This window comes from Ovis canadensis, chromosome 11 (genome assembly GCF_042477335.2).
Source record: "Ovis canadensis isolate MfBH-ARS-UI-01 breed Bighorn chromosome 11, ARS-UI_OviCan_v2, whole genome shotgun sequence".
NCBI classification, from domain to species: Eukaryota; Metazoa; Chordata; class Mammalia; order Artiodactyla; family Bovidae; genus Ovis; species Ovis canadensis.
In genome coordinates, this window is record NC_091255.1 from 37,922,192 (window position 1) to 38,056,706 (window position 134,515).

General features: G+C 41.5%; 3 protein-coding genes across 5 annotated transcripts; all 3 read right to left on the bottom strand.

Moving 5' to 3' along the window:
- Nucleotides 1-1,008: 1,008 nt before the first annotated feature.
- Nucleotides 1,009-26,319, bottom strand: LOC138447473 (myosin-4). Its single transcript, XM_069603409.1, has 40 exons — nt 26,302-26,319; nt 26,047-26,094; nt 22,928-23,160; nt 22,685-22,828; nt 22,421-22,577; nt 21,657-21,684; nt 19,063-19,177; nt 18,884-18,976; nt 18,690-18,753; nt 17,957-18,055; nt 17,760-17,863; nt 17,469-17,607; nt 17,149-17,267; nt 16,909-17,058; nt 15,497-15,667; nt 14,413-14,719; nt 13,506-13,576; nt 12,847-12,934; nt 12,649-12,766; nt 12,178-12,301; nt 11,952-12,088; nt 11,576-11,831; nt 10,630-10,872; nt 10,145-10,321; nt 9,785-9,930; nt 9,438-9,528; nt 8,957-9,346; nt 8,330-8,456; nt 7,802-7,920; nt 7,485-7,681; nt 6,178-6,361; nt 5,926-6,091; nt 5,700-5,824; nt 5,126-5,434; nt 4,288-4,491; nt 2,919-3,044; nt 2,668-2,838; nt 2,488-2,592; nt 2,288-2,383; nt 1,009-1,285 (listed from the first exon to the last, which is right to left on the bottom strand). The coding sequence occupies exons 3-40, from the start codon at nt 23,129-23,131 to the stop codon at nt 1,133-1,135; spliced, it is 5,817 nt and encodes a 1,938-aa protein (XP_069459510.1). The 5' UTR covers nt 23,132-23,160; nt 26,047-26,094; nt 26,302-26,319; the 3' UTR covers nt 1,009-1,132.
- Nucleotides 26,320-29,976: 3,657 nt separating this feature from the next.
- LOC138447474 (myosin-1) lies at nt 29,977-54,955 on the bottom strand. 2 transcript variants are annotated; one of them, XM_069603412.1, is made up of 40 exons: nt 54,829-54,955; nt 54,545-54,575; nt 52,616-52,859; nt 52,373-52,516; nt 52,113-52,269; nt 50,994-51,021; nt 50,113-50,227; nt 49,935-50,027; nt 49,746-49,809; nt 48,998-49,096; nt 48,801-48,904; nt 48,510-48,648; nt 48,195-48,313; nt 47,955-48,104; nt 46,685-46,855; nt 45,599-45,908; nt 45,436-45,506; nt 44,284-44,371; nt 44,085-44,202; nt 43,664-43,787; nt 43,439-43,575; nt 43,088-43,343; nt 41,010-41,252; nt 40,741-40,917; nt 40,517-40,662; nt 40,180-40,270; nt 39,699-40,088; nt 38,972-39,098; nt 37,078-37,196; nt 36,718-36,914; nt 35,808-35,991; nt 35,365-35,530; nt 35,153-35,277; nt 34,450-34,758; nt 34,160-34,363; nt 33,706-33,831; nt 33,453-33,623; nt 33,084-33,188; nt 32,870-32,965; nt 29,977-30,912 (listed from the first exon to the last, which is right to left on the bottom strand). In XM_069603412.1, exons 3-40 carry the CDS (start codon nt 52,817-52,819, stop codon nt 30,760-30,762), a joined length of 5,820 nt encoding a protein of 1,939 aa, XP_069459513.1. In that variant the 5' UTR covers nt 52,820-52,859; nt 54,545-54,575; nt 54,829-54,955; the 3' UTR covers nt 29,977-30,759. The 2 variants fall into 2 exon arrangements, with proteins under 2 accessions (XP_069459513.1, XP_069459512.1); XM_069603411.1 differs by lacking the exon at nt 54,829-54,955 and having other exon boundaries at nt 54,545-54,816.
- A 2,459-nt stretch (nt 54,956-57,414) lies between these two features.
- LOC138447475 (myosin-2) lies at nt 57,415-83,105 on the bottom strand. Of its 2 annotated transcripts, none has more exons than XM_069603414.1 (40): nt 82,406-83,105; nt 82,140-82,182; nt 80,474-80,697; nt 80,242-80,385; nt 78,526-78,682; nt 77,743-77,770; nt 77,551-77,659; nt 77,371-77,463; nt 76,907-76,970; nt 76,691-76,789; nt 76,134-76,237; nt 75,026-75,164; nt 74,545-74,663; nt 74,307-74,456; nt 72,823-72,993; nt 72,388-72,697; nt 71,873-71,943; nt 70,966-71,053; nt 70,761-70,878; nt 70,036-70,159; nt 69,811-69,947; nt 68,135-68,390; nt 66,325-66,567; nt 66,037-66,213; nt 65,812-65,957; nt 65,638-65,728; nt 65,162-65,551; nt 63,931-64,057; nt 63,136-63,254; nt 62,806-63,002; nt 61,911-62,094; nt 61,663-61,828; nt 61,439-61,563; nt 60,964-61,272; nt 60,674-60,877; nt 60,013-60,138; nt 59,762-59,932; nt 59,574-59,678; nt 59,359-59,454; nt 57,415-57,697 (listed from the first exon to the last, which is right to left on the bottom strand). In XM_069603414.1, exons 3-40 carry the CDS (start codon nt 80,675-80,677, stop codon nt 57,545-57,547), a joined length of 5,814 nt encoding a protein of 1,937 aa, XP_069459515.1. In that variant the 5' UTR covers nt 80,678-80,697; nt 82,140-82,182; nt 82,406-83,105; the 3' UTR covers nt 57,415-57,544. The 2 variants fall into 2 exon arrangements, with proteins under 2 accessions (XP_069459515.1, XP_069459514.1); XM_069603413.1 differs by having other exon boundaries at nt 82,328-82,408.
- Between the last annotated feature and the right edge of the window lie 51,410 nt (nt 83,106-134,515).

Consider the following 134,515-nt stretch of genomic DNA (forward strand, 5'->3'; position numbering starts at 1 on the left):
TTAGGTTTCTTGGTAAGCAGAAGTGTATGTAGAAATTAGGTCAAAAGGAAGATTTATCTTTAAAGTTCTATCCTTTTTCTTGGAGAGTAGGTGGTTCCAAGGAAAAGCTTTTCCCTTGGAAGGAAATAAAATCTGTAACTACAAAGTGACTGTGAAGTTTGAGCGGTGTGAAACTGTCTAACTTTCTCATGCTCTCTCCCAGGCCTTTCTTATAGCAGTGTTGGAGCCCTGCTTTCATGCTGCATTCTTGTTCATTTCTGTCGCTGTCATCTCCAGTCTATCTCATGTAAAAAGCTCCACAGTCTCTCCAGGCTCTGTTCTTTCCTATTCTCCTCCATCCTCCACGCTACTACCAGAATTACATCAACTCTCCTCCACATGAAATGTGACCAGTTAGATGCTTGTCCTAATTCCTCAGGCCTGCGTGTGGGGCTGTGCCCCTCACAGTCAGGTCTCAGCTGCTATCTCTGGCCTTCTCAGATGCTCTTTGCTCATGGAGCCTCTGCTTCAACTATTCTGAGATCTGATGCTGTTTTCTCTTCTTAGAATGCTCATTTCCTTTTCTCTTTCACATGCTAGCTATCTATTCATCTTTTGGGAGCTAACTCCGTCTCCTCTGAGATGCCTTCCTGGATTCCCCAGGTTCGCATCTCATTCTCTGTTGTGACCACACTTTGTTTCCATGCTTCTCAGAGTATGCATACTGTACCAGAATCTGAATTGCCATGACTTGCTGGCTTGAGGTCTTCAAGAGCAAGGACACAGTGGTCAAATCCATGGTGCCCATTTCTGTACAGACACATTCTTGGTACTCAGTAAAAATGGTTGAATGGAATTGAGGGTCCATTAAACACCTTTGCTTCATTTCACTTGCCTTCTATGAAAATTGGTTCACTGACCACATTCGTTTTTTGTCATTGTCTCTGACTGCACACAGTAGGAGCATAACAAATACTGAACAAATGACTTAGTTCTAATAGCACTGTTGAGCTTGTAATTAAGAGACACATGTATTTTTAGATTGCAAAATTCTCTGCTGATTTATTTCCTTGATATTAAAATTACATTTGACAGTGACAAAGAATTTCACATTTTGTGCATTTCTTTGGTCACCTTTTTGCATTAGAATGAATTACTCTTCACTTATGACTTTTGTGTGAACCTCCCGGCTCTTCACCCGCAGCTTGTTGACCTGGGACTCGGCAATGTCAGCCCGTTCCTCAGCCTCCTCCAGCTCGTGCTGGAGTTTGCGGAATTTGGAAAGATTAACATTGGCTTGTTCCTCCTGAGAAAAGAAATGCATTTGAGAGAACAAGAAAATGTGATATTTCCTGATTCTTACTGCCTTTGTTACTAGGAGCAGCTACAGGATTTGCTTCGTAAGTGAGAAACAGAAGGTTCTATTCTTTGGTAATATACCTGTTAGGGACAGGGCATCCCACACATTCGCCTCTGTGTTGTTTGGGCTTACAACTCCCTGTTCATTATCTCTTATTTAACTCTCTTCTTGGTAAACTTAAGATGCTACAGTGACAACAGGGAGATCAAAGTAGAAGGAATTTGAGTCAACCTTGTTTCTGTAAAACAAACTCTTAAAAGTAGGTACCGTGGTAGTATTGGATGCAGAGAATCTTAAGAAAGGATTTTAGAATTAACAGTATGAGACAGTGCGCATAAGTGCTTAGTCACTAAGTTGTGTCCGACTGTTTGTGACCCCATGGACTGTAGCCCACCGGGCTTCTCTGTCCATGGGATTTCCCAGGCAAGAATACTGGAGTAAGTTGCCATTTCCTTTTCCAGGGTATCTTTCTGACCCAGGGATTGAACCAGAAACTGCTGCATTGGCAAGGCGGTTTCTTTACTACTGAGCCACCTGGGAAGCCCATGAGAAAGAGAACTGCAACCAAATGAAAAAAGAAATGTTCTAGGTGGATTCATCATAAACTTAAATAAGGCTTAGATTCAGAGCTCTCATTTGCACACCTCTGCGAGTACTCATTGTTGCTGAGTGTTTTAGATAGGGAGGGAAGTGAGTTATAACCAAGAAACATTTCTATACTACCATGTCTGGAAAACTGCTTATGGAGATCTCAGAAGAGATGAACCTGAATCTTCAAGGCTCCAGTAATTGATGTTATGGTTTTTTTCCTTCTAAATATTCATTTTTCAAACCCAATTTCATATTCCCAATTCTGTGTTCTTTGCCTTAAAAAAAGCCTCTTAAATTCTGTCTCCACAAAACCTGGCCTGCTCCTAAATGTTTTTCTCTCGCTGTAGAGGTACTCACAGCCTCTTCAGCTTGTCTCTTGTAGGCTTTAACTTTGCTTTGTAACTTGTCCACCAAGTCTTGCAGCCTGAGAACATTCTTGCGGTCCTCCTCAGTCTGCAATGAAAGAGGTAGCAAATAGATAGTGTCATAATTTGAAAACATTTTATTTTTATTTTCTTGAAAGCAGTTGGCCTGAATTACATGGAAAAGCTTGTCACCTGGTAAGTGAGTTCCTTCACTCTTCTCTCATGTTTCCGAAGACCTTTGACAGCCTCAGCATTGCGCTTCTGTTCATTTTCAACCTCATTTTCGAGCTCCCTCACCTGTAAGAGTACAAAGATGGTTAGCCACTTGGCTGTAACTAGCAGCATGGGAGTTGAACAGGTTGGGAGCCCCACCCTGGCCTCCAGCTTCTGGATCTGCTTCTTCCCGCCCTTCAGGGCCAGCTGCTCAGCCTCATCCAGACGGTGCTGCAGGTCCTTGACCGTCTGCTCCAGGTTCTTCTTCATCCGCTCCAGGTGGGCGCTGGTGTCCTGCTCCTTCTTTAGCTCCTCAGCCATCATGGCCGCCTAATTAGCAGTAAAATAAAACTAGTTGAGACAGCCCATCAAGATTCTAGCTTGACGACCCTAGGTGGCCCTCTGCTCACATCAGTGATGGCCTTCTTGGCTTTCTCTTCTGCGTTGCGAGCTTCCTGGACAATGTCCTCCATCTCTCCCTGGATTTGCATGATGTCTGTCTCTAGCTTCTTCTTGGTGTTGATCAGGCTAGTGTTCTGTTTCAAATTAGTAAAAAAGAAGACAAGGTCATTTAATTGTATTATACCTATTTACATTGTTATTTTTACTAGGCATAAAATTATTGATCATAAGAAATATTCAGAATAAAAACCAAATCAAAGGTAGACTCTAAGTTTCACTTCCCTTCTTTCTACCTACTATGTCTATTAATAAAAATTCTTTTAGATTCTTCCAGATGAAAATTAATTTTGGATACCAAGCATATTCAACTATTATCAGTGGCTGCTGTAAGTATAAAGCACGACCACTGCCCCAGGAAAAAATGTGAAGTGCTGCAGGTAGCATCGCATAGCTCATGATGAATGGATTATTAATTTTTAGTTGTTTATTCACATTTGTTGGCTCTATATGGATAAATAGCATCATTATTGGTACAAAAATGAACCAAGGATCTCTTACATTTTTAGAAAGTTGACAGTATTTGAAATATGCAGTCAATTTAGGGATACTAATGATGAGTAACAAAAATACTGCATTTTAACTTGATTTTAAAATTATTTTGTAGTATGTGATTTTAACTTTTCATGATGGCTATTTCCATATATTGCAACTTTAAGAAAGTCTACAATAATATATGCTTATTGTAAAAAAAATTAGTTGACATATACATTAGCAAAAAAGAGACAAAGAATAATTACTATATTCTTACTACCCAGAGATAACTGTTGATAAAACCTTTGTTTACACTTCTGGATGTTTTCTGGGTATTTTTAAAAGAAAGGATAATGCTTTCTATATGATTAAATTGCTTTTTTAACTTATTATATTGTGAATATCTTTCCATGACATTTATTACATGAATATTAAGTGCTGCTTATTAGCCATTGTGAGGATATAACCACCACTGATTTCACAAATCCATTATAAACAACAAATGCTGACTAGAGGTACTGTGGCCTTCTTGCATTTGATTTATCTGTTTGCAGCTTAGACTTACAAGATAAGATGGGTTACTGATGTTGTAAATATTATTAATAGAGGGCCTTTTGTGCTTTCTTTAAACAGAAGTTTCTAGAACAGTAAATTATTTCAAATCAACATGATTAAGCCAGCCTATAAATGTATTTGTGAATCTGCTGGACCCCAGTGCATATTTACTGCTGTGCATTTTCCTGAACTCCTTGCCAAGGTTCCTCCTAACTGTTGAACAAGCTTATCCTCTGCAATGGTCTTCAGCTTCAGGGAGTGGATTTGCTCAACCATAGTCCCAAACCTCACCTGTGTGTGCAAGAGCTGCACACGCTCACTGGCGTCCAAAAGCTCTTGCTCTGCTACTCGCCTGCTCCTCTCTGTCTGTTCCAGCGATGCCCTCAGTTCTTCAATCTCAGCCTGCATCAGGTTGGCTCTGCGCTCAACCATGGCCAGCTGCTCCTTAAGGTCATCCTGGCCCCTGATGGCATCATCCAAGTGGAGCTGAGTGTCCTGCGCAGATGGAGCAAAGGGCTCTTACTGATGCTCCAGTTAAAGCAAATACTACTTTAGGGTCACGTACACACATTGATCTTGACAACTGAGTGCATGATTGGACAGGAAAAATCCTCAAGTCTCTTTAAAGACAAATTCTTTGTAGCTTGGGTGGCAGTTCTACCCAAGCATGTGATGTTATATTATTTTAGATCCTGAGTCATTAAAGAAAATGCCACGAATAAAGCTATACAATTTTGGATTAGGAAAGTATCCTTAGAGATGAGCTAATAAAATGGTCTTATTTTATAAATGTTAAATAAATAGAGATATACATATTATGTTTCTATTTATACATTAAACACATGCAGTCCACGTAAGTGAAGTGATTTGTGCAGTGATATGTAGCTAAAATCATTCATCACTCTGTCTTGTCACCCCTCATCACTTTGTCTTCTTTTCAGATGACAAAGTAAATTCTGCCCTGGGCTTTTAAGAATTAAGCTGTTTTTCAACTGTGTGCAGCAAAATTTCAGTTAACTACTGTACTATTCAGATGACTTATGGCATATAGTCCTCCTGAAATATTAAAATTTGACTCACACAATTACTCCCAGACTGTATAACACCATGTTTGTTTATCCCAATGTACCTTCAGTACTCCTTGTGTGTTTCTAAGATTCTTTGTTGCCTCAGTAGCTTGGCGGTTGGCATGGTTCAGCTGGATTTCCATTTCATTGAGGTCTCCCTCCATCTTCTTCTTGATCCTCAGGGCATCATTCCTGCTCCTGATCTCAGCATCTAGGGTACTCTGCATGGACTCCACAACTCTGAGATGGTTCCTCTTTAGCTGATCAATTTCTTCATCTTTTTCAGCAATTTTCCGGTCGATCTCTGATTTCACCTGATTTAACTCAAGTTGGATGCGAAGGATTTTGCCTTCTTCATGCTCGAGAGATGCCTTTAGAAAAAGAAACATTTAAATTATCTAAGGAGTGCCTTTGGGGAGTACATTATGATGATTTCTTCAAGCAGGCATTAGAAAAACTCACAAACTCTAATACAACTTAGTTTAGCCTTTTAGTTCTATATTCCTAAGGTTCAATTCAATATTTCTTGCTGAATAACATGAGTTATCCCCTGAAAGTCTGCAACGTGATAGATCTCAGTGGCTATTAATTTTTCAATTTATGTATAATGCATAGGTGAGCAAACAAAGCATGTACCTCTGCTTCCTCTAGAGCAGCCTGAAGTTCACCCTTCTCTTGTTCTGTCTGTTTCTTTACTTTCTCCAGTTCATGGATATGCTTTCCTCCCTCTGCAATTTGCTCGGTCAGGTCAGAAATCTCCTCTGTAGTTTAATAATAAAATACAAAGTTCAGTTGAGAAAGATGAAAAATTGAAAAGATACTTGTCTACCATTTTTGAAATTGAAAGATTACAAAGGCTCACGCTGTAAGTTCTTGTTTTCTCTCTTTAGGGTTTCGAGTTGGTCCAGGGACTCCTCATAGGCATTCTTGACTTTGAACAACTCAGTGCTGAGAGAGCGGGACTCCTTCTGGGAGGCCTCAAGCTCAGCCTGAGTTTCCTCATACTTCTGTTTCCATTCTGATAGGACCTGAAAAATAATAAATTGTCAGCTGATGGAGAAAGGGAGACTAAGTATTAATAAAACATGGGTGGAGTTTGTATAGGCTGAGCCACCTTGTCAAAGTTCCTCTGCTTCTTATCGAGAGCCGCGCAGGCAGCATTGGACCTCTCCACGTCGAGCATGAGGTCCTCAACCTCATTCTGGAGCCGCTGCTTGGTCTTCTCAAGGGAGGCGCACTTGGCGTTCACCGCTTCTACGTGTTCCTCAGCTTCCTGCAGACGCTGGGCCAGCTTCTTCCTGAGAAGTTGGTCAGTGTGAATGACCAAGAGCAGAGTCAGAGTTACCGCCATGAACGTTATCAAGCTGCTGACTAGCATATTTTCCCCAAGACTTTTTGCTCCTTTGCCCATGAATTGTTACAGTTTTCTAAAATACCTTCTCAGCATCTGTTTTATCTCTTCTGCAATTCTGTTTTCCCTAGTGAATTCTTTTTTATCTTGGAGATATTCAACAATGTATGAGGTCATTTTGGTGTGTTTGCTGGTGGTAATGGTGGAGGGGGTATGGAGATTCTGAGTAAGCACTTTAATGGAGCAAGCAATGTGAGGATGTGAGGGTGAGGAAGAAGGGACAGCCATGAACAGGAAGCCTGGCACTAAAGACTTTTAACTTTGAATAGGATCCTCAACCATTTTCTAGTATTGTCCTCTTTACAAATGAGGAAACTGTGGCCCAGAGTGACACTGTCAATGTCATACAATTAATCAATAGTTTTCTAGGTTTGGTCCCTTAAGAGAATAAATGTTATTCCCTTATTACATTTCTCCAAAGTCTTACTGCTCTCTTTCAGCCCACACTCATAACCAGGATGCTTCCTCTGCAAAAGCTCATCAGACTCTCTCATTCTGTTTAATTCTAACAACTGCTGAGATAAATCAAACTTTAGAAAACTTCCTTCACTAGAATATAATGGTTATTTTCCTTCCATGTCTACCTCCCATGAGTTTTATTCCACAGCGTGTGTAATTAGTAAGTTCATTGGTACTGGTTTTAGTTAAATGATGGGAAAGGATGATAGTCTTATTCTGAACTAATAGTACTCCAGGTAAGGATAAACAGATTGCTGTTAATTATAATATTCATAGTAAAAAGAAAATGAATTTTCTTAATTCATAAAGGATATGCGGATAGTTACTAATTCATTTTGGTGGAAAGAAATAGGGTGAGGGCTCTGGTCTTGGCCCATTCTCTAGTGGACATACACTGGGCTGACAGAAGGAGAATATGGTGGAGTCCACCACTCTACATATATAGGCTGAAATTCTTCCCCTATCTCCATGGAATAGTCTCTTTCTTTTATTTTTCCTTCACTATATTAAAGAGTCTATTTCTTTCCACCCGCCTTGCTAAGAGCTCATACTTGGCCTCCTCCAGCTCCTCCGTGCGCTGGATGGCATCCGTCTCATACTTGGTCCTCCACTGGGCCACCTCGCTGTTGGCCTTGGACATTGACCTCTGCAGCTCGGCCTTGGCTTCCTGCTCCTCCTCGTACTGTTCCCGCAATAGGTCACAGTCGTGGCGGGCTGACTGCAGGGCATGGGCCAGGGCGCTCTTGGCCTGGACCGACAGAAAGTGTGCATTCTAAGTTTGTGCTCTGATCACTGATATTCTCAGTGTAGAGGTGGATAGGGTGATATGCTGCAGAGTGACTGAAGGCATCAGCTGGAGAATTCTCACCTTAGTCTCCTCTTCTAGCTGCCTCTTTAATTCCTCAATCTGTTGCGTAAATGCTTGTTTGCCTCGGGATAGCTGAGACACCAGAGCATCTTTCTCATCCAGCTGTCGTGAAAATTCACCTGTGAGAGACAGAATGTGGAGATTTAGTTCTGTTGTCTAGGTGAAGAATAGCTTAATGAATGAAATAACACCAGAACTCTGTTATTTCATATGACAGGGAGAGTAACTCAAGAACTTTGATGCTGTTGAGAAGTTTATTTCTTATTCTTTTCTTCAAAAAGTGTGGGAGTTTTCTTTGGTATTTTAAAGTGGAGGGGGGTGGTTTGAGTAATGCTGAGGCAAAAAAAAAAATCTCTTTAGCCCATTGATATTAATTTTTTTTCTGATTATAACTTGTAATCATCCTACTGTCTCACAGCAAAAAGATGGAGGAATAACATATCCGTGATAAAGGGGTGTACATGGCCAAAGAAATGATTCCTTTTTGATAGATGTACCCTGCACTCCAGGCCCTCCACGTTCGCTGACCTGACTCTGTGTGTAGACGTGCCTTCTGGGCTGACAGTTCATTGATTAGGCGCTGGTGCTCCTCTTCCTTACTTTTCACTTCACTCAGTTGGTCCTCTAGTGTACGGCACATTTTCTCGAGGTTTCCCTGTGGTGGGAAGTAGAAAACAGGGAAAGATAACATGCTTCTCTTTGTAAGTTTGGGGAGCTGTAACTCTTTGCACAAAGGGGCTGAGTTTTCTTTACCTTCCTATCTACTGCAAAGCTCTGCACAGTGCCTTGGATGCAAAGTCAGAGACACCTGATTTTGGCTAAATGAATAAATGAACTATTGTAAAAGTTAGATTATTGTCTTTTGGAACAAGAACGTCATTTAAATTCTGCATCATGGAGAATATGGTTTTTATATAAGTTTTTTTTTTCTTCTGTATTTTCATTCTTTCATGGTAATAATGACAAAGTTTAAAGTGATTTTTCTACAAAGGAGATTGGAAGATTAAAATGATTTATTTCAATATAGTAATATCTATTAATAATTTTAAAGTTTGAAATAATGTCTAAGGCTTGTACAGTTAGATTAGATCATATAGAAACTCAGTCATTTTGAGTCATGGAAAATAAGATGAAATGGGACAGGTTAGTACATACCTTGGCTTTGGAGACAGTCTCCATGTTGCTGGCCAGGTCGTCGATCTCCATCTTCATCTCGCTCTTCTCCTTCTCCAGCTTCTGCTTGACCCTCTGCAGGTTGTCGAGCTGCTCCCCCAGCTCGGCCACACTGTCCGCGTGCTTCTTGCGAAGAGCGGCCGCCGTGGCCTCGTGCTGCAGGGTGGCCTCCTCCAGGTCCCTGCGCATCTTCTGGAACTCGGCCTCCCGCTTCTTGTTCATCTCAATCTGGGCGGAAGTGGCCCCGCCGGCTTCTTCCAGCCGCTCGCTGATCTCCTCCAGTTCCCGGGAGAGGTCTGAGCGCTGCTTCTCTGCTTTGGCGCGGGAGGCCCGCTCGGCCTCGATCTCCTCCTCTAGCTCCTCGATGCGGGCCTGGAGGTGGGGAGAAGCTCATTGTGAGCTGCGTTAAGCTCATTGGTAATTCTGTCAGGATGGATGAGACTGACGGAAACCATGGACTTACCTGTAACTCCTTGATCTTCTTCTGCAGCTGCATCCCGAGGGCCTGTTCATCTTCAATCTTGCTTTGCAGATTGCTCATTTCAAACTCCTTCCTGTGAGGAGAGCAGCATGTTAGCTCACGCCGTGTCCTCTTGCCAGTCTTCTTTTCTATGTGTAACTGAACATTTTTGTATGGCTGGTGATGAGGAAGTGCTAAGTGGGTGTTTTACAAGTCAGAAGTGTACCGTTTTCATTAAGTACAAAAGTCAAAGATGTCATTATTTGTATTTGTTTTTTCTGTATGCCGTGAAGCAATATTTTTGAGATCCAGATAGTGAGCAGCTTACAAATGTATTCTCTCATACTCACTTTTTGAGTTTCTCATCCAGTTGCTGCTTATCGTTTTCTATATCCATTGTGGATTCTTGGGCCAATTTTAGGTCACCCTCCAGTTTCCTCTTGGCTCTCTCTAGGTCCATGCGAAGTTTCTTCTCTTGTTCCAGAGATCCTTCAAGCTAAGTTTATAATGTATTTTATTTGTTTCAGTTCTTAAGCACTGAATGTAGCTTTCAAAGACACAGGAGAATTTTAAAAGATACAGCAAATAGCATGAAAGCTTTAATTATTATTTTCAAATCAGCAATAAAAGGCTTATGAGCACTACTGATGGTTGAGTGTCACAATTGTTTATTTCACCTTAAGAGGAAACACCGTGTTTTTCACACTTACATCATCCACTTGCTGTTCTAGCTTGGTTTTAGATTTGGTCAGGGTGTTGACTTTGTCTTCTTCTGCCTGCAAGTCATCCAGGGTCTGCTGGTGGGCCTCCTGAAGGGCCTTCTTCTCCTTGGTTAGCTTTGCAATGTTTTCATCAAGGCCTGCCATCTCTTCTGTGAGGTTTTTCACCTTTAGAGTTAAACAAATTACAGGAATATTAATGACATCCTGTTGTCTTGATGAGAAACACAGTAATATTTTAGAATAATGTCAACCTGAGATGAAAAATGGAAACTACAAGTTAACCCAGGCCTATGTGGCTGAAAAATATGGGAGATAAAGGTCAAGGTAAATGGATAAAAGTGATCAAGACTAAAGAGATGACATAATTATAACAGTACTTTACACATTCAATAATTTCAGGATTAAACATGCAGTTAAAATATATCAGTAACAAGCTCGCACTTGTGAACTTTAAAATGGGTCACGATTTGTACCTTATTCTCTGTGGCATGTTTCTCCTTCTCAACCTTGGCCAGTGTCAGCTCAAGGTCATCTATGTCTTTCTTCAGTTCTGAACATTCGTCCTCCAGTTTCCTCTTCTTGGCCGTCAGCTCAGCATTGATCTCTTCCTCATCCTCTGCTCTCTCAGTTAGCTCTTTGATTTTTGCCTCAAGTTGGATTTTGGTTTTAATCAATTGGTCACACCTTTCCTCTGCATCAGCCAAGCCATCTGCTTCCTAGAAGGGGAAAGGAAACATATTCATTTGTTTAAGCTGTATCTGCAAATAGACAACAATGTATTAAAATGAGCAAACTTCAATGACTCAGTCAGAATGGTCAACACATATGCTAACTAACTTGTCAACTTAATCAAATGGACAAAATGTTAGTAATTGCAACCTACTGATTAAATAAATATAATAGTGAATTTCTTCCAAATATCCATGTGTAGAAGGTCAAATCAATAAAACTAGCCTTTTGGCAAAATCTGCTCCTTGGCTACTTTGGAAAAGTTACTTATTCATTCTAGGGATCAGTTTTCTCACATTTGAGGGGGGATTAATTTAGCCTTTTTTCTGTCCTGGTAAAAGCAACATAACTTTCATTTTATGCACAAAAACATTTATTAAGGGGAGAACAGTATAATGAAGGGAAGGTTCTAGAAAGAAAGGAAAATGTTTATGGATTTTTTTTGTGTGTGTGACTTTGCTCACTGATGACGGAACTATGCATGAATGTGCCTTGAACCTATAGGGCATAATTTGTGACTTTGCATCTACTCTTCTTTAGGTCTGAGTTTTAGAGTTTTTGAAGGATAAACAATTATAACAAATGTTTCAATGGAAACCATTTATTTATGAATCTTAAGTTTAAAAAAGCCTCATATCCAGTCACTGATTGGATGATATGTAGCTGAACTGTGCAATGTCTCATACTCACAGATTGAACTTGGAGTTGTAAGTCGTTTTTCTCTTGCATCAGAGTCACCATTTTCTCTTCAAGTTCTTTCCTTTTTGCCTCTGACTTAGCCAGCTCTTCTTTGGTCTTCTCAAATTCTTCCTTCATGTTGGCCATCTCCTTCTCTGTCTCTGCACTCTTGAGGAGGGGCTTGATCTTGAAATACAGCTTCATCCAGGGCCAGTGCTTGACGTTCATGAAAGCACGGACATTGTACTGGATGCAGAAGATGGATTCTCTGTTGGAAGAAAAGAGGCAAGTGAAGAAGAATGTGGAAAGTTAACATCTCTCAACAAAAATAATGACTGGATTAAGCTATGAAAATGTGGAGAAGTGAGACTTGTACTTGTTTCCTCACCTTCTCTCCATCATCTTCCTGAACTCCACTCTCGTCAGGAACCCTCTGCAAATGGCCTGAGTGCGTGTGATGAGCTGAGCCAGCTTTTCATCTCGCATCTCCTCTAGAATTCCCAGCAGGCCAGCCTTAAAGAAAACCTTGCCAGAGTACAAGTTAAATATGTTACTTCTGCTCATAAGAAAGCCCAGAGGGGGTGAATTATGGTAGAAATTAGGGTTGCTGGTACCTTGGTGTGACCGAATTTGTACTGGGTGTGGTCAATGTCAATAGACCCTAAAAGTTTCTCAGAAGCCTTCTTGCTGTCGATGAACTGACCCTCTGGGATAGCACTTGCATTTAGAACCTTATATCTGTCAGAATAAAAAGAATATAAAAATGTGGATTTTCACTGAAAAGGAAAATGAAACTCTTGGTAGCTACCATTGAAAAAATTAGTTTGAGTTTTGGAGGAAAAATTTCCATTAAAACCATCAATGCCTTTTGTAAAACTTGAGAAGATAGGATGAAAAACTTAATGACTATGTAAACCAAGGCTTCTTTCTTTTACAATCACCTTTAAAATGGCTGAAGCTCATTTTTCAAGGAAAAGTCTTATAAATGAGTTGTAGATGGCAGTAGATAAAAATGAGCTGTAGATAAAAATGGCAATTTTTATATAAACTAACACACTGAAAGGGAAAAATAAAGAGACACAAACCTCTGTTTGAAGTCTGCATACAGGATTCTGCTGGGGAAGCCCTTCCTGCAGATGCGGATGCCCTCCAGCACACCATTACACCTCAGCTGGTGCAGGACCAGCTCGTGCTCCATGGCCCCTAAAAAAAGACATGTTTTCCATATAATAGTCTCCTGAGAAGTCACACTGGAGCTTGTCTGGGTATCCGAAGTGCCTTACCAGGAGTTTTAGTTTCATTGGGGATGATGCAGCGTACAAAGTGGGGGTGAGTGCTCCTCAGGTTGGTCATCAGCTTATTCAGATTCTCCTGTGGAACCATGTTAAAAGTTTCAAAGTAATTTCTACTTGCATCAACACGAGAGTTCCTATCAATGATCCTTAGTGAATTTGCCCCCATTTCACATTTTAATGAGCTGTCTCAGTGAAGAACAAGTCATGATGACCAGGAGAAATCATATGTATGGATTATAGAGAAGAAATAATGGATTACAAAAAATCAGCCAACTTCAGTTTATTTTCCTCAAGTGCTGCCAATCAGAGAAAATTTGTATTGAGACTTCAGTCATATGAAGTAGATGTAACTGACTACATCTGCTTCAAAGAGGGTTTGATTTCATGTGAAATTTGCTTACTCTCAGAGCTTTTAGGTATTGGGCTTAAGGGGTAAATGATTAATTTATCTAAAAGTTTATATGAAAAAGAGACACACCATGGGTCTTTTTGCTAAATTTTTCCTTAAAGAATTTTCCAGTTTTTTTTTTTTTTTTAGTATGTCACTACCTCAGTTTCACCATATATTTATTTAAAATAATTTTTTAAGTTATGGTCATATTATTTTTTACAAAAGTAACCCTTTGGAATTCAAGAATATACTGTACCCTGAAAAGAGCTGACACAGTCTGGAAAGAAGAACCCTTCTTCTTGCCACCTTTCTTTCCACCGCCACCCTCTGAAACATGAAATGGAAAAATTAAAATTATTTACAATTATCCATAGACATCAGGGCTGCCAAAATTCCCTTGAGAATTTAAATTTGCACTCATTCACTTGTGTCATTCCTATCTTTCCATGTCTCTCCCCTTTCAACTTTAGATTAAGAAAATATGTGTTGGTTCATGTAATAGGCATTTAGAACAACAGCAACAAGAACAAAAAACCCTTGTGGGTGAAAAGAATATATGTGGGGAAGGGATGGGAGACAGCTACTCCAAACTGGCCAATTCTGTCCCCTGAAGGAAGTGCCCAAGAGACAGTGTAGTAATGCCTCCTTAGTGCACACAATTGCAGGAGCGAAGGCAAAGTTGCATGCTTGGCCCCAGGTGGTGAACCTCTGGAAACCTGCAAGGAAGTCCTATTTCCTATTTGCCTATACCTTTGTCCTGTTACTTGCACACTGGGGTTTAGGAGAATAAAACTTCAATTTCTTAAGCACTGGTAGGCTGACAAAAGATGTCCTCATTTCTAGCTTAGCTGAATCCTTGGAAAACCCAATATTGTTAAAATGGTATAAACAAGCTCTATGATCCTGAGTAAGTCCCTTAACCTCTTGGAGTCTCTGTTTCCTCATTGGTGAAATGAGGCTATAGACAGAGTATCCATAGTGTCAACTGTAGCTTTGAAAGTCGGTGATCTTAGAATGATACCATGCTTATTAAATATACCTCATTCTATTAGCTCCACATTGGCCAGTATTTTCAATGGTAGATTTTGTTATATCTGTCTCTGATAAGCAATATATTTCTGTTTTGAGACTCTTAAGAATATATAATTGATCTTAAACATAACCTTCAGCACTTGGACCTCCAGCGAAGAGGAAAGCCAGAGTCTTCATTGCAGACTTCTGGTACAGCCCGACCACCGTCTCATTCAGGGGGTCCTTGTTCTTGTCCAGCCAGCCGGCAATGTTGTAGTCCACAGTGCCCGCATAGTGTACCAGGGAGAAGTGGGCCTCAGCCTTGCCCTTGGCAGGTTTGGGTTTCTGGAAGTTGTTGGACTTTCCAAGATGCTGTTCATAAAGCTTGTTCTTGAAGGAGGTGTCTGTGGCCTTGGGGAACATGCACTCCTCTTCCAGGATGGAGAAGATGCCCATAGGCTGGGAGAAGAAGAGAAACATGTCACTTGAATTGTCTGCCTGCAGAAATAGTGGGTAGCATTCTGATCCTACTTGAGTAAGTACATCGTATCATTCTTTACAGTTAGTGAAAACTGATTTCTTTGGTCAGAAGTTGTTAAATGGCAAGTATTACTTGGGTGCCTATCAATACCCAGGTGTGTGCTGAGCTCTGGGATATGATGGAGAGTAAAATGAACAAGGAAGGACCTCCGGTGGAGTTTGTGTCTTTGCCCCAAAGCCTTGGAGCAGTGTTCCTCCAAGTGTGACTTGCCAGTGGGTTGTGTCAGAGACACCTGGTAAAAATGCAGATTCCGAGGCCCTACCCTACCCTTTCCCCAGAAGATTTCCAGGAGCGAGCTTAGGGGGATGTGCAGGTTTACTCAGTACTTGTGGGGTCTTTGGCACAACTGAGAGCCCCTGCTTTAAAGTACTAGGAACTCCACCTTCAAATGCCAGCAGGAATGACTCCAAAACGGACAGAAATGAGTGAATCATGCTCTCCTCGGAGCCCTTTAATAAGGAGAGATGGTTTAAGAATCAGACTTGTCATCAGACTATGAGGGAGGGTAGAGTTCTGGACTCTAGGCAAGACTCAGTCTCCTTTTACCAGATCATCTACCTCAGAGTCGGCCAAAGGACCTTCCCTGATCTTAGTTACCAATAGAAACCTTTTACCCAAGTGTGCAGTGAGATTTGTGATTTTCCTCTAAATACGGGTCAGCAGTGGGACCCGTGGTCTGAGAAAGGAAGGCGAACCTTCTCGATGAGCTCGATGCAGGCGGCCAGGTCCATCCCGAAGTCGATGAACGTCCACTCGATGCCTTCCTTCTTGTACTCCTCCTGCTCCAGCACGAACATGTGGTGGTTGAAAAACTGTTGCAGCTTCTCGTTGGTGAAGTTGATGCACAGCTGCTCCAGGCTGTTGAACTAAATAAGTAGAAAAAAGAAGTGAGCATTCTTCTTGTGATAACAGCTTCTCTTTGAAAGGACTCTTCTTACATAGTTAGCCTAACTGCTCCCTGCATGAAAACACAACCCGACTCAGAGCGATGTCCCCATACGCAGAAGCCAAAGGGGTTCTAAGACACGGGTGAACCTTGCAAATAGTAGGCTGAGCGAAGGAAGCCAGGTTCAAAGCTCTACGTAGTGTATGATGTCATTTACATGAAATGTCCAGAATAAGCACATCCATACAGGTAGAAAGCAGATTTCCAGGGGATGGGGTAAGAGGGAAATGGGAACTGACTGCTTAGTGGGGAGTGGTTGCCCACTGGGTGGATGAAGATGTCCTAAAATCTATTGCACACATCTGTAAATATATCATTGAATTCAGTACTTAACTGGGTGAACTGCATGAGATATGAATTATATCTCAGTAAAAAACTGTTATTGAAAACTCTCAAAAAGTTTGCTGGTTTACACTGTCCTAAGCTCTCATTTGAAAATATGTGAATTACTCTTCATATTGTTGCTTAGAACAATATTATTTCTCTCTTCCCATGTTGGGTTGAGGATTTCTGGAAATGCTTTTGTTCCTAAACCCAGACAATCTCATCCAATGTCCATGAGTGCACTCATAGAGAAAGGTGTGGAAATGACACCTCCGGATCAGACATACCTGAAACACTGCTGTTGGGGAGAAGACTTGGGTAAACTGTATAGGAGGTATTCTGTCTCAGGCAGATGAATTTGAGTTTCTTTACCATGCCATTTCCGTCCCCTCTACTGGCCATGGAGCGCAGGTAGGAATCTCAGAATTGTGCTTTGAATTTGTCCTTGTCTTCCACACAGCCCTCTCTGCTAACTATGAAATTGCTAACTATGTGCTGGGGGATGGCACTTAGGTCTTTAAATCCAGAAATCTTGTAATGGCAAAAGCTTCACAGAAGTAGATCCTTTATCTGGGGTGCTATGAGCTTTCTCTACAGGTCTTAGTTGAATTTACCCTGTTTGAGGTCAATAACATTTCCATTATCGAAGTTCACAGGTAGGAAATGACAGAGGTGGAGTTTGAACCCAAAGGTGATACCCTTTCATGGACTTTTTGATTGTCTTTGATGTGTCAATTTAAGGTGTTACGGTGTTAACTTTTTTATAGACTCTTTGTAGTAATGACTGCCACAGCAAGATTGGTAAGCTTTTCTCGTGCAAAGTTTCTGCTAACTCACATCAAAGATCTCAAAGCCAGCAATGTCCAAGACCCCGATGAAGTACTGCCTGGGCTGCTTGGTGTCCAGCTGCTGGTTGATGCGGGTGACCATCCACAGGAACATCTTCTCATAGACGGCTTTGGCCAGAGCGCCCACTGCATTGTATACCTTCATGGACAGAGTAATAATTATTGCTCTTATTAAAGACATGACCTGAAGGCCTGGAAAATGTATGATTCACAGAGGTTGTGCACTTACCTGCTGCACAGTCTGGCCTTTGGTGACAAACTCATTGCCGACCTTGACCCTGGGGTAGCAGAGGGCTTTGAGCAGATCAGCAGAGTTCAAACTCTGGAGGTAGGCAGCCTTGTCAGCAACTGCAGAGACACAATTCAGATATCCAGCATGGCCTACTGTGGCCCCACAACACCTATGGGCAGAGTAAGGAGGGAATCACTGCTATGTGGGGTTTTATTTGTGTGTCCATCAGATGCTCAGGTGTAAAGGAGACATGAGCTTGGAGTCGGTTTACTAGCCTATTTTCTCTCATTTAACCCAGTTGGGGATTCATTTGGTACCTTCAGTGCCATCTGGTTCTGCTTGCTCCTCACGCTGCTTTTGCTTGAATTTCAGGTTCCCATAATGCATTACTGCCCCTGTGAGCTTGTAGATGGACACTCTTTCATCCGAAGTGAAGCCCAGGATTTCAATGGCACTCTGCCAGGAGAGATGAGAGGACAGAATTGGGACATAAGACACTCACTTATTTAGAAGACTTTGTACTGTGTCCTGAACCACACCTACAGCAGGGTTGTCACTGTCATTCCCATATATAACAATTCATTTTAAAAACTGCATGTGAAACTTACGTCTGTGGCCATCAACTCTTCTTGGTCATCGATGCTAGGGACTGTGATCTCCCCTTGACTCACGAAGGCATAGTCATATGGGTTGGTGGTGATTAGGAGCATTTCTGGGTACATAGAATTTAGGGTGTATGTTTTACATTAGAAGGGACTAATAAAGATGTTAGCTTTTAAATTAATATACTTAAGCTCTTGCATACCAATTAGTTCTGGCTTCTTGTTAGACATGATCTGATAAAAAATATGGTAGCTTCTTTCTGCCTTCAGCTGGAAAGTGACTCTAGACTTCTCCAGAAGATCTGCAATGGCAAGCGGACATGGGATTAGAGGGAAAACTGATCAAGTTCTTGGAGTGACTTTGGATCATGGGGTCATGAACTAAAAATTTCATTGGCCCCTTGTGATTTCAGCTGAATGGTCCTATGAGGTACCATGTATTTTTGTCTTTACCACTGTGGTTACTCTTACCCCTCTTGAAGGAAGCTAAAGTTGTCTGTCTCAAGACATATTCATTTCTCATACATAGGATCCTTGACAATTGATTATTGATAACCTGTTCCTCCTCAGCATCTCTGCTCACTTAATAATAGAGTAGTTACTAAGAGCAAGATTTATCAAACTCACACTAAGGAAGAAATCTCATACACTAAACTCAACTAATGTACCCCTAGTCTTAGTTTTTTCATAGAAAAATTTGAAATGTCTTGTGAGGCTGAAATCCTTCTGACAAGCCCAACAATTCCTGGCAGTTTCTATATCAGAGTTAGCTCCTGACTGAAGTGGGTGAAGCACACCTTCGGCTCTGGTTAGACTGGCGTTTCCCAAGGGCATGTTTGGTGTTGCACAGGCTCTTAGGCCCAGCAGGAGCTGTAAGATGTTCCTCCAGTCTATCACTGTCACTCTGGATTCTGTTCAGAAGGTCCTGTTACTCACATGTTTCAATATCAGCAGAAGCCAGTTTCCCTGTGGTACCGAAGTGGATCCTGATGAATTTACCCTTGCAAGTGAAAAAGATGATTTTACATACAAAACAGCACATGAGTAATAAGAGATTGAAATAATGACTGAGAGATGCCTTTGTGAGCATTTAAGACCCAAGAAAACCCTTCTGTGACCCAGAGACTCACAAAGCGAGAGGAATTGTCATTTCTCACGGTCTTGGCGTTGCCAAAAGCCTCCAGCAGGGGGTTGGCACTGATGATCTGATCCTCCAGAGTCCCCTGCCAAGGCAAGAGCAGTGCTCACATCTGGGGCTTGGGAGTTCCTCACCTGACAGCTCACACGCTGACCTGGCAACCTGACCCACCTGCATTTTGCCTGAAGTTGGTTCCTCCTTCTTCTTCTCCCCAGTGACTGCAATTGTTGCAAAGTACTGGATGACACGTTTCGTGTTCACAGTCTTTCCTGCCCCGGATTCTCCGCTGTCAGATAAAAACCAAATCAGTATCATACTCTCTTGATGACTGTGGTTTTGTAGTAGAGCTGGAAGTTAGGCAGGTTGATTCCTCCAGTTCCATTCTTCTTTCTCAAGATTGCTTTGCCTATTTGAGGTTTTTTGTATTTCCATACAAGTTGTGAAATTATTTCTTCTAGCTCTGTGAAAAATGACCATTGGTAGCTTGATAGGGATTGCACTGAATCTGTAGATTGCTTTGGGTAGTATACTCATGTTCACTATATTGATTCTTCTGATCCATGAACACAGTATATTTCTCCATCTATTAGTGTCCTCTTTGATTTTTTTTTCACCAGTGTTTTATAGTTTTCTATATATAGGTCTTTAGTTTCTTTAGGTAGATATATTTCTAAGTATTTTATTCTTTTCGTTGGCAATGGTGAATGGAACTGTTTCCTTAATTTCTCTTTCTATTTTCTCATTATTAGTATATAGGAATGCAAGGGATTTCTGTGTGTTGATTTTATATCCTGCAACTTTACTATATTCATTGATTAGCTCTAGTAATTTTCTGGCGGAGTCTTTAGGGTTTTCTATGTAGAGGATCAAGACAGTACGGTACTGGCACAAAGACAGAAATATAGATAAATGGAACAAAATAGAAAGCCCAGAGATAAATCCACATACCTATGGACAACTTATCTGTGACAAAGGAGGCAAGAATATACAATGGAGAAAAGACAATCTCTTTAACAAGTGGTGCTGGGAAAACTGGTCAACCACTTGTAAAAGAATGAAACTACAACACTTTCTAACACCATACACAAAAATAAACTAAAAATGGATTAAAGATCTAAACATAAGACCAGAAACTATAAAACTCCTAGAGGAGAACATAGGCAAAACATTCTCTGACATAAATCACAGCAGGATCCTCTATGACCCACCTCCCAGAATACTGGAAATAAAAGCAAAAATAAACAAATGGGACCTAATTAAACTTAAAAACTTCTGCACAACAAAGGAAACTATAAGCAAGGTTAAAAGACAGCCTTCAGAATGGGGGAAAATAATAGCAAATGAAGCAACTGACAAACAATTCATCTCAAAAATATACAAGCAACTCCTGCAGCTCAATTCCAGAAAAATAAACAACCCAATCAAAAAATGGGCCAAAGAACTAAACAGACATTTTCCCAAAGAAGTCATACAGATGGCTAAAAAACACATGAAAAGATACTCAACATCACTCATTATCAGAGAAATGCAAATCAAAACCACAATGAGGTACCATTTCATGCCAGTCAGAATGGCTGCTATCCAAAAGTCTACAAGCAATAAATGCTGGAGAGGGTGTGGAGAAAAGGGAACCCTCTTACACGGTTGGTGGGAATGCAAACTAGTACAGCCACTATGGAGAACAGTGTGGAGATTCCTTAAAAAACTGGAAACTGAACTGCCATATGACCCACCAATCCCACTGCTGGGCAATACACACTGAGGAAACCAGAATTGAAAGAGACACATGTGCCCCAATGTTCATCACAGCACTGTTTATAATAGCCATTACATGGAAACAACCTAGATGTCCATCAGCAGATGAATGGATAAGAAAGCTGTGGTACATATACACAATGGAGTATTACTCAGCCATTAAAAAGAATACATTTGAATCAGTTCTAATGAGGTGGATGAAACTGTAGCCTATTATACACAGTGAAGTAAGCCAGAAAGAAACACACTAATACAGTATACTAATGCATATATATGGACTTTAGAAAGATGGTAATGATAACCCTGTATGCGAGACAGCAAAAGAGACACAGATGTATAGAACAGTCTTTTGGACTCTGTGGGAGAGGGCGAGGGTGGGATGATTTGGGAGAATGGCATTGAAACATGTATAATATCATATGTGAAATGGATCGCCAGACCAGGTTCGATGCATGATACAGGATGCTCGGGGCGGATGCTTGGGGCTGATACACTGGGATGACCCAGAGGGATTGGTATGGGGAGGGAGGTGGGAGGGGGTTCAGGATGGGGAACACGTGTACACCCGTGGTGGATTCATGTTGATGTATGGCAAAACCAATACAATATTGTAAAGTAAAAAAATAAAAATTAAAAAAATAAAATTATGAAAAACAAATATGAATGACAAAGTTAACTATTATTCAGCCATTGGGATGAGAAAGAACTTAATAACTGTGAAACAAAAGGAAGAAGCTACAAAAAATAGTTTAATTTAAATACACAAAGATGTATTTGTACAGTAAAATTTTTTAATTAAAATAAATATTTGCCCTGAAGTAGGAAATGGCAACAGATTCCAATATTCTTGCCGGGGAAATCCCACGGACTGAGCAGGCATGCAATATATAATATATAATGTTTACAGCTGTGTAAAAGAAATCAAGATAAAAAAAAAAATAACCAAATCAGTAGAGTTCCTAAAACCAGCAGCTATTTCAGTCATGAAAACAAAGCAAAAGTCTACTTACGTGATCAGGATTGATTGATTCTCTCGGTCTATAAAAGAGAAATTATAGGCAGTCAATACCATTTTTAAATATATTTGTAAATGGTAAATTAATACAATGGTATGAAGCTAGTATTTTTCAGCAATCCTGAGGGCTTGGTGGTCCCCAGGCCCAGCACCTTTCCCAGCTCCCTCCTCTCCTGCTCCCTGAGGCTCCCCCATCGCATCAGCTTACAGACCACCGCTGAAACAGAACACTGCAAGGAAGCAGCAGACTTTCTCTTTTTATACTCTGCACTAAATGCACACCGTGACAAGTTAGATGACAAGTTAGTAGCATGTTTATTGTAAGTACAACAAGTAATGAAAAAAGGCACTAGAGATATTTTTAGTGTGGGAGAAGGAGTCAGCACAGTGAAGGTGGTAGCTTTGGAAGTAATCATGGCCTTAGTCGCATTTTTAGGGAAAACTAAAGGCTCATTTTGATATTCTACTCTCTCTGAAGAGGAAATCTCTCAGTCCCTTCCCCAAGGTGCTGTTGTGCCTTAGAATGGTCTAGCTGAGACAGCATTCCAGGAAGAAGATTCATAGTATGACTGCTCTAATTCCAGATACACCTTATAATCTGGAGTATGTTTTGGTTGGTTCTGGGCAAAGGGCAATGGCATTAGGGGACCACCTCAAAGAGTGTGTTGAGATGAGTAGAGTCTCTTTCTCCTATGGTTAGTCTCTCTCTGCTAGAGTCTCATCTCCTAACAAGATGCACATGGCAAACACCCCACTCACCAGTCAGCATGAACTGATAGGCGTTGTCAGAGATGGAGAAGATGTGGGGCGGGGCCTCCTGGCGCTTTTTGCCTCGGTAGGCCGTCACCACCTCTGCATTGTACACCGGCAGCCACTTGTAGGGGTTGACGGTGACGCAGAAGAGGCCTGAGTAAGTCTGCACCATAAAGGAAAAAAGGAATGTAATTATTTCATCAGGACATTAGTACTGTTTTTCAAAATATTAACCACCTGTGTGAACAGAGTCCATGAGAACAAACTCACGTAGATCATCCAGGCTGCATAACGCTCTTTGAGGTTGTACAGCACAGCAGGCTCGTGCAGGTGGGTCATCATGGCCATGTCCTCGATCTTGTCATATTTGGGAGGGTTCATGGGGAAGACTTGGTCTTCTTTCACAGTTACTGTCTGTCAAGTCAAAGAGGAGGAGCCAGATCAGTAAAGAAGTGTCGGCTCTCCTATCGGGCAGTGGGGCCCAATCGCATGCCCTCCAGATGCTCTACTCACCGCCCCAGCTTCGGTCTTGGCTGTCACCTTCCCCCCTTCCCTGCTCTGCACGGCCGCTTTCACAAAGGACTCCTTAGGGTCCACTACGAAGACTGAGGTCTTGGCATCAAAAGGCTTATTCTGGGCCTCGATGCGCTCCTTTTCAGACTTTCGGAGGTAAGGAGCAGCCTCCCCAAAAATAGCCATTTCCTGGTCTGAACTCATGGCTGCAGGTTACTGGTGGCAGCAGATACCTAGATGGAGAAACAGAGCTGGATGGTGAACCAGGGTGCAGGTGGACCTCTTCCCATTGCTTTTTGGTCAGTGGCTGTGCTTATTCCTCACTTTGACTTGAGGACTTACTCCTGTGTGCTATGCCAGTGTGCTGGAAGCGCAGATCACTGATTTGAAAGCCTTATCTTGATAGCTTAGTATTTGTGGTATTTAAGCCTCTATTCTATCCTCTGTATTATTAGCCATCCTTGACAAATGTGGAGTAATTGACGTTTCAACCAGCAACATCTGCAATGTGTTCAGAATTTTTTCTTCTTCTCCTTGCTTTTATTCTTTTGTTTCCTTTTCCAAACCCCCTGCCTTTTTTTTTTTTTGACGTTGTGATTATAAAAGAAATGGAAAATAACTATTTCTAATGGCTTTACCATCTAAATGAACCTATTTTAAAAACTCAACTACTCAGGCAAATTTTCCTCCTGCCTCAAATTATTAAAACTAGATTTATTAATTGAATGTGAAAATTATTAAAGTTGGATGTATGAAAAGGGAAATCTGTTTTTTGAACAAAATTCCAGGTTGAAAATACCTGATAAACACAAATATACTCCTGATTAACTCAAAGGTATTAGGTAAGCAAAAGGATAAGTACAATGAAAGCTGAAAATGCAACAAATGATTTTGTCCTAAGTCATATAAAAGTCTTTTTCTATAATCTGTTCTTAAAATTTGTGGAAGTCATGGTTTATCTAAACAGAAGATAACTTTAAAAGACTCTTGAATTAAAACATCTGAATTCTTAGTAAAATTTCATAGTGATTGTATATCTTTGGTCTATGATTTTTTTAAGCTAGATTTCAGCATACCAGTTGATTTTATCTGATGCTTATTATTTTAGGTATATATCTATATTTTTATCTTCCCATTTCTCTTTCTTTAAAAAAACATCCGTTCAGTTCAGTCGCTCAGTCATGTCCAACTCTTTGCGACCCCATGAACTGCAGCACGCCAAGCCTCCCTGTCCATCACCAACTCCTGGAGTTCTCCCAAACTCATGTCCATCGAGTCAGTGACACCATCCAGCCATCTCATCCTCTGTTGTCCCCTTCTCCTCCTGCCTCCAATCCCTCCCAGCATCAGAGTCTTTTCCAATGAGTCAACTCTTCAGATGAGATGGCCAAAGTTCTGGAGTTTCAGCTTTAGCATTAGTCCTTCCAAAGAACACCCAGGACTGATCTCCTTTAGAATGGACTGGTTGGATCTCCTTGCAGTCCAAGGAACTCTCAAGAGTCTTCTCCAACACCACAGTTCAAAAGCATCAATTTTTCTGCGCTCAGCTTTCTTCACAGTCCAACTTTCACATCCATACATGACCACTGGAAAAACCATAGCCTTGACTAGATGGACCTTTGTTGGCAAAGTAATGTCTCTGCTTTTGAATATGCTATCTAGGTTGGTCATTTCCTTCAGTCCTCTAAATCTTTCTTCTGAAATGGATAGCCAGTATAAAGTTTCAAGCCAAAGTGAACTTTTTTTTTCTCACTCACAAATTAATTATGAGAAAATAAGTCCTTTAGCCCAGATGACTGACCAGAGTTAAAGAAGGTGGAAAGCCATGTGTTGGTTGCCAACAGCAATGATAGCAACAGCCTCAACATTTTGTAGGCTTTCCAGAAGAACTCTTGGTCCTTAATCATCAGGATTAAACTTCCGTTGACTTAGAAAGTTTGGGTGTTTGCCACTGTATCCCTGAAATCTATCTAATTTGTACCTCTAATAGTCTCTTGGCAATTCTGAAATTTAGACATATTTTCAGATATCGGAACATTTAATGTTAGGGCTTTCTCTTGCAAGGAGAAAAGCTTTTTTTGTTTCTGTGTTTGTTTTCACACCAGGCAGTTTTGAATTAACAACATCCTGCTTTGCAGAGATTACTACGATGCAGTATATCCACAGAACTCAGAAAGGATGCTTCTCATTTCAGTCTGAGATAAATCATTTCCAAACGTGAGGGTCACAAACCCCCAAGGATCCCCAAGGTCCTTGAATCCACCTGCACAGTGATAATGGTCTCAAGTTCAAACAAGCAACATTCCCAAACTATGTTTTCTCTTTTAATGAATATATCTAATATAGCTGCTATATTTAATATAAACTCATTCAAAATAGTTATTAAATATATAGTGTTTTTATTATTATGTATATTTTATATTTCTAGTGTAGTAGTAAAAGTACACATTCCAATACATGGAGTGAGGGAGATCTGTTAAACGTTTCAGTTCTGTGGAGAAGTCCTTGGAACCATTGACTTAGATCATAGTTTACAAGAGCTGGAGGCACCTGAATAGTTATGTAGGATTCAGCTTCCTTATTTTACTGATGAGGAAACCGAGGCCCAGAAAATTGAAGAGTCTTGCAGTGTTCCAAAGGTGTGAGTGGTGGTGTTAGGATGTGAGCCCTGTTGTCTTAAGTCCAGGTTCAATGCTAATTCCACCGCAACATGCTGTATTTTAAGATACACAAAGCCAACTGTCTTAACCCAGGCAACTAGAGTTGGTGCAAAGCCTGGATTGGCACCTGGAAATTTTGACTTGTGTAGCTACACGTTATTGATTTTATCCCTCCTGATAATATCCTCAGAGGTTAAGTTGCAGTAATAGTTCATATTAAATATTAGATGTGATCCTTGCATTCTTTCTGAAGTTCTCACATGTCAAAGAGAAGAGTCACTAGATTTTGTGTGGGTAAGTGGCCTGAAAAGCCAGAATTTTATGAGAAGCCAGCTCTAAACAACTGCTTCTTGTATCCTATTCCCAGTACTAAACTAGGAAATAAACTGGTAGCTCTTTAAGACATAGCAATATAGAAATCTCTTTATTCTTTAGAGTGTAGTAATAAATTACTCTTACCTCTTGTGTTATCAGATGCAGAAGGTAGCAGGCTCAAAGCAGAAACTACTGTTGAAAGACAAGAGAATGCAGATTCTTTCATTGTTTTCCATTTAATCACAAAATATTAGTAACTATATTGTGTACGATGTCGTCATCGTAGGACTGTCAGAGAGAGAAATTAAAATTTGGGAAATAGTAGCCATCTCCCTTAAGTGAATGATCATTTTCATCAGGAGTGTAAGACTAGCCAGGAGTTCTTCCATGTATACATACCTTAAAGGCTTTTGAGGAAGGACAGGACAGAGGCATCCCAACTCCACTTTTATAGAGACCGTTTTGCAAACACAGCAGCCACCTCAGCTGTCCCATCTGGGAACCTACTTGGCAAAACCTTTTTTGGCAGTCTCTTTGCACAATATTCACTGACTGTGGCTGTGAATGGATATAATTAGAAATATTTCTTGACACCTATAAATAATTTGACAGAGGATAATCTAGGGTTCTTTGTAAGCATTTGATAGGGATGGGGATTCAGTGCTTCTAAGGCTATTTCTCCAGCTTTGCTGTTGCGTCATTCATCACAGCATTCAAAGCCAGGTTCCCACTATTCTATAAAACTGGTCCAACAGAATGATCTTGACATGAGTAGTTTAGAACTAATGGATTTGTTAGCCCTTAGAGCCATTAAGGAGCTGGGATGAATTTTAGATCTGACAGTATGATTGGAGGCAGTGAGTGAGGGATATTAAAGCAGAAAATTTCTGGCCAAGGTCCGGATCTTGGAAACACTAGTGATGGATTCTTTTCAAGTCTGAGCGCCCAAACATGGAGAAAGTTTAGGCACATTCTCAGATTAGGCAGTAGTGACAGACCAGTGGGGGAGTCATATGGAATTTAGAGTGGATGTAAACACTTCTGTTCCTTTTCTGGAGGACATGGCTGTCTTCAGTTCACATGTTTTCACTGAGGAAACAACAAGATGCCATGTGACTTCCATGTATGTTTCCACTGAATAATGGAAGGAGACATAAATACATGTTCCTAGTTAACAGACAAATCCTCATGACTATGTGTTGCTCAAATGAGGTGGGTAATACACATTTTTATTGAAGGTGGGAGGAAAGCTATGGTGTCCATAAGACTCTCTCTGAATTGAGAACATGAGTGGGCTGTCACATATGCCCATAGTACAGGTAAATTGGGTTTTGGTGGTTTTGCCATAGGCAGCTGCTGAACATGACAGGAAACCTATCTACTCTGTGCGACTGAGATCTGGTGTGATATTTTTGTCTATCATCTGCTAGCTTAAATGACTGATCAGTGTGATTACTGTTTTCAGATGTCCTATTAACTTAGAATTTCTTTTTCATACATTTGCAGATTGAATCTTTTACATGTTTTATTTCTTTGATACACTACTGTGGAAGAGTTGGTCAGTCTGTTCCCTGCCTCCCCGCCCCCAGTCTCCATGGAAATGATTCACTGGAGTCTAGTGACTTACCCAAAATGTTAGTCTTGAAGCCAGAAAGAAGAGACATCTTTTGATTTTTTTCTCAAATTTAAGATTTTCACAACTTATTTATTTTTACTTCTTCTGGACCTTAATATCTAAATGATAGACATAAATGTTATCAAACACATGCACTAGTTTTGGAACTGAAAGATGAAAGAAGAAACTATGGATGAGACCAAGACATATAGGCTGAGTTATACAGGTAGAGCTACTGGGGATTCTCTACCTAAAAGTCACAGCTTTGCCCAGTTGTAGATAGATTGATCATGCAGTTCTTAAAAAGTCTAAAGCAAGGAGTAGGTGGAAGGTGAGGAAGTAGAGTCAGTTTGTCTATATAACACTTTTGAGAATGTGTGTAAAGAAAAGCAGAGAAATGACTCAATAGCTGGAGAAAAAAATAGGGTCAAGGGAGAGTTTACGAAAGGATATAGTAGAGTGGGAGAGATTGGAAATAAAACTGAAGGAAAAGGATAGGCCATTGTAGGAATATTCTAAGTGGGGGGAAGGGATGAGACTCAGAGCCAGGCAGAGGAGAGGGCCCTGAATTGGTGGAGAGCCCTCCACATCAGAAGCTGGTTTTACAGTAAAAATGGGCGGCCTTTTTCATCTGATGACGTTCAGTTTCTTTTTTTCTTTTAATCAGGATGTGAGATCATTTTGTCAGGCAAAGAGGGAAATGGAAATTTGAGGAGAATGGGTAGATTTGAAGTAGAGAGAAATAAGAGTGAGCAAGCTGACTACGTACCTCCCGCACTGAAGGCTTACTGGGGTTAGTGATTGGGAGTTTCTCTGAAGTGTGGAGTAATGAGTTGTTGGATTCATTAGTGTTTTTGCTCTCAAGTGTGACAGGGGATAGGAGATGGCAAGGATGTTTAGGACTCTGTCAGTAGAATAGACAAAAAGCCAAATTATGAATTTTTGCTTAGTTGGGGGAGAAATAAAGATGAAATAGGGGCTGATGGATATGGAAGAAACAAAAGGTCAAAATATTGGAGATGTCAATGGAGTTGAAGAATTGTTATGTTGAGAATAGTCCAACAAGCAAGCTAGAAAATCAGGAGAGAGTTGCTTGATTTGGTGACTTAGAAGATTAGGCATTTTCTAGAGTGAGACTGTGGAAGAGATGGAATGGAGGCAGGAGTTAGTGTATTGGATGAACCATCCATGTGGGCACTGAAGTCTACCAGGAATGTAGTGTGAATTGCATGGAGAGAGGAGAGGTGCCAAAATCTTCAATGAATGAGAAGTCATTGCTGCTAAGTCACTTCAGTCCTGTCCAACTCTGTGCGACCCCATAGACAGCAGCCCACCAGGCTCCCCTGTCCCTGGGATTCTCCAGGCAAAAACACTGGAGTGGGTTGGCATTTCCTTCTCCAATGCATGAAAGTGAAAAGTGAAAGTAAAGTCGCTCAGTCGAGTCCAACTCTTAGCGACCCCATGGACTGCAGCCTACCAGGTTCCTCCATCCATGCGAGTTTCCAGGCAAGAGTACTGGAGTGGGGTACCATTGCCTTCTCCAATGAGAAGTCATTAGGTGTCATCAATAGCTATGTTGAATAGCAGGATAACATGATTCTCAAGGAAGAGCTTTCTGTAAGAGGATAAACAGCAGTGGGGGTCAAGGGGGTTATCAGCTCTAGCTTAGGACTAAGGCATTCTTAAGGCATTAGGGAATAATGGTCAGCTCTTACAAGAGCTTCCAGAGAAGCACTGTTCTTGGTGGGTGGCAGATTTTAGTTCAAGCCAAGAGGTGGAGCATGTTCCAAGAGGCATGAGGAATCTCATGTTTTCTAGGAGAGTCAATATTCACTGAGGTCTCACTAAGACTGGCTGCCATTGTCAGAGCCTGCCTCTCTTTCCTGTTTCTCTGCTTAACATTTGTCCATTTTCCTATTCACTTTTCTCACTAAGTCAGTAGCCAAATGAAATGGCAATGTAAGACTGGAATATTAGGTTGTAACCACTGGCAGAGAATTGAATAATATATTAAGGACTGTTAAAAACTGCTTTATAAAGTATTTTAAAGTACAACTCGAGGTGTAGCATTAAACAGTTATCTCTAATGATTGGTAGAAAGCAGATGGAGGTTTGTAATACCCCAGAGGGAATCATCCCGAGGAGCTGAGATCCAGAGGGTGCAGTTGAATAACTTAACCTACTGGATAATGTAGTTAAAAACATTTAATTTTGTATTGTTCCTTTTAAATAGGTGTGTAATGTTCTTGTAAGACCTTTGTTGTATATATTCCTAATAGACAAGATAATGCTGTTTAATCTGCTCCCTGCCTGTGAAAAATAAGGGGAAGGCCCATGCTGGCCTCAGCACATGTAAATCTGTAGTAGTAATACCAATTATAGTAATGATAGCAATTGCCACACTGTAGAGAGGCACAGTGTGGGAACCAAAAATCAAATAATGACAGTGGGAAACCGACTTTTGGGAAATATAAATTGACCTTCTGTTGCTAGTAGAAGTACTAGGAGAAAGCCTTATAAAAAGTACAGAAATTTCCAAAGAGATGGAACTACTGAAATATATTCATTCTTAACAAGTGAGAAGACTCAATAAAACAAACAACAGAACATCTGTAGGTAGCGAAAAAACTACAGTGCCAGAAAATCTATAAAACAGATTTCCCTCTCAAGGGGTCCTAGTCCCAACTTAGTGGATATAAAGTTTGCATTTTAAATACTTTTGCATGTCTATTCCAATTTTTTTTCAACCTTTTTTTTTTATGTAGGTAATTGCTGTTTTATTTGTTCTCAGTCTTAGGATCAAGGATTTCCTATCGTTTTATGAAGAAGGTCAGTAAATTCACTAAGAGAAATCCTTTTTCCCTGATAACTAGCTGATGCTTTGCCGGCTGCGATTTCCACTCGGCTCTGCATACTCTTGTTTTGAATGTCTAAGATCTGCCTCTAGGCTTCACCTGCTCTTCCCACAGGGCCATGTGGTGTTTAGGGCTCTTCCTAACAGGGACTGGCTTGGCTGCTCATTCCATGTTTTATTTTTGGTGACTAAATACTTCTCCGTAAGTTATAAGTAATATGTTTGTTCCTTGTGACACCAAAAGATAAATTGACACAGTGTAAAAAAGAGACTCACAAATTGTTTGCAGATAAATTTTTTATCTGCAAAAATCGTAAGTACAAAATAGAGTGACAAAGATTTTCACATTTTGTGCATTTCTTTGGTCACTTTTTAGCATTTGGATGAGTTACTCTTCACTGATGATTTTTGTGTGAACCTCCCGGCTCTTCACCCGCAGCTTGTTGACCTGGGACTCGGCAATGTCAGCCCGTTCCTCAGCCTCTTCCAGCTCATGCTGGAGCTTGCGGAATTTGGAGAGGTTGACATTGGATTGTTCCTCCTGAGAATAAATGGAAATGCATTTAAGAGGGGGGAAAGTTCAAAATTTCTAGTTTCTTAGATCAGTGGGTCTTGAATTTCTTATTACTTAAAAATGGTTCACTCTAGCACACCTTTTTTTAGCTTAGAGAAATGCTCTTGCATTAAAAAAAAAATTAACTTCTCTCATGCTTCTGAAGTCATGGGTAGCAAGGAAGGACAGGTGACATTTGTCTCCAAAGTGTTCTAACTAAAAGTTCTCTTTTTATAACATCTAGACATCTTAGAACTACTGCTAAATATGCCAGCTTTTCAGCCTCTTATTCTTTCCCCTTACCTCCCAGAATTCTGAGAATGGACCCAGACCTCTTAAAAATACATGTATACAATTTGTACTATACCAAGCTAGTACCCTTGACTATAAATTATCATCATGTTAAGTCACTTCAGTCATGTCCAACTCTGCGACCCTATGGACTGTAGCCTGCCAGGCTCCTCTGTCCGTGGGATTCTCCAGACAAGAATACTAGAGTGGGTTGCCATGCCCTTCTCCAAGAGATCTTCCTGACCCAGGGATCAAACCTTCATCTCCTGTGACTCCTGCATTGCAGGTGGATTCTTTACCACTGAGCCACCAGGAAAGCCCTGTAAATTATGATTGTCACTTGAGTATAAATTATTGCCACTTAATGCAGTTTAAAAATTAAACAGGAAGTTGTTTGCCAAAACAGTCTATGTGTTCCCTGATTATATGAATATTTGAACACATAGCAGTAAATTTGAGAAGGCCAGTTCTAGTTTAGTCTCTAGTAGTCATTCTTTTTTTAAAGGCTCATTAAGAACTGTCCAAAGTAAGGCTTTCCAATTTAGAACGTTTAGAAAACTTTGAGTCACTAAAAAATGGAACTTGAGAAAAACCCCAGATGGTCCGCTTATAAATGAAAGAGTAGGAGCCAGAGAAATGTTCTCTCTCTGTCTCTCAGACCTGAGATCAGGGGAAAAACAAAACCAGAGATGGTCAGAGGAACTAATTTGTGATATTTAGGTATGTATCTATTTATACTTCTATACCTGGGAAGTTCATATTTTTATTATTATTTCAGATAATTCACAGGCTGAAGAAATGAGATGAGGTGGAGTGCTGAGGATCTAGTGGTTGGACTATAACCAAGACCGTCTGAGACTTGATATTTAAAGGCTTACTTGACACCTTCACTTGTGTGTATATAATGGTATCTCAAACAATGTTTCCAAAACAGAATTCCTGTTTCCTTCTTGGCCTGCATGTGTTCCTTCCTTAGTTCCTCATTTTAGTAAATTTATGTCATGTACCTAGTTACTCAAATCACAAATCTGATTAATTACCCTTGTTTTCCTTTCTCTGTCTTTCCAAGCAAAACCTATTAGTATATCTTCTGGTTTTGACCTCCAAAATGTATCTCGAATCTCTCTACTTCTGTTTTCTCCACAAACCACTGGACCACTTGAAAATCCTCCTAAAATGTCTTCTTGTACCTAATAGTGTAGTCTCACTATCCATTCTCCAATAGGAGTCAGAATTCTTTTTTTAAAAATATAAATCAGGGCATGACCAACCCAGCTTAAACCCTGCTGTGGCTTCCCCAGTGATCCACTGTACCTTGGATAAAAACCAGACTTCTTATCATTGCCTAGAAGACCCCATGACCCACCCCCTGCCCAGGGCGGGCTGTCTCTATTGCTGTTCCCCTATTCTTTCCACCTCTCAGACCAGGCTCTTTCCCACTCAACAAATGTGCATTGCTGTTCCTCCTTCCTAGAACACTCTCCGCTATCTCATCAAGTGGTTGGTTTCTGTTCATTCTTCACATTTCATTGAATCATCTTTCATTGATCCTTCCTTATTTCACCCTTATTTCTTTCACCCCTTGAACTAAATTGGCTTGGATATATCTGAGAACAGGAGGCAGCCCCATCACCCCGAGGGGGTCTGAACTCACCGCTTCCTCAGCTTGTCTCTTGTAAGATTTCACCTTTGCTTGTAGTTTATCCACCAAATCCTGGAGCCTGAGAATGTTCTTACGGTCCTCCTCAGTCTGAAATATTTCCAAGAGTGAGTTTCTTGAAAGCACAGATACCATCCCATTTTGTTGTTTATTTGGTTTTTGATCCCTTGTAGCCGAGGGGAAAGCAAAGACAGGATATTTTCCTTACCTGGTAAGTGAGCTCCTTCACTCTTCTCTCGTGTTTGCGTAGACCCTTGACAGTTTCAACATTGCGTTTCTGTTCACTCTCAACTTCTGCTTCCAGTTCACGTACCTGCAAGATGAGTATTTTAGAGATGTTTACTGTGGTCCATTCACTCAGTGGATTCCTTCTTCTTCAGATGAACCATAATGCTGCTTTTACTCTGCTTTATATGTAGTATACAATGCCTTAGTCTAGTCACCCCCTTTAAAAGTTCTTACAAAGAATATCTCTTCTGAATCTTTGTATGCCCCACATCATCTAACAGTGGGAGGTTCTTAAAAAAATCAGCATTAGATTAGAATGAGATGGGAATAGGCTGATCAGAAGACCCACCCTGGCCTCCAGCTTCTGGATCTGCTTCTTCCCGCCCTTCAGGGCCAGCTGCTCAGCCTCGTCCAGGCGGTGCTGCAGGTCCTTCACCGTCTGCTCCAGGTTCTTCTTCATCCGCTCCAGGTGGGCGCTGGTGTCCTGCTCCTTCTTCAGCTCCTCGGCCATCATGGCCGCCTGATTAACAGTAAAACCAGTTCAGAGAGCTGACAGCCCATCAAGATTCTAGCTTGAGCACCCAGGGTGGCCCTCTGCTCACATCAGTGATGGCCTTCTTGGCTTTCTCTTCAGCGTTGCGAGCTTCTTGGATAATGTCCTCCATCTCTCCCTGGATTTGAGTGATGTCTGTCTCTAGTTTCTTCTTGGTGTTAATCAGGCTGGTGTTCTGGTTAAAATACCAAATTTAGAAATATTAATACATGAGAGCAAAATTAGGGTGTCCAATGTTCTAATGAACCAACAAGCTAATTAATTAATGTAACTAATTAGTATCCCTTCTTGTTCCATAAATTACCTGAGTTGACAATATATTTTTACAAGACAGTCCACTCTGAATGTCATAGTTCATATTAATAAAAATATTTGTTAATTCAAAAATATTACATATTTTAAGCTTTAACCCCCCATATAACACTGTGAATAAATTTTAAATAATATGACGATTTGAGCAAGATTTTCATTTCCAGTATCTTTTGCTGTTCTGTTCTGCCCACCTGGGTGTGCAGGAGCTGGACGCGCTCACTGGCATCCAGGAGCTCCTGCTCTGCGATCTTCCTGCTCCTCTCCGTCTGCTCCAGGGTGGCCCGCAGCTCCTCGATCTCGGCCTGCAGCAGGTTGGCTCTGCGCTCCACCATGGCCAGCTGCTCCTTCAGGTCCTCCTGGCCCCGCAGAGCATCATCCAGGTGGATCTGGGTATCCTGTGGAATGAACGATCATTGAGACACCTCGTTCTCAGGGCTGCAGTCACCCACCTGCACTGGGACCATCTCCTGAACCCATTTACCTTGAGGATGGCTTGGGTGTTCCTGTAGTTCTTCAGGGCCTCAGCAGCCATGCGGTTGGCGTGGTTCAGCTGGATCTCCATTTCATTGAGGTCTCCTTCCATCTTCTTTTTGAGCCTGATGGCATCATTCCTGCTCCTGATCTCAGCATCCAGCGTGCTCTGCATGGACTCCACGACTCTAACGTGGTTCCTCTTCAGCTGGTCAATTTCCTCATCCTTCTCAGCAATTTTCCTGTCAATTTCAGACTTGACCTGGTTCAGCTCCAGCTGGATACGCAGGATCTTTCCCTCTTCATGTTCAAGAGATGCCTTAACAACAGCAAGGGGGTGACGTTAGCAGGGAGTGGAAGTGTTTAGTATTCTGGAGATAGGAATTAGCTTCTACCTTTGTGCTACCATAATGCATCTTTATTCCACAGAAATTTCTGCAATGTGGAGTTATTGGTGTTGTGTAATTCTATCTTCCCAGCTAGCTCATGCCCTTGAGTTCAGGGCCCTGATCTCATCTTTGTTTTCTCCGTTATCTAGCACATAGTTTCTGATGTCCAGTGATGTTTGTTGTATGCATGGTCAATTTTCAATCCTCATATTTATTATTACAGAGTAAAAATTATTTTTCTTTTCTCTTGATTCACCTGTTCTTGCATGTATTCGATCTCAGTTGCTCTCAAAATGGTTTTAGAGTGTACAGTAAAATGTGTACCTCTGCCTCCTCTAAAGCAGCCTGAATTTCAGACTTCTCTTGTTCCACTTGCTTCTTTACTTTCTCCAGTTCATGGATACGTTTCCCTCCTTCTGCGATCTGCTCTGTGAGGTCAGAGATCTCCTCTGTTGGTGAAAAAAATTTAAAAATTCATTCAGTGAGGAAAACATTCTTTCAAATTCTTTGTTGAAGAAAAGGTACAGTGTACTCACGTTGCAAGTTCTTATTTTCCCGCTTCAAGGTTTCCAGTTGGTCTAAGGACTCCTCATAGGCATTCTTGATCTTGAACAGCTCTGTGCTAAGGGAGCGAGACTCCTTCTGGGAGGCTTCAAGTTCAGCATGAGTTTCTTCATACTTCTGTTTCCATTCTGATAGGATCTGAGGGGCAAGAAATGGTCAGCAAATTGGTGGAGAAAGTTGGATGGGATGAAACCATTTTTTCTGGCACCTTTCAAACAGAGTTGAGATGGTTGGGGACTGAAAAATAATTATGAATGAGGAGAGTAGAAGCCACAGGAGTCCCCCTTCCTCCCTACCTACTTATGGCAGGAGCTGCTGAGCACAGCCCGTGGATGGTTTGAATAGGCACATGGAAGGTGACCAGCTGTCCTCAGTCACACGTGACTGCTGAGGCAGAAACTGGTGCAGAAGTTACCTTGTCAAAGTTCCTTTGCTTTTTGTCCAGGGCTGCGCAGGCAGCGTTTGTTCTCTCCACGTCAATCATGAGGTCCTCAACCTCATTCTGGAGCCGCTGCTTGGTCTTCTCAAGGGAGGCGCATTTGGCGTTCACAGCTTCTACATGTTCCTCAGCATCCTGCAGACGCTGGGCCAGCTTCTTCCTAAAATGTGAAATAAAGGCTCACACAGGTACTCTTCTAAGGCATCCACTAAAACATTATCATTCCTGTCTGGCTGTACATTATTCACAGGATAAATGACTAGATCTCTGCTTAAGTTTTTTCTTGAATAAGCAGATCCCTTCCTTAAACTTTCTGTAGAATAAGATTCTCCCTGTTAAGTTCAGTCTTGAACTTTTAATTGCATTTAAATCTTTATATAAGAATGTTTTCTTTCTTATTGCAGAATTTAATGTCTACTTTTTAGTCTTTAACAATAGATTTCTTTTTCCGTCTACAAGTAGCTGTACTTTTACATCTCAAAAGGGGGACCTGTGGTTTAAAGCCAGATGTTCTTGTCTCTTACATACCTATCACTTTGGATCAATTTTTCCATTAGTGGCTAAGAAGGAGGAGAAACTCAGAACAGTATAATTGACTCTTACTCTATATACACCTGTGTAGGAATGATGACATCACAAGTTTCCTTTTTAAAAAATAATCATTCAGCTTCCTGTTGCCCATGTCCTTCTTCCTTCTACCCTCTAACTTAATTTCTTTCCCCAGATAACCTAGAGTATTTGTTTTACTTGACTAAGTTTATATCATGTATGATCTATTCCTAAATTTTTGTTTGGGGAGCAATGGACACTTGTTCATATGGTACTTAATATCAGGTGCACTTCGATTGTTACCTCTATTTCCATTTTAAGTAAGCCTAGAACATACTTGGCCTCCTCCAGCTCCTCCGTGCGCTGGATGGCGTCCGTCTCGTACTTGGTCCTCCACTGGGCCACCTCGCTGTTGGCCTTGGACATCGCCCTCTGCAGCTCAGCCTTGCCCTCCTGCTCCTCCTCGTACTGTTCCCGCAGCAGGTCACAGTCATGACGGGCGGACTGCAGGGCGTGGGCCAGGGCACTCTTGGCCTGAGAACATAGCAATTGGTGACTTAATTTTATTATCTTTAAAGTGATGTTTAGTCCCTAAGCTCCTGTAGGCCACCAGAAGAAAATCTGTAGAAATAAGCAGAAAAGAACCTTAAAAGGCAGTATAATGACAGAAACAACAACAGCAATAAGTAGGGCTAACCTTTATCTCCTCTTCCAGCTGCCTTTTCAGTTCTTCAATCTGTTGTGTGAATGCTTGTTTGCCCCTTGAGAGCTGAGAAACGAGTGCATCCTTTTCATCTAGCTGGCGTGAGAATTCACCTATAAAGACCAAGAACCAGAAAACTCAACCTTACTTTGGAAATTAAAACTCCCAAGTTACAACCTGGAGCAGGGGAAAGGGAGCTGGGGTTGAAACATGATGCAGAGTGTGGATTACAGCAAACCACGAATTTCTACTTCAACCCTGGTGAGCACATCTGTGTGAAAATCAGAAGTAGGGAAGACTTTAAGGCAGATTACACTCTTCTGAACAACAGGAAAGATTTCAGGAGATATTTAAAATTGTTTGATCACAGTAGAAATTGATGAAGAAATATGTGAAAAGAAATATAAATCAGACTAACAAAAAGCATTCCAGTGTCTTTTGTCTACGGCAACGGTGTTGTACTAGTTTACCTTCCTCTGAAACTTGACCGAAACAGAATTTATTCTGTGGAAAATAGGAGACTTTGAGCAGCACTCTTTGAACTGATGTTCAAAGAAAAATCCTGGAAGAGTTTTTATATCAAGACAGTCAAGTCTCCTTCCACCCCAAGAATGAATTGGTTTGTGGATAACAAATCAGTTCCTAAACCAAGTGTCATTTAAGTTTGTCTTCCATTCTTTAAGCACCATAATTTGAAAATATACTATACAGTTGACCCTTGCACATCCAAGGGATTTCAACCCTTTGAGCAGTTAGAAATCCAGATATAACTTTACAGTCAGCCCTCTCTGTCCACACCCATGGACTCGACCAACTGCGGATCATCTAGTATTATAGTACATTTTTATTGAAAATAATTCATGTGTAAGTGGACCCACACTCTTCAAACCCAGGTTGTTCGAGGGTCAAATGTATTATGTTAAAAAGAGGGAAAACACTTTCAGCACCATTTTTGAACAGATCACCTGGAAGCCTTATCTCTTTAACATTTAATAAGAATCACAACTTCCAATTTTTTTCATACCACTGGATTACTAGGAGCAAACATGTAATGAGGAAAAGAAACTACAAGGGGCATTTTGATGCTTTGAGAACATAATTTTTTCTCTTTATGAAATGTACTTACCACCTGTATAACAATAATAAAAGCCTTACTTGAGTTTTGTTCTAGAAAGAACAATATTTGAATGACTATGAAAGAGTAAAAGTGGTTCTCCAACAATTTGATCTACCCATTGCTTTACTGGTTCAAATGACCCATAAAGCAATTTCCATCTGTTACCTCTTACTTGGGGAGGCAGAACTTTGGTAGAAAGTTGGACAAGTTGGTACGTACAGGGAGGAGTAAATGCAGAGACTCTCTAGTTTGGATAATCAGAACTCTTTGAATCTCACTTGCATGCTCCTGGTTAGATTGTGGTCCTGAATAGTTCCCTACTTAACTGTGGTGTTACTGGCAGTTGTCAAGACTTCAGGGAAAAGACTGGAGTAAGCATTCTTGGACAGGTCATTTCTCTGCTACCGTAATCTGACATCGTTAAAATGGGGCTAACATTACACAGACTAATGAGGGTAAAAAAGTAATTAACGTGCGGAAGCATTTTGAAAAGTAAAAGTAAATACTGTTGTTGTTCAGTTGCTCAGTCATGTCTGACTCTTTGTGACCCCGTGGATTGCAGCATGCCAGGCCTCCCTATCCCTCACAATCTCCCAAAGTTTGTCCAAGTTCATGTCCATTGCATTGGTGAATACATATCCAAGCTGGTGGTAGCTAAGGTGTTCATATTAGCAGCACCTCCCATGAGCTCAAGTAACTCGGTGCAGGGTTTATCAGCCAGTTGAGAATCCAAGGTAAACTGGTCATTCAAAGTCAGGACTAGATGCCCACCTGATTCTGTCTGCAGACGCGCTCTCTGAGTTGTTAGGTCATTGATCAGCCGCTGCTGCTCATCCTCTTTTGTCTTAAGTTCACTCAGTTGATCCTCTAGTGTGCGGCACATCTTTTCGAGGTTTCCCTGCATTCAAAAAGTAGTAGTTGGCATCATCTCAAGTATTTGGATGATAGAAATCTGCAGTAATCCTGGGATTCCATAGGAGCTGCTGTACTCATTTCCTTTGAGAATAAGCTATCTTTACAAACAAAACCAACTGAGGCCTTAAACTGTGATGTAAAGAGTCAAAACGTAACAGTCTAAACCTACTGCCACGAAATTGCCTTGTGACTCAAAACCTTTACTCAGTTGGCTTATCTGTGATATGAGAATAGTGATAGTGAATGATTCAGCTCATGAAATTTTTTTGAGAAGCAAATTATGTATTTGTGCTTAAGGGGAAAACAAAGAGCCTATTCAAGGTGAGGTATTTTTAAAATTTCAAAATATACCATTGAATTGTATTTTTTTATTGGAAAGAACTTGAGTTTTCAGGATGCACAGTCTTGGGGTACAGCTAGTCTCATGTAAGAGGGTACACTCCTCCCCATCACACTGGGGTTAGCCCTTCCTGCCACTAGCCTCCTGTCATAGCCTCATCCTGCCAGTTGCTAATGATTCCTGAAGGGCTTGCTCTCACCTGTCCCATAGAAATCTCTTTTAAGACTTAAATCATGATTGTACCTTGGCTTTGGAGACAGTCTCCATGTTGCTGGCCAGGTCGTCGATCTCCATCTTCATCTCGCTCTTCTCCTTCTCCAGCTTCTGCTTGACCCTCTGCAGGTTGTCGAGCTGCTCCCCCAGCTCGGCCACACTGTCCGCGTGCTTCTTGCGAAGAGCGGCCGCCGTGGCCTCGTGCTGCAGGGTGGCCTCCTCCAGGTCCCTGCGCATCTTCTGGAACTCGGCCTCCCGCTTCTTGTTCATCTCAATCTGGGCGGAAGTGGCCCCGCCAGCTTCCTCCAGCCGCTCGCTGATCTCCTCCAGTTCCCGGGAGAGGTCTGAGCGCTGCTTCTCTGCTTTGGCGCGGGAGGCCCGCTCGGCCTCGATCTCCTCCTCTAGCTCCTCGATGCGGGCCTGGAGGTGGGGAGAAGCTCATTGTGAGCTGCGTTAAGCTCATTGGTAATTCTGTCAGGATGGATGAGACTGACGGAAACCATGGACTTACCTGTAACTCCTTGATCTTCTTCTGCAGCTGCATCCCGAGGGCCTGTTCATCTTCAATCTTGCTTTGCAGATTGCTCATTTCAAACTCCTTCCTGTGAGGAGAGCAGCATGTTAGCTCACGCCGTGTCCTCTTGCCAGTCTTCTTTTCTATGTGTAACTGAACATTTTTGTATGGCTGGTGATGAGGAAGTGCTAAGTGGGTGTTTTACAAGTCAGAAATGGACCATTTTCATTAAATCAAAAGTCAAAGATGTTATTTTTTTTTTCTGTATGCTGTGAAGCAATATTTTCGAGATCCAGATAGTGAGCAGCTTACAAATGTATTCTCTCATACTCACTTTTTGAGTTTCTCATCCAGTTGCTGCTTATCGTTTTCTATATCCATTGTGGATTCTTGGGCCAGTTTTAGGTCACCCTCCAGTTTCCTCTTGGCTCTCTCTAGGTCCATGCGAAGTTTCTTTTCTTGCTCCAAGGATCCCTCAAGCTGAATATAAATAATGTTGAGTCAAAGAATTGCTTAGCTTACTTTCAAAGAAAATGTCCTCGACAGCCCTAAACTTACATCATCCACTTGCTGCTCTAGCTTGGTCTTCGCTTTGGTCAGAGTGTTGACTTTGTCCTCTTCTGCCTGCAGGTCATCCAGTGTCTGCTGGTGGGCCTCCTGTAGGGCCTTCTTCTCCTTGGTCAGCTTGGCGATGGTTTCATCCAGACCTGCCATCTCTTCTGTGAGGTTTTTCACCTAGAAAGGTTAAGAAAGAGATGACCTCTGCTGTAAAGCAACATAATTAGATGGCAGAGTCTCTATTTGCTGTATAGAACTATATTTCATACCTTATTCTCTGTGGCGTGTTTCTCCTTCTCAACCTTGGCCAGTGTTAGCTCAAGGTCGTCTATGTCTTTCTTTAGTTCTGAACATTCGTCCTCCAGTTTCCTCTTCTTGGCTGTCAGCTCAGCATTGATCTCTTCCTCATCCTCGGCTCTCTCAGTCACCTCCTTGATCTTAGCCTCCAGCTGGATTTTGGTTTTAATCAGCTGGTCACATCTTTCCTCTGCATCAGCCAAGGCATCAGCTTCCTGAGAAGGGATGGTAGATACTTTTAGGTCTTGTTCTGTGGACCTTTTCAGATTTTATTAAGAATTGAAACCAAACAAGTAAATTGTACTTTAAAGCTTTAGGTTAATTTTTATTAGTTTTCCATCATTTAGGAAATATTTATTGGGTATTTAAGGCACTGGAGATTTTTAAAAAGGAATTTAAGTTACAATTCCTGGTGAAATTATAATAAAATAAACTTATTAATGATGAGTTTCAGGATACACTGTCCCAAAATATGGTACCTTGGCACAGTGAATATCTTAAGCTAAAGGAGTTTGAGAAAAGAGCAGAAACAGGAAGACCGCTCTGAACTATTCGTCTTGCCCCCTTTCCCTGAAACAAGTCATTAACCTTCTACGTGGAAGGTTCCCTCTCTACTGGGAGGAAAGAAGGTATTCTTATCACAAGAGATGGGGAATTTAGGGCTGAGAAGGCTGTATAAACAAATCTTGTTAAACTAACTCTTATCTTTCTGTTTCTTCACCACTTACTACCCCAGTCCAGGCCCCCTTGTCTTGTCAGTTCTTCACGTATTTATCATTTCTTTGTCTCAAAGGTATAAAAGCTCCATGCTCTGGTCACTTCTTTGGGTCTTCATTCTCTTATGAAGGCTTACATATATACATAAAAGTTAAATAAAGTTTGTATGTTTTTCTCCTATCAATCTATCTTTGTCAGTCTAATTTTCAGACCTAGCCAAGGAACCCTAAGAGGGTCAATGAAGTTTTTTTACTCCCCTACATGATAACTCCCGGTGTTTGCAGTCAGATTCTTTACCATCTGAGCCACCAGGGAAGCCCAAACCTGATTCCCATAATTTCAGTTAGCTGTCTTTATTTAGTATTATTTTCCAGAAAGGTTTAGTAAATGGAAAAAAAAAAAAAAAAGAAATGGTTGGAGCATATTATACTGAGAGGAGTTAATTCCCATGTAGTTATCCCTTGATTTTTGAAGGCATGATAAATCTGTCCCCAGTTTGAAAAACCTTGGACTCCATAAACCACAAGGGAAGTCACAGTGCCAACCCAGGTATTTAAAATTCACTTTTATTTTTTCTAGTTATGTGTCTAAAACATGTGCACTCCCTAGAAGCAATGTAGATTCCCTTCTGAACTCAGAGAACTAGACAGTAACTTTTAATATTTCTGTTGTTGATTTCATTGGTGGCAGCTGAAATTTCCTTGTCATTTGAGTCACAGAAATGGGATAGACAGTAGTGTTCATCAAATATCTCTTCCCAAGCCTCTGGAGATTTCTTAGGACATCAGAACAAGAGCATCAACTCATGCTTTGCATAATTGACACTATTTATAGAAAGTGCTGCCATTATCTTGGCAATGATCTTATTTTTTCAGGTACTGGAGGATTCCTAAAGAGATAGTTGAGAGGGAAGTTGCCAGGGGGCCATAGATTTAAAAATTCACAATATTGGTTTCCAGTTGGTACATTTTCATCATAAAGTCTCCACCCTCTTCACTGTCTATATTGTTCTTTCTTCACTGTTCTTATTTGCATTTTTCAATGGGGGGAATCTTAGGGAGCAAAGATCACTTTATTTCCTGCCCGTATTCTGCTAGGAAAAACACCCGGGGCAAAGGAAAATCACTTTTATTATTCTCTTCTCAACAGCGCAGAATCCTCCGACAGAGCTGTTCATAATACTGCATATGAAATTTTATGGAACACTTTGAGGATGGGAATTAGGGAAGACTGGTGATCAGTCCCTCAATAAGGTGCCATCTAGACTCTCCCCTTGTAGCTGCTGAATTGGAATTTTAGCATCAGATAGTAGACAATGGCTTCTGATACTCACAGACTGAACCTGGAGCTGCAGGTCATTTTTCTCTTGTGTCAGAGTCACCATTTTCTCTTCAAGTTCTTTCCTTTTTGCTTCTGACTTAGCCAGCTCTTCTTTGGTCTTCTCAAATTCTTCCTTCATGTTGGCCATTTCCTTCTCTGTCTCTGCACTCTTGAGAAGGGGCTTGATCTTGAAATACAGCTTCATCCAAGGCCAGTGCTTGACATTCATGAAAGCACGGACATTGTACTGGATGCAGAAGATGGACTCTCTGTGATAGGAGCAGAAATGTTCAAAGTCAAGTATAACAGGAAACAGAATTACAGGGTATAGGCTGATGGGGTTAGAAAGTTTCCCATATAGTACCTCCTCTCCACCATCCTCTGGTACTCCACTCTTGCCAAGAACCCTCTGCACCTGGCCTGGGTTCGGGTAATCAGCTGGGCCAGCTTTTCATCTCGCATCTCCTCTAGGAGCCCCAGAAGACCAGCTTTGAAAAAGACCTGTGTATGGCCAGAGTTGCAGATCAGAAACTTTACACAGACTCCAAAGGGACAGACATAGTGCCAGGTGGGCCTTAGAGACTATTACCTTGGTGTGACCAAATTTATACTGGGTGTGATCAACGTCAATGGACCCAAGGAGCTTCTCAGAAGCCTTCTTGCTGTCGATGAATTGTCCTTCAGGGATTGCACTTGCATTTAATACTTTGTATCTGTTTGAGCCAAACAAATAAGTGATATAGCTGTTGTCACCAACAAGAACTCTTTCTGCCTTACTATAGAAACAGTTGAAAGGTTGCGTAGTCTAACACATAACCAAGTAATCATATCTACCTCTTTATCTATTCTTTGTATATTCAAAGGGTGTCAAACTTTTGGTATATCAATATGGAACTTGTTAAATTTGTTGCTTTTTCCAGTTTTAACATAAGTTATAAAGGATAGGCTTATTTCATTGAAAAATTAATAACAAGAACCTTGTAAAATAATTCACAGTGAGAAAGTCTGACCTTTGTTTGAAGTCTGCGTACAGGATTCTGCTGGGGAAGCCCTTCCTGCAGATGCGGATGCCCTCCAGCACACCATTACACCTCAGCTGGTGCAGGACCAGCTCGTGCTCCATGGCCCCTAAAAAAAAGATATGTTTTCCATAGAATAATCTCCTGAGAAGTCATGCTGGAGTTTGTCTGGGTATCAGATGTGCCTTACCAGGAGTTTTAGTTTCATTGGGGATGATACAGCGTACAAAGTGGGGGTGAGTGCTCCTCAGGTTGGTCATCAGCTTATTCAGATTCTCCTGTGGACCCATATGCATATCTTGTTTAAAATGCAGCATTTTTATACATTCATATTTATAGACATAATTGTCACCATCCATGACATTTACTTCCAGTGAATAGTATCTAGATTGAATTTGCCAAGGGTTGCCTCTGAAAATAGCTCTATTTTCCCTATCTTTGTGCATTATAAACTTGCTTTTGAAGTGGTTGTTCATTCCTGTTGAATTTCCTAGTAAATGTTGTAAATTTATGGCATATTAACATATGGAAATACTCCACCCATTATGTTTTACCGAGATATGGAATCTGATTTACAAATTCAGAGTCTTCCTCCAACTCACCCTTTTCTTTCTTTTCCCAACTTTTCAATTGTATCTGCTTCTCTAGCACAAGTTTATTCTTTATAATTACATAGCTTTGCCCCACTGCTGGTTTCATAGAAAAGGGTCTTATAATGCCTGCTTCCGGGAATTGGCAGAAAATGGACAGCCATATTACCAAGTGTGAGAGATCATTCACCCTATGGAAATCCTGAGTTTTCAGAATAACTGGAACTTCAGTTATTATAGATAGAATTCTGAAAAGATAAATGCATTTTCCTTAAGAGCTGTTTCTTAGCACACCTTTTCTGATTTCTTATTTTCTTCTTTTAGAACAGCCTCCAAATCCTACCACTATTTTTCTACCCTCACCTTTCAAAATCCACTCATTTTAGGTGTGTGCCAAGATGCACCTGAGCCTCTACCTCAGTTAGATGCCCCCAGAAACTCAAGAAAATCTCCTGATTTGCTTTTCTAAGAAGAACCTTTTGTGTGTCGAATGACTATATTTCCCAGCCCCAATATTGAATGTTACCATCTTATACTGAGTCCGACCTTCTGGCACCTGTATTTCCTATCTGCTGACTGTCTCTTCCAAGTTGCCCCAAACTTTCCTGAGAGACTCAGCGCTACTACCTCTGCTGCTCGGGCTCCTTGAGTTACATTCAGTTCTAGAATACTTGCAAGACTACTTCCCCTTCCCCACACAGTAAATTCAGATTTAATTTCCTGAATCTAATTAGAGAAAACGGAGTCCATACCCTGAAAAGAGCAGACACAGTCTGGAAAGAAGAACCCTTCTTCTTGCCACCTTTCTTTGCACCGCCGCCCTCTGAAGGAAAGAGAAACCACAGGCACTCATAGTACAGGCTTTCTTTGTCTTATTTTATACCTTCAATAAGCATGAATTCTGTTGCTAATTACCTGCTTCAGCAGATGCTGCGCCAGAGAACAGGAAAGCCAGAGTCTTCACTGAAGACTTCTGGTACAGCCCGACCACCGTCTCATTCAGGGGGTCCTTGTTCTTGTCCAGCCAGCCAGTAATGTTGTAGTCCACTGTTCCCGCATAGTGAATGAGGGAGAAGTGGGCCTCAGCCTTGCCCTTGGCAGGTTTGGGTTTCTGGAAGTTGTTGGACTTTCCAAGATGCTGTTCATAAAGCTTGTTCTTGAAGGAGGTGTCTGTGGCCTTGGGGAACATGCACTCCTCTTCCAGGATGGAGAAGATGCCCATAGGCTGGGAGAAGAAGAGAAACATGTCACTTGAATTGTCTGCCTGCAGAAATAGTGGGTAGCATTCTGATCCTACTTGAGTAAGTACATCGTATCATTCTTTACAGTTAGTGAAAACTGATTTCTTTGGTCAGAAGTTGTTAAATGGCAAGTATTACTTGGGTGCCTATCAATACCCAGGTGTGTGCTGAGCTCTGGGATATGATGGAGAGTAAGATGAACAAGGAAGGACCTCTGGTGGAGTTTGTGTCTTTGCCCCAGGCCTTGGAGCAGTGTTTCTCCAAGTGTGACTTGCCAGTGGGTTGTGTCAGAGACACCTGGTAAAAATGCAGATTCTGAGGCCCTACCCCACCCTTTCCCCAGAAGATTTCCAGGAGTGAGCTTAGGGGGATGTGCAGGTTTACTCAGTACTTGTGGGGTCTTTGGCACAACTGAGAGCCCCTGCTTTAAAGTACTAGGAACTCCGCCTTCAAATGCCAGCAGGAATGACTCCAAAACTGACAGAAATAAGTGAATCATGCTCTCCTCGGAGCCCTTTAATAAGGAGAGCTGGTTTAAGAATCAGACTTGTCATCAGACTATGAGGGAGGGTAGAGTTCTGGACTCTAGGCAAGACTCAGTCTCCTTTTACCAGATCATCTACCTCAGAGTCGGCCAAAGGACCTTCCCTGATCTTAGTTACCAATAGAAACCTTTTACCCGAGTGTGCAGTGAGATTTGTGATTTTCCTCTAAATACGGGTCAGCAGTGGGACCCGTGGTCTGAGAAAGGAAGGCGAACCTTCTCGATGAGCTCGATGCAGGCGGCCAGGTCCATCCCGAAGTCGATGAACTCCCACTCGATGCCTTCTCTCTTGTACTCCTCCTGCTCCAGCACGAACATGTGGTGGTTGAAAAACTGTTGCAGCTTCTCGTTGGTGAAGTTGATGCACAGCTGCTCAAAGCTGTTGAACTAAAGAAGTAGAAAAAAGAAGTGAGCATTCTTCTTGTGATAACAGCTTCTCTTTGAAAGGACTCTTCTTACATAGTTAGCCTAACTGCTCCCTGCATGAAAACACAACCTGACTCAGAGCAATGTCCCCATACACAGAAGCCAAAGAGGTTCTAAGACACGGGTGAACCTTGCAAATAGTAGGCTGAGCGAAGGAAGCCAGGTTCAAAGCTCTACGTAGTGTATGATGTCATTTACATGAAATGTCCAGAATAGGTACATCCATACAGGCAGAAAGCAGATTTCCAGGGGATGGGATAAGAGGGAAATGGGAAGAGGTTGCAGGTTTGCACTGTCCTTAGCACTCTTATTTGAAGGCTTGTGGATTACTCTTCATATTATTGCTTGGTACCAGATTATTCCTTTCTTCCCATGTTGGGTTGAGGATTTCTGGAAATGCTTTTGTTCCTAAACCCAGAAAATCTCATCCAGTGTCCATGAATGCACTCATAGAGAAAGGTGTGGAAATGAGACCTCTGGATCAGACACACCTGAGACACTGCTGTTGGGGAGAAGACTTGGGTAAACCGTATGGGAGGTATTCTGTCTCAGGCAGATGAATTTGAGTTTCTTTACCATGCCATTTCCATCCCCTCTACTGGCCGTGGAGGGTGGGTGAGACTCTCTGGATTGTGCTTTGAATTTGTCATCATCTTCCCCATGGCCATCTTTTGTGCCATTGGCACCCTCATTGCCTTCTTTATCATTTGCTAAATGCTAAACTATGTTCTGGGGGACAGTGCTTAGGTCTTTAAATCCAGAAATCTTACGATGGCAAAAGATTTAGAGAAATAAGTGTGTTATCTGGAGCTTTCTATACAGGTCCTAGGTGAATTTACCCTGTTTGAGGTCAATACTATTTTCATTATCTAAGTTCACAGAGGTGCAGTTTGAGCCCAGATCGCTCTCATCCCAAAGCTGATATCCTTTCCTGGACTTTTGATCGCCTCTCATGTGTCAGTTCAGTTTGTAGTGTAGCTATTTTCATGGATCTTTTTAAACATTTACTGTGGCGGAAAGATTTATAAGTTTTCCTCCTGCTAAGTTTCAGCTTACTCACATCAAAGATCTCAAAGCCAGCAATGTCCAAGACCCCGATGAAGTACTGCCTGGGCTGCTTGGTGTCCAGCTGCTGGTTGATGCGGGTAACCATCCACAGGAACATCTTATCATAGATGGCTTTGGCAAGAGCACCCACTGCATTGTATACCTTCATGGACAGAGTAATGATCATTGCCATTAATAAAGGCACGATGTGAAGGCCTGGGAAGGATGTGATTCACAGAGGCTGTGCACTTACCTGTTCTACAGTCTGGCCTTTGGTGACAAACTCATTGCCGACCTTGACTCTGGGGTAGCAGAGGGCTTTGAGCAGATCAGCAGAGTTCAGACCCTGGAGGTAGGCAGCCTTGTCAGCAACTGCAGAGACACAATTCAGACATCCAGCATGACCTACTGTGGCCCCATAACACCTAGGGGCAGAGTAAGGAGGGAATCACTGCTATGTGGGGTTTTGTGTGTCCATCAGATGCTCAGGTGTAAGGGAGACATGAGCTTGGAGTCGGTTTACTTGCCTATATTCTCTCATTCAACATAGTTGGGGGTTCATTGGTACCTTCAGTGCCATCTGGTTCTGCTTGCTCCTCACGCTGCTTTTGCTTGAATTTCAGGTTCCCATAATGCATTACTGCCCCTGTGAGCTTGTAGATGGACACTCTTTCATCCGAAGTGAAGCCCAGGATTTCAATGGCACTCTGCCAGGAGAGATGAGAGGACAGAATTGGGATATAAGACACTCACTTATTTAGGAGACTCTGTACTGTGTCCTGAACCACACCTACAGCAGGGTTGTCACTGTCATTCCCATATATAACAATTCATTTTAAAAACTGCATGTGAAACTTACGTCTGTGGCCATCAACTCTTCTTGGTCATCGATGCTAGGGACTGTGATCTCCCCTTGACTCACAAAGGCGTAGTCATATGGGTTGGTGGTGATTAGGAGCATTTCTGGGTACGTAGAATTTAGGGTGTATGTTTTACATTAGAAGGGACTAATAAAGATGTTAGCTTTCAACTTAATACATTTAAGCTCTTGCATACCAATTAGTTCTGGCTTCTTGTTAGACATGATCTGATAAAAAATATGGTAGCTTCTTTCTGCCTTCAGCTGGAAAGTGACTCTAGACTTCTCCAGAAGATCTGCAATGGCAAGCGGACATGGGATTAGAGGGAAAACTGATCAAGTTCTTGGAGTGACTTTGGATCATGGGGTCATGAACTAAAAATTTCATTGGCCCCTTGTGATTTCAGCTGAATGGTCCCATGAGGTACCACGTAATTTTGTCTCTACCACTGTGGTTACTCTTACCACCTCTTGAAGAAAACTCATGTTCCCTGGCTCAAGACATATTCACCTCTCATGCAGAGGATCCTTGACATTTTGGGTATAATTGATTCATGATAACATGTGCCTCCTCAGGGTCTCTGCTCACTTTATAACAGAGGGGTTATTACTAAGAGCAAGATTTATCAAGCTCACACTAAGGAAGAAATCTCATACACTAAACCCAACTAATGCACCCCTAAGCTTAGTCTTTTCTTAGAAAAATTTGAAATGTCTTGTGAGACTGGAATTCTTCTGACAAGCCCAGCAACTCCTGGCAGATTCTGCAGCCCCTGACTGAAGTGGGTGAAGCACACCAGTGGCTCTAGTTAGACTAGCGTTTCCCAGGGGCGTGTTTGGCAGTGAGTGGTGTTGCACAGGCTCCAGTCCCAGTATGAGCTGTAAGATGTTCCTCCAATCCATCACTGTCACTCTGGATCCTGTTTAGGAGGTTGTGTTACTCACATGTTTCAATATCAGCAGAAGCCAGTTTCCCTGTGGTACCGAAGTGGATCCTGATGAATTTACCCTTGCAAGTGAAAAAGATGATGTTATATATAAAACTGGAAGCACACAGTAAAAGAGATTGAAATAACAACACGGACAGCCCTCTCTGGCATCTTAAAGAACACCCTTCTGTGACCAGAAACTTACAAAGCGAGAGGAGTTGTCATTCCTCACAGTCTTGGCGTTGCCAAAGGCCTCCAGCAGGGGGTTGGCACTGATGATCTGATCCTCCAGAGTCCCCTGCCAAGGCAAAGAGCAGTGTTCACATCTGGGGCTTGGGAGTTTCTTACCCCAGGTCACATGCTGACCTGGCAACCAGACCCACCTGCATTTTGCCTGAAGTTGGTTCCTCCTTCTTCTTCTCCCCAGTGACTGCAATTGTTGCAAAGTACTGGATGACACGTTTCGTGTTCACAGTCTTTCCTGCCCCGGATTCTCCGCTGTCAAACAGTTATCAAATATATGTGAGAATTTAAGCTCTATGACAAGTGAAACTGCTTCCTTTATCACCCTTGACTATCCAATGTGCCTGTCTTTATATGTCTTTGTCAGAGCCCCTAGGTTTTTCTCTTCAGCCCGTGTGTAGCTCATATTATTTCTGTTGCTTTGCATTGATGAAAAGCTGAGACATTCAATCATTAATCATGCAGCACTTGCTTCTTGAGTGCTTAAAATGTATCAGACTCTCTTTTATGTGCTGAGGCCAGGGCTTGAGGAGTCCAAGAAGCAACTACTCAACCATTATGTAGTAAATGAAATGATTAGTAAAAACTCTCTGAAGCAATGCATGCGTTCTTTTGCTTCCTTAGACTAAAGATACTCCCAAGTTAGGTCTTTGAAGGACTAGACATTCCTCCGGTAAGCCTTGAAAATGAACCACTGGTAATATTCACAAAGTGTCCAGCTTTTAGAAGGTATATATGCTTGCTGTCCAGTACTGGGTTCTGGCCATGCGTGGACATAGTGCTTTACATCTAATCCCTGGAAAGCTCTGGGACTTTTAAGGTTGGTCTAGCAAATGATATAATTTGGGACATTGCTATTTTACATTCGCATGCAATCCGAACCCTATAATAAACAATAATAATATTTAGTTCCTGGCTGATTTGCCATTGGTTTAATATGGGGACATGAACTAATTTATTCCTTTGATTAGTCATTTTCCCAGTGAAAATAAAATTGAAGTGTCAAAATAATAATACATACGTGATCAAGATAGACTGATTCTCCCGATCTAGAAGAAAAACAGTGGACAATCAGCTTATCTACCAGTTGCTTACACAGAACTTCCTACGGGGAGCACTGAGGGCATTGAGTGTAAGTGTCATGTCCAGGAGAATTTTTCAGTATATTATTATAAAGGTACATGTGATGTTGTTATAACTCTCAAGCTGGGGAAGAGAAAAGTTAAAATGTGGCCACATTTTAAACTCCTTGAACTCCGCAGATAGTGTGTCCTGGCTTAAAGGAAAGAGCAATTCTTTCCAGAGGTACAGTTGTTAGTTGTTATCTCTAGGCTCCAATGGCCTGCTCTTCATGGACAAATGCATGTAACTGAGAAATACACAGTGCACTAAGGCTTCGGGCTATATTTCATAGTTCCAAATAGTGTTAATCAGGCCAAGATTGAGATTTAGTTTCCAAATAGATCAATCTCACACAGACACACAAACACACATCTGTCTGTCTCAAGATCCCAGACTGCAACACTAACTCTGATCAGGCTTCCCAGAGTAGGCCACTGGGTCAAAGACAGACAGGGGGGATGCCTTAATCAGAATAAAGTCCTCTGGAGAGGGGCCAGTAACAGCTTCCATTTGAATGCTGTAGTCCCCCAATACCATTTCATTCAGAGAGAGGCTGCTATCTCTGAAATGGGTTCTGATAACTTTAAAGACATAACAACATTTCTTAAACCATCTAATTCAAAATCAACAAGAAACTTGGGTGCTAAAATGATTGAACGTATATTTTTCATTTCTGTTCAGATAATACTATTAAGCTCTAACTTAACCTTTTTTGTTACTTGAATATATAAAATAAATCATGTGTTTCTCAGCAAGGAGACTGTAAACAGATTAAACTTAATCGGGTTGAAGCAGCAGTGTGGTCTGGTAAAGTTGTGGAGGTGGAATTAGGAGAACCGAGGTTTTTTCCCCCACTTGACAGTATGTGCATGCCTGTTCTTTCCTCACTTTTGGTGTGCAACTAGGGGGCTTGCATTTGGATTTGGTTATTTCTACGGGTCTTTTTATGGTTTAGCTTCCCCATTTTGTGATTATAGATGGTGAAATAATTTGTATGAAAAACAGTCAAGGCTCGTACCAGTCAGCATGAACTGATAGGCGTTGTCAGAGATGGAGAAGATGTGGGGCGGGGCCTCCTGGCGCTTTTTGCCCCTGTAGGCCGCCACCACCTCTGCATTGTACACCGGCAGCCACTTGTAGGGGTTGACAGTGACACAGAAGAGGCCTGAGTAAGTCTGCACCATAAAAAAAGGAATATGATTGTTTCATGAGGACATTAATACTGGTTTTCAAAATGTTAACTGCCTGCATGAACAGAGTCCATGAGAACAAACTCACGTAGATCATCCAGGCTGCATAACGCTCTTTGAGGTTGTACAGTACTCCGGGCTCGTGCAGGTGGGTCATCATGGCCATGTCCTCGATCTTGTCAAACTTGGGAGGGTTCATGGGGAAGACTTGGTCTTCTTTCACAGTTACTGTCTGTCAAGTCAAAGAGGAGGAGCCAGATCAGTAAAGAAGTGTCGGCTCTCCTATCGGGCAGTGGGGCCCCATCGCATCCCCTCCAGACGCTCTACTCACCGCCCCAGCTTCGGTCTTGGCTGTCACCTTCCCCCCTTCCCTGCTCTGCACGGTCGCTTTCACGAAGGACTCCTTAGGGTCCGCCACGAAGACTGAGGTCTTGGCATCAAAAGGCTTATTCTGGGCCTCGATGCGCTCCTTTTCAGACTTTCGGAGGTAAGGAGCAGCCTCCCCAAAAATAGCCATTTCCTGGTCTGAACTCATGGCTGCAGGTTATTGATGGCAGCCCAATCAAAGACCCTGCCTGGCAGAGGAAGAAAACATATTACAGAAATTCAGAAACTCGATCATTAGATTCATGTTTAAAAAAAGAAAACAACCAACCTTATTCCTTGACAAGTTGAGCGCTAGCATCTTGTTGGGTATGACTACCTCCCTGGCTTGGCTGGAGGTGAAATGTCAGCCTCTGTGTTCTGTACCATTGCTGACCGATACTTAATTTGGCAAGAGACTGTTGGCTCTGGCTCATCTTCTATACGATATTATAATTCCTTTCTCTGTTTCTTTTGCATAAAAGAAAGCCACCTATCATCAGCTTATACAGACACAATGCTAAGACGACAGCAGGATTTCTCGGGCTCTTTCACCTGTAGTTCTTGTCTTCCAATCAGACTACAGGGGCCTTGGAGACTGGGACTATGTTCCTTTACAGCATCCTTCACACCTCTTAGAACACATGCTGGGTGTGGGTAAGCCCCAGAGTTGGCTTTATAAATTAAAAGATCAATACAACTATGTTGCTAAAGTTATATGAACTATTTAGTGCATGGTGAAAACCTTTTCATTATAGATTTGGAATTTACAAGGACCACCTAATAATAAAGGAAAGCATAAATGTGAGGAGGTTTGTTTTGCATTGTTCAGTTAAAAATATCCTGTTTTTACATCCACTACTCTTGTTCCTGTGCCATAATTTTGAGAAATCAGCTTCTCCACCTGTCTTTAGTATTTCTCAAAGATATTAGTGATTACTTAAGTTTTCTTGCTTTATTGCTAGTATTCTCATAAAAATTTCAGGAAATTTTTTCTTTTCAAAATCTGTCTCTTGTCACTTTTTCATTAATCCTGTCAATAAGGATCATATATAACCTATTTTATAATTTTTGAAAAGATATTTTATTGAGAAAAACTCAAAGCACTTGAGTAGTCTTCTCAATATTTTTCTATTCAGACCACAGTGGTTTGGATAGCACAATTAAAATCCTTTGTCTAGACTTTCCTGGCAGTGCAGTGGTTGGGACTTTGCCTTCCAGTGCAGGGGATGCAGGTTCGATCCCTGGTTGGGGAACTAAGATGCCAAATGCCTCAGGACTAAAAACCCAAAGCATGAAACCGAAGTAATATTGTAACAAATTCATTAAGACTTTAAAAATGGTCCACAGCAAAACATATTTTTAAAAAATCCTTTGTCCTACTAAAAATGCTTACAATCATTTTTCGTATCATATATTTTTCAAATGTTCATTTTACAGAGTGTGAAACAGCATGCAGATTTCAACCACTTTTTCAAGTCAAAGATTCACTTCATTTTATTAATCCAGTAACACTGCATCTCAAGGGTTTTTTATATTATATACAGTGGTAAGAGCTGTAGTATAGGATAGGACATTTATATTTTCTCTGTAAATGAGCGATAATGGTGTGAAATGCTGTGTTGCATATTGTAATTGAATTATTTAAAAGATAATCTGCAATGCTGGAAATAGAAAAAACAGTGTATCTAAAAACTCCTGAAGCATTGTATTTATTGCAAAAGATACTGATTAATGAGAACCAGTTTCTAAATTCTCCCTCTGATCAGGGAAGCATGAACAGCCATGAAATCGAAATGCTTTTATTTTGTAGCCCTTTCCCTCAACCACTCTCCAAACCACTGCAGAAGGCTTCCTACACCTTGCAAGGAATGAGAAAAACAAGCCAGTGCCTTACCTTGGAGATGTAACCTTGAAGTGGGTCAGAACTGTAAGAAAAAGAGCAAATGTCCTCTGATTAAATGTGAACAGTTCCCAACAGTAGCAAGAATGATTCTGAATTGAGAAGCAGGAAATGACTGGGAACACCAAAACATCTAATTAAAACTGCTGCGGAGTAAGTTGGTGCTTCGCTGGAAGGGCTCCCAGGGGCAGCAGGAGCCAGGATGTGTGGCATGCATGCGGGCAGCCAGGCATCCCTGCTGGCCCTTCAGACAGAGCCCTGTCCTCACACACACTTACCTTGAAGCTTTATGAGGAAAGACAAGTCATACTCATCCCCAGGGTACTTTTATAGGGTCAAATATGGAAAACACGTCGCCTCCTCCTCTTTCTTAAATCATATTTGGCGAAACGTGTTTTTGGCAGTGAAGGTCTCCAAGCATAATTCCCTTCATATTAAAGATGTTTGGATATAATTAGAAATATTTCCTCTCACATTGGGTTAAGTGTATAAATCAATCTCCTATAAATAAGTTGAGTTGTTGGCAACCTGAAAGTGACTGCCTTTGGAATAATGTAAGGTGTTGTTTCAGAGATAGCTATGAGCTGGATTCCCTGGACTTTGTTGCCTGCTGCTCTTGTATTTCACTGAATCGCCTGTGTGAGTCTTTTCAACTGCCTGCACAATTGCAGATATTATACTAGGGAGGAAAGTTTCTGCTCTTTACCAGAGCATCAGAAAAAGATAGTTTCTCCCAAGAAGCCATGTTTTTTTCTCCCAATTTATTGTACTTTTTCAAGGATGCTTGGAAATTTAATTTTAAAACTTTCTTCATGAAGAGCAGCCAAAGATACACAGCTTCTTTTGTTTCCTTTGGTTAGTCACTTCTGATTCATTGTCAAATCACTTTTGCCAAGCTGGCAAAATAACTTCCCTTCACTTTTATTTTTTAAATGCAAGTTGCTTGTGACATCTGTTTTCCTCTGTGAAAGTCACCATAGAAAACACTAGAAGACAGGACATTTCTCTGTCTAAATATGTAACATCTGTGACTTCTCTATCAGTTATCCATGGTATATATTTCACACTTTGCTTACAAACAATACTGGTACATTATTTTCTATTTCGATTTTTAATTTTAAAAATTTGGCTTATCGTCTCCGTGGTCTTGCATCTCTTATGTCAGCATTGTTTATCCAGGACTGAGACAAAATTTGCTTAATATACCCTGCTTGGCAACCACTCCTGTATTATTATACTGATATTTCGGTTGATTCAATGCAAAAAGGCTGCCTTATGAAAGCAGATATCTGGAGATACTGTTTGTAACAGTCACATGATTTTATTCCTGTAATGGACTATCTAACCCCTATTCTTTAGTTCACTAATAATGTAACTGAGATTCCAAGAACAGAAGAGAGTTCACAAATGACACAGCAGTGTAGACACTGGGCACCTGATTTGCAGTCCAGTGTGCTTGCTGGTAACTGAGTAGGTTAAAGCCTTCAGGAAGGGTCTTTGGAGATGTAAGTCTGAGAGGGGCTTCCCTAGCCTACCCTTCACCTGCTTTGTAACCACAGGTGCATCATTTTGCCTTTTTACATACTTTATCAGGAAAATGTTGAGTGTTTTCAGAAAGAGAACATTTTAATAATGCTCTCAATAGAGTTCTGTGGGAATTTTAAGACAGCCTTTGGACTACTCTGGATAGAGTTTCCAATAAGTAGAAAATAGATGTTGGTTTTGGTCATTACTGCCAAGTTCTGAGGCACGCAAATATTTACAGGTGGTGTGGGAACACAGTGAAATGGGCCAGGGCAGTGAGAAGTGATTCCATACCCTTCCTGAGCCAGTGTGACAGTGTGAATCCAAATTACCTGTGCAATTACTTCCACAGATATGATTTAGTCAATTCTCTCGCAGGGCCAAGACTGATGTGCTTTTTATTCAGATGGGAAATCATCATTTAGTCTTTCCTTTACTTTATGCTGTCCAAGAAGGTTGTATTTTTGGCTATGTATCGCAATTAAATCCAGCTTAAAAAACATCTTGATTCTCTTGGGAAACTCCTCTAAATAATTCAGGTTGCTACTATATCTAGCTTTTGCACCAAATTCTTATCATTCTGTGGGTTTAATATACCTTTGAATAATTTATTTGGGATCATATTTTATTGATACTTATAATCATTTATTTTAACTCTTTACATAATTATAGGAGGCCATAAAGTCTGGAAACAGGCTAATAAACAGCCTATTGATATTACATAATATAAAGAATAATATTTTGTCTCCAGGCTTTATGGCTTTCATAGAGAGAAAAGTCACATCTCACTGTTTCATATGGTTACCTATTATCCAGCACATATACTATGAATATATTGTGTACTGGTATTAATGATGAAAATCTTTCTGTGCTAATAATACCCATACTTGGAATTCATATTAGCTATGAATTCAAGGAGAATTAACAAGGAAAATTCATGATATACTTCAAGAGACACCCCTGTGTGAGAATATAACTAGGGCCATTCCTTGCATAGAAAGTTGCTTCAGCCATGTCTGACTCTTTGCGACTCCATGGACTGTAGCTTGCCAGGCTCCTCTGTCCATGGGATCCTCCAGGCATGAATACTGGAGTGGGTTGCCATTTCTTTCTCCAGGGGATCTTCCCAACTCAGGGACTGAACCCGCTTCTCCTGCATTGCAGGCGGATTCTTTACTGCTGAGCCGCCAGGGAAGCCCCAAAGTATGACTATAGACCTAAAATAAAAGCAAGTGCGTAATTACTTCTTAGTGGCAGATCAAATGGGATTGTTTATAGCCTATGATTACTTCAGTTTTGATTTTGCTTCAGGAGAGAAAGAAAAGACCAGTCTAAGGGTATTGCTTATACAGTGCCCTATGCTCTTTATTTCCTTCGCAGTAGGGTAGGATAGATGATAATTACAGAGAAATGACCAAAGACTTCACATTTTGTGCCTCTCTTCAGTCATTCCATAGCATCAGGACACGATCACTCTTCACTGATGATTTTTGTGTGAACCTCCCGGCTCTTCACCCGCAGCTTGTTGACCTGGGACTCAGCAATGTCAGCCCTCTCCTCGGCTTCCTCCAGCTCATGCTGGAGCTTGCGGAATTTAGATAGATTTGTATTGGATTGTTCCTCCTGAGAATAAAAATGGAATTGTAAGGAATGCATACTGAGCATCTTTGTAGACTCTGTAGGCCTAAGGAAAGAAAGGACTTGGCATCTACCAAGTTAGAATACTCAACAGGAGACATTATTATCCTACCACCTCCTGGACTTTGCTTATCATTGAAATTAAGATTTATCTGGGGCTTTATGTTTCATAAAGAATTGCAGCTCTACTTTTGCAACCAAAACAGGGTAACAAATATGTACCACAAGTAACCAAAACATGGTAACAAATATGTACCACAAGTAAAGCAAGAAATAATATAAAAGCAGGAAAGAAGGCAAGGATAAAATCATGCTTGTTAATGCTTGCTGGAAGATGATGACTGTTCGCTTGAGTTAGATATTCTTCATCACTAAGGATGCATTTCTTAATAGCTTCTTTAAGTGGAAATAAATGTTGGATTTTATCATATATTGTTTTGGCACATTTCAAAACAGTCACTTTTTCCCTCCTACTTTGTATGTAATGATTCTGTTGACAGACTCCTTAATATTAAGTAATCCTTACTTTGTAGGAATTAAATATATTTAATCACTGATGGACAATTCCCTTAATAAAGTACGGGTTTCAGTGACTTAGTAATTTATCTTCACTACAACCATACTCATGAATAAAACTGCCTTTAGTATCTTTCCCCACCCCTGTTCTCTTTTGGACAGGTTTTGGTATGAGGGTTATGCGAGCTTCTTAAAATGATTTGGAAAGCTTTTCATCTTTTCCCATGCTCTGAAATGGCTTACATAGCTCAGGGATTATCTGTTCCTTCAAAATTTGAAAGACCTATCTGGAATGAGTTCATTTTCAGAAGTAATTCTGAAATAACTTATTCAGCCAATTTAATAATTTATATTCTCTTATTTAAGATTTCAACCACCTTGATAGATACATATTTTGCATTTTAAAAAATAATCTTTTTCCTGATATGGTTTGTCCCCTTTCTCATTTGTAATGTTGTAAGTTTTTATTTTCATTCACTTCTTCTTTGATTATATAAGTATATTTATTTTTTATTAATTCCCAAGATATTACTGAAATTAGCTGTTGAAAATAAGATATACTAATTCATTCATTTCTATATTACTTTTAACAGTACCTCTTCATTATTTTACTATGATTTTTAACTTCTTTTTTGGACTGTCAGTTTCTTCATTTATTTTTATTTTTGATTCATAATGAAAGCATATAAAGAAATGAATTGTCCTTCAAGGACAGCTCAGACTACATTCTAGGTTTATAAAAGTCTCATCTTCCTTGAAATTCTATTTACAGTTAAAAATTATTCAGTAATTGTGTTTTTATTTCAAGTGAATCCAAACATTTTTTAGGAAAGTCAGTTTTTTAACATTTAAATGCTTGGAAAATTTTGTTTATATTTTCTCATCACTTTACAACTTTATCACACTAGGGCTAGAGAATGTAGCCTGTATTATTTCTGCTTTGAGATTTTTTGAGGTTTCTTTGTGGATAGAAGGTTAACTTTAAAAATTAAAAAAAGTACAAATATTTTTAAAGTACTTAGTCTTCTACAATGCAGATGGCTTATTTACTACAAGTAAATAGTAAATCTAATTATTTATGAGTTTTTCTTATCAGAGGACTTTCTTCCCTTTGTCTTAAGAGTACTTACAGCCTCCTCAGCTTGTCTCTTGTAAGATTTCACTTTCGCCTGAAGTTTATCTACCAAGTCCTGAAGTCTGAGAATATTTTTCCGATCTTCTTCCGTCTGAAAGATGATAAAAACCCCAGGGTCTTAGTTCAAAAGCACACTACTGTTGTATCATTACATGGGAGCATTTCCCATATATGCAAGGAGTGCTTAGCGGATAGAAACTGTTGCTGCACCTGGTAAGTGAGTTCCTTCACTCTCCTCTCATGTTTGCGCAGGCCCTTGACAGCTTCCACATTGCGCTTCTGCTCACTCTCTACCTCGCCTTCCAGCTCACGCACCTGCAATGGAGTAGGTGCTTAAGAACTTTGATCCACTAAGGCACTGGGAATAAATGGAAGTAGATAGATACTGGGAGCCCCACCCTGGCCTCCAGCTTCTGGATCTGCTTCTTCCCACCCTTCAGGGCCAGCTGCTCAGCCTCATCCAGACGGTGCTGGAGGTCCTTCACCGTCTGCTCCATGTTCTTCTTCATCCGCTCCAGGTGGGCGCTGGTGTCCTGCTCCTTCTTCAGCTCCTCAGCCATCATGGCTGCCTAATTAGCAGTAAAACAAAACTAGTTGAGACAGCCCATCAAGATTCTAGCTTGACGACCCAGGGTGGCCCTCTGCTCACATCAGTGATGGCCTTCTTGGCTTTCTCTTCTGCGTTGCGAGCTTCCTGGAGAATGTCCTCCATCTCTCCCTGGATTTGCGTGATGTCTGTCTCTAGCTTCTTCTTGGTGTTTATTAGGCTGGTGTTCTGTTTGAAAGTAAGTTATATGCTCTTTTAATCGTGTTACTAAAGTACTTAGTGGTAGCCACTGTTTGAAAAAAATTTCAGATAAAAATTTGGAAGTCAAATGCCCTTGAATATTATTCTGTTATGTAATACAATTAATTAAAATAGAAATGTTATAGAATATTTAGCATCTTCATACATTTCTTATAATTAGACCAAATATCTCTATAATTTTATAATTGCCATTTACCAGTGAAACCACTCACAAGGATAAAATTATAACATGTTCAAGTGTTTCTTTTAGCACAATAAAAATGTCAATATTGATAGCCAGGGTCAGTAAAGATACTAACCCAAAAGAATATGACAAGTCTTAGAATATTTTAAGAAGTTAATAACTAATAATACATGCAAGATGAAATAGTGAAAGATTTCTCAATAATGCAGTGAAAATTTGGTAGAAGTATAAAACCTGACTGTTATATAAAAAATTCAAGTTTATCTTTTCTGTGACCTAGGCATTTACTGAAGGTGAATTCTTTGTGCTGAGTCTCACCTGGGTGTGCAGGAGCTGGACGCGCTCACTGGCATCCAGGAGCTCCTGCTCTGCGATCTTCCTGCTCCTCTCCGTCTGCTCCAGGGTGGCCCGCAGCTCCTCGATCTCAGCCTGCAGCAGGTTGGCTCTGCGCTCCACCATAGCCAGCTGCTCCTTCAGGTCCTCCTGGCCCCGCAGAGCATCATCCAGGTGGATCTGGGTATCCTGTGGAATGAACGATCATTGAGACACCTCGTTCTCAGGGCTGCAGTCACCCACCTGCACTGGGACCATCTCCTGAACCCATTTACCTTGAGGATGGCTTGGGTGTTCCTGTAGTTCTTCAGGGCCTCAGCAGCCATGCGGTTGGCGTGGTTCAGCTGGATCTCCATTTCATTGAGGTCTCCTTCCATCTTCTTCTTGAGCCTGATGGCGTCATTCCTGCTCCTGATCTCAGCATCCAGCATGGTCTGCATGGACTCCACAACTCTAATGTGGTTCCTCTTCAGCTGGTCAATTTCCTCATCCTTCTCAGCAATTTTCCTGTCAATTTCAGACTTGACCTGGTTCAGCTCCAGCTGGATACGCAGGATCTTTCCCTCTTCGTGTTCAAGAGATGCCTTAACAACAGCGAGGGATGACGTTAGCAGGGAATGGACACATTTGGCAGCTTTTATGCACACCTTTCCTTCCGCTAATTTTGTGCCATTTATTCTTCTGTTCAGTGTATGTGGCTAGTCCTAATGCTTTTCTGAATTTGTTTACAATGTACATTTTGACTTATACCTCTGCTTCCTCTAAAGCAGCCTGAATTTCAGACTTTTCTTGTTCCACTTGCTTCTTTATTTTCTCCAGTTCATGCATACGTTTCCCTCCTTCTGCGATCTGCTCCGTGAGGTCAGAGATCTCCTCTGTTTGGGTGAAAGACAGGAAGAGACTTGATCAGACAGAAAACACAAGAGAAAGATACCTCCAAAGCATGAAAACTATTCAAAGTGAAAGGGACTCACGCTGCAAGTTTTTGTTCTCTCGTTTCAAAGTTTCTAGCTGATCCAAGGACTCCTCATAGGCATTCTTCATCTTGAACAGCTCGGTGCCCAGAGAGCGGGCCTCCTTCTGAGACGCCTCGAGCTCGGCGTGGGTTTCCTCATACTTCTGTTTCCATTCTGCCAGGATCTGAAACACACACCAAAAGAAGTTACCTGGCTGGAAAGGATAGAGGACAGCGGTGGAGGCCAGAGGCTGCTGCAGATTTTACCTTGTCAAAGTTCCTTTGCTTTTTGTCCAGGGCTGCGCAGGCAGCGTTTGTCCTCTCCACGTCGAGCATGAGGTCCTCAACCTCATTCTGGAGCCTCTGCTTGGTCTTCTCAAGGGAGGCACATTTGGCGTTCACAGCTTCCACGTGCTCCTCAGCAGCCTGCAGACGCTGGGCCAGTTTCTTCCTGGAAGATTATGCATGGTTGTAGAGAGAAGGAAACCAAACCAAGAATTATGAACTGTTACCATGCTGAAAAGTGTGGGGAACTTCATATTAAAAATCTCCTTCATTCAAAAAAATATTGATGAGCTCCTTTTATGAACCAGATGCTGAGTACACAGCAGTGAATAGGACAGAAAAGGTCCCTGCCCTATGAAGCTTCCAAACAAGTAAGAGAGAAACAATAAGCAAGTCAGAAAATGCATAGCAACTTTTTGCAGATGTAAAGTGCAGTGAGGGAAGATAAAATGGAATAAGGGGTGGGCAGCTATTCTTACATATTCAGGGAAGTCCTTTCCGAGGAGTTAATGTTTGAGTCAAGATCTAAAAGAAGTCAGAGAGAGCCAGAGGGAGATCTGGCAGGGGGAGATTGTTCCAGACACAAGAGGGGCTAACAAATTCCTGAAGCATCAATGAGCTTGGTGTGCTTGACAGCGAGCAATAAGGCTGATTATCTGTGTGCTTGTTATTCTTTGTGTTTTAACTACATTTTAGGCTCAGAGGTCGGTGATGGTGTTTGCTTTATTCATGTCCTGTTCTCAGGGGCTGATAATGCCTGACAGTAGGAGCTAATTAATGAATGTTTGTGAGTTAATTCACTGAATCTTCAACGGTTCCGTTTCTGTGATTTGATGTTCAACATTCTCTGCACATTCTCTCATATCTGAGCACATACTTGGCCTCCTCCAGCTCCTCCGTGCGCTGGATGGCGTCCGTCTCATACTTGGTCCTCCACTGGGCCACCTCGCTGTTGGCCTTGGACAGTGCCCTCTGCAGCTCGGCCTTGGATTCCTGCTCCTCCTCGTACTGTTCCCGCAGTAGGTCGCAGTCGTGGCGGGCTGACTGCAGGCCGTGGGCCAGGGCATTCTTGGCCTGCGAAGAGAGTTAAATGTTCATTTTACTGAATACTTAGTGTTTAATTCTTAAGCTTCAAAACCCTGTAAAAGTTGGTATAATGGACTCCAATTAGGGTCAGGTTAGGGGGAAATTAGTCTTATCCAGTTACCTTTATCTCCTCTTCAAGTTGCCTCTTTAATTCCTCAATCTGTTGAGTAAATGCTTGTTTGCCCCTTGATAACTGAGACACCAGAGCTTCTTTCTCATCTAGCTGACGTGAAAATTCACCTGATAGGCAAATGATATGGCACCACTTGTTAAAGTGAAGAAAAGGTTTTGCAAGCCCATATGAGAAATAAGTTGAAAATCTCAACACCCCCTTTTCAGTTGAGTGCTCTGTGGTTGAATTCTCTATTGACATTGTCATGCTTGATGTCAAATTTCTGATTTTTATGGTGAAAATAACCTAAATGAATAAATACAGCTTAACTTCTCTTTGTCCTCTCCATTACTGATTCTTTCAGGGTTACATTATTGTGCAAAACCTGTTAATAACTGTCAAAGAAGGGAGTTAAACTTTTTAATTCCACATTGGCCCTGTTTCATAAGACTTTTGAGAGACTGGGTTATCCACTGCCCTATGCAGGAATTTGGTTCATTCTGGTTTAGCTAAAAAGAAGCATGATCTAAAACAGAAGCCCTGGACCCATGATGGAAAGACCCTTGACCCCAAGCATCCCCTCCATGCGGCCAAATCCTCAAGGCCTTTGTGGAGCAGAGCTTGGCCCAGTCCTATGGAAGTCTTCATCTCAGCATCGTCCCTAAGTAACCTTGCACATGGGGGAGAGTCTGAGCTGTCCGGTGAATCACATGTCCTCAGTTGCTTTTATTAGGCTCTCACATATCAGTTGTTTTAGACCACATCATCTCCACTTTTAGGACTCATGAAGGAGGAGAGAGTTACCAGATTCAGTCTGCAAACGTCCCCTCTGGGCCGTCAGGTCATTGATCAGCCGCTGCTGCTCCTCCTCCTTGGATTTCAGCTCACTCACTTGGTCCTCCAGAGTTCGGCACATCTTCTCTAGGTTTCCCTGTGAGAGGAAAAGTGGAAGAAGCAAGTGCAGACATTTTAATAACATTGCCCTACAGCTACCGTTTCTTCTAAAATAGAAAAAATTTATTTTGACATATAAAATAAATTCTCTTGTATGTAACATATGGGAATTTTTTCTGTATCTTTTGTAATACGATTGCTGTCCTAAGGTGAAGACACACATTGGGAGTTTTAAAAAGCTAATTGTGAAGCTTCGTTTATTATTCCAGGCATTCCTTGTATTATCGCTCTTCACAGATATTTTCTTAAAACAAATTTAGTGTTTGGGCAACCCTGTATCCAGTAAGTCTGTCAGCACTATTTTTCCAATAGCATTTGCCCACTTCATGTCTCTGTGTCCCATTTTGGTAATTCTCACAATATTCAAGCTTTTCTTCATTATTATATTTGTTTCAGCGATCTGTGATCTTTGATGTTGGCACGGTAACTCATTGATGGTTCAGATGATGGTTAGCATTTTTTTTTAAAGCAAGAAAGCATTTTTAAATGAAGGGATGCATGTTTTTTAGGCATAATGCTGTTGCACACTTAATAGACTACAGTATAGTGTAAACATCATTTCTATATGCATTGGGAAACCAGGGAATTTGAGTGACTTGCTTTATTTTGATATTTGCTTCATTGTGGTGGTCTGGAACCAAACCTGCAATATCTCTGAGGTCTGCCTGTGATAAAAAAAAAAAAAAAAATTAAAGATCATGTACTAAAGATTTTGTGAAAAATGTAGTGACATATTTTCAAAAAGTATTTATAAATACTTCACTGCCTACTTATGTACAGTGAAATTGCATGTTGGATAGTTGAGAATTTTGGAGACCTGTGTTCCCCAGTTGGAACAGCCTGGTTCACGGCGGATGTTGTCCTATGTTAATAGTGTGGTGGGGTTAATATGCTCAGCTTCTTTGAATTTTAGTTTCTTCTTATGATTGAGTGGAAATAATTTAAGTACTGGTATTTTTCTTGTTTACCTCCTGGATTACTGCAAAGAACAAATCACCTATGTGTAAAGGCCCTATGCAGACTGTGACATGCACATAATGGGTCATCGCTGTTAATAACAGTTTCTCAGACTCTGCAGTACCTTGGCTTTCGAGATCGTTTCCACATTGCTAGCAAGGTCGTCGATCTCCATCTTCATCTCGCTCTTCTCCTTCTCCAGCTTCTGCTTGACCCTCTGCAGGTTGTCGAGCTGCTCCCCCAGCTCGGCCACACTGTCCGCGTGCTTCTTGCGAAGAGCGGCCGCCGTGGCCTCGTGCTGCAGGGTGGCCTCCTCCAGGTCCCTGCGCATCTTCTGGAACTCGGCCTCCCGCTTCTTGTTCATCTCAATCTGGGCGGAAGTGGCCCCGCCAGCTTCCTCCAGCCGCTCGCTGATCTCCTCCAGTTCCCGGGAGAGGTCTGAGCGCTGCTTCTCTGCTTTGGCGCGGGAGGCCCGCTCGGCCTCGATCTCCTCCTCCAGCTCCTCGATGCGGGCCTGGCGGTGGGGAGAAGCTTAATGTTAGCTTCTTTATGCTCATAACTATGGCTCTGTGAGCCAGACTGATAGAAATATGAACTTACTTGCAACTCCTTGATCTTCTTCTGCAGTTGAATGCCAAGTGCTTGCTCATCTTCAATCTTGCTTTGCAGATTGCTGATTTCAAACTCTTTCCTTTTTGAAAAGTAGTAATGGATAACAGTTGAGTCCATAGTCAATATTGGAAGCAAGTCCATAAACAATTCTTTCATACTTACTTTTTGAGCTTTTCATCAAGTTGTTGTTTTTCATTTTCAATGTCCATTATGGACTCTTGCGCCAACTTGAGATCACCCTCCAGTTTCCTCTTGGCTCTCTCTAGGTCCATGCGAAGTTTCTTTTCTTGCTCCAAGGACCCCTCAAGCTAAATACAAATAATGCTGAATCAAAAGAATTGCTTAGCTGCCTTTCAAAGAAAATTTCCTTGACAGCCCTAGACTTACGTCATCCACTTGCTGCTCTAGCTTGGTCTTCGCTTTGGTCAGAGTGTTGACTTTGTCCTCTTCTGCCTGCAGGTCATCCAGCGTCTGCTGGTGGGCCTCCTGTAGGGCCTTTTTCTCTTTGGTCAGCTTGGCGATGGTTTCATCCAGACCTGCCATCTCTTCTGTGAGGTTTTTCACCTTAGGAAGTAAAAACACTTTGCATTACATGTTACATTTTGGTGGCTTCTGTTCTTTGCTTGTATTGCCTAGTAATGATAAAAACGTAAACTTTCCTTCTATGTTTCATACCTTGTTCTCCGTGGCGTGTTTCTCCTTCTCAACCTTGGCCAGTGTCAGCTCAAGGTCGTCTATGTCTTTCTTCAGTTCCGAACATTCATCCTCCAGTTTCCTCTTCTTGGCCGTCAGCTCAGCATTGATCTCTTCCTCATCCTCTGCTCTCTCAGTCACCTCCTTAATCTTAGCCTCCAGCTGGATTTTGGTTTTGATCAGCTGGTCACATCTTTCCTCTGCATCAGCCAAGCCCTCAGCTTCCTTGAGTTGAAAGCAAAATCAAAATTGGGAAGTAAGAATGAAGTGTTATACAATGATAACAGTATAAATCTCCCCCATTAATTCTTTGGATTAAACTTTTATGAAGCACCTGCCATGTGTGATTGCCAGATACTCCACATTTGGGGAAAAACAAAATGTATCGGGCATTGTTCTCTTCATTTAGAAGAATATATTCTACAGTCGGTTAGAAAGCTTAACCCCAACAAGCTATCATTAATTCAGAAAGCCATTAGTGACATAAAAGATCAGAGAAGTTGTTTCAGATATGATTTAATGAATGGAGTGGCATTTGAGTTGGGCTTTGAGAGATGGGTAAGACTTGGTTTTGTAGAAATGAACTCATTCGGGGAAGGATCACGAGAAGGGAAAGCATTCTAGCAGAAGTTTCCAGATGTAGCCACTACTAGCAAATTATTTCCCTTTGTAGTCTTGGAGGATGATCCTGGTTATGATGCTTTAAATGCTAATTGAGGCATTAAGTAATCAAATTCCTAGCAACCTATGTTTCTACTTAAGAGGGTTGGGGGTGGATGGAAACAAGAGAGGAACTGATAGATACATTCATCAGTGAGCCTCCATATCAGTCTTTGGATACATAAAAGAATCAAATGTGCCACACATAGACAGGTAGTGAGCATGGTAATGTAGGACAGTAGCTAAGTGATGCCCTAGGGACAAGAGAAGAGAATTCAGGGTAGCTTTGAAGGGAATGGGGACAGAAAAACAGCTCTTTTCCCTTCTGTAATCTAAAGAAAGGAGTTATTACACCGCCCCAACTTGACAGAAGAGACCAATCTTAATCAGCAGGAAAAAATATATGATTTTGTGATGAGTAAATTATACCAAACCAATTCAGTTCACTTCAAATGAAAGACAGTCTCATAAATTACATTTCAGAGTTGATGAAAGCAGTTGTAAAATGATTGGTTCAGGCATCGCAATGAGCGGGCTGGATGGAGGGAGAGAACTGGGGGGGAGACAGAGCAAGTTAGGCGCTGGTGCAGCAACCCGAGCGGCATATGATGCGGCACTGACTGTGGAGATGGATTGGAAAGAGCAAGTCTCAGTTTTAGAGATCAATAACAAACAGTAATTCAGTAAAAACTGATGGAGAATACTGTCCTGTGTCAGCTGTACACACTGTGATTTAAGATTCATAAACATCTAGAAGTTCAAGGAAGTTTCAGAGAAAACAAATCACTTTCTCCATGCTGTTCTCCCCTTTTGTATTTGGGCTGGTTTCATGGTAAAATCCCTTTCAAAGACTATCTTCAAAGGAAAAAGAAGTCATTAACGCTGTAGTGTGATGAAACTGTACAGAACAGAAGACAGCGGCCAGTTCTAGCTCATTGCCTTGGTTCTGGTTTGGAGGCATTTACTGGGTGATGAAGGAATATGGACTTTATTAACACCATCAGAGCACTTTAACTTTCTCCCGCCAGTGCATGTTTCTGACGCTGACTACCCAGCTCACTGCTGCTAGTGACTAGAGTTGTATGCTTGCATCCTGATTAGCAGCAGTCCATAGGATAATGCCACCACTTACGGCCTGAACTTGGAGCTGCAGGTCATTTTTTTCTTTCAATAATGACACCATCTTTTCTTCCAGTTCCTTCCTTTTTGCCTCTGACTTGGCCAGTTCATCCTTGATTTTCTGGAACTCTTCCTTCATGGTGGCCATCTCCTTCTCCGTCTCTGCACTCTTCAGCAGGGGCTTGATCTTGAAGAACAGTTTCATCCAGGGCCAGTGCTTGACGTTCATGAAGGCTCGGATGTTGTACTGGATGCAGAAGACAGACTCCCTGAAATTTAACCAATGCAAATTAGATGCTGTGTGTATGATGGAATGGGATGAAATCTTGGCAGTGAGAGTTGGATGTTCTGCCCTCCACCATGTTCCTCACCATGTTCAAAAACACAAACGAAAGAAATTGTATTTGGGGATGGTGGTCAAGGACTCAGCAGTCCTTCATTTCTCTTCATTGGTGCTTCTCAAACTTTGGTGTATATAAGAATCAGCTAAGACCTTGTTAAAATACTGATTCCTGGGCTATTTCCCTAGAGATTCAGATTCAGCAGATGTGGATGGGGCCAAAAATGTGCATTTTTAACAAGTTTGTAAGAGATGCTGATGATACAGGTCCAAGGACCACTCTTTGAGAAGTATTGCTCTGCTTCAGTGCTATGCAAACTTTCCTATGCAAACACCACTGAGAGCAGTGAAGGGGGAAACGGACGCCTGCCAGGTGTGAGGCACAGGATAAAGAGGCTCATTAAAAACTCAGTTTCTTTGAAAAATCTCTGGTTTTATATTTTAATGTTGTATGATTTTTCATTCTATTCTTTAATATCATCACATTTGCTTTAATATAAATTATTTTTAAAAATTGCCTTCATATATAGGCAATTAGCCAAATATATATACATATATATAGGGGGGTTATGACCAAACTTATTTTTAATGAAATAGAATATAGTAGAAAATATTAGCAGAACTACAGGTGATAGAAAGTCTGTTTCACGTAAATTATGTATTTACACACACAGGTATGCATGCAGATACAAGTATCGGTGTAAAATACCTTTCTCCCTGTGGATCCTATTCATATGTGTCCTACAGTTTGAGACATCTGACCTGTAGCCTTAGAGCTCTGTCACTGCATCAGATTAGATCACTAAAAAGTGAGATACTTTGGTGAAATTGTATTAACTTATTGAAAAAGTTCTTTCACCTATTTTGCCCTTAATACTTTAAATCATAATAATTCAATAATATAGGTGATCAGACAAAGAAGTTGTTTCTGCAATTTATGTAAAACTGCTGTTGAAAATAAACATGTGCTCTGCAGTTCAATATCTTACTTATTTACCTACCCAGTAAATTCATATTAGAACCAAGTGCTGGGGCAACATTTTGCCTCTGCTTGCTCAATGGTATATTTTCTCGTTAGATGAGACGTACACATCTCTCTCTCTCTTTTTCATTATGCTTCTCTCTTTTAAATTTTTTTACTTTTTCTTTTTCACCCGAGCGTTCAGTTTATTCCCTGGTGATTGCTACCTTAAGCACTTTGGTATATGTGTATCTCCAGTTCAGCATCAGCCTCTTATTCATCCCTCTTACTCTGGTGGCCTTATGATATCTGAGTCTTAATTGTAAGCCACCTCAAATGTGTTTCTAAAGAAGGAAAGTATGACTAAGTAAGCAATATGTTTGTATACCTCCTCTCCACCATCCTCTGGTACTCCACTCTTGCCAAGAACCCTCTGCACCTGGCCTGGGTTCGGGTAATCAGCTGGGCCAGCTTTTCATCTCGCATCTCTTCTAGGAGCCCCAGAAGACCAGCTTTGAAAAAGACCTGTGTATAGCCAGAGTTGCAGATCAGACACTTTACACAGACTCCAAAGGGACAGACATAGTGCCAGGTGGGCCTTAGAGACTATTACCTTGGTGTGACCAAATTTATACTGGGTGTGGTCAATGTCAATGGATGCGAGGAGCTTCTCAGAAGCCTTCTTGCTGTCGATGTATTGTCCTTCAGGGATCGCACTTGCATTTAATACCTTGTATCTGATAAAGTAAATATAGTTTTCTAAAACTTGGTTTATTGATGCAACTAGAAGTAGGTAACACTAAATGATTGATTTTAAAAAGTCAGAGCTTTAAAACAATTATTTTCTTCACACGAAGGACATTGTATACATAGATGGCCAACCTTTCTGCGCAGTTGCAACTTTCCATTCTGCTTCATGAGACCCTGTTCTCAGGAAAGGATTCTATAATCTGGTTCACATTAATGTGTAGATGACCAATAAATGCATTTGCTATTGGTAGTGCTTAATCTCTACTGTGGCTTTGGAAGGATTAAATGAAATAACCCAAATATATTAAGCACTCAGAAATGATGTTCCCTAATTATTGAGGTTATAGTAGACATCTATGAGCTAAGCTGGGAGCATGGTAAATCCAGTGAAAAGTCCACAGAGTACCCACCATGTGGTGTATCTTTATTTTAAAGGTGCTTTGAGGCTTATAACTTTTTACACTTTTGTGGCAAGTTAAAAATAACAAATAGAGGCATGTGTTTTTTTTTTTTTTACTAAATTGCTTTGCTTGCACTAAGTATACCTATACTGAATTCTAGGATACCGCATGATTAGGAGAGGCTGACCTCTGTTTGAAGTCCGCATACAGGATTCTGCTGGGGAAGCCCTTCCTGCAGATGCGGATGCCCTCCAGCACGCCGTTACACCTCAGCTGGTGCAGGACCAGCTCGTGCTCCATGGCCCCTACAAATACATGTTCATGTCATTGCAGAGTTTTGTAAAGGGAGCTATGGCAGTCATGCTTTGTTCTTCATCTCTGGAACGTCTTACCAGGGGTTTTCGTTTCATTGGGGATGATGCACCGCACAAAGTGAGGATGGGTACTCCTGAGGTTGGTCATCAGTTTGTTCAGATTTTCCTGTGAAATCAGGAACCCCTGTTATCTGAGTCTTAGACATGCTTATGGAACCTTGGCAATGTCTATAAAATCAGTGTCCATGACTGAGCTGGATGACCCTTGTGGACTGTTTTCAGTTAAGGTAGCACCTTGGTAAGCTTCTCCTGAGAGGCAGTTTCCTCCTTAGTACCTCTTGTTCCACTCGAGTTGGCAGGAGTTACACATAGAAAGCAGTCTTGACAGCTGAATCTTTTCAGTATCCAAGCACTATCGTCCTCTCAGTCCTGGCCCCTGGCCACCCACAAAGCCATTGGCTTCCCATCCTAGACTCACCCTTTCTTCTGCTAAACTCTGTGGTTCTCCAGTAAGGAAGCATGCCTGCACTGCATTTGGTCTACTCCTCATAAATATAGCTTCCCCTTTTCAACTCTGTCAGCTTTGGGGGCACAAAGATTATCTGTAAAGGGAACCTACCAGTTACAATTGAGAATTGACTAGATTAAGAGCAAGGATACCATATTAGGTTCCTTAAAGGCTAGCTGTCAGATTTTCATTAGAGCTACTGAGGACTTGGTCTCTTTGAGTATGTACCATTGCTTATTTCCACAACTCAATTAGATTATGACTAGCAGAGCATTACACTTTATAACATATAAAATATTTTTTACTATTTGGCTTAGCATAAAAGATGACCTAATAATTTCCAAGTAATTTAAAGCTCTTCTTTCCAAAACTCGATTAACAGAAATCATTAGCTAAGGTCAATCCCTAAATGACTTGTGCTTTTAAAAACAAATTCGCAAAGTAACAAGAGAGTGTCAAAACCAATTTCCTCCTTACCCTGAAAAGTGCAGACACCGTCTGGAAAGAAGAGCCCTTCTTCTTACCACCTTTCTTAGTTCCACTCCCCTCTGGAGAAAAAGATCGGAAAAGATGTTATTCAGATATAATTTTAAATTGACAGGGCTATATGTTGCCCATTTGTTGATTTTTGTGTTCAGATGGAGCATTTTTTTTCAATGCAGTTGGCCTCTCTGTTTGAGCCTGAATGAATCTTATATATCAGTTAAGTTCATATCCATTTTCCAGTGATACTCAATAAGCAGCAGATATGGAGGAAGAAGCAGGAGAGAATGATAGAAGCCAAGCCTTTTCACTGCTTACGATGTTGAAAATTCCTTTCTAGCTCTTGGCAGCAGGGCCTTCACCAGTGCTGGAATGAATGTCATGATGAACTTGGAGGCACAATGGATTTGGCCATAACACTTCAGCCTGGGCCGGGATACCACTAGCTTCAGTCTAACACCATGCTTTGTAATATCAGGAGAAAACATTGGGATTTTTTTGAGCATTACCTGATTCAGCAGTTGGAGTCCCAGAGAAAAGGAGAGCTAGAGTTTTCATTGAAGACTTCTGGTACAGCCCAACCACGGTATCGTTCAGGGGGTCCTTGTTCTTCTCCAGCCAGCCAGTAATGTTGTAGTCCACGACACCCGCATAGTGGATCAGGGAGAAGTGGGCCTCAGTTTTGCCCTTGACCACCTTGGGCTTCTGGAAGTTGGCAGACTTGCCCAGGTGCTGGTCATACAGCTTGTTCTTGAAGGAGGTGTCCGTGGCCTTGGGGAACATGCACTCCTCTTCCAGGATGGAGAAGATGCCCATAGGCTGGAAGCAGCCCGCGACACAACGTTACAACTCTATGTAAGCATTTTTCTCTGTCTATAGGCTTAAACAAGATGTATGAATAATTTAGTCATCACAAAACATAGTTTCTGAAACTTGAAACAGACCTTCTCGATGAGCTCGATGCAGGCGGCCAGGTCCATCCCGAAGTCGATGAACGTCCACTCGATGCCTTCTCTTTTGTACTCCTCCTGCTCCAGCACGAACATGTGGTGGTTGAAAAACTGTTGCAGCTTCTCGTTGGTGAAGTTGATGCACAGCTGCTCAAAGCTGTTGAACTAAATAAGCAGATGGGTTTACTTTTCTCTCAGCATAGTGGAGATTTTAAAATATAGGACTTTTTAAATTTAAAAATGTATATCGAATAGCCTTTAGATTATAGATACCAAAATCCTTGGGGACCTATGAAATCTACGGTTTCTCTGCTGTCATTTTATCCAAAATCTTAAATCATTAGTAATTCTTTTTTCTTGTACTTGCTTAAATTGACTCAGGTGTTTTTCTGAGTTCCTGCTTAATCATTCTGTACTTATTTCCTTTATCTTTGGCATTTTCTATTCACTCACTTAGCAGCTAATTTGCAACCTATTAGAAGCTGACTGGAAGGTTCTCTCTGTTGTGTGGAAGCAATCATAGTCAACATTGCGAGGGAGCAATAATCACCACCTTTATATTTTTATGTGAGATGAAAAAAAAATCAAGTATTTAATATCATATACAATATGTTAACACACACTCATTTTCTTGGAAAAGAAAAGCCAAAATGTTGACATTAAGTAGATAAATATACTGGAATCCCTGGTAGCTCTGCTGGTAAAGAATCTGCCTACAATGTGGGAGTCCTGGGTTCGATCTCTGCATTAGGAAAATCCCCCGGAGAAGGGAAAGGCTACCCACTCCACTATTCTGGACTGGAGAATTCCGTGGACTATAGTCCATGAGGTCTCAAAGAGTCAGACACGACTGAGTGACTTTCACATATAGTGGAATCAGTGTGGAATTCTTTTCTTTGATTTTCAATGATTTCTGCCATGCCTAAGTGTTGTGTTTATAATTAAAAGAAGATAAGCTTCTTTAAAATTATAAGGAAGAAAAAATGTATTTTATAATCAAACATGAGTTTTTATCCCATATCACATTGAGAAATTAAGAGTTCCTTGCATTGAATTTATTAATGCTGTCTCTAAATTACTGACCCTTTCTCAGCTCTTATCATCTGCCTGTATGTTTCTGAATGGTTTCTCTACCATATATTGAGAGCATATTATACATTGCACAGATTTATTTAGATGTTTTTATATTAACTTCACTTTGCATTGTGGGGTTTTTAGATTTCTCATTATACCAACCTAATTCCTGACTCCCTTTAGATCATGTAGTGAGTTAAAGCATCCTCATTAAGTGGATTATTTCTCATAGTAGTGGAATTGCCACTACAATAAATAATTAGTAGCTGCCCAGTCACTCTCTTAAATTTTAGCATAACTTTTTGACAGTGGTAATAAAAGGTTGTAATGTTCACAAATTTCTTCTTACTAAGGATCCATTGCTTTATTGTAAAAATCCCTTATGAACTGATTTACCAACTCACATCAAAGATCTCAAAGCCAGCGATGTCCAAGACCCCGATGAAGTACTGCCTGGGCTGCTTGGTGTCCAGCTGCTGGTTGATGCGGGTGACCATCCACAGGAACATCTTCTCGTAGACGGCTTTGGCCAGAGCGCCCACTGCATTGGTCACCTTGAAAGAGAAAGGAGTATTCCTTGAGGTTAATAGAGGGCTGCAAAATGCCTGCATCCCTCGTGGTGAGTTTGAATTATGTACCTACCTGCTCTACAGTCTGGCCTTTGGTGACATACTCATTGCCAACTTTGACCCTGGGGTAGCAAAGAGCTTTGAGCAGGTCAGCAGAGTTCAGACCCTGGAGGTAGGCAGCCTTGTCAGCCACTGAAAGGAAGAAAGGATAGAGTGATGTTATTGCCCAAAGCCATCCACTTCCTTAAGAAAACAAAAAAATAAGCTACAGGCATTTTGTGCAATGTTTTAAGAATATCTTTTGAGTATTCTTACCTTCTCCACCCCCCCCCCCCCAACTAAGTTCAAGACTTTGATTAGCGGTAGTGTTCCCTAAGAACTTAGAAATTGTAGCAACGTGTGTCTAATACCCAGGCCACATATATCTTATCTAGGTATACTTTCAGATGCAATTCTCGGAAATGACTTTGTCTTCTCAGGAGAGCTCAAGGGTAGCAAGTTAAGAACGTGATTTTCAAGCAGAGGTGAAGTCAGGCGGGTGACTGAGTTGGTACCTTCAGTGCCATCTGGCTCTGCTTGCTCCTCACGCTGCTTTTGCTTGAATTTCAGGTTCCCATAATGCATCACACCCCCCGTGAGCTTGTAGATGGAGACCTTCTCGTCATTAGTAAAGCCCAAAATATCAATAGCACTCTGCCAATACAACCAAGTAGAAATAACTGTCAAGTTAGGATCCACATGTGTACTATCAATATTTCACATTTGGATTCCTGACTTTTTTGGTCAAACCGAGGAAACTACCAGTACTGATGCAGAGCAAGGAACTCCTTAGATTCGGTATCTAGGGAGCTGGTCAGTCAGAGGCCAGCACAGAGCATGGGGATCACAGGTGCATACCTTCTGAAGATGCCAAAAGTAAATTTAAAATAGAGAACACGGATAGTTATTTAACTTTTTGTTTTGAGAGGTGGAATAGATTCTTGTAAGACAACATTAAGTCATCCAAATGATTGTTTCTAAATTCTTAGAGTAAGTGGAAATATAGAACGAGAGAATAATGACTCTGCATTTAACTTATTTTCTGGATTCAAAGGAAAATTGTTTAACTTGAATCAAATTGCCAGTTTCAAAATGACTGATAGACAAGAAAAGGAAAAATAAGCAAACATAGCAGGGCACTAAAGGGGTAGGGGGACTCATTCAATAAAAGAGCACCTATTAACTGTTACGAGCTTCCCAGGTGGCTCAGCGATAGAGAATCCACCTGCCAGTGCAGAACCCATAGGTTTTATCGCTGGCTTGGGAAGATCCCCTGGAGGAGGAAATGGCAACCTGCTCCAGTATTCTTGCCAGGATAATCCCATGGACAGAGGAACCTGGCAGGCTATAGTCTGTGGGGTCGCAAAAGTGTTGAAACGACTGAGCAACTGAACACACACACGGATTTTTAAAAATGGTTTAGGGAAATTCAGAAAGGATAGATCATTAAGACTTAAGGGAAAGTGAGATGTTGTAGGAGCACACACCAGTCTTTTCAGCTGACTCCAGGTCATGCCCATCTTTGAAGTTTCTTTTGTGATTTCTACTAGAAACTGGTGTTTATCTAGAGGGACCATCACTCTGTCCAAAACAATCATTCTAATTTTCTTGTGTTTTACTTACATCTGTGGCTATCAGTTCTTCCTGATCATCAATACTGGCCACACTGATCTCCCCTTGACTGACGAATGGGTAGTCGTATGGGTTGGTGGTAATCAGAAGCATCTCTAAGTAAGTGGAAGAAAGCAAAAGTAAGCAGAAATATCCTCTTCATTAAAATGAGATATTACAAGACAAATTCTAAGGCACTAGAATGGAAACAGCCATGATATATTATTGCTCAGTAAAAAAGGTAGATGATGGAAGGGCATGTAACTCTGATTCTAGTTATTGTATGTATGTATATATTTAAAGATATATGTACAGAAAATGACTAGAATTATATTCATCCAAGTGTTCATAGTGGTTATTTCATAGTGATAAGATTTGGAGGTGTTTTCAGTTTTCTTTTTGAGCTTTTATGAAGAGCACACATAAATTTTTATCAAACTTATAAAGCGATTTTCAAAATAAAGATAATATATACAGTTAACAAAATTCCCTCGTGGAATACCAAGTTGACCAGGCATCGATAGGTGTAGGTGAGATAAATTTTGTAAAGAAATGATAACATTTCTTACCAATTAGTTCTGGTTTCCTGTTTGATGTGATCTGGTAAAAAATATGATAGCTCCTTTCAGCCTTAAGCTGGAAAGTAACTCTAGACTTCTCTAACAGATCTGAAAAGAAATTAATAACAAACAAGAAAAATTCATATGAAATGCAAATTTTATTTCTGTTCAGTGTTGTAGGTCATAAGAAATAGAAATGATGGTAAAGACTATCCAGGCACTTACATGTTTCAATATCAGCAGAGGCCAGTTTTCCTGTAGTGCCAAAGTGGATTCTAATGAATTTACCCTTGAAAGAAAAGTTAATATTACTACTTTGTTACTGAATCATACCAAATCTTTGAGAAACTCAAAACACTAACATTGGCACTAAGTGCTAAAGTTTTAATAGTAAATCAATTCAGACACTATTGGTATCAGGTTTAGAAAAAGATGTATCTCCTATTTTATAGATAAAATAATTTTAATTTAAAAATCTGTGAATAATTGTAGGTAATGGAAGATAAGAACTCAGATATAGGGTCACATTTCTTTTTAGACAAGGCTTGGATCCATGTTATTACGTGCTTAGAAGAAAAGGAAAGAACCATGGTATAATGGGAATGAAAAAGACTCAGAGAGTGTATTCACAAACATCCCATAAATCTTGACCAGTGAGTAGTGTCCATGGTAATGTCCAAGAGACTTACAAAGCGAGAGGAGTTGTCATTCCTCACGGTCTTGGCGTTGCCAAAGGCCTCCAGCAGGGGATTGGCACTGATGATCTGATCCTCCAGAGTCCCCTGCAGAGAAACACAAGAGCAGTGCTCACACGTAGGGCCTCTTGAGCACCCTTTCTGTCATGATTCTGACATGTCCATCAGTCCCACCTGCATTTTGCCAGATTCCTCCTTCTTCTTCTCCCCAGTGACTGCAATTGTTGCAAAGTACTGGATGACACGCTTCGTGTTCACAGTCTTTCCTGCCCCGGATTCTCCGCTGTCAAATAAAAACCAAGTCAGTAGAGGTCCCAAAGCCAGCAGCTATGGCAGTCATCAAAACAAAGCATCAGATCTACTTACGTGATCAGGATTGACTGATTCTCTCTGTCTATAAAAGAGAAATTATAGGCAGTCAATACCATTTTAAAATACATTTATAAATGGTAAATTAATACAATGGTATGAACCTAGTATTTCTCAGCAGTCCTGAGGGCTTGGTGGTCCCCAGGCCCAGCACCTTTCCCAGCTCCCCCCTCTCCTGCTCCCTGAAGCTCCCCCCATCGCATCAGCTTACAGACCACCGCTGAGACAGAACACTGCAAGGAAGCAGCAGACTTCCTTTTTTTATACGCCACACGAAGTGCACACCAAGTGGGCTTGGGTTTTCAGGTGGATTTAAATGACAAGCTAGTAGCATGTTTATTGTAAGTACAACAAGTAATGGAAAAAGGCACTAGAGATATTTTTAGTGTGGGAGAAGGAGTCAGCACAGTGAAGGTGGTGGCTTTGGAAGTAATCGTGGCCTTAGTCGCATTTTCAGGGAAAACTAAAGGCTCATTTTGATGTTCTACTCTCTCTGAAGAGGAAATCTCTCAGTCCCTTCCCCAAGGTGCTGTTGTGCCTTAGAATGGTCTAGCTGAGACAGCATTCCAGGAAGAAGATTCATAGTATGACCGCTCTAATTCCAGATACACCTTATAATCTAGAGTATGTTTTGGTTGGTTCTGGGCAAAGGGCAATGGCATTAGGGGACCACCTCAAAGAGTGTGTTGAGATGAGTAGAGTCTCTTTCTCCTATGGTTAGTCTCTCTCTGCTAGAGTCTCATCTCCTAAAAAGATGCACATGGCAAACATCCCACTCACCAGTCAGCATGAACTGATAGGCGTTGTCAGAGATGGAGAAGATGTGGGGCGGGGCCTCCTGGCGCTTTTTGCCTCGGTAGGCCGTCACCACCTCTGCATTGTACACCGGCAGCCACTTGTAGGGGTTGACGGTGACGCAGAAGAGGCCTGAGTAGGTCTGTGCAAGTGAATAAGAAAGAATAACTAACCAGATACCTTTCCTGTTATTTGCGCAGCTCAGTTATTTAATGAATTTTAACAGAAAAAGAACACTCTAAGTAAGTGGTCTACACATCTTCAAGGCATCAGCATGGAAACTAGTTGAAAGGTTCAACAAGATAACAAAATCTTGAGGGTGAGAAACACAGTTTAGATTCTTATTCCTCTTGGGATTTGTCACAGTGATTTTTCACATAGTAGGAGCTCCAAAATTGTGGGGTTTTTAAAAAATATAATGTTTAATACATTCTTACTGTAGTTTAGAAAATAGGAGTATATTTCTTTTAAGATAGTTCAAATTCATGAAAATGAATTTATGATCTATGAAAATGAATTTACGGTACTTAGGTACTAAGTAGTCAACAGTATGAAATAATTAGGTGAACTATGGAAAATCTTCTTAAGATAGTATGATCCAGACATTTAAAATGCAAGCATGAAGGTCCGCAGCAATACTGGGGAAATATTTGTAAACTACTCCTGAATTGTGAAACAGAACAGAGAATGATGGGAATGCATTACAGTTACAACAGCTGGATTTCCAATATTTTTGACATCTGGTCTAGGATAACTGCCAACCAAACAGAATGGATTCTGACACTAATCACAGGTATACTTGTATAAGTGTAGTCCAGCTGAATAGCACCAGTGACTACACCATTCAGAAATGATGAGAATTCCCTGATGGTCCCATGGTTAGGTCTTTGAACTCCCAATGCAGGGGACATGAGTTCAATCCCTGGTTGGGGAACTAAGGTCCTGTAAGCTGTGTGGTGGGGCCAAAGCAGCAACCACAAAACCTTACAGAAATGTCAACCTAACGTAGTAAATTCAATTAGTATTACTGAGTTTGTGTTAAGGGAAAAGTCTGTGCAAGGCCCTAAGAATGAAATATAAATGTTATTTTTCTTTGAACATATGATACTGTTCTTTGAGGAACTCCCAGTCTGTGTGGGAGATGGACATGTAAATGATTTATTCTGAAAAAGCATTCTCAGCATTATTGCTGGGCAGAAACACCAGGACACAACGTTGAACTCTGCCTGGGGAAGCTGGCAAAATTTCATCAAGGAAGTGCTCCACACAGAAGGGACCAGAACACAGAGATACAAATTGCTGTTATTTTGGAGGATTGAAAATTGGTCTTTAAAAACATTACTTTTAAGTGTTGAAACATAAGTTTGTATTTTTCCTCTGGATGATTCTGCAGCAGGAATGGGGATGAGAGGAGACGCAGGCATGTAGTTGAGATGTAAACAGTAGCTGCTACCATGTTTGTTCAGGGGATCTGTGGCAAACCCAGTCCATGTGGACAGTGGCTTTGCCTGGCTTTGGATGGGAAGACAAAGGATTATGTGCCAGCTGTTGGGTTGGGCCTTACAGTAGCAATCGTGAACCTCTTAATTAGTTCCACTACTAGTGAAAGCACAGTGAATCACTGTCTGTGACCCATTTGTAGTACACTGAGCTGACAGGGTCCAGTGATCAAAACCACTTTGGGGTTTGGGGAGCACTCACATAGATCATCCAGGCTGCATAACGCTCTTTGAGGTTGTACAGCACAGCGGGCTCGTGCAGGTGGGTCATCATGGCCATGTCCTCGATCTTGTCAAATTTGGGAGGGTTCATGGGGAAGACTTGATCCTCTTTCACTGTCAGAGTCTGGTAAACAGGAAGGATAACTGTTTATGTCAACCAAGTGGCCGAACAAAATAATCAGTAGCATGTGGTCAGCTCCTGGACTACTCACCGCCCCTCCTTCGGTCTTCACCGTCACTTTCCCACCTTCTCTGCTCTGGATAGTCCCTTTGACAAAAGATTCCTTGGGCTCGGCCACAAAGACAGATGTCTTGGCATCAAAAGGCTTATTCTGGGCTTCAATGCGCTCCTTTTCGGACTTTCGGAGGTAAGGGGCAGCCTCCCCAAAGACTGCCATTTCTTGGTCTGAACTCATGGCTGCTGAACTCAGAGGTCCTAAAGGCGATGAAGCATTTCTTAGTAGAGATTCTGAACTGTCATCTATACACATAAATCTCTACCTTGATGATATTTCATGGGCCCAGTTGGAAGTTTCACCAGGCAAAGGCACTGTACTCTACGCTGTAGTTACTGAAGCAAACATAATAACGAGAAATCACAAGGACTCAAAGGCATCTGGGGTCGCTGTGTACCCAGCAGTGGACTCGGGGCTACCTTCTTTCATCCTTCAAGACTGATGTTCTAATAAGAGAGCTGAGGGGTAGCCTCACAAGCTGCTAAGGAGCTTGTGACCTTGGGTTGCCCTTGATCTGTGCCTCAGCATCTCCATCTTTAGGGATCACAGTATTGCCTTTTGTAATCCATAGCCCATGAGACAGAATGAAGACAGTTTGAGAAAAAAGTTAAAATTTGAGGAAGAAAGCAATTTGAACAAGTTCAGGCTATAACTAAGATGGAAAATGTCATTTATTATAGTGTAAGAGAATTTCATTTCTTGCCGTATAATATGAGAACTTTATTTCCTCCTTTAGGTGTTCAGCTGGAAGTGCTCATGTTCAGTGGATTTAGCAGGAGGTCAGATTATAATTTTATCTTTTTTTTTTTTGAGTTAGATGCTCAGTAGAATTTCTCTAGCATAATTTCTTTGCATATTAAATCCAGTTAATCGGCTTAACCCGCTTAAACTAATTGAGGATAAAAGCCACAAAAAACATTATCCTCATTCTTCTGCACTGAGCGCTCACTTTCCTGTTCCACATATCCTTCCGAAGGACACAGGCTCAGGCTGCTCCATTGAGTGTTGTCTGAGGATCACTGGCGGCATCAGTAGAATGAAAGGCTTGGCAGATGATGCCACTTCAGTCATTACGTGATCGAGTTACTTGAAACTCACTTTAATCATCTACCCACCAGTCTCTCTCTTTAGAGATGCAGTGTGTAGTAGTGGGCAGACTAATACCTTCATTATTTATGTAACAAAAATTTCAGTGTTCTGGTTTCGTATAACACTTCGCATTGGTAACTTTTTAAAACTCTTCACAGAAGGAAAAGCAGCCCGCTTTCCTAGGTTCTTCTTTTCTTACTTGTTAGATATCATGTTTGCTAAATGAATTCTAAAAGCAGGACACATTTTTACAAATTTGAGATATTTAACCAGGGAATCTTAGTGCAGATGTTTTGTCCCCCTCTGGAAACAATATTCTTCTCACAACCTTTTCCTTGCTAAAATGTCATCCCACCAATGCCAAGAGTCCTAAGACTATGTGCATTGTTCTAAAAGGCAAGTCCTCCGCCCCCTTCTCCCTCTCCTGCATCTTTCCTGAAATACAGTTGTTGGGTATTTACTGAGACGAGCACTTTCTCAAAGGTTGCCAAGTGACACGCATCCGTCCCAGAGGCTCTTGCCTTCTCCAGGGACTGGTTAGTCCAAATCTTACCTTGTTAGCAAGTGAGAAGATGCAGCCTGGAAGTGAGACGGTTCTATAAAAGAAAAAGTAAAAGCACTTGATTAATTAACCGAAAATAAAACAAAGCCAACCAAAAAGCCCCATTCGCTGCATCACTGGCTGTTGTTAACAGAGGGCCACGAAAGCCGTGGGTGTAAAGCATGCAGAAGGAGCAGTACCCCAGGCAGCAGCTGCAGCCGACACGGGCTGGTGCGGCTCGCGTCCCTCTTGAGAGTCTGGTCCTTGTTCCCACTTACCTTGGAGCTTTTTAAAGCAGGACGAGTCAGCCTCATTCCAAGGGCTCTTTTATATGGATAGCTATGGAAACAATGCAGCTGCCTCTTCTTCCTTAAGTCAAAAGGAATTGTTTGGCAAAAAAGTCTTGGCAATCTTGTGTCCCTGCATAATTCTCATTCATGTTAAGAATGGTTGGATATAATTAGAAATATTTTTCTTATTGAGTATGTGGATAAATCTCTTATGGATAATTTGAGAAGATGATCTGAAAGGAAGGTTCAGGCTGGTGGATAAAGGCAGTGGCCAGGCAGCCAGAATACCTGGCTTCTCTCTTAAATTCCTCCTGGCCTTGCTGGGCATGCCTTTCGGGCTTGTTGCATCACTTTTCATATTTGACAGATTAAATGGTAGAAATAAATTACAAATATTTATTTTAATTTTGCGAGGGTTGATTTTCACCTGTTGATCCTTTCCTTCCAGCCCTGTAAAATTAAGCTCCGTGCCCTCAACGATTTAAAAAGAAAGTCCTCTTTTCCAGTCTTCTTGTCTGGGGTGCACCGTTCCTCTCTCGCTGCTTTGCTTTGGCCCAAGCTGGTCCTTACATAGCACACTGTTTGCTGTCCACCTACTCACTTGACCTGCCTGCAGAAAAAGAGAAAAACTGAATATTTCAAAGGGCTTTTCAGGCGCACACCCCAGTGTTTTTCATGTCAACACACTGGGGAAAAAATAACGTGTGGGTATTGTGCTAGAAAAACGTGGGTGTGATTTGGTGATGTGTTAATATATACAGGCCATGGTGAGAACATGTTTTTTACTTCTTTATGTGATATAAATAGAATAAATATACACAGCATTAAGGAATATATTAAATTCTGAATGTGTCTAAAACTTCCAAATAATTTTGAAAAATCCTTTGAGAAATTTCAGCTTGATGCCATGAATCAAACTTATTTCTATCTGACTTTGTACTTGAAGCCATGACATGTTTCCTCATCAAAAATAGTAAATGAGAGCATGGAGTATGTGCATTCCTGATAATTACCATTGTAACTTTGCCCATGAAGGCCAAGCTGACATAAAACTCTGTGTGTGTGTGTGTGTGTGTGTGCATGCGCACATATATGTGTATATTTTTTAACAACTGTTGAAATTGTGAAAATTTGTAGCTCTTTTTCCTTGATTGACAAATATAGTGCTGAAATTTGAAGGATAATGAGAATAAATTTTGAATCCACTTGAACTCTTTTTCATGTCAAGTATTTCAAAAGGTGATGAAGCCCTAATCTTCACATGTTAGAGGACTCATCCTGTAGCGGGATGGTCATCGCTGAAAGGGTACCTCGGCCGCAGATACAGAGAAGTACCTGAGAGAGTCAAAGTCCAGAATGTGGAGCTACCAGTTGGAGCTGTCTCCACCAGAAAAATCCCTTGGCCTTCCAGCACCCCTGCACTGGCTGGCAGCTCTGGCTGTATGCCCTGTTCCAGGCATCCTGGAACAGCAGCCCTTCCAGAAACTCCAGGGGTCTCCTGCCCACAGCTGGCAGCATCACACTCTCAGCTGGCTCTTAAGTACATGCCCTTCTTGGTTCCACTCAGCACATGGCGAATGCTGTCACTGTGCTTGCCTGCTTTGAGGGTTGCAGGGTACAATATCCATTCAACTTTAAGTCAGCCCAGACTGCCCTCTGAGGAACCCCTGGCTAATGTCTCACAGCCTGAGACCACCTCCCAAGACTCTGGCCTCTCTGCCCATCAGCCACACTGTGACTGCTGGAATTGATATTTCATGGCACATTGGTAGCCTTTTTGATGCTGAGACTCGCTGGTTGACAGCTCTGCAAGGGGAACTGTGGTTCTATTTCCCCATACTAAGCAACCATTTTTTACTGCCTAAACCAATATTTTGACATGTCTTGTTCTGTTCTCGCTGCCCATGGGCATTTCCTCTATGCTTTATTAAATTCTTCCTGTCTTATGTTCTTTACAAAGCATCCTTCGCTTTTAAGTCCTCTCATGGTTATATATTCTGCTTCCTCAGTTTGTAAACTCCTTTGGTGAATATTGTATTTGCTGACAGAAGTGTCTAAAATATATATTTTAGTGTAAAAAAGAAAGTGCAAAGCCTCATTTCCAGTGGATGAGAAATACTTCCAATTGTCCCTTGTGGAACTGTGTGGCTCATGATTTGTCCCTGGTAGATGGTCTCTGAGAACTAGGGCTTAAGGAATGTGTCTACCAGGATAATCTGCTTTTCCAGTCTACAAACAAGTCAAAACATACATTCTCTTCTGGAGTTTTTCTTGATTTCAACAATATTCTGGCCACTGCTCTAACAAGTCAGGTGACTTTCCATTGCTTACCCCTTGAGGTATGTGTCACATTTGGATCTGGTGACAGCTCAGGAAGAGGGGAATTCAAGAGTGAATACTGGCCTGTGCATTTAAAGGTGATCCGAAGGGAATGTCAGGCACTGATTGTCTTCAGAAGTCACAATCTAGCTGGGAAACCAAAAAAAAAAAAAAAAAAAAAAGCTTAATGAAGCCGCTTGGGTCACCTTCTGAACAATGTGATGGCAGTTTTAAAAATACAGCATACAAGTTATTTGTATGGAAGGAGCCATATTTTAGCCATCTATTTGATTTTTATCAACACCTGCTGCTGCTGCTAAGTCACTTCAGTCGTGTCCGACTCTGTGAGACCCCATAGATGGCAGCCCACCAGGTTCCCCCATCCCTGGGATTCTCCAGGCAAGAACACTGGAGTGGGGTGCCATTTCCTTCTCCAATGCATGAAAGTGAAAAGTGAAAGTGAAGTCGCTCAGTCATGTCCGACTCTTAGCGACCCCATGGACTGCAGCCTACCAGGCTCCTCCGTCCATGGGATTTTCCAGGCAAGAGTACTGGAGTGCGGTGCCATTGCCTTCTCCATATCAACACCTAGAATGGTGCAAATGTATAGATAGTGACCCCCCAATTCCAGCTTACAAATTCGTGACATTCCAGATTTCTTTAATCATTGTTCCCAATAGCAAACTGGAATCTGGATTTGCTATGAATACACACAAGCTGGGAATCCCTGGACAGTTACTAAGCCTCCCCAGTAGACTCCATTTCCTGATCTATAGAATGGATAATGACGTGATACCTCATACAGATGTTTGAAGAATAAATAATACAGTACCTAAAACTTTAGAACAGTGTCTGGCAACATTATTAATTCAAAGGATATTAACAATTGTGAGTTCTCTGGCCCCCATCTGTTGTTACCTCTTATTATAAACTCTCTGTTGCAGTGAAGTAGTTTTCTTTTCTGATTCAGGTCTGAGACAAGACATGCTGGTTTCATCGATTATTTCACTAAACATTTTCAGAACATTCCTCTGTGTCAGGCTCTTAGGTAAGCTCCCCACTGCCACTGTGGAATGTCCTACTCTCTTTTGTTCTCATTCATATGTCTCATGTATATCGAAATCCAGCCCAGGACTTACCCAGACATTTGTTCCAGTTATCCTACCTGGTAGAGGGAGGGTAGTTTGGCTTGGAAAGAGATAAACTGGTGTAAGAGACAACCTATTACATGAAGATAGTTGTGTAGAAATGGAAATCCGGGCTAGAGAATTGGTGGTAGAAATGAAAAGAAAGGATGTTGGAGACACTGGTTCACTGGTACTTTCCCAGGAGAGTGGAAATGAACATTTGATAGCAAGGCCGAAGGGAGAATGAGGTTTCACGCTATACCTTTCATACTTTTTGAATTTTGTGCTGGGTGTGTGTTTAAAAGAAAAAATTGATGATTGGTTAAAAGAGGACACCTCTAAAAAGCATAGCAAGAGAATGAGTGTAAGAGAATGTAGCAAGAGAATGACATCTGGCCACAGAATTAAAGAGAAGAGAGACAGAAGAGTCGAGATCCTAGGAAGTTCCCAGTGGCCACTTCTCTTTTCCGTAGACGAGACTCATTGAACTACATGTTGAAAACTATGGGTGTTGATGTTGTTTTCTAGGAATGTGCAGACTTTCTGGTTCAGATTGATTCCTTTGCACTAGCAACCCACATCTATAAAGTCCCATCATAAAAATCTCTACTTCCAAATATGTAGTCACAGAATTCCCTGAGCATTTGCTTTATAAAGGAAAAAGAAAATGGCTAGAACTACCACTAGAGTGGTAATAATAATTGAAAGTTATTCAGAGGGATGGTGAGAGTCATTCAAAAGCCATTTATAATTTGGTTTTGTCATGTATACATGTCACGTATTACGTTGTGTATTATGTCATGTATTACATGTATCCTTTTTAGTAGCTGAAGATTGGGCTTTGAAATAAAGCCTTCGTTAGTCCTACTTGAAAATAGGTGTGGGAGAGGGAAAGTTTGTATCTGTGAGCACTGGTGGGTAGAATTGCTCAGGAAGTTGCTGGAACGGTGCTGTGCTAAAATGCAGGAATCCAAAGGCTTGTTGTACATGAAGCAGCCTGTGAAGCGCTTAGGAGAGAGGAAGATGGGCCGTGTCTGGTGCCCAACACCCAGCAGTCCCACCAGCACAGAGCATGGAATGTGTGTGTGGATAAGGGAGCTTGGTGAGCATCCTTGGAGAAATTTGGGAGAAGAATAACTAACTCCCTTAAGACCAAACCAATGTTTGTTTCCCTAATTACAAAAGTAATATAGGTATATGGATATTCTAGAATTGGGAAAAAGAATAGCAAAAGAATGAAAGTCAAGATAATTTATTTCTCAGCATTAGATGTGGAGAAAAATGCATTCACTTCTGTACATCTTAAGATTCACTTACCAACTTGCATCAGGTTAATTTGATTATGCAGTTAAGAGGTATAATAAGTATGTTTTGGTCTATATTATTCTCCTGCTTATCAAATAGTGGACATCAATTCATGTTCATTAAACGATTAAAAATAACATCATTTTGATAATGCCACCTATGTACTAGCAATTTATAGCCTGTAAATATCTTGTGGGCATGATCTTACTTTTGTATTCTGAAGCTTTGGAGTGTAGGTGGAGAAAATACACTCTTACCCATTTTATATTTGAATTAACCATGATTCAAAGGATGTGTCAAATGGCTGTCTGTGCAGCGCAGAGCTCAACTGGAGAGTCTCTGCTCCACTCTCCTCTGCTTATAATGCCTAATATATGTAACTCCATTTGCTGTTCATTTCAGAATTGCTCTAACTCCTCTACATAGACTGTTAAGATGTACGTTAGTCAAGTGCTAGCCTTCACCAGTCATCATACAAAGCTTCTGGGGAGGTAGGATGATTATGCCCATACGAATTTACCATTGGTTATTCTGGAATGCAGACAGTTTGAAGTGTGCACCCCGAGAGGAGATGCAGTGAAAGAATTCTCACCCTCAACCCTTTGCTACTGTGTGCTCTCAGTCACCTCCAAGTTAGTGACTGCCTGTAACTGAACACACATGTCTCACGTGCAAAGATGGGGTCTAGTGGAAGGAGGAGGGAAGGCATCATAGAAGTGACGTCTGAGCTGGTCCAGGAAGGAGTGGGTAGGACTTGACAGGCAGAGACCCAGGAAGAAAGAAATTCTGTAGGCAAGAATGGAAACAGAAATTTCAAAGCAGGGAAGAGGGGGAGCTTGGAGTCTGTCTGAGGATGAGGGGAGCTGTCTTGTCTGATGTGAGTCAAACAGCTGTGTAAGGGAGATGTCTAGGGAGGCAAAATGAGATCAGATGTGTCAGAGGCTGTTTCTGTGACTAACCCATTAAGAACAAAATGTCTTTTCTCCAAACTGCAACTGAGGCTGATCATAGCACCTGCTGCGGGAGCTTTCTGCCTTGATCCCCAGATCACTGACCAACCCCCAACCCAGTTTCCTTAGTTTTCATCCAGTTCTGCACTGTGTTTATTTTCCCATCCCCCACATCCTCACTCACCATGGTAGCCTTTCACTGCTGCTGCTGCTGCTAAGTCGCTTCAGTCCGACTCTGTGTGACCCCATAGGCTGCAGCCCGCCAGGCTCCTCCGTCCCTGGGATCCTCCAGACAAGAACACTGGAGTGGGTTGCCATTTCCTTCTCCAAGCCTTTCACTGCTGGGGCCTTATTCTGCCCTTGATCTGCCTTGAGCTCTTCCTCCATGGACTGTCCTTCCCCACACTGTCAGGACATCTAACTTTTCACCCTCTCCCCTGATTATGGCCCTTCTTCACACTGATGTCTCTTGAATCTTGAAACAATTGTGACTTCTGCTCTGCTCCTATGTTGCCCTCCCAAACCCACTCACAGCCTGTGACCACAAGGGGCCTTGAAGGCTATACAGAAGAGTTTGACATGAATAAAATAGTTAGCCAGCCTTGATGGGGTATTAACCAAAACAACAGTCCATGAATTCAGAATGTGATACCATTGAGCACTAAAATCTTCTCACACGTGGTTTAAAATAAAATCTACCCAATGTTTCTCTGAGAAAATTTTATTTGATTGTGATGGGGTTTTTTTAAAGTCAATTTTTAGGGATGGAAAAAGTATTCAATTAAGTCTTTCTTTGCCTTTGTACCAGTTGCAATGAAAAAAGCTCAATCGAAATAATTTTTGTTCTGTCCTACCAAGATCATTCCCCTTAGAAAAAAATCCCCCCAAAAAGTGAATTTAGAAAAGAGTATGAGTTTGGAATGAGAATGGAATTCGCATGGTCAAAAGAAGAAAGATTTTTGCTCTTTCTATGAACTTGATATTTCATGGAGAACTGGCTTCCTCAAAACTGCTGCTTTTTCTTTGCTTTTGGCTTGTCCCAGTTGAGCAACTGGTCCAGTGGACGGGTGTTGATGAAAACAGGGCTGAGCTCCAAGTCTGAGGAGTATTTTTAGGTCTTGAGGAGGCAGGTTTCTTTATGTGAAGGAAAGGATGATAATGTCATCCAAAGCACTGGTCCTGTGTAGAAGCTGGCTCTTGGCAGGACTCAGGGAGAACACTTCAGGAGAAGTGCAGCCAGGGGCCAGGCGTCCAGAGACCAAACATGGTAGAGACCCAGCTGCTCTGATGGCCTGTCCGAAAACCCTGACGGCAGACTTTTGAGTGAATTTCCTCATTCTTTGTCCCTTTTATACGCCATCAGTGAACACAGGCACTGGCTGTGTTTTGATTGTCCCATGGGAGACTCGAGCCTCATGTTCTGTATCCTTTCCCCCTTGAGCAATAAGAAAAACCATTGAAACCCCCAAGTCATGTCATGTTGTCATGGTACGCTAGCTGGCCAATCTTGAGCAGTCCTCAAAGTAAAAGTTCTGGTAAGAAATGATGGGTGGAAGATGGCGGCCTGTGTGTGCACACGCGTGGGTACAGTGTGTGCCTAGTGTCCCAGCCTCAGACTCATTGCAGGGTAGCTGGGTGTTTAGATAGGCCCCTCCCCGAGGTCCCACAGAGCAAAGGATTCTAAGTTAGCATTCAGCGAAATCAATAACTTGGGTGAAATAAGGTAATCAAAGTCCGAGAAACTGTCTTCAAGTGAACCTTGTAATGTTTGTTCAGCTCCTCAGGTCCCACGGGCAAAGGCTTATGAACAAAAATTCTTTATCTGTAGATTGCCTTAAATGGTCTCTGTATTCTGGGAAGCTTTTCCAAAGATATCAGCTTTACTCAAAATGAATCCGTAGGACTCTCAGTCCAGCGTGAGTAATGATTTAGTGGCCACCTAAACTTGGGACACACTGCCCTCCACATCCTTCTCCTGAAGAGTGACTGTGCACACTGGCATGATAAAGGGTCTGAACATAAATGTGATTTCATTGTTCTAAAGTTTTCATATGTCTACTTAGCATGGGACATTTTTTTCTTTCCCACTTTGTACTTGCACCATATTGCTAAATGCAGAAAGTATTATAAACACAACGTGTGTGGTGTTCAGTCACTAAGTCAGATCTGAGTCTTTGAGACCCCGTGGACCCCAGGCTCCTCTGTCCTTGGGATTTCTCAGGCAGGAACACTGGAGTGGCTTGCCATTTCCTCCTCTAGGGGATCTCCCTGACCCAGGGATCGAACCCATATCTCATGTGTCTGCTGCATTGGAAGGCGGATTCTTTACCACTAGCACAACCTATAGCTGTTTCTGAACTTGATTCTTCTGTGTATATGTCATTAATTATATCAGAGGTAATCAAAGAGGGGTCTATGTGGACGGACTGCTGTATATGTGTTTTCGTAAGCTCTCCATAGAATTCTTGTCTATACCAAAATTTGAGAAGCCCCAATGCAACTATTCAGTCAGAACTGAGACCAACAATTACGTCTTAAGGACAAAGAGTCCACCAAACTTATGGACTCTGTCCTTGGTTTTTAAGCGCCCACCCAACCCTCCGCCAGTCCAGCCTTAGTTCACTTTTATCCCCAGCTCCACACCCTGCCCTCTGTCTTCTGTGCTTCCTCTGCTCTCATGACCACCCAGCCTTGCTAATGCCCTCGTCACTGGTTTTTGTGCCATAGACCCCTCCCCAGAGTAATTTTAAAATGCATACAATGAAGCATGTGAGATTTCAAGAGAAACCTACACTAAAGTTATACTGAAATACGGTTATCAAAATGTTTTAAAAGGTATATTGACTTGAGAAAGAAGAATGGAACTGGAAGAATCAACTTGCCTGACTTCAGGCTCTACTACAAAGCCACAGTCATCAAGACAGTATGGTACTGGCACAAAGACAGAAATATAGATCAATGGAACAAAATAGAAAGCCCAGAGATAAATCCACACACATATGGACACCTTATCTTTGACAAAGGAGGCAAGAATATACAATGGAGTAAAGACAATCTCTTTAACAAGTGGTGCTGGGAAAACTGGTCAACCACTTGTAAAAGAATGAAACTAGATCACTTTCTAACACCGCACACGAAAATAAACTCAAAATGGATTAAAGATCTAAATGTAAGACCAGAAACTATAAAACTCCTAGAGGAGAACATAGGCAAAACACTCTCTGACATAAATCACAGCAGGATCCTCTATGATCCACCTCCCAGAATTCTGGAAATAAAAGCAAAAATAAACAAATGGGATCTAATTAAAATTAAAAGCTTCTGCACAACAAAGGAAAATATAAGCAAGGTGAAAAGACAGCCTTCTGAATGGGAGAAAATAATAGCAAATGAAGCAACTGACAAACAACTAATCTCAAAAATATACAAGCAACTTATGCAGCTCAATTCCAGAAAAATAAACGACCCAATCAAAAAATGGGCCAAAGAACTAAATAGACATTTCTCCAAAGAAGACATACGGATGGCTAACAAACACATGAAAAGATGCTCAACATCACTCATTATTAGAGAAATGCAAATCAAAACCACAATGAGGTACCACTTCACACCAGTCAGAATGTCTGCGATCCAAAAGTCTGCAAGCAATAAATGCTGGAGAGGGTGTGGAGAAAAGGGAACCCTCCTACACTGTTGGTGGGAATGCAAACTAGTACAGCCACTATGGAGAACAGTGTGGAGATTCCTTAAAAAATTGCAAATAGAACTACCTTATGACCCAGCAATCCCACTGCTGGGCATACACACCGAGGAAACCAGAATTGAAAGAGACACATGTACCCCAATGTTCATCGCAGCACTGTTTATAATAGCCAGGACATGGAAAGTACCTAGATGTCCATCAGCAGATGAATAGATAAGAAAGCTGTGGTGCATATACACAATGGAGTATTACTCAGCCATTAAAAAGAATACATTTGAATCAGTTCTGATGAGATGGATGAAACTGGAGCCGATTATACAGAGTGAAGTAAGCCAGAAAGAAAAACACCAATACAGTATACTAACACATATATATGGAATTTAGGAAGATGGCAATGACGACCCTGTATACAAGACAGCAAAAAAGACACAGGTGTGTATAGTGAACTTTTGGACTCAGAAGGAGAGGGAGAGGGTGGGATGATTTGGGAGAATGGCATTGAAACACGTATATTATCATGTAAGAATCGAATCACCAGTCTATGTCCGATGCAGGATACAGCATGCTTGGGGCTGGTGCACTGGGATGACCCAGAGGGATGTTGTGGGAAGGGAAGTGGGAGAGGGGTTCATGTTTGGGATCGCATGTACACCTGTGGTGGATTCATGTCAATGTATGGCAAAACCAATACAGTATTATAAACTAAAGTAAAAATAAAAAGTTAAAAAAAAAGGTATATTGATTAAAAAAAGCCATACTTGCCTTTCCTATAAGATCTAGAGACAGACCTATGACTGTTATAATTTCACAGAGGTAATGTCTATAAACAATATTTGACATATCTATAGTTAACTGAGATATGACATGAAAATGCCTGTAGTTTCTTTTGGTGACAGAGTCACAGGTGCTGCTGCTAGTCCTGGGGTTTGTCACCAAATGGACTCAGTTAATTTTACTGTGGACTGTGTTAGTCGCTCAGTCTTATCTGACTCTTTGTGACCCCATGGACTGTAACCCACCAGGCTTCTCTGTCCATGGAATTCTCCAGGCAAAAATGTTGGAGTGGATTGCCATTCCCTTCTCCAGAGGAACTTGCCAACCCAGGGATCGAACACACTGGTCTCCTGCCTCACGAGAAGATTCTTTACCATTTGAGCTACAGAGAAGTCTCTAATGTTTCATTAAAAATTTGCCAATTCCTGCCTGCCTATCCATATATCAATCACTTAGTTTTCAAGACCCAGCAGCCTGTTTAACCCTTTCTAACCTTCAAAGAGGACACACATTTCTGGATCTTTTGTGTAAATGTAACAAGAACACCCAGAAAGGCACTTCATTTGTTCATAAAATTCGGCCGTGTTTTCTCTCTCCTATCTCACTGTGGGTTTCTTGGAAGCAGAGACTGGACTTGTGCTTCTTTTGAAATTCCATTAGCAATGGCAAATGACATGGTGATGGGCAGACGGTACTTCAGTGGTTCTCAACCCTGGACGCCCATCAGAGTCACTGCAGATGGCTGGGTCCTGCGCCCTAGGCCAGTGGCTGTCAAAGTGTGTTCCCTGGACCAGCAGCATTGGCATCCCTTGAATCTAAATTTGTTAGAATGCAAATTGTTGAATCCTACCCTGAAATAACTGAATCAGAAACTCTGGAGGTGGAGAGGAAATCAGTCTGGTTTTGAGAGGCACTGAAGTTTGTGACTGTCCTAGGGATTCTTATTCAGAAAGAATGGGGTGGAATTCAGGGAACTGTATGAAAAGGTACCATTATTCAGTAAACTCCATGAACTTGAGGGTATGGTTCAGTTTTGCTCACCATTATTTCTCGATTGTCTGACATATGGTCAGGAGTCAGAATTATTTGTCAAAAAGAAAAAGAACCAAAATGTGATGTTTCTGAAGCCCTCTAATTAAGTAATAAACAACTGTATGTCTCAGTGTCTGATGACTTTTATAGGAATTAGATGAAACAAGCCTTTTGTAAGATGAATATTTCCTTCAAAGCTGCCATTCATTGCAGGGCATCTGTTATTCTATAAATGATGTACTTGTGGCTCATCTAATAGTTCCAGCTACTGATTTAGGTTGTGGGAGAATTTTGAGAAGTAAGACTTGAAACCTAAAAAAAGTTTTAACCAAGTTAAATTTTGCATTATTTTTTTCTATCAGGAGAACTTGCCATGCTGAACTTACTAACAAACGGAGCTGGACCCAATGCCTGGCTTGCAACAAAGTGAATCTACTGACCCCAGCTTGCGGAGAAGGTAAAATACAGCATTTATTTGTAGAGCAAGGAGAATGGGAGCTCATGCTCAAAGACCTGAACTCCCCAATGGCTTTCAGGAAAGGGTTGTTGAAGACAGTGTGAGGGAAAGGGTCGCAGATGCGTGATCAGCTTGTGCACACTTCTCTGATTGTTGATGATGAGGTAAGAGGGTGATGTTTTAGGAATCTCAATCAACCTTCTGGCTCCAGCCTTCCTGAGGTTTCTGTGTCAGTGGCCAGCAATTTTCTTCTGGTAGGAGTTTGGTTTCTATAGAAACAACCCTAGGATATGCTAGGGATATTATCTGTAGCCCTTGAAGCACCAGGAATCCTTGACTTTGTCTTATAGCTAAATTATTGTTATTCTCTTTTACTTGACTGCTTTCCTTTGTGTTTCAGTTTTCTCACTTCTCTGATTAAATTTGCTCTTTGGAACTCGGAAGGCCTGGGAGGCTAAAACTTTTCTACTGGTACAAATAAGAGGCAGGGGACTCAGGGTGGGGTTTGCCACATGAAGGCTCTATAGGGTCCTGCTCAGGTTCAAACTCTTTGGGGTTTTCTGATCTTCCTGACTAGTGAGTGTGATATGAGCTATTGTACCCTACAGAATGAAGGACAATCCTTCTGCATTCTACCTTCAGATGTAGGTAGAATAAACTAGAGCTAACAGGGTATAATTTCCAGAAAACCGTAACTTACATTCGAACAAAAGGCTGCCAGAGCATATATTTTGCTCTTTAAATAGCGTGTCACTGATGTATTGATTCTACTGTGTGCAGATCATTGTTTAAGACCTTCAGGGAAATCTGAGAAATATTCCTACCCTCCAACAGCTCACAACCCAGGAGAGAAGGTGAAGCAGGAATATAGCTCGAATCCCTCCTCATCCTCTTTCGTGCTTCCTAGGGCCTTCGCCAGTTGATTTTTTAACATATCGTTTCATTTCATTGTGGGTTTACTGTCTTTCTGCATTACGAGGCAGAGCATTCTTTTCACAGTTGAGCACTACCGTGGTTTTCTGTCTCTTGTTTTTCTTTTTCTTGTAAAAATCGTTGTTGTTGCTGTTTACTCAGTCGAGTCTGACTCTTGGCAACCCAATGGGCTGCTGCACACCAGGCATCCCTGTCCATCACCAACTTCCAGAGCTTGCTAAAGCTCATGTCCATTGAGTCGGTGATGCCATCCAACCATCTTGTCCTCTGTCGTCCCCTTCTCGTCCCCTCTTCAATCTTTCCCTGCATCAGGGTCTTTCTAATGAGTCTGTTCTTCACATCAGGTGGCCAAAGTATGGGAGCTTCAGCTTCAGCCTCAGTCCTTCCAATGAATATTCAGGATTGATTTCGTTTAGGATGGACTGGTTTGATCTCCTTGTAGTCCAAGGGACTCTCAAGAGTCTTCTTCAACACATGAAAATGCAAATCAGTAAACATTTACTAACCCTGGATCTGGGCTAAAAGAGTCTTCTTATTCCTTGAAAACTACTTTTTCCTGGGAAACTGGGCCTTGGATGGCAAAGGGAACAAAAAGCCTTGCTGGCCAGGGAGGATCTGGCTGTCACTTAGCACAAACGTCCTTCTCTTATGACAGCCTCTCGCAGACTTGACAAGCCTGTCTCCAGGCTTCCAAGGCTCTTCTCTCAGGCCTCTTTCCTCCTACCACTACATGCCAAAGTTAGCTGAAGTTAAGGTTTTTGTTTGTTTGTTTGTTTGTCTGTTTTAACAATAAATAATACATTGCTCTATGTAGGGAAATCTTTTTATAGTGAAGTGTGCAGGGTAAAAGTGAACCTCCTCCTCCCCTCTCTCCCAGGTTAGCAGTTAGAGCAAGCCCTCCAGATCAGTTGGGATGCAGCTGCAATATAAAGACATCTTTCTGTGCAATATACCTATTCCGTAGCATGAATGTGCATCATGTAGCTTCTGATGGACATTTATTTGTCTTTCTCACTCTCTCCTTTTGCTGGTACAAAGGATGATCCAGTGGCTGTTCTTATACACACACACAGATTTCTGAAGAAAACTTACAATCTTATGCAATTAACGAATCTGTAATGTAGCTAAGTTTTATTTTAATACATTAATGTGATATAACCGTACTTTGAAAGAAATAGATATCCTTTGTTCCCAACCATTTATTTAATAGATCTTCTTGTTCCTATTGGTCTAAGACGCAAACTGTATCCTGAACTAAATTTGCACGTATACCTGCTTCTGACTCTTCCAGTGATTTGCCTTTCTATAGATTTCTTTGTCTAAACCAACCATACTTTCCATGTCATACAGTTAGGATAATGGTATAGGATGTTTTCAACATTTGGTGGGGCAGGTCTTCAAACACTGTTTTCAAAATATTTTCATTATCTTTGTTCATTTTTTTTTCCCTTATGGCTGAGCTTTAGTGTTAGTTTGTCAAGTTCCTCTTAAAAATTACATTGGAAATTTTTTAAAGAAATTAACATATAGTAGAATTAACTTTGGGGGAAATGTACAGTTCTGTGAATACTGACTTGTGCAGATTTGTGTAGGCACCACCCTAGCCGGGATATGAAACACTTCATCAACCCTGTTACTGTCAGAACTTCCTCCAGCCGTAGCTCCTATCATCCACTGTCTATTCTCTGCCACTATAATTTTGTCTTTTTGAGGATCTTATATGAATGGAATCGAATAGAAGATGTAGCCCTCTGAGACGGATCTCTCAGTCAGCATGGTGCCTTTGAGATTCACCCAAGTTCTTGAGTTTGTTTCTTGCATTGTAAAGTAATATCCCATGGCATGAATGATTCCAGTTTATTCATTCTTCTCTGCTGAAGGACACTCAAGATGTTTGCAATTCGGGGCCACTCTGAAGAGAGAGTCATCTTAAACACTCATGTACAGACTTTCATGTGAACATAAATCTTCATTTTTCTTGGCTAAATACTAAGATGTGGGATTTCTGGGTTGCACGCTGAGTTTCTGTTTAATTGTAAAGACTGCCAAACTCTTCCAGAGCAGCAGTCCGGTTTTGCATTCCCCCCAGCCATGTTTGAGAGCACAGGTCTCTCCGTTATCCTCACCAGCCCTTGGGGGCGTGAGTACTTTGTATTCTGTCATTCTTTTTTTTTTTTTAATTAATTAATTAATTAATTTTTTTTTTTAATTTTAAAATCTTTAATTCTTACATGCGTTCCCAAACATGAATCTGATCAGTGTGCGTGGGGTCTCATCATGGTTTTAGTTTGCATTTGCCTAAAGGTTGTTGATGCTGAACATCGTTTCATGTCCTTATTTGCCATTCTCACATCCTCTTTGGTGCAAGTGTCTGTTCACATCTTTTGCTCAGTTTAAAAATGGGCTATTTGTTTCCTCGTTATTGAGTTTTGAGGGTTCTTTATATATTCTGGGTGTAAATCCTTTGTTGGTAAGGGTGGCTTCATGGGAGTATGACCCATGTGGTCAACAGACCTATGCTCAAAGGAGCCCCATTTGATGTTCTGCTGTTGCAGCTGAAATTCTTAATAAGTCTTCAACAAGGGGTCCCACATTTTCAGTTGGTACTGGGCCTCATAAATTATGTAGCTCATCTTATTTATTGATATAAGATTTGCAGATATTTTCCCCGTCAGTAGCTTGTCTTTTTTTTTTCTCTCTTAACAGTGTCTTTCTCAGAGCAAAAGTTTCACATTTTGGTAAAGTCCAGTTTGTTTTTGTGTGTCTGTGTGTGTGTGCTTTTGGTGTTATGACCAAGATCCCTTTGATCACAAAGAGTTTCTCTTGTTATCTTAAAAGTGCTTTACAGTTTTATGTTTCACATTAAGATATATGGTCTGCTTTCAGTTAATTTTTGTGTAGTATACATGATTAGGTTTTACATTGAAACTTTGATTGGCAATGTATTTAACTTATAGATTCATTTAGGAAGCACTGACATCTTTACAATGTAGTATTTTTATATCTAAGAGTATGATCATGTTTTTTAAATGATTCAAGTTCTTTACGTCTGCAAAACTTTATAGTTTTATTCACATATATCGTGCTTGTTTTTAGTAGTTTTTTTCCAAAATATTTTGGAGTTTTTGTTGCTATGTGAGTGAGATTCGTTTTCCATTATGTTGATCAATTCCTTTATAGTTGATGATATAGTTGAAAAGAAAGCTGTTGTTTTCGTGCTTTGATCTTGTGTCACGACTGCTTTGCTAAAGGGTCTTGCCATTGTTTTCTTTAGGCAGGTTTCCAACAATCCCTTCCCTCCCACTTCCTGTCTTTCCCTTCTGTCAGCTAGGAGTGGGAATGGGGTGAGGTGTCGGTCCTGTGAATTCTGCTGAAATGACAGATGCTGGCCAGCGCTGAGGGTCAGGGACTGACCCCATTTGCTGTGAGGTACTTAATGCCTTTGTTCTCAGCTCTGGGGTTTAAGAGCTAATTGCATCAGATAAACACTAAACACATTTTATCAGTCCATATTTTATTCAGCTCAAGTAACAGACTAGTTGAGTGACATTTACTTTTTAAGATATGTTTTGTTTTTCTCACATAGCAAGAAATCTGAAGGTAGGCTGTTGCTGGTGTTGGTTCAGTGCTTCAGTAATACCACTAGGAATCCAAACTCTTTTAGACTTAAAAAAAAAAACAAACAACTTTTTACATTGAAATAATTTTATATTCACAGGAAAATCACCAAGAAATCACAAAGAGTTCTCATATACCCTTCCCCGAGTTTCTCCTAACATTATTGTCTCCTATAAAGAACATTTGTCAAAAGTAAAAAGTTGGTACATTGTTATTAACTAAACCACAGTTTTTTGGAATTCCATCAGTTTTCTGCTAATGTGTTTGTCCTATTCCACAATCCAATCCAGGTATCACATTGCATTTAGATTTCATGTCTCCTTAGGATTCTTGTGTGTCTCTAAGCCTGCACTTGTTTTTCACGACTTTGACACTTTTTAAAGATTACTAGCCAGTTTGTAGATGGTTCTTCAACATGGCTTGGCTAATGTTTCTGATACTTTGCCTGGGATTGTGGGTTTGAGGGAAGAATGCCCCAGAGATGGAGTCCCCCTCTCATTGCATCATATTGGGGACTACATGACCTCAACTTAATTGATCCCCTGTGATTTTAGCCCTGTGACTGTCAACTGGTAGTGCTAAAACTTGATTACAGAAGTAGTGTCTGCCAAATCTTTCGGTCTTCTTATTATGGAGAATTTGAAACATACACAGAAGTAGAGAAGATGCTTGTATGTCTAACTTCAATAGTTATCTATCTAAAATTGATCTTGTTTCATCTATACTTACACTCACTTTCCCAGCAGCCCCCACTGAGCTATTTTGAAGCAAGTTGTAGATATCATAGTTCAGTTCAGTTCGGTCACTCAGTTGTGTCCAGCTCTTTGTGACCCCATGAATTGCAGCACCCCAGGCCTCCCTGTCCATCACCAACTCCCGGAGTTCACTCAAACTCATGTCCATCGAGTCGGTGATGCCATCCAGCCATCTCATCCTCTGTCGTCCCCTTCTCCTCCTGCCCCCAATCCCTCCCAGCATCAGGGTCTTTTCCAATGAGTCAACTCTTCGCATAAGGTGGCCAAAGTATTGGAGTTTCAGCTTTAGCATCAGTCCTTCCAATGAACACCCAGGACTGATCTCCTTTAGGACAGACTGGTTGGATCTTCTTGCTGTCCAAGGGACTCTCAAGAGTCTTCTCCAACACCACAGTTCAAAGGCATCAATTTTTCAGCGCTCAGCTTTCTTCACAGTCCAACTCTCACATCCATACATGACCACTGGAAAAACCATAGCCTTAACTAGATGGACCTTTGTTGGCAAAGTAATGTTTCTGCTTTTGCATATGCTATCTAGGTTGGTCATAACTTTCCTTCCAAGGAGTGTCTTTTAATTTCATGGCTGCAATCACCATCTGCAGTGATTTTGGAGCCCCAAAAAATAAAGTCTGACACTATTTCTATTGTTTCCCCATCTATTTCCCATGAAGTGATGGGACCAGATGCCATGATCTTCGTTTTCTGAATGTTGAGCTTTAAGCCAACTTTTTCACTCTCCACTTTCACTTTCAAGAGTCTTTTTAGTTCCTCTTCACTTTCTTCCATAAGGTGGTGTCATCTGCATATCTGAGGTTATTGATATTTCTCCTGACAATCTTGATTCCAGCCTGTGCTTCCTCCAGCCCAGCATTTCTCATGATGTACTCTGCATATAAGTTAAATAAGCAGGGTGACAATATACAGCCTTAACATACTCCTTTTCCTATTTGGAACCAGTCTGTTGTTGCATGTCCAGTTCTAACTGTTACTTCCTGACCTGCATATAGGTTTCTCAAGAGGCATGTCAGGTGGTCTGGTATGCCCATCTCTTTAAGAATTTTCCACAGTTTATTGTGATCTTCAGAATGGATCACTATAAGGACCTCAAGAAAAATAGCCCTCAATATCCCGGGGCTTCCCTGATGGTAGGGGCTTCCCAGATGGTAAAGAATCTGCCTGCAATGCAGGAAACCTGGGTTCGATCCCGTGGTTGATATTATTACCATTTCTTAAAAACTTTATAATCTTGAAGCTGTTTCTGTTTTCCCACTCTGCCCTCCTTGGCATGTGATTCTTTATCTTGCTATTTAACAGTTGCAAGAAAGCTGCTCTATCTTCAGCCATCACATTGAAGTTCAAGGCAAGACCCCACTAGGCAGAGTAGCAGGAAATCATCTTTCCCAGCCCCCTCCTCCCTCCCTTACACCCACAGACCTCACAGTGAGGTCTCGCCTTTCATCAGCCAAAACTATGTTGGTGGCTGCCACAACTAACAAGGGAAGTTGGAATACTGAGTGTTTGTCTTTCCAACCTCTGTAATAGAGAATTATATGGATTAATAAGGTGGGGGATCGTTGTTAATAAGCCAACATATAGTATCGTTCACACTAGTTTTGGGAAGAGAAAAGTTTCACTTGGCACCTCTCTCCATTCTGTGAAACTAATCATTAGAACTGGACGAGGACAGGGTGGAGCAGCAGGAGTAGCTGAGCTGCTGAGCCGTGGCAGTGATCACGTGTTACTGCTCTTGGCCTGATGAGGCCTTCAGGCCGGAGCCTGAATGAGCATATTAGTGGAGGAGCCCCGGGTGTGGATGCTAGAGCCACATGGGGCTGCAGCCTGGCAGTCACTGCAATTTGTCTTCAAACTACTCAGGGACATGGGTGTTAAAGAATGTCATTCCATAGGTCATAAAATTGAGGCTTTTCATTACTGAGTAGGCTAAGTAGGGAGTCTGAGAAAAGTCTAATTTTGATAACTTTAGTAAGAACTTTGCAAAATAAAAAAATTAGAAAGAAGATACCAATTTTCAATGATTCTGAGATGTACCGTTAGTTTATATACTTCTAGCAACAAAAATATGCTACCAATAAACCATGATGTGCCATTGAGTATAAGGCATATCCTGACTTCAGAAATGTTAAAACGTGTGGAAACGTGTCTTAGTATTGATAACATATGGTGTTTTAATTATGTTAGACAAGTAAATTTCAGGTTTTATTCATCAGAGCATTTAGACTTTGTAGAAACTGAGGCATAATCAGATCAATGGAATTTCCCCTGTACTACCACCAAGGTTAACATATAACACTTTTCCACCATCTCAGGAAGTTTCTTTGTGTGCCTTCTCAGTCAGAGCCAACCACAAAGGTCACCTGCTAATTTTTCCACCACAAAACTGTTTTATTTGTTTGGGGACTTCATATAAATGTAATCCTTCAGTTTGTTCTCTTTTGTGTCTGGCTCCATAATTCAGCATAATGTTTTTGAGATTTATTGACCTATATAAAAGTAGAATCATTGTTTATAAAGTATAATTTATTTTCCTGTTGATGGATATTTGGACTGTCTACATTTTTTCATTTTACTATTGTAGTAATAGCATCTGTGAGCATATGTGAGCACGTCTCTGTACAGACTTGAGTTTTTATTTCTTTGGGATAAATACCTAGAGTGGAATTACTAGATCATAGGGTGGTGCAGGCTTAACTTCATAGTAAGACCCCAAACAGCATTTCAGAGCGGTTTGACTGGTTTATACTCTCAGCTACAAAGTATAAGAGCTCCAATTTCTCCATATCCCCCAAACATTAGAAATTTATAGTCTTTTAATAAAGTTTTAACTAAGTAGTAGATATAAAGAAGTATCTCATTGTGGTTTTAATTTGCATGTCTCAGATGGCTAATGAAGTTGAATGTATTATCATGTGCTTTTTGCCCACTTGGATATCTTCTCTTGGGGAATTTCTATTTGGAATCTTTTATCTATTTTTAAAAACTGAGTGATTTGGTTTTTTCTTACTCAACTGTAGGAATTCTTAATTGTTAAAGATTTTCAGGGCAGACAGAACACTTGTGTCCACCCTACCTCTTCTTTCCTGCTCTCCCAGTTATGTGTAGACTTCGTCAGGGTGTCCATTTCACATTAAATCTGATATCATCATCTTCACCTTCTTTTCGATAAAATTGACAATTACTAGTATAATTCATAGTCATTTGCTATCTAGGTAAAGCCTTTTTGTTATGACTCCTCAAAATTGAGAGAGCAAATGACTCTAAATGAGAATCAAGTCTATTAGCAGAACATGTGATTTCCAAATCTTTGTTTTCAACAAAATTAAGAAACAACTCTAACTTACTTACTAATTGATCATTAAAAAAGTTTTTTGCATACCACTTTATGATTTTAGCTATATGACCTGTGAAGCTAATAGTAAAATATTGATTTCTTTGATAGAATTCCTTTTTCTTCTGTTTATTTATATGAGTGGAGTTTCAGCACTTACATCTATACAAAGAAGAACAATAGCAAAAGAATTAATTCTGGAAACCTTTTCTCAGAATTAGTAACATCTATCCATGGATTTATGAACTAATTAAAATGTAAAAACAGCCACATCCATCTCATTAAAAAATCTTTTCAGTACAACTTTACTATTTATGTTTGGTCATTACTTATCAAAACATCACATATTTAGATTTTTAAATTAAATTTTTACTTACAAAAATTGTAATAATAGCAATGTAGAAAAACCTTATGAACTTTATGATTACAAAAAAGTTAATCTCAAATAATAGACATATTTTATTGCATAAAGGAGTGATGGCTCACTTAATAGCAAAAAAAGAACATTCATTACATTGTGATCGAATTCTGGGGAAGAAATATAATAGAAATACAATTTTAAGTAATAAAAAAAGAACAATGGAAACTTTGGCCTGTTATAGAAGAGCTTGTTCACATATTTTAGATTTAGGAAACCAGATGCCATGGTATTTAGATTCTGTTGTAGCCACATAAAAGAGTGAATTAAGCTTTATTTAAAAATGTCAAAGGTTACACAAGATTGTTTCTTTTCCATCCATTTAAAACTGATAATGAAGGATTTTGGATGTCAACCTAAAAATATGGGAGGGGACTCAGTTTTTCAAAATTCTTGGTGGTTCATGAAGGATAACAACAAATTGATATGGCTTCAGTTTTGGCTCTGGCCACGTGCCCCCTCCATCCCTGGAGGTAAGGGTGGGGGGAATCACCTTCTCTGGAACTGTCTAGATATACAAACAGAAAGCTGAGAATATTGGGAAGGACCAAAAGAGGTTGGCCAATTCAGAGGCAAGCAATCAACAGTGTAAGAGGTGAGACCACTGAAAGGTCAGTAGAGTCAAGGTAAGCATTTCCCCCATCCTCAGTAGGAGTGTATGTGCTTGTTTGAAAGCAGAAGGGAAGAAGCACTAGTTAAACGGGGTCTAGGGGTCCAATAGTGATGTCCTGGGGGAGGAGAGGAGGGGAACAGAGAGAGACAGTGGGTGTGTGACTTTGTAAAGAGGTTGTGGCAATTGACTGACACCCCGGAACTTGAACTGCCTGGCAGATGGACGGGCACAGCTGGTTACGGCTGAGTAGAGTCTCCTGGGGATTCCTGTGGTAACAGAGCAGCTTTTTTCTGCAAGGTCTACTCCCAAGCCACAAGAGAGCAAAACACTCTTGAATAAATGGATACTGTTCAAACAAAGGGTCCAAACTTCCGGTTGTGAGATGAATAAGCTCTGGGGATCTAATGTTTAGCATAGTGACTATAGTTAATAATTTTGTATCATACACTTGAAAATCGCTAAGTGAGTAGATCCTGTATGTTCTCACCACAGAAAAGAAATGGTAATTATGTGACATGATGTAGAGGTGAGCTTAGGTTATGGAGGGAATCATTTTAAAATACATCAGTGTATCAGGTGAATACATTGCATACCTTGAACTTACACAATGCTATATGCCAGTTGTGTCTCAGTAAAGCTGGGGGAAGAAAGGGATATTGTTTTTGTTGTTTGTTAGGCTGCTGCTGGTGCTAAGTCACTTCAGTCACGTCCGACTGTGCGACCCCACAGACGGCAGCTCACCAGGCTCCTCTGTCCCCAGGATTCTCCAGGCAAGAACACTGGAGTGGGCTGCCATTTCCTTCTCCAATGCATGAAAGGGAAAAGTAAAAGTGAAGTCGCTCAGTCGTGTCCAACTCTGAGCGACCCCATGGACTGCAGCCTACCAGGCTCCTCTGTCCATGGGATTTTCCAGGCAAGAGTACCGGAGTGGGGTGCCATTATTAGGCATACCCCAACAAATAAAAATGCACTTCCAGGGCATAAGACTGGGTCCCTGAACTTATTACTCTTTCTTGGTTTCAGGCAACAATCATTGCAGTAGTTTGACCAGAAAAGCTCTTGGTAAATCATATCCCCTTGGTAAACCATATCATAACTGTCTATATCTCCTGTACCTTTATGTGAAGATAGCATGTTTAGTTTTTAAAACTCTTTCTTGAAGTATAATATAAACACAAAAAGGTAAATGTATCATAAGATTATTGCTTGATGAATTTTTATAAACCAAATCCATCAGGTAGCCAACATCCAGATAAAAAGAGAACATCACCTGCACCTCACAGCCCCTTCTCCATGTTAATCTGATAGTGTTTAAATTTAGCTTAGACCTGAAGCTAGGAAAAAAAAAAAATTAAAACATATAGTTTGCCTTTGAAAGAACATGACAGTGGGTTTAGACTAAACTGTTAACTTAGTTCTCTGAGTATTTCACTGCTGGAAAACTGATTTCAGAAACACTTTGGGCCTAAAAACCACATCTTTAAGCAAAAATCTGAATTGCTCATAGAAATGATTTTCTTCGTTTGATACATCAGCAGAATCTGTCAAATGAACTGGTAGATTGGAGAGAAGTAGAAGATGTGAGTTTTTATTAAGCAACAATGAATGAACAGAGAAGCAAAATATTAGCCAAAAAGTGGGAAGAGTCTGAGTGAACTCTGGGATTTGGTGATGGACAGGGAGACCTGGCGTGCTGCGATTCATGGTGTCGCAAAGAGTCGGACACGACTGAGCGACTGAACTGAACTCAGACCTAATTTGATCTAGGATCCTGCTTTATAAATGTGCTCTGTGAGTGAAGTGTACCTAGTAGCTTTGTAAGGTGTTTTATTTTGTAAAGGTGGTTATTGTTTGGAGAAGCCCCCTTTTTTTTCACCTTGTTTTATACTATAATAATGTCAATAGTATCTAGTCACAGTATCTAGTTTTATATTTTTATAGAGTGTCAATACATTCATTTTCATTTCTCTGATTCTTTCCTTTTTTATTTTATATCTCTGCAGATCTGATGTCTATCCTCATTTGTCCTAATTAGCTTGCCTGTGCTTATGCCAGTGGAGGGTGAGGCATATGAGAGTGCCTGTGTTTTATAAAACATTGGTGCAGAGCCCCCATTTGTTTTTTTCCTGGAGTAAGATAGAAAAAGCAGTTGAGGGTTGGAATGGGAAAGGGCAGGATGGTAAGGGAAGAGATCGGAGTCTGGAAAGTCCTGGGAGTTGTTTCTGCTGAAGGTGTTGGTTAAACCAGGGGACCAGATAGCCAAGCAGAGGTAGACAGGACACTTTGCCCGTGTCCTGGCCTCCCTAACCCCACCTGGCTCTGCAGGGTCTGAGGGCTAGGAGGCAGCTGCCATTGGCTGGTGCCTTCCAGTTCCCTTTCCTCTAACCATGCCCTGGCTCCTGGGGCTGGGCTAGGTCTTTTATATATACACTTATTCATCAGTGCACACCCTCTGCCTGGCATATCTGGCTATTAGGAAAATAGCATTGACAGTTGTTTGCTTCAACAGTATCCAGAGAAGTCAGGTGAGCGTCAACTTTTTTTTTGGTAGTTAGAACATTTAACATGAGGGTGAGAAAAGTCAAAGTGTTAGTTGCTCAGTTGTATCCAACGCTTCGCAATCCTATGGACTGTAGCCTGCCAGGCTCCTCTGTCCTTGGGATTCTCCAGGCAACAGTACCGGAGTGAGTAGCCATTCCCTTCTCCAGGGGATCTTCCTGACCCAGGGATCAAAGCTGGGTCTCCCACATTGTAGGCTGGTTCTTTACCATCTGAGCCACCAGGGAAGCCTCTTAATAATTTTTAAAGTGTACAATAAATACAGTACTGTTAGCTTCAGATACGATGTTGTACTACAGATCTCTAGAACTTTTTCATCTTGCATGACCAAAATGTCATACTTGTTGACAAGCAACTCAGCATTTCCCCCTCCTCACAGCCCCTGGAAACCACCATTTTGCTTTCTGCTTCTATGAGTCTGACTATTGTAGGTTTCGCATATAAGAAGAATCATGTAATTTATCCTTTTGTGACTTATTTCACTTAGCTTGCTGTCATCAAGGTTCATCTATGTTGTGACAAATGGCAGGATTGCTTTCTTTTTCAAGGCAAATATCCTACTGTGTGTATAGTATAAAACACATTTTCTTTATCCATTTATCCATTGATGCACATCTAGGTTGTTTGTACATCTTGGCTATTGTGAATAATATTGCAGTGAACAGGTGAGTATAAATACCTCTTTGAGGTCCTGACTTCAATTCTTTTGAACAGATACCCAGAAATGGGATCGCTGGATCATATGGTAGTTCTATTTTTAATTTTTTGAGGAACCTGCACACCATTTTCCATAGCAGCTGCACCATTTGTGAATATATGATATGTTATCTTAAGTTACTTAAGTAACTGCCTCATTGCAGTATGGTTACCATGTGTACAATTACCACTTCTCAAGAAATACCTATGCCAGTAGTTGTAACTTTCTAGGCATTTAACTTTTGATAAAAAAGGAACTTGAATATCAGAAAGGAACTTAGAAATTGGGAAGATCTTGCTCTTTGATTTTTTTTTTAAGATCTTGCTCTTTAAATATATATGATTTTTTTTCTATCAAAGGTAGTTACCACTAGCTTTTCCTTTTTCCTTCCCAATTCAATACTTTAAGTTTATTACTTTTGGGCTTCATTTAAATGTCCACTTAAACTAATTTAAATGTAATACATGGCCCTTGACACTCTGCTACTTTCTGTCAAAATGGACTATCGAAAATGTAGCCTTTCAAGGGGAAAGGTTTCTGCCCACAGAGTGGGATTGTATCAGCACTCTGTGAAACAACAGTGACTCAGAAGCTCAGAACTGTAGGCTACTGACATGTTGAGGTCAAGAAAGTTACAAATGTGTTCCTGTTAGTGGAAAAGTGTGAGGGTGTCTGGTGATTGGAGATCAAGTAAAATATGGAGGGAGGAGTTAAGACAGTGGGCTGAGAAGCTGGAGGGAGGAGGCTGCGGGAGTTGAGGACCAGTATAAGTTTTGGAGGACACTGGTGATGGGAGAGCAGGGCTCAGAGAGTGGAGAGGGGAGGAGAAGGAAGCAGACAGGATGAAATTAGAAAGAGTGAAATAGGATGAGAGGTGGCCCCTGGAATATGAGAGAAGAGGACACCATGATACTGTAGAAGGAGGGATGGAAGGGGAGCAGAGAAACCAAGGATGGCAGGACAGGTAGATGGGGGGAGGGGCGGTGAAACAGTCTCCAGCACACCCACCAGCATCCTATCTGCCTGTAGAACTATAGCCTTGAAATAGCTCCCATGGAATGCTAGAATATCTAGAAAGGTAATTGGATACAGAGCATCTGTCAGTTTACTGAGCTTCGGGAAAGGCAAGAGCTTGGTTTCCTGACTTGTGAATAAATGTTTACTCCACTAAGAAAAATTCAGGGACTCTACCTCATCAAAAGCAAAGTGAGTCCATTTTTTTTTTTTTTTGATCAGCTTAAAAAAATATTTTCGTTTGTCAAAGTTTCCAGAAGTTGTACAGAAGAATATTGGTGTTGTATATTTTGCTAGCAACTAGTAATAATTATATCAGGCAACAATCTTAATAGAAATGAACATGTCTTAAGCAGAGATTTCTTCTTTATTAATCAGTCCATCAAAATAAAAGGGTTTAGCCAAAGAATTAAAATCTCCCAGCTGAAATGTCCTTGCTGTTACTGTCCTGAAAGAATGAAATAGGCTCATATGCAGGAGAAATGCCTCCATTTAAGAAATGAAATGTGTCTGCTAGTAATGAAAGAATACTGCCTGCCCTGTGTCTTCTGAGGCTTTATGCAGCCCAGGCACGTCCAGAGCCTAGAGTGCTAAGTAGAGTGTTGCCCTTGGGCGGCTCATGATCAACTTGATGAAACTCGACGACTTGTGTTGAAAGACACGCCACCTTCATCTGGAACTTGTAAATTTGAGCTGGGGACACATTTGTCACATAGCGACCTTGAAATAAACAGGGTGGCTGCTCACCCAGAAAAAAGTTTTCATATGCTGAGGGGGCTGGATTAGACGATCTTTCTGGTCTTGATACAATTCTAGTCATCTGTAGCCCATTCTTCTGCCTTTTAAATATGCCTATGGTGCGGGGTTCTCAACTTGTGTTGCTGGTGGTATACACTGGGGCAGGGTCTCTAAGAGGGCAACTTGGGAGTATCTATCAACACTTGAAATGCACAAATCCTTTGGCCAAGCAGTTCTGCGTCTAGAAATTTAAATTTTACCCTTAGTCATACTGGTGCACCAGTATATACACTGAAGACTCGTGGTAGCAGTGTTTGTAACAGGAAAGAAAAAAACAAGATGGAAAAGGCCTGTATACCCATCACTGGGAGACTGAATGACTATGTCATGAATATGCATTCAGTGAAATACTACTAATCCATCTAATCAGTATTAGAAAAAGTATGAGATAAATTTACATGTGTTCTTACCTCTGTTAAGGTGTATAGTTTTATCTTTTCCCTTCCCAACACTTACAACAGTACCCAGAACATAAATAGGTACTTGTAATTATTTTAAGTGACCAAAAGAATGATGAATGGGTTTTTTAAATGAGTTTAAAAATACCCATTATAAATGCCCAAAGAGCACTCTGTAGTTCCCAGGGCATTTCATAATTGGATCCTTGGTCTTTTCCAGTAGTAACTGTAGGAGGTATAAATATTTTACACTACTCTATCCTTGAAGAGTAGTTTGTTTTGTTTAGTAGTGATTAGGCTTCATCCCAAATTCCAGTGACATCCCCTGGTGCTGTAGACTGTGAAAGAACCACTGAAGAGCCACACAAACACTGTTCACCATTCAGAGCACTCCACAGACAAGATGCTGATGGCCACAGGTGGCTTTAACTATGCTTGAAAACTGAATAGAAAAGAGATTGCCAGCTGTTTCATTTAAAAACATTTTCCTTGATTCCATGTTAGTTTTAACACAAACTCAGCAAAGTTCACTCCTTAAATGAGACAAAATATTTCAAAAGAATGTGTTTGCGATGAGCATGATGAAGTTTCCTGTCAAAGAGCTTAAAGTGTTAAAAAGAACCATCAGGCCCCAACTGGAGTCACTCAAGCAAAGTCCCACCAAGACTGAATACCTAACCTCACTGCAGTTTCAGCCAGGAGTAGAATTTTAACCCAGGCAGACCGGAATTTCCTAGTCAACACTAGTGAGCTAGTCTGCTGGAGAAGACCCCCTGCCCTCCCCTAAGGGCACATGGCCTTGCCTGAGATAATCCACTCCTTTAATCTCTCTGTCTGTCCTTCCTTCTGCCTATAAAAGCTTTCCATTTTGCACAACCCCTAGAGCACTTTTCTCTTTGTTAGGCAGGATGCTCCCTTATCAGGACTCTTGAATAAAGCCAATGGGATCTTTAAATTTCCTTGGTCGAATTTTGTTTTTTGCTAAAGATACATACTTAGTGAAAAGAAAATAAAAATTGTTCTTTTCTTGAATAATGATGTAAGAAACTTTTAAGTCCTACCATGAACCTATTTGTTACTGTACTTTGAAAGGTTGGAAAGCATGATTTCCTTCCCTTTTGCTATTTCATTTCTTTACCTCATGTTTATTTTTATTTTTCCACGCTGTGCATTTCAACAAAACACCTGGGGATATACTCTCACAGGAATTTGAAATGTATAGGGCCACACTCCCAAGTCCTTTGTAGAAGAAACCATAAAGCCAAATAAATATAGCCACACCTGTTGGTTAAAGATACATGTTCCAGGAAATGGAGCTGCCACTCATTTTCCTTTGTGTGTTTGTGAGAATATTTCAGGACTTGTTTCAAAAGAACTGCTGAAAATGTAGAAACCTAGCATCATCATAAAACTTGCTGAGATGGTGGGTGCTGGATTGACAAATACACTCCCTCAGCACCCTCGTTGCACTGGATAAGCCAAGTTTTGGCAGCCTGTCTTGGCCGCTGAAGTTGGTATGACGCTTGTATAGTCTGACTTGGAAACTTCCAAGAGTATAGCTTTGGATTGGCAGCTCTAGGACCTCAAGGACCATGATATTGCCCTCCACACCTTCTTACACGGGGAGACAGAACTGAAGGAGATGAGCGATGTCACTGCTTACCGTGAGCTAGATCCGGCTTGCGTCTCTACCCCTTTCTAATGGATTAACTGAGGAATGTGAAGGAATGCGTTGGAAATTTGGACTCCTCGTATAAGTGGAGCCTAAGGCTCCTTTGTCAGTTTATTCTATGGCAGCAGTTCTCCCCACTTCCCCACCCCCACTTTTTAATGCCTTTGCAATATCCAACAGATTTTAGCTTTTCCCCTCATATTCCTTTCCTGCCCCAGGATCCTGTGCAGCACGCCGCATTTCATTGAGTTCCTCATGACCCTTTAGGGTCTTCCTGGCTGTGGCAGTTTCTCAGACGCCACTTGCTTTTGATAGCCTTGACAGTTTTGAGGAGCACTGCTCTGGTGTTTTATAGGATGGTCCTCTAGGGTCTGATGTTTTCTCATGATCAGGTGGGTTTGGGCTTGGGGATTAATAGGTAGAATGCCATTTTCTGGTAACACTGACTTTGACTACATATTGGTGGTATTGGCCAGGTTCTCTGCTCTGAACTCTTCTTTCCCTTGCCTGTACTGTGTTCTTTGGAAGGAAGTCACTGCGAGCAGCCCAAACCCAACAAATGGGGACTTATGTTCCTCCTTGTTGAGGGTGGAGTATCTACATGAATTACTCGGAATTTTTCTGCTTGGGAAATTTGCCTCTTCTCCCTCTTTATTAATTTGATCAATCATTTGTTTATATCAGTATAGATTCATAGATATTTTATGCTTTGAGTTATAATCCAATTCTTTTTTCTTTTTTTTGCTCACATTATTCCACATTTAGCCATTGGGAGCTCTTTTGGTTGACTCGGTGTCCCTTTGACATAATTCCCATTATTGTGTGTTGGGGGGGGCGGGGTGGAGGTTATTGGTTTTATCACTTCCTTATTTTCTAGCACCATGAGATGCTCCAGGCTCATTCTATATTTCCCTCCCAATTCTTCATTAAGCTATTTCTCCAGTAAATCCTCTTTCCTTTTATTGGAGAATGCTATTGGAAACAAGTATCTAGGTTTAAGGTGTGTTTGTTGCTCCTGGGGTCTTTTAGGCCTTAACAGCTGACAGCAAAGAAATACATGTGTGTCCACTAATCTGTGTACATACACATTTCTGTATGTAACTATCTATTAAGCTAAACATGAGTTCATCCTGATGGGCTTTAATCTATTACCACAGGGCTCATTCCAGCCTCCTTCCTTTGCTTATATGAAAACTCTCAGTCCAACAGGAGACACTTGGCTCCCAATATTGGCCATTTACTTCATTGTTCAGCTTCAGTATACATGTATAGAAGCATTGGAATTATCACCCTGTACCCCCCCCCCCCATGAAACAATTGTATCAACTAGAGCACCATGCCCATGCTGAGTTCCTTTTGCTTTTGGTCTTGTAGACTCTATTTCCAAATTACTTAGGTCAGCACTTTTAAGCCTGACTCCCTTCAGTGAAGTGGTTTCATACATTTGTAATATAGTTAGTCTCTTAGAGTCTGCCTTCCTTACTGGGATCCCCTGACTGCCTAATCCCCCCCCCCACCCCCCGCAAATTGCTTACATCAAAGCTCACTCTTCATGCTGTGAATTCTAAGGGTTCTGACAAATGCATAGTGTCCAACAAGCAGAGTATCATGAAGAATATTTCAGTGCATGTCAGACAGAGAAAGAAAATACTGTATGATATCACTTATATGTGGAATCTAAAAACCACAGCAAACTAGTGAATATGAGAAAAGAGAAGCAGACTCGTGGATATGGAGAACAAACTAGTGGCTACCAGTGAGGAGGCAGCCTGGCACAGGGTGGCAGAGTGGGGGGCACAAACTGTTGGGTATAAAACAGGCTTCTAAGGATGTATTATGCGGCACAGGAAATGGAGCCAATGTTTTGTAGTAACCGTAAATAAAAACAAAAACTTTCAAATAAAAACAAAAACTTTCGAAGTAAAACCTTAAAAGTATATAACAGACACTGTAAAATGAAACAGTTGTTTCACGGGCCTAAATATCCCCTGTGATTCACCTGCTCATGACACTCCCTTTTCCTGAGCTCCTTGCAGCTGCTGATCTTTTTACTGTTTCTACAGTTTTGCCTTTGATAGAATTCCATATACATAATTGGAATCACACAGGGTGTATAGTCTTTTTAAAGTTTTGGGGTTTTTTTCCCCCACATAGTCATATGCATATAAGTTTCCTTCATGTCTTTGTGGTTTGGTAGCTCTTTTTGTTTTTATCATTCAGTATTCACACCGCACAGTTTGTTGAAAGACAATTTGACTGCTTCCAGTTTTTGACGATTTCATGCCGTTGTTAATACACATTTACATGCAGGCTTTTGTGTGGAGATAAGTTTTCATGTCAATTAGGTAAATCAATTTCATTTTGACATGAAACTCACAGAGAAATGTGAATGATTTTAATTTAACAATGATAGGAAAAGAGAAGCCACTTTCCAATGGTTTATGACCCTTTTTCTTTCTAAGTTCTTAAAATGGCCATGTGATCAACATTTATCCTGTTCTTCTAACCACCATCACCTTGAGTTTTAACTAAACACAGTTGTACTAAGACATTCCACAAGTGGTTAGGACTGAGTAGTTTTGATAGTATCTATTTGAGTATGAGTACCTCAGTTATAATTGATGTAATGATGGACAAATTTAGTTCTTTCCTAGCTACCCCACCCCCTAAGCAAAATCTGCCTGATGCAAGAAGCCTCAAATGAGAAAATTCTCCAATGGAAATGCAATAACCTATTCTGGGTTCCAGTTAAAGGGGTGAGAGGGTCTGAGTTCTGCTGACATTTCAAGCTCAACTTTGTCCGTGTTCCCTTTCCCTGTAGTTGCCTGGGTAGTGTTTTCATCATACTAACTCCCAGGGTTTTCTCTCATAATGGGCTCCCTGTTGTGACTGAGGAGAGAGGGTTACAGTTCTTAAACCCTCACTGAACTGTGATGTTTGCTTGATGCTGCATTCTGGAGAGGTGAGACCTCTCCATGCTCAAAGCCAGGAGCCACGGGCAACAGGATGCCGAGAGTTCAAGAAAAGAGTCATCATAAGGGAACCCAAAGATGAGTACTTCCAAACTGGGGAGGAGGGGCCACATCGTTATCTTCTGGGACTCCTGCTCACTGTTACAGCTGGTGGTCCACTGTGGTAATGGGAGAAGCTGTTGTGGAGAGTGGCCTGTGCAGTGGTGAGCTGGGTTGTAGCCTATATAAGCCTCCTCCTTCAGTGTGCTTGAGACGTCCCTCTCCTGTTCTCAGGATACTCAGGTGTCACGTTGCAAGAAAAGTTTCCCAAAATTCTGGGTGTCAGACTGCTGTATATTCTACCTGGGGACCCTACAGAGGTGTGAGGAAAAGCCAGAGTTTCTTTCAGCTCTACTATGAAATCTCTCATTCCATATCTCTATCAGTTTATGATTTGTATTCCACATTTATAAGCACACAGTTTGCTAAATTGCCTTCTTTTTAATATATACTGGTGTTTCAAAGCCTCTTTAGCAATTCATTTCATGCACATATTTGGCAACGTCAACATCCTTGTTCTGTAAGAAATTGTGGCTGGTCCTATCTACAGATTAAATAAAATATTATTTGAATATCTAAAAACAGAAGATCAACTTCTAAGTTACCAACAGTGACACCATTGAACTCTTCAAATAATTGTTAGTAATATGAAGCGTATCATACATATAAAGGCATGTATAAGGTATATCCATAGTTTAAATAAAAATAAGTTTTCTTCACTTTGAAGTTGTGGCCTTTCATGATATACAAAGACCCCATGCATGTCACCTTGGGGTCTGCAGAGGTTTTCTGACTTCCAGCAGCCGGATTGGAACCTGGTTCTACTGATTCTTGATCCAGTGGGCTTTCACTGTTCAGCTATACAATGCTATTTTATCTTCTTTTTCTCTTTCAGTTTTACTGAGATAGAGTTGACATGCACAGCAGAGTGAATTGACTTACACAGGCCCTGAAATGGTTACCACAGTAAGTTTAGTGAATGTCCATCATCTCATATAGATACAAAAAAAAGAAAGAGAACAAACTTTTTCTTTGTGATGAGAACTCTAATATTTACTCTGCTGACAACTGTCAGATATAACACACTGCAGGGTTGATCATTTTTATCCTATTGGGTATCACATCCCTCCTACTTACCCATTTTATAACTGCAACTTGTGTCTTTTGACCGCCTTCATCCAACTCCCTCTCCCCCTGCCTCGGTAACCACAAGACTGATCTCTTTTTCTATGGATAGTCTGTCTTAAAAAGCATATATCTGACATTAATTCTGAACAAGAACCGTCTTTCATGTCAACGTAGGTACCTAATGATTATTATCTACAACCATTCCCTATTACTTTTCACTTGATATAAAAGTTCACTTGTTCTAGACTCTCAGAGGAGCAAAGACCCAAAAATTTTGATCTCATTGCATAATGAAGGAAGTGAGTGAATAGAAATAGTTTCTAAATTCTAGAAACGATGACCACATGGCAGATAGTGACAGATTCTAACAAAGTGCTACTTAGAATCCTCTGTACTCTGGTGCTACTCAAAAGTGGTCCACAAACCAGTAGCATCCACATCACCTGGAAGCTTGTTGGACATGCTGTGGCCCTGCTGAATCAGAATCTGCATTTAGCAAGACCCCCAGGTGATCCTCATGTACCATAAAACATGCTTCCTAGTCCAGTGTCCAGGATGCATAGTCAGACATTCACCTAATTCACATTTAGGGCACAGAAGATGATTCCCCAAATTCTAGAGTCTCATGAGGAAGTAAGAATGGGGTTTTTTTAGAATGACTTTATCTCCTAACATGTTGTCTCTTATATACACACATTAATGTACACCTTAGAGTGAGTAGTCAGTCTCTATGTCTTTGTCACCCTTCTGCTTGGCCACCTGAAGCCGTCCTGAGATACATACCTAGGAGTAGGAGCCAGTCTTGTCTCTGCAGGGCTCAGGACTAGAGAGAGAGCCTATGAAATTGCAGCTTACATCAAATAAGCTGGAGTCAGCTTCATTCAGTGTCATTGTTAAATGACAGCTTTGAGGATGTGGAGATAAAATGAGGAAATCTGTTGAGTCAGCAGGGCAAGTCTCAAAAATGAAATGCTCTACAGTGTGACTGAGAGTATGCATCTCTAAAATTAATTCTCATGTCTGAATTTCTGGTTGTCACTCATACATCAAACTCTGAGCTGTACGTCATGAGTTTCATGGGTTGTTAGCAGATTGACTTGAAGTAACGCTTGAAATACATTTCAACATCTTAAACTTTGATCTCCCTATTCCAGGGTTTCTCAAGCTCTGCCCTGTTGATGTGTTCATTCTTTGCTGTGGGGGCAGACCTGTCTGTGCATAGTATGGCTAGTAGCATCTCTGGCCTTTCTTCTATGAGACACCAATAGCATCTCCCCTCCTGAGATGTGGCACAACCCAAAATGTCCCCAAGGGGGAGCAAAATTGCCCCCAGCTGAGAACCACCATCATGCGGGAAAGTGAATATTCACGAGAAAGGTAATGTCTGCTCCTTGGGAATTCTGCCGAGGTCCTGACCACAATGTATACCAGTGAAGCTTCTGCCTGGTGCCTCTGCAGCCATTGGAACCTGGAGATCCTGGGAGACAGCTGTAAACCAGGTAGGGCACTGTTTGGATAAGCACAACCGTCAATTCTCAAGAGCAGAATGGTGACTCTTTCAGAAAGAGCTTCACAGCTGTGGTGACCCTCGGTCTTGGCTTCCTTGACCATAACCCTGGACTCCTGGTGACCCTATAGTTTCTTAGTGCAGGCTGCCCTAACAAAATAACAAGTGTTGCATTAGAATTGAATCCAATCATTATTCTAAAATTGTCCCCAATTCTTAGATTCTACATCCAGTATAAATATCCTCTTTGAAAAAGCTTTAGGGATGGCTGGTAATAGCAACAGCCCCTAAATGACCTCTGAGACTTTGCCCTTCTTAAGACAGATCTGCCTTGGTCACTGCGATTCACGTAAGTGCTGACTCAGGGGGAGTTTCTTCTCTTGTCTTCTCCCCAGCCGTGACTGTCTTCTTAGATGTTAACTGGGTCACAAAGATCACCCCTCTAAGTCCTTTTGCTCCTCTTGAGACCCCTCCGGTTCTTCCACATCCACAGTTACTCCCTACTTCATTTACCTGCCTGCTGCTTTTGCTCCCTGCCTGCTATTTGCCCAAGACTCATCTCAGTTTTCATTTGTCCAACTTCTCTCCTTTGAGATGCCACTCCCACCCCTTCCCAAGATGCTTGTTTGAAAGGACACTCTGAGACCATCACTGACCTGTCCTCCCATCATGGGGAGAGCCTTCTGAGCCCCCGCTGTGAATATTGACATTGTCGTCCTCTTTCCAGAGCTCTGTGCCTCAAAGGTGGGGACCACTCCCGACTGCATCTTTTCAGCCTCACCGCTCTTATCCATCTGACTCAATTGTGGCTTTTATCATTTGTGTGAAAGTAGGGGGAAATCATATCACTCTAATGGATAGTTTGTACAATTGACTGTCAATTTTTGATGATTCTACATTTGCTAGTTTGCCTGGTTGCTAAAATTAATTGGTACACCAATCCCAAAATAAGTACTCAGGAACTTTTGTGGTCATTTGTGGATAATGCTTAGGGTGGTGAAAACTTTAAGTCACCAAACTTGGACATTCTCAGCTGAGGAAGAGCAGGGTGACACTCTGCCTTCTCACTGAAAGTATCTTCTCAGGGTCTATTTGGTGTCACCTTTTTTCAGTAACTTTTTTTTTTTTTTTTACATTTTTATGACTGTGTTGGTGATCTTGCTGTTTAAAATGGCCCCCAAGCATAAGGATAGCATCCTGTTTCATGTTCCAAAGCACAAAAATGCTATGATGTACCTTATGGAGAAAATAACGTGTTAGATAAGCTTCTTTCAGTCTTTAGTGATAGTGTTATTTATTAACTGTGGTTTCAAGGTTAATGGATCAACAATATGTATTAGACAAGGTGTCTTTAAGCAGAAACACACAAAACGTTACTTATTGATTGACTGATGAAAATATTGTGACCAAAAGTTAGCAGGAACAGAACCTTGTATTCCCCCTGGGAGCAATCAGTTAGTATTCACTAATTTAGTGTTCACAGCAGCAGTTTCATAGCACACGACGACCATGCATAACAAGACTCATGTGCATATCGGTGTGTATATGTGTGTATGAGTGCTCACTTGAAGGATATGCAGACACTAGTAGCGCTGATTGCTTCAGGGACAAAACCAGGCAGCTGGGGAACAGCAGGGAGGAGACTTTTTACTATAATACCTTTGTGTTTTGTGTCATATAATTAATACCCATCAACAAACTAAACTAAAACAGTTTAAAAGCAAATAACAAAATGAAGACAATACAGTTTAATCATTTTCTCTTCCGTTTTAGGGAAGCAAAGCAGCTCCCACCAAAACTCCAGTCACTCCGACTCCCTCCCTGGTCTTCTAGGCCCTGCAGAAGCCACCCCCATGCCTGCCTCCCCAGCTGTGCTTCTCACCACCCCCTCCATGAGCATCTCAGGCCATCCACCTGGTCTGCTCATTGCTCAGTACTTTGGCGACTTTGCCATCGCTCACTCCATACTTGCCGTCAGAAACACTTTTGCCCCCTCTCACTAGCAACACCTTGCTTTTCCTTCAAAGCCTTTGGCAATTTTCCTGATCACCCCACCCAAGGAAGTCTTTCTCTTTCCCTTGTTGGAACCCCTTAGAGAAGTCCATGGCCCAGGAGTTTTCCCTAGTTTGGTGATTTTAAAGCCTGGTCCCCAGACCAGCAGCATTAGCATCACCTGGAACATCTTAGAATTGCAACTTCTAGGGCCCCACCCCAGACTGACTGACGCAGAAACTCTGGGGTGGGGCTCAGCAATCGTGTTTTAAACCCTCCAAATGATTCTGATGTATATAGTAAGGTGTGAGAACCACTATTCTTGAAAATTCACAGAAAAGAAACACAAATAAACAAAGGAAAGTCAGTAAACAAATGAAAAAGCATTCAACCTCACAATTAGGGAAGTAGAAATGAAAACAACAAGGAGATATACTTTTTATCTTTCAGATTAATACAAATTTTAAAGATTGATTAAAATCTCATGTAGCAGTAGGAGCCAGGAAACAGATACACTAGAAGCATAAACCAATATAACGTATTTGGGAGAGGGGGTTGGTAGTTGAATTTAAAATTTAAAATATGCACATCTCATGACCAAGCAATCCCTCTTCTCAGCCTCTCTGCTAGAGAAACACTTGAATCAGTGCATAGATAGACACACAAAGACATTCATAGTACTGCTGTTGGCAGTGGGAGGAAGCTGGAAAAAGCCTAAACGTTTCCGTAGAGAAGTGCCTGAGCATCCCAGCACAGACGCTGAGGAGTATTATGCAGCAGGTGAAAAGGATGGAGTAGCTGTATATGTACACGTGTGGGACTTACCCTGAGACATTGCAGAATGCAAAAGCAAGTTGCAGAAACATATATAGAATATGGCACCATTCAAGTTAGAAAAGACATACCCAAGTGCTCTAAATTTTCTCTGAGTGTGTAATTACGAAAGTGCATAGAAAAGTAGAACAATTATTACCTCTGTAGGGGGCAAAAGTAAGGAGGACAGATCTGGAACGGAGTTTTAAAAATACTTCCAATTTAGCTATTATTTTAAAATGTCTTAGAAGCTTTGTGTATGCAAGTATTTCTTGACCAATAAACAATTTTCAATAGCAAAAAAATACCTTTGGAAATAATATACTAATTGGATTGTTCTTAATCATTTTTTGGTCATGATTTCTGAGATTTTAATGAAAAATTTCCCCCTACATTCCACAAAGTTATAGAAGTTTTAGTTTCATTTCAGGGAATTTCTAGATACCCCAAAGCCCACCCCTAGAGCTCTCAGGCTTTCTGGACCCTGGGCTGAGAGTTTCTGGCATGCGTGAGGATCCTTCTTTGCTTTTTGCTCTGGGCTCCATGACCCTCTTTGGCATCCGTGTCCCAGAGGAGTCATAACGTCTGAAAGCTATTTTTATGAGTGTCAGCAACTCTTCTTCGACAGATTAAATTTCCCCAGAAGGTAGATTTTCGCTGACATCTTAATACTTGGAAAGGAGCGGGTGATCCTTGAGGAGTGAGTGAATATAGCATATGGGCTGCCGAGCCACAAACAGAAGCTGATCTGTGTCAAGGAAGCTTCAAGCACCCTGCATTTGATCTTGGAATTCATCGGGTTCTTTTTTTAAGTCCTGCCGCGTCATTCTCCCATCACATGCACACAGACCCTTTTACAGTGTTTTCCATTTGGCTGTAAAAATAGATTTTTGTTTTTCCTTTTATGTTTTTAAAGAAGAAAAGGTGAAGAAAAGGGCTGACCGTTAACCCTTTGACTGACCACCATTTTCAGCCTTAAAATTTTAATCAATTTTTTTTCCACTGTTTCAAAATGGTTGCCAAAGGAAGGCTTTTATTTGCCCCTTTTTAGTGTCCTTTAAACTGTGTTAAGTGATGGAGTCAGTTCTCAGAAAAATAAGCTCCCTGGTAACCTACTTCTTGTTCTGTCCAACAGTTGCCAGTAAATTTCTGGTCCTTATGTGCTGAGTCTGATCCTAAATGTGCTATGCATACCTTTGCCGTGCATGCCTTGCACACAGGCTCCCTGGGGAAGCACTTGGAACCTTCTCTCTGTGCCCTGCCCCAGGCCCCACACCGTGACAGGTTTAGGGGAGCCCGGAGAAGCTGGCTGTGGCTGGCTTTATTCATCCTTTCCCTAGCTTCTTTTTGATTTACTTGTATCCTAAGTAGGAAACGAGAGGTCTACACGCTGTATAGTATTTTCCAGGAAATGTGGATGGGCATTCCTTTAAAACAACAATAGCAACAACTGTGCACTCTGTTCATTAGGAATGCAGCTGAATATCCTCAAGTGCTTTTTCCTCTTGGGGAATATTTTCTGCAGGTGGTATGGAAGCCTCTCCATGGGCTGTGCTGACCTATCTTCTCTCAGGCTGACTGCTTGCTTCCATGAACTCTTGGGTCCACCCACACTTTATAAACCCCTTCCTGCTTCTGAGTTTCTGCTTGTGCCCTTATGACCCTCCCTCATATGGCCTCTGAAATGGTTTTATTCATCATGACTCAGATTCCCATCTGAGTTTTTCAGAGAGTATTTGCAGATGAACCCAGATGACCATCCTCATTCTCCCTTGAGTGTTTATGGAACTTCCGTCTTCCACTCACAGAGGACTTCTCTGTGGAACATTTGTTGTAGCTGCTACTCAACAAATGTGCATTGTTTGGTGAGATGCTCAGGAGGGTTTCCGTGAGGAAAAAGCATTTGAGTTGAAATCTGTGTCATCAAAGGTACCAGCCATGCAAGAATCAGAGAAAGAGCGTTAAGTCCAAGAACAGTAGGTGCAGAGGCCTTGAGGCAGGAAGGAGCTTAGTATGTGGGTGATCGAAGGTTTCCTTTTTAAAAAGACTTTTTATACAAGGACTGTATCCCCTTACAGCCTCTAGCATGTAATAAGGCTGCTAGACTGTCATCTCCATGAGGGTAGATTCCATCTGTCTCACTTTTCAGACCAGGACAGCGATTGGTTCATACCAGACACTCTGATGGAGGGATGGATAGCTGCTCATTGAGTAACTGAATGACTTCTCTCTGGCCTGATGACAGTTTTGCATCAAAGCCAGAATGGACCAAAGGACTCCTTCCCTTCCTAAATGTGGGTCCGTGCTGAGCCAGCCCCTCTAGCTCTCTGTCTAAGTGGTTCAGCTCACCATGCATTAATTAAAAAGAGCAGGGCACTTACTTCCTTTTTGGAGGGACATTGTCCACATGAGTGAGATCTCATCTACCAAATGTTTGGGACTTTTGGAAGCTGCTCAATAAATTCAGACAATTCCTACAGCATGGCTCAGCCAGCAGGCAGTCAGAAGTCACCGTATGTGAGGTTTCACCCCAACAGCGTGGGAATCCACTGTGACGGTCCCTGCACTCACCACTGTAGGCTTCCAAAGCCTGGCACCTCTTTTAAGCTTTTGGAATGTGGACAAAGCATTCCATCGTGTTAGTGGGGCACGTTCTTCCATGCTGCTCGGCTTATTGTTGTGGTCATTCCAGGGCTTCCGTCTGGCCTTTGTCTTGCATTCTCTCATGGAGAAGCCTCTGCTACAATCACTCAGAGTAATCCCTAGTGGAGTGGTGCTTTTAGTGAATTGAGGAGGCCATCCATTCACAGAAGCAGCTCTGTAGTAAAGTCAGTTTTCAGGAGCATCAGGTCTAATAAAGAATTATAATCAAGAACTTTGTTAAAGAATGAGCCTCCCTACTAATACCTTCCCTCTCAGACAACAGTAGCAAGCACAACAGTTAAAACTCCCAGCCTGCATCAGCATTTGGGATAAGCATCAGGCATATAAACTACTCTAGGCATCTTTGAAATGGCTAAGTGCAACTTATCCTTTCGGTGCTCTGCTTTTCAGTATTGTTTTAGGGTTATAAGATAGTGGAAATAGTGGTCACTTGTTCAGATAGGGGAGTGGGTGAAGCACTTAGATGCACTTTCTCCAGTGATAGCAAGACACGCCAGCTCACCCCACCAAGGGGTCAAATGTTCTCTAAGCAGCAAAAGGAAGTGCTGGTGGAGTGATAGTTGTTAGAAAGAATTCTCAGCCCATTCCTATTTGCAAACCCGACCTATTGCTACTACCACCGCCAGTGGCAGCCCAGACTTGAGTGCAAGTGCAGAGACCATGTAGGCACACAGCCTGTCCTGTGGTTCACGAGCCAAACTAAGGTCGTGGTTCAGCTTTGTTTTGGGGCAGCAACAAATGACCTGGGCTGTTTTTCAGCACACAGCCTAGTTGTTTTCACTATTCAGCTTGAAATGTCAGGTCCAGCACTGACCTGGTGCAGTGGAGTCACACACTGCCTGTGTGCTGCTGGTGGTGGTTTATTCACTAAGTCATGTCCAACCCTTGCAACCCTGTGGATTGTAGCCTGCCAGGCTCCTCTGTCCATGGGATTTCCTGTACTAATGTATAACTGGTAAGGGTGGGAAGAAGACACAGGATGCAACGGCAGGGTCCACGCCTCCTGGCTTAGCCTGTTTTACCATCTCCCGATTACTGTCTCAGAGGGCATTGCCTGAGATGCAGTTTGGGCTTAGACACTTGGTAGCACTGGATCTAATCATATGACCCTTTTTGCAAATTGAATTGGGCGGTCAGTTTGGCAGCTGAATTCCCCCCAGTGTTCCCTGGTGCACAAGTCCCAGCTCCAAAGCATTGTCCAGCCTCTAACATTAGAGGGCCTCTACCTCCCAGGACTCACAGTCCAGATGCTGCAAGGCGAGACCACCAGTGTGCCCAGGGTAACCATGCTTTGGGGTCTCTCTAAGTAGAGCCCAGTTTGGAATGAACTGGAAAGACCCTCTTAGCAGCAGGAGGGCACATCATGAGAGACTATTACTTGTCCCATAGTTATAATAAAACTTGTTTCTAGCTGGTTTCTATTTATTTCTAGAAGAAGCAATTTTCCTTCTTTCTCAAGAGGTCTCAAAGGAATGTTTGACTCTTAATAGTCAAGAGATAAGGAAAGTCTCCTTGAATCCTTCTGGATGAAAATCTTCCCATTAGACCCTTATGCGTCATCAAACAAACTCAGTTTTAAGGACATACCTTCCACCTGTTGGGACTAGTTTTCATAAAAATAAAATTCATGACTAGGAGACTGAGGGTTTACTCAATGGACTATTTTAGCTTTTGCCTTTATTTCTTTTGGGATTTGCATCATGTTAATATGACTCTAAACCAAAAACTGTGAGCCTTAGAGCCTCCAACTGCAAATCAAACCCTAGGCTAACAATTCTCTCCAAAGTCCTAATTATATTTCCAATTAAATCCACTTTATGCCTTCACTCATACAAAATACTCTGAGCATCCAGTGTAATTAGGTACTGTAGTACTAGTATTTATTCACCATAAAGATGAGTAAGATAAAGCAAGAGAGGACAACCATAGCCTCTGCTGAGTCTGATGGGAAAGACAGACATGAACACAAATGATAAAGAGCAATATGCCAGGGGCTGGATTTATGGGTCTGACACAGTGTGGTAAGGAGAGGAGGAGTCATTCTTGCAGGACTAGGGGAGGTTTTGCTGAGACAAGGACAGAATTGGAATTTGTTCTTGGCTGGGGGCTTTGCCAGACAGAGACTAGAGAAAGCGCATTCCCAGTGAGAAAACCACATGGGTGGGATCTGCAGTGTCGGAGCTTCAGGAGACCTTGATGTGTCTGTGCGGCAGGAAGAAAACGCAGAAGTATCTGGAGACATATTAGAGACAAGAGACAAAGGGCCTTCACTTAGAACAGTTCTGGACACTGACACATAAGCAACTGAAGTCCAAAGGGCTCTACCGTGCAGTCTTTTATTATTGTTATTTATTTAATTTTTTGCTGCGCTGGGTCTTCATTGCTTCACGTGGGCTTTCTCTAGTTGCGATAAGCGGGGGCTGCTCTCTAGGTGTGGCACGTGGGCTTCCCATTGCAGTGACGTCTCTTGTTGCAGAGCACGGGCTGTAGAACGTGGGGTCAGTAGTTTCAGCACATGGGCTTAGTTGCCCCACAGCATGTGGAATCGTCCTGGACCAGGGACCGGACCCATGTCCCCTGCCTGGGCAAGCAGATTCTCAACCTCTGGACCACTAGGGAAGTCCCTCCCACACAGTCTTACCCATACTATTATTACGTATCTGTAAAACAGGGGTAAGAGTAGCCCCTTCTTAACTGGAAACATAAGGAGCAAGTAAGAGAATATGTGTGATGTAGTCAGTCAATGCTGACTGCTAACTATTCACAAATGTTGAATTCGTGTTAGACCAAGACTAATGCTAACATTTTGTGGGAAACCTATGATTGATGATATAGGCCAGGTATCCCTGATCAGAAATCCTGGGTTGGGTAGATCAGTTGAGGTCAGGTAACCCCACCACTTGATTTCTGAGAACAGCCCCGATGGGATATACAGCTTCAGCCCCATCTCTTGGCCAAGTTTGCAGTGTGGGAAGGACACTGAGCAGCTCATTCTGTCCTCAGATTTCTTTCCATGTGGGGATCAAGGAGGGGAGCCCAAGCCTTGGATCATGAAGATGTCCTTGCCTCTCCTCGTGTAAGATGATAATGTCAAGGGTGCCTGGCACCAGCAAGGGAACGTTTCCTCCCTCCAAGGCTCCTCATCCCCACACGATGGCTAGGTGCCTGCTGATATTAGACTTTGTGGACTGCCTTGAAAGCCCTTGTTTCTCTTCCCTTTTTTCTTTGTTTAATAGCTGTATTGTAGAGTGGGTTGTGTTTATGCCTCCTGGCAGTGATTATTACCTTAAGCAAGTTTTTAGTAGACTTTTTTTTTCTTTTGATCTATCTTATGTTCACAGCAAATTGGGCAGAAAGCACAGAGAACGCCCATTTACTTCTTCTCCCCTGAAACACACGAGAGCCCTCCCCCGCTATCAACATCCCCCACTGGAAGGTACAATTGTGACTGTCAGTGGACCAACAATGACAAGTCATTATCATCCAGATTCCATAGTTTAATTTAGTCTTCACTCTTGGTGTTATACCTTCTGCAGGAATTGCTGAGTTTACACGAGAAATTGTCCCCAGGAAAGCCTGTTCAGATAATTTAGTGTGAGGCTTGTGATGCAAACTTATTTTCAAATAACCTAAGTTGGAGGACAGCATTGAAGGTGGAGTAGAAGGAGAGAAGAGAGAGAGAGATAGACATAAGGGAAGGAAGGAAAGAAAGAAAAGCAAGGACCATCCACTCACCCAGGCAGGTCCCACCCCCAATCTCGGAAGCTCAGCACCAACAGGTCAATGATTGCTCTTGCCTAAAATCCCCATACTTTTCTCCTGTTTACTAAGTCTCTTTCTGCCATCTCACAGTGTCGCTGGGCCTTCCTCTTCCTGGAGGGAGAGTTCTGCCTTTGAATCTTTCCTTGAAGCTTTTCACACACATCCTCCAGGCCTCGGTGATGAGGCCCCCAAAATGTGAAAGAGGAAAGTTTTATTTTGAAACAGAAGGCTCAGAAACAGATTGAGACAGTTCTGGAGAGATTTTTTTCAGCACCTAAGATAACTTCTTTTAATTGCTCTTGTAAAGTTCTTGTGAGGAAAGCTAAGTCAGCCTCCTGGGCTGACAGATGAAACCTTCTGAGAAGTTGGCTGCCCCCAGAGCCCCGGGCAGTGCTGAGGCATCCTTCCAAACAGGGGCCCAAACAGCTGAAGGGCTCCAGTTACCCAAGACGTGAGTGACATGGACACTTGGGCAGCTGGAGAAAAGGAAGGAGTGGGCAAGGGAGCTGCAGGAGGAAAGGTCAGAGGAGAAAGAAGGGCAGTGACAAGAGGGAGGGGGCAGTGAGGAGCAGGAAGGCAGGGCTGGCTGAGCCATGGCCGTCCATCAGTCTGGGGAGATCAAACTGCCCCTGGCCACACCCCTGCTGGACTCTGGGGACAGGGTGGTGCCCTGCTTTGAGCCTCAGAGTGTGATTGGTTATTTACCAACCCTGCTCACACCAGAAGGAGAAACCCCTCTGGCCTTCATCATTAAAGTCCCCTCATGGCAAACAACCACTGTAAACGAAGCTGGCCGTCCTGGAGCCATCAAGCGGAGTTTGTGCTGAACCTTTGATTCAGGATTTAAAGATGTTATTAAGTTTTTTCCAAACAGTGCGTTAAAGTGCACAGCCATTTAAATGTGTTTGTTTTACCCCAGTTCTGCTCTTTTGCACTTTCTGTATTTTTCTACGATGATTGTGGATGGCACTGACAGTGATAAAGATAAATGATTGCCATTATAAGCATTGAATTGGCTTGAAAAAATTCACAAAATAATTTGTAAAATTTTCTAGAGAAATCAAAATTTAACCTTGGTTGATGTGTGAGATGGAATTGAAACAAGGGCTGGGAGTTGCCAACTTTTTAAACTGTGTCTATATTGTTTGACCTGTTAAAACCAATGTGCATTAGTTTTATCATTTATTTTAAGGTAAACTCAAACATTTTTTTATTTTCGTCATTTGAAAAAAAAATTTGTTGAATGATATTTTCTTGGCTCTTTAGCAAATCCTTTCTGCCAATTTTGCATGTGTTGGACCACCTGACAAAAATTGAATTTGGTGTTTGTCCCCTATATGAGTCATAGAGGCCTTTCTGACAAGCAGATGTTCACTGTATGAATTCATATGTGTGCATTAATTCAGAGCCTCAATAGTTTCAATAACTTTATTTCAACTATGAAGTTTCAAGCTGACAGAATAGTCTGGAAAATAACAAATATTCCTCACCCACCATTTAGATTAACAAATGTTATTTTTCCATACTTGCTTCACATCCTTAAAAAATAATGATGAAATACTACAGTTATTTATCCTCTGCTTTCATCCCAGCAGCATCTGCTTCCCTGAAGTTGGTGTGTATCTTCCTCTCCAGTGTTTTACACTTCTATGTTATGTGTGTATCCTCAAACAATATGCACTATTATTTCATATTTTAAAAGTGGAAGTTGCTCAGTCATGTTTGACTCTTTGTGACCCTACGGACTGTAAGTGCATAGAATTCTCCAGGCCAGAATAATGGAGTGGGTAGCCGTTCCCTTCTCCAAGGGATCTTCCCAACCCAGGGATCAAACCCAAGTCTCTTCTCCAGGGGATCTTCTCAACCCAGGAATCGAGCCCAGGTCTCCCATATTGCAGGCAGATTCTTTATCAGCTGAGCCACCAAGGAAGCCCAGGAATACTGGAGTGGGTAACCTATCCCTTCTCCAGTGGATCTTCCCAACCCAGGAATCTAGCTGGGGTCTCCTGCATTGCAGGCAGATTCTTTACCAGCTGAACTACCAGGGAAACCCTATTTTAAAACTTAGCTCAAATATTTTGGTGAAAGTGAAAGTGAAGTCACTCAGTCGTGTCCAGCTCTTTGCGACCCCATGGACTGTAGCCTACCAGGCTCCTCCGTCCATGGAATTTTCCAGGCAAGAGTACTGGAGTGGGCTGCCATTTCCTTCTCCAGAGGATCTTCCCAACCCAGGAACTGAACCCAGGTCTCCTGCATTGCAGGCAGACGCTTTGCCATCTGAGCCACCAAGGCAGCCCTAATATTTTGGTGCTGCATACATAATTACTTTCTGCTGTTTTTCATCAACCTTTTTTTTTTTTTGAGATTTGTCCAAGTATATATATGTGTGTGTGTGTGTGTATATATATATATATATATATGTAGCTCTGGTTCATTCATTTTCATTGCTGAATAGCTATTCTATTGTATGACTCTATTGTAACTTATTTATCCATTCCCTTATTGATTCAAGACATCTCTGATTTTTCCCATTGTAAAAAATGCTGCATTGGACATCTTGTCTGTGTCTTCTTGTACACTTGAGTCAGAGTACATTCCTGGGTTGTCCAAGCAGTGGAACTGATAGGTCACTGAAACACCTTTCAAAATTTAAGAGGAAGAGAGAAATGTGCATGGTCTTAGGTTTTCTTCTGGAAGGTTGGTTTTAATAATAATTCTGGGTCATTTCATTTCATCTAAGGATAAATTCTTCACTTCCATTCTCTACTTCTTTCCCAAAGTTGAAAACTGAGAAACCTCTTAATCATAATTGAAACCTCATAATTGATAGATTATGAACAATCTGTCAACCAGAACTCAAAGAACTGGAAGTTCCCTGGTGGTCCAGTGGCTTTAGGACTCTGTGTTTTCACTGCCCAGGGCCCAGGTACAATCCCTGGTCAGGGAACTAAGATCCCACAAAGCCACATGGTCAAAAAAACAGAACTAACTCACCCTGAAGCTGAAGTGGAGACTGGCCAATAAGTTACTTTTTCTTTTTTTTCTTTCCAAATATTGCACAGCAATTTGAAACATTAAGACGCCAAGATCAATGAGCTTATTCAAAGAAGAAAATAGGTTTTGGTAACTAGGATGATGGATTTAGAATCCCAAATGGTTCTGAACCAGGCTGAAGGACAGCCCTATGCTGTTCCCTGATGGAGGTCCCATAATGGTATTTTCCCCTCCTTCTAGATCAATTTCAGCATGTTGGCATCAGCAGATTCTGGGTGATGGATAGGCAGCTTCATTTTAATAGCCTGTTGGCTCCAAGTGACCTATGGCCTTTTCAGAGAAGGGAAGATAAACTCTGCTGTCGCCGCCCTGTTCCTGCCTCACGCCAACCCTGGGATCCATCACGCCTCTCAGTCTGAGTGCCCCCAAAGCTTATAGGCCTCTGACAGACCAGCAGCTGCCTGGTACCTGCGCTCCCCTGAGCTTTCAGCCCCTCCCCGTGGAAGCAGCAGCCCTGAAGGTGTGCAGCACCTGTTCCCAACCTTCCCGAGACTTCTCAGTGCTTGCAGGCACCTCAGCCCACCCGTCCCAAGAGTGCTCCAGGCACTAGCTGTGACGCAGCGTGGCCTCTGGTGGCCTAGGGCTAAATCTGTTGCATTTTAATAGTTACTAATTTCCAGGCATACTTCACAAATTTTATTGCTGAGGACAAGGCTAAAAGGCTAAAAGAAGCATTTAAGTTTAAAAAAAAAACAGTTTTAAAGAAAAATATTAAGTACATAAAAGTGTGTGTGTCTGTGACAAACGCTTTGAAGAGCACGTGCAGGTAACTAGATTTAGGAAACATTGCCTGAGCCAAAGCAGTCTGGGGTAGGGACTCCAAGTCGCTGGATTTCCACGCACATCACCCTCATGTGCGGGTTGGTTTGGGCCTGTCACTTTGATTCTCTGTTTGCTGCTGCTGCTGCTAAGTTGCTTCAGTCGTGTTGGACTCTGTGTGACCCCATAGACGGCAGCCCACCAGGCTCCCCCGTCCCTGGGATTCTCCAGGCAAGCACACTGGAGTGGGTTGCCATTTCCTTCTCCAATGCATGAAAGTGAAAAGTGAAAGTGACTCAGTCATGAGTCGTTCAGTCATCCCCAACTCTTAGCGACCCCATGGACTGTAGCCATTTTCCGGGCAAGAGTACTGGAAGGGGGGTTGCCATTACCTTCTCCGGATTCTCTGTTTACCAGTGTGGAAAATATGGGGGTTGGACTAATCAGTGATTCTTAGCCCCATCTTTACTTTTGAATCTCCTGGGCAGTGTTTGAGTACTGATCGGCCCATCTTCTCCAGACCCATTCAGTTAACATCTCTAGCTCAGTGTTGTTTAGAAGCTTCTCGAGGTAGTTATAGGCAGGCGAGGTTGAGACTCACTAGACACAACAACGTCTGAGGTTCCTCCCAGGTCTAAGGTTAATTGATTTTCTGATCCCACCGTCAGAAAATGAATGCGAAGTAAGTGCCAACGCAGCGACAGCAGAGGGGGCTCATTGTCCCCTCGGGCTCAGCGTCCCCTCGGGCTCAGCCGCTCAGGTGTAATATTTAGCCGCTGCCCAGGCCTGGGGCGACACTGAAGGCAGGGACCACGTCCTTTCTCTTGGTTTCACCAGTTCCTGTGACCGCAGTTGATGTGGAGTGGTTGATAGATATTGGATGAAAGAATGATAAATTGAAGTTCAGGAACCTGAGTTTATCGGGGCATCTAGGATTAATGATGTGATCAGAGACGAGTGGACAAATACACAGGAGAGGGTTTTTTTGTACCATGATTCCAGTTTATCAGTTTTTCAAGGGATCTCTCCTGGGTCCAAGAAGTGGAGCCAGTCTTTGTCCCCGTGTGGTCTCTTCCTGGTGAATGGGATCAGGATGCTTAGTGACCACACAGGAAAGGTGGACCTTCTGTGTGTGCTGTGTCCGTACGGTTCTGGTGATCCCATAACCTGGCTTCCATTTCTTTAAGGCTGTTTTTACGTAAAGGGTCAAAAATCGACCATCCAGAATCAGAGTGCCCGTTGGACTTCCTGGTGACATGATGATAGATTTTCCTCCTCCAGTTTCCCCTTGTGAATATTCACACAGACCCTCACCCCGCCATTTACACTTGCTACCACACCACCTCCTGAGTGTCGGGTTGTTTTGGGTTGAGTTGGGCTGCTTGCTCACGGCATACTTGTGACAGGCGCTTTAATCTCTGCAGTAAGTCGCTCAGATCACCCTGCAAGACGGGTTACTTCTGGAAAGCCATCCTGGAGACAGCTAATCCTGTCCTTCTTGCAGGCTTGACTTATGGGGATGGCATCTGCTGATCTCGCTTTCTGAGAGCAGTCTTATTTTGAGTGCTGCAGAGCTTCGTCCACCTTCTACAATTACTGTGACTAAAAATACTTCAGAGGGTGAAGAATCTTCAAGGGGACTTTGCAAGCTGGCCTGTCCTCCTTGTATCTTGATGCCATATTTCAAGGCAGTATCCTTGTTGCTGTGCTAAGCTGCATATTACCTGCTAGACCAATATTTCAGGTGATGGTTGATTGTAGGCCAGCCTTTATGCTGACCTTTCTGATCTTTTTGCCTTTTCCCTACAAACGTACCCAAGACTCATGTTGCTGTTATTCTCCTGAACGCAGTACAGCCACTGTTTTGACTCAATGTGCAGAATTAGCCACCTTCCCTGTGCCTCATGCCAAGGCTTCATTTTCTCACATAGACGTGAGCATCCATCCATGTGTGTCAGCCACGATAACCCTTCAGGCCCCCTCCCTCTTCCACCACCAAGAGTATAATTTGGAAGATTCCAGAGAAACCTAAGACCAGAAAAACAGAGATGTATTTGTGTTGCACAAGCGCTATAATTTTCTAGGGAAAATTATGAAACATGCTGGTACAAGTCCAAACTGAACTCTGGGTGCTCCACATCCCTGTTTGACATTGATTATGTTACTGAATGGAACTTGAATCTGCTCTCCCAATGTGTAGCAAAGCCAATCCACTGATACCAGTTTGTGCTGAAGAAAAGTACAGGCAGCCAAGCAAGGAGAATGGGCAGCTCATGCTCAAGAGATCTGAACTCCCTGATGGCTTTCAGGGGAGAGTTTTTAAAGACAGGGTGAGGGAGAGTGTCGTGGGTGTGTGCTCAGCTTCTCCATAATCCCCTGATTGGTTGATGATGAGGTAACAGAAAGGTGATTTGGGAATCTCAGTTTTCTGGTTCCAGCTGGTCTGGGGTCTGTATGCTGGTGGTCAGCATATAGCTAACTTCTACCTGGTGGGGTTTTAGTATCTGCAGAACAACTCAAGGATACAGCTCAAGGTATTATCTACAGCTCTTGAGGAGCAACTGAAGGTCCTTGCCTTTGTTTAATAACTAAACTAGTATTAATTTTGTCCTGTTTGACTGCTCTCCTTTGTTTCTGCATTTTCTCACTTCTCTGATTAAATTTCTTCTTTGGAACTTGGAGAAGGTCTGGGAGGCTAAAGCTTTTCTATAGTCAAGAGGTAGAGGACACAGAGGAGTCTCTCCTGGGGAAGGCGTTACAGGTCTTGCTTGGTTTCAATTTGATGAGCTTTGTGAGTGTCACTCAGAGCCCCTCACATGCCAGTCAGTTGCCAGTCCTGGATTTCAGGTGTATATTTGTCAGACTCCACCACCTGCTGCCCCTGATTTTCAGCGTGATAAATAAAAGCAAGAGCTTCCACCATATAAAAATGGAGGAGTGACTTTGAGGACTTGCTCTTATGTTAAGGAAATTCTTTCTTAAACTTAATTTCTGTGTTTCATCCTGTACTTGTGGTCTAATTGCACCATAGGGAGTGGGTGTGTCTGTAGGTTCTTGCATGTGATTAAAACATTTAAAGGACATACAAAAAAGTGGAGACAGTGATTACTTTAGGGAAGAATGCTGATGAACTGAGTGGGGTGGGACGAGACATTATATTTTTTACTTTACTTTTAACTTTTGGTACTGCTTTAGACTTCTTCATTCATTAAATAAGACATTATATCTGAGATTATATGATCTTCCGAGTCCCTTCTCTACACGTGCGCTCAGTCACGTCCAACTCTTTGCAACCCCTTAGGCTGTAGCCCGCCAGGCTCCTCTGTCCTTGGGACTTCCCAGGCAAGCATACTGGAGTGGGTTGCTATTTCCTACTCCAAGGAATTTTCCCAACCCAGAGGTTGAATTCGTGTCTCCTACGTTAGCAGGTGGCTTCTTTACCACTGAGCCACCTGAGGAGCAGTCCCTTCTCGAAGAGTTTGTAATTCTCTGGCATGAGGGTTTATTTTGTACTTTCTTTCTACAGTCTCTTTACTGAATTCAATTAGGTTGGTTATATAGAAACACCCCACTTTTCCAGCATTACCTGAAAATGAAATTTTCCACACTATGAATTCTCCAGGTTAAGGATTCTAATTCCTTTATATTGTTGAAGTTTGGAGTAATTACTAATGGAATACTTATAAGTTGTGTTACATACCTTCCTACCCTCTTTTTATACAGCTTTATTGAGAAACAGTTCACCTACCATAACATTCGCCTATTGAAATTTGAGTGGTATTCAGCATATTCACAGAGATGGGCAACCATCACCACAGTCTAATGTTAGGGCATTTCAACACCCTGCAAAGAAACTCCATACCCAGTAAGCTGTCAGCCCTAATTGTAGTTCTGTCTCTATGGACTGGCCTATTCTAGACATTTCACATAAATGGAATCATATAATATGTGGTCCTTTGTTTCTATCCTCTTAAACAGATCAGAGTGAACAGTGTTTTACCTTTTTCTGATAAATTTGGCTTGCTGTTGTTGTCAGTATGCTTATGATGACTTCAAGAAATACCAAGGCAGCGAGGCCGTTTGCCTTTGCATTCCCTGGTCCATTAAGATGTACATAACCCTCTCTGTTGCCCAGGTCATCAAATGACTTCAGTGCCTTGTCCCATGACTTTTAACTCTTGTTTTAACCATCATTTCTTTTCTGACTCCCCCAGTTTTGCAAATTTGGACCAATAGTACCTAAATTAGATCAGACCCAAAGTCTCATGCCTTCTCTTGACCCAGGCTCATAATATAACTGAAATGCAAACCTCTTTGGTATCTCTCCTTCTCCTGGAGTGATTAAATGAGCCGACATCTTCTTCCTTTTATTGCTATCTTGAGCATCCTGTATCATCCTGCCAGCTAAATTCCACTTTAGCAATAAATCCCCCACAAGTATTTTATGATCTCTCTGGTTTAAGTGGTGTTAAACCCTTTGATTCCTTGTATCCTTCCTCTCCCCTTTCTTAAAATAGTCTGTAGCCCTATGTCGAGGACTTTCTCCACTTGCCTTTCTTTCAGTTCAGTTCAGCCGCTCAGTCGTGTCTGACTCTTTGCGACCCCATGAATTGCAGCACGCCAAAATTGCCTAATTGTAAAGGAACAGTTTCTCTTAAGACCATGCATGAGCGTAACAGTCCTGAATGCAAACCTCCAGGCAGGGTGGGGGAGGGCAACCCCTAAGTCAGTGTGGCACACGTCTGCCAAGTCCAAGGGCATCTGAGTGTTTACAGGGAGAGAGGATACTTGACTGTCCTGGGCAGTAGCATCTCTGTAAGTATCTTCTTTGTCTTTCGGTGCACATGGCGTGAAGAGGGCGAGTTTACTCTGGGGCACTGTTTCCAGTTTGGGTCAGACTCTTCCAGGGTTGCTGAAGGT

Excerpts from the sequence above, each read along its gene's own strand:
- LOC138447473 (XM_069603409.1), bottom strand. The coding sequence starts at position 23,131 with ATGAGTTCAGACCAGGAAATGGCTATTTTTGGGGAGGCTGCTCCTTAC. Across the intron at positions 12,302-12,648 it reads TATGCAGACTTCAAACAGAG|ATATAAGGTTCTAAATGCAA; the intron begins GTTTGTGTCTCT and ends TTATTCTGACAG. Across the intron at positions 10,322-10,629 it reads AACATGCCACAGAGAATAAG|GTGAAAAACCTCACAGAAGA; the intron begins GTACAAATCGTG and ends TTAACTCTAAAG.
- LOC138447474 (XM_069603412.1), bottom strand. The coding sequence starts at position 52,819 with ATGAGTTCAGACCAGGAAATGGCTATTTTTGGGGAGGCTGCTCCTTAC. Across the intron at positions 45,909-46,684 it reads GCATCGAGCTCATCGAGAAG|CCTATGGGCATCTTCTCCAT; the intron begins GTTCGCCTTCCT and ends TTCTTCTCCCAG. Across the intron at positions 45,507-45,598 it reads CGCAGCATCTGCTGAAGCAG|AGGGCGGCGGTGCAAAGAAA; the intron begins GTAATTAGCAAC and ends TCTTTCCTTCAG.
- LOC138447475 (XM_069603414.1), bottom strand. The coding sequence starts at position 80,677 with ATGAGTTCAGACCAAGAAATGGCAGTCTTTGGGGAGGCTGCCCCTTAC. Across the intron at positions 78,683-80,241 it reads ATGCAGCCTGGATGATCTAT|ACCTACTCAGGCCTCTTCTG; the intron begins GTGAGTGCTCCC and ends TCACTTGCACAG. Across the intron at positions 69,948-70,035 it reads ATAAATTTGGTCACACCAAG|GTCTTTTTCAAAGCTGGTCT; the intron begins GTAATAGTCTCT and ends GGCTATACACAG.